This window comes from Ranitomeya variabilis, chromosome 4, assembly GCF_051348905.1.
Source record: "Ranitomeya variabilis isolate aRanVar5 chromosome 4, aRanVar5.hap1, whole genome shotgun sequence".
NCBI classification, from domain to species: Eukaryota; Metazoa; Chordata; class Amphibia; order Anura; family Dendrobatidae; genus Ranitomeya; species Ranitomeya variabilis.
Genome location: NC_135235.1, coordinates 322,434,239 through 322,578,417, shown reverse-complemented (window position 1 = coordinate 322,578,417; position 144,179 = coordinate 322,434,239). Strand labels below are relative to the sequence as shown.

Below are 144,179 nucleotides of genomic sequence, written 5' to 3'. Positions count from 1 at the left end.
TGAAATCCATCTTATGGTTGTTCTTTAATCTTTATTTTCAGTTTAGTGTTAATGAGATTCTCATGCCCTAAGGCGGGGCTGGGGTAAGTGCTGCTCTGATTAGATATTCATAATACAGGTTGCTGACAGGTCACTGATCCCTCACTGACCCGCCCCTAGTTTACATAATGAATACCTAACATACTGAAGAAAGAGGCAAAAACACTTACTCAGGCAGGTGCTGGCCGAGCAACCTGCTCTGCAGCAAAAAAGCATGTTTACTGTGGCAATAATACATTTTCTTGAAGTTATCCAGCTAGGGAAAAAAAACAATTTGAAAATGGTGCCCGCGCAGTACCAGCTATCAGTGTCTAGCTGTGATCCGATAGCTGCTACTGTGCAAGCGTCGGCAGCGCCATCTTACTGGAGAAGAAAAAAATTATCCTCTAAGATGGCGCCGCCCGCACCTGCAGAGTGGCATATACATATTTTTGCATATTAAATTTCCCAAAGGAGTATTGCATGGTGAATAAGCCTCCTTACCTTGACAAGGAAGAGCTGGTATGTCACTCTCCACAAGGAGAAACCTTACCCCTTTGACCTCAGTCCAGAGCCTTTCACCTACCCAAATCAGATCTCATACTTTACACTGATGAGGGTCAATAGCCCGAAACACCGTGTCTGCGAATTGAGATACTGATTTGGCTTTTATCTAAGTGATTCGACTCGTTAAAGGGTTGATTGTGACTAGTAGGATCGCTACTACCAACAGGTGGCGCTATAGAGTTCAAGTCCTCTTTCTCTCTGCAGAGGCAATTTGCATATTAAATTTCCCAGAGGACCCAGAGGAGCATTGCATGGCAAATAATCCTCCTTACCTGGTACATCACTCTCCACAAGGAGAAACCTTACCCCTTAGACCTCTTTTTATCTGCTGCATTTTGACGGGAGCAACTTGGCCATCACCTTAGGAATTAACACCCACCATACCCTACACAACTATCTATGAGGAATGCTGCCAACTCTGTTTTTGACTTGATGCTCTAAGTATAACCTGCCCTATGAGCGGCCACTTCATGAGACTGCGTCTTTGTATCACACAAAGCTTTTTAGTAAAGACTTGTACAAATTTGCGACTGTGAATGAATTTACAAAATACTAGCAAAAAATGAGCGCTTCATGGAAGATTAATTGCCAATTTTTTAGTAAATTTCACATCTAAATCATAGTACAGGTCACATGTGAGTGGTCCTAGTGCATATTTTTGGAGTATGATTATTAGGTTTAAAATTATTAGCCAAATATTACCACAATGTTAAGGACAGCAATTTTACAGCAGAGTTTTCTATCACCCTTAAACCTGTGGAAACCTCAGCTCAGAGACTAACTTCATAATTTATGAATGTATATATTAAACATAGAAAGATAAAGTGTATGTGCATAGAAACAGTATGTGTTAACATTTCCCTGTCATTTATCCTCAGCTTTCTTTTATTAAATAGGGATTAGAACTGCATCTATAGAAAAGTAAGTTGGCCAAATAATCCATCATGTTCCTGCTATAAACTGTCTCCTCCCAAACTACATCAACTACATGGTAGTCTGGAATCTGGCTCCTGTGCTTTCCTCCATCCACCAAAATACTAATAGTTCCTCTAGTGCTATCTCCGGCATTGGCAATTCCGTAGAGAATGAAGAGAGCTGTGTTGTACATATTTGAATGTTGCTCTATTCAAAGGAGTAATTTTTTTTTTTTAGGTTTGGGAGGGACAGACTCCATTTAAGGTTTTCAAGTGGAATCTTCAAGTGTCAGTCTTGTCATTGCAAGTCAACTGTTAGTTAAAATGTAATAAGCCCCTCCGCTCTACATCATGTCACAGATGAAACAATCACTGCTGAAATCAAACACTTTCTTCTATTATTCATTGTAAAGTAACTATTCCACGTGGAAATAACTATAAAAGTAAATGATTAGTGCAGCAGCACATTTGTGTGGGTATAAAATAGAATTATGTATATCGATTCTTCAGTGCAGAGAACCATCATAGGTGATATTAGGAAACGTGACTGTGCTGCAAATGTCTTTTTACAGAAAAATGTAGGTTTGCTATTACTTGTTTTTAACTGTATCTTTGTACAACAGCTTCATTACTTAAACCCTAAGGGTATGTATGACGGAATTCTAGAAGATTATGTGTTGTCCAAAAAAGTGATAGATTTCCAGTATCTCCACAACAGTCTATAGGAAGATTTATAGGAAAGTAAACCCCCTTTGACGATTATTAGAGTTAAACCTTTCTGCTAGAATTTTGTTGAGGCACATTATTGACCAATCTATTTTTTTAGTTTTATAAAGTAACAAGTATAAAAGAGACATTACACTCATATCTTTAGTTAGGGATCGAATATCCTGCTGACAAGCCCTCTTTAAATGGGGACTGTACTTACAATAAACTTTGTAATAACTTTGTAATCTTTGCCACATATCTTTATAAGAGAAATCTGCTTCTCTCCCTACTAATGTACCCTTTCTCCCAGACCACCCCAACCTACTGAACCAAATCCACACTGAAAAAAACAGGTTACGGCTATGTGCACACGATGCGCTTTTGATGTGTTTTCGCTGTGTTTTTTTACCCGCGGAAATGCTCCAAAAGCGCAATGGAATACTAAAGCAAGGTAATAAAATGACAATCCTGAAGTGTTGTGCACATGATCCGTAAATTTCCGTTTTATTGTCTGCAGCATGTTAATTCTTTTTGCTTTTCTGCAGCATTTTTGACTCATTGACTTCAATTGAGTCAGTCAAATTTGCTGCAAAAACGCAGCTGTCAAAAGGTTTGCGTATTTGCTGCAGATTTGCTACCAAAAATGCTGAAAATAGTCAAAGGCAAATGATCTCAGAAAGAGGAAGAGTCAAATAAATAAGGCAGCACACTGTGGCGCCAAAACCTGCAAACATGAAACATGAAGATTGAATTGCATTACTGCACTAGAAATATGAAAAACTGAGAAAGTTTAGCACATAAATTGGCCAATTTATGGGTACCTTGTAGCCACGTTAAGGCATCTATACAAGGTCCTAGCAATGCCTTTCTTCTCTGAGAATCAATTCTTCATCTGAATGGGAACCTAAAAGGGAGTTCACACTTAGTCTATGTTTGGATGTGACGGTCAGTTTTTTGAAGTTTGTATTCATTAGCCTTCTGATTGAGCACTCCTCCTTTTAGCCACAGGTGTTTTTAATCACAGTAGGTCCACTACCCCTCCACAGAGAGAGAGATTTTTGGTCAAAGAGAGAACTCCCTTTTAGGCACACACACATATTCGCCACCCACACACAGAGACATATACACATATTCTCCGACTACACACAGAGACACAGACACTTATTCTCCGCCCTCAAACAGAGACACACACATATTCTCCGCCCACAAACAGACACACACATATTCTTTGCCCACACACAGACACACACATATTCTCCGCCCACACACAGAGACATATACACATATTCTCCACCCACACACAGACACACACATATTCTTTGCCCACACACAGACACACACATAATCTTTGCCCACACACAGACACCCACATATTCTCCGCCCACACACAGAGACATATACACATATTCTCCGCCCACACACAGACACACACATATTCTTTGCCCACACACAGAGACATATACACATATTCTCTGACCACACACAGACACACAGACACTTATTCTCCGCCCACACACAGAGACATAAATCTAAATATTGGCCTGCACTCTATGATAGGTTGGGGTGCTGGTGCAACAGACCGCGAGGTCTAATAACAGGATGTAGTAAATCTACCGCACTCCCTCCCTAAGTTGAATATCTTATGCAGAAATGTAGATTTTGAAATGCTAAATTATTCAAATACAAATACAAATAGAATCAATCATATACATCGGATCAAAACAAAAGGTAGCTAATACAACGTGTACATGCGACACAAAATGGTGACGTTTCGACCCTCCTGGGTCTTAGTCCAAGGTCGCTGTGAATATAAAAACTACATATATACATTGAAACAAACACAATAATAGAAAATGCAACATAATAAATATGCCATAGTGAGTGTAATTCTCATTTATATAGTATACGTTCCAAATGTCATTAATAGCCCCAGGGCAAGATGAAGTCTTCATATGTAGTGAGGCTAGATTAGCAGTTCAATGGGAAAAGGATATATCATATGGACTGGTGTCTAAAGAGAACCTACTTAATAGTGATAAAGTATTACCTTAATCCAGGTACTGTGAGTGACTCTTTAGGAGTAAGGTATCCCTGTAATATCCAGGGGCTAAAAGGAATAGTAGTGATATTAATATCTTGTACTTAAATAATAGATTATCAGCCATATAGGGTTATGGTTTTTACCGGTTACTGCTCTTAAGATGTGTGACCTGGTTAGTGATCCATTTCAGAGTGGGAACTTGAAAGGTCATAGGTATGATGGTAAGAGGTAATGTCTGTAGTGTTTAGTAGGTATTTTATGGTGCCCTTATGATGTGGGATGGGCAATTACCTTAACAGATAGCTCGTGGTCTAAGCAGCACATCCGCGTCTTGCTAATGCAAATGCCTTGTGGATATGAAAGCCTGCAGGGGTCACCAAAGCGCAGAGTAACAAGTGAGTACGGCGTTATGGAATAAGCATCCTGTCTGTGGTGCGGTAAGGAGCTGGCCTTTACCTTGTAAGGTGAATGAGCGGCGCTCCTGCGTCCTGCTGTGATGTGCCCTGTTTGGTATGGAGCGATCTTACATAGTCCTCTCGCTCTGTGGACCGGAAATTGCTAACCGGAAGTGAAGTTGCGTAACTCCTGACCTAGGATGTGCGCATGCCCGAACATTGTTAGGGACTCCACATGCTTGGTAACTGTGAGCGCTATTGTGCACTGTGTAGGGGAAGGCAGAGATGGTGGGTTAAGTTGATGGGGTATGATCAATGCTATCCGGATAATAGCTAGCGAAGGTCTAACCCCTATACTAATTGACCGAGGTCTCCATATGAATGAAAGATTGGAAAAAAAGATATATAGTCTGCAATGTCAATGATAGAGAAATAATGGTAAAAACCTCCCATATAAACTAAAGAAAAGAAAATGTACGTAAAAATGAAAAATAAAGATAAAAATAAAATGAAACTAAAAAATGTGGATAAATGAAAGTATATATGAACCTCAGGAAAATAATTCATGTGGTAAATCTGAAACTATGCCAGGAAGGTTAAATGATGAAAAAATAATGAAAAGCAAAAATAAAAATAACATAAAATGATGAAAATGAAAAAATAGATGAATATGAAAAAATAAAATGAATGAAAATAAAAAATGAAAAAATGATGAAAAGGAGAATAAAATGAAAGGAAGACTTGTGAAAAAAATTATGAAAGTAATGAAAAAATGAAAAATAATAAAAATAAAAATAAAATAGGCCCAGGGGGTTAGGAGTAGACACTCACCTAGTTATAGATGGCATCAACGTATCTAGGAGGCAAGAAAAAGATTGTTAATTGTATCATAGAAGCCAATTAATTTCCCTGTTCAGGCCCCTAGGTTCAAGTGTATCTAGAGTGTGAATCCAGTAAGACTCTCTTTGTTTCAGAATTTTCACCCGATCGCCCCTGAAACGGATCACTAACCAGGTCACACATCTTAAGAGCAGTAACCGGTAAAAACCATAACCCTATATGGCTGATAATCTATTATTTAAGTACAAGATATTAATATCACTACTAGGGTTGAGCGAAACGGGTCGATCATTTTCAAAAGTCGCCGACTTTTGGCTAAGTCGGCGTCTCATGAAACCCGATCCGACCCCTGTGCTTGTCGGCCATGCGGTACGCGACTTTCGCGCCAAAGTCGCGTTTCAATGACGCGAAAAGCGCCATTTCTCAGCCAATGAAGGTGAACGCAGAGTGTGGGCAGCGTGATGACATAGATCCTGGTCCCCACCATCTTAGAGAAGGGCATTGCAGTGATTGGCTTGCTGTCTGCGGCGTCACAGGGGCTATAAAGGGGCGTTCCCGCCGACCGCCATCTTACTGCTGCTGATCTGAGCTTAGGGACAGGTTGCTGCCGCTTCGTCAGAAGCAGGGAGAGCGTTAGGCAGGGTCCACTAACCACCAAACCGCTTGTGCTGCAGCGATTTCCACTGTCCAACACCACCTTCGGTGTGCAGGAACAGTGGAAGCTATTTTTTTTTTTTTTTCCCCTCAGCGCTGTAGCTCATTGGGCTGCCCTAGAAGGCTCCGTGATAGCTGTATTGCTGTGTGTACGCCACTGTGGAAACCAACTGCTTTTTTCAAAGCACATATCCTCTTGTTCCTTCCTTTCTGCACAGCTATCTTTTTTGTTTGTCCACACTTTTTATTTAATTTGTGCATCAGTCCACTCCTATTGCTGCCTGCCATACCTGGCTTACATTACTGCAGGGAGATAGTAATTGTAGGACAGTTTTTTTTTTTTTTTGTTTTTTTTTTGTGGGAGATTAAGATTGGCATTTCTGCTACAGTGCCATCCCTGTGTGTGCCATCTCTCACTGAGTGGGCCATAGAAAGCCTATTTATTTTTTCCGTGATTTGTGTTCTAAAATCTACCTCAACACAGAAACACTACATCAATCAGTGGGAGAAAAATATTGGCCTCAGTCAGGGCTTGTGTGCCACTGCTGTGTGTGCGCTATCTCTCATTCAGTGGGCTATAGCAAGCCTATATTTTTTTTTTTTTTTTTTTTTTAATATTATTTGGTTTCAAAAGTCTCCCTGAAAAAAAAAAAAAACCTAAAAAAACAGTGGGAGAGTAATATTGCCCTTTCAGCTTGTGTGCCAGTCTTGACTCCTGGGTGTGCCACCTCTCTCCCTCTCATTCAGTGGGCCATAGAAAGCCTATTTATTTTTTTTTTTAAATATTATTGGGTTTCTAAAGTCTCCCTGAAAAAAACAAAAAATACATAAAAAAACAGTGGGAGAGTAATATTGCCCTTTCAGCTTGTGTGCCAGTCTTGACTCCTGGGTGTGCCACCTCTCTCCCTTTCATTCAGTGGGCCATAGAAAGCCTATTTTTTTTTTTTTAATATTATTTGGTTTCTAATTCTCCCTGAAAAAAAAAAAAAAACCTAAAAAAACAGTGGGAGAGTAATATTGCCCTTTCAGCTTGTGTGCCAGTCTTGACTCCTGGGTGTGCCACCTCTCTCCCTCTCATTCAGTGGGCCATAGAAAGCCTATTTATTTTTTTTTTTAAATATTATTGGGTTTCTAAAGTCTCCCTGAAAAAACAAAAAATACATAAAAAAACAGTGGGAGAGTAATATTGCCCTTTCAGCTTGTGTGCCAGTCTTGACTCCTGGGTGTGCCACCTCTCTCCCTTTCATTCAGTGGGCCATAGAAAGCCTATTTATTTTTTCCGTGATTTGTGTTCTAAATTCTACCTCAACACAAAAACACTACATCAATCAGTGGGAGAAAAATATTGGCCTCAGTAAGGGCTTGTGTGCCACTGCTGTGTGTGCTATCTCTCATTCAGTGGGCTATAGCAAGCCTATTTTTTTTTTTTTTTTTTTTTTTTTAATATTATTTGGTTTCTAAAGTCTCCCTGAAAAAAAAAAAAAACCTAAAAAAACAGTGGGAGAGTAATATTGCCCTTTCAGCTTGTGTGCCAGTCTTGACTCCTGGGTGTGCCACCTCTCTCCCTCTCATTCAGTGGGCCATAGAAAGCCTATTTATTTTTTTTTTTAAATATTATTGGGTTTCTAAAGTCTCCCTGAAAAAAACAAAAAATACATAAAAAAACAGTGGGAGAGTAATATTGCCCTTTCAGCTTGTGTGCCAGTCTTGACTCCTGGGTGTGCCACCTCTCTCCCTCTCATTCAGTGGGCCATAGAAAGCCTATTTATTTTTTTTTTAAAATATTATTGGGTTTCTAAAGTCTCCCTGAAAAAACAAAAAATACATAAAAAAACAGTGGGAGAGTAATATTGCCCTTTCAGCTTGTGTGCCAGTCTTGACTCCTGGGTGTGCCACCTCTCTCCCTTTCATTCAGTGGGCCATAGAAAGCCTATTTTTTTTTTTTTTAATATTATTTGGTTTCTAATTCTCCCTGAAAAAAAAAAAAAAACCTAAAAAAACAGTGGGAGAGTAATATTGCCCTTTCAGCTTGTGTGCCAGTCTTGACTCCTGGGTGTGCCACCTCTCTCCCTTTCATTCAGTGGGCCATAGAAAGCCTTTTTTTTTTTTGGTTTTTTTAATATTATTTGGTTTCTAAAGTCTCCCTGAAAAAAACAAAAAAAACATAAAAAACAGTGGGAGAGTAATATTGCCCTTTCAGCTTGTGCGCCAGTCTTGACTCCTGGTTGTGCCACCTCTCTCTCTCTAATTGTGGGCCATAGAAAGCCTTTTTTTTTTTTTTTTTAATATTATTTGGTTTCTAAAGTCTCCCTGAGAAAAAAAAATAAATAAATTAGGTGGGAGATTAATATTGACATTAGTGCTTGAGTGACAGTCCTGCGTGTGTGTCATCTCTGTGATTTTGTGCCACAGAAAACAGAGTGTGTAACATTGTGCCTGATTTTCCTTGTGGTCTCACCAACCTGTTAAGGGATATTGAAATCATACTGAAGTTATAGCTCACCGTGTAAGTTGTTTGATAGCAACAAATAAAGTTACTTTGGTTAAGATTTTAAAACAATGAGGAAGTCTGGTGCAAGAGGTCGTCGTGGGCGTTCATTGTCAGCTGGTAATGATGGTAGTGGTAGTGGAGCATCAGGTGGTCGTGGGGATAAAAATATTCCACCTAAGTCTGGAGCTGTGGAGCCAGTTTCGTCGTCAGGCTACACAAGGCCTCGAACGCTCTCTTTTCTGGGAGTAGGAAAACCGCTTTTAAAGGCGGAGCAGCAACAGCAAGTTTTGGCTTACATTGCAGACTCAGCCTCTAGCTCTTTTGCCTCCTCTTCCGAAACTGGTAAATGTAAAAGCAGCGCGTCGCTTGTGGATGTTCACGGTCAGGGACAAGTCGCTTCCTTGTCCTCCTCAGCAAAAACTACAACAAGAGAGAAGGATGCAGCAGGCGACACAACGGGTCACTCCATGGAGCTCTTTACACATACCGTCCCTGGCTTAGAAAGTGAAACATTTAACAGGCCATGCCCATTACAAGTATATTCTGACATGGAGTGCACTGATGCACAGCCACAGCCAGAGTACTATGCTGCTCCTTTGACTCAGACCACCACATTGCCCTCTCAGGGTACAGATCCACAATCAGACCCTGATGAGACTATGTTGCCCCGCCACGAACGCTATACCACCGACCGACACAGTGACACAGACGAAGTTGCACACGAGCTCGAAGAGGAGGTAATAGATGACCCAGTTATTGACCCCGATTGGCAGCCATTGGGGGAACAGGGTGCAGGCGGCAGTAGTTCAGAAGCGGAGGTGGAGGAGGGGCCGCAGCAGGCATCAACATCGCAACAGGTTCCATCTGCCGGGCCCGTATCTGGACCAAAACGCGTGTCAAAGCCAAAACCTGTTGGAGCACAGCGTTGCCATCCGGTTAAAGCTCAGTCTGCAATCCCTGAAAAGGGATCAGAGTCTAGGAAGAGTGCAGTCTGGCATTTTTTTAAACAACATCCAACTGATCAGCGCAAAGTCATCTGTCAAAAATGTTCAACTAGCTTAAGCAGAGGTCAGAATCTGAAAAGTCTAAATACTAGTTGCATGCATAGACACTTAACCACCATGCATTCTCAAGCCTGGACTAACTACCAAACGTCCCTCAAGGTTGTAGCACCCTCGGCCAATGAAGCTAGTCAGCAACGCAACATCCCTTCCGTCACTGTAAGGCCACCATTTTCCGCACCACCGGCAGTATCTGTGCAGGTTTCTTTGCCAGCCAAAAGCAGTCAGGGTCAGGGAATCACCAGTTTTGTAGGAGGAAATATTGCATGTAGGGCACCGGCGGAAACAATACCGTCTCCAACCGTCTCTCAGTCTGCCATGTCCACCGGCACACCCGAAAGTTCCACGATCTACAGCTCTCCAGTCCAGCTCACCCTACATGAGACTCTGGTTAGAAAAAGGAAGTACTTATCCTCGCATCCGCGTACACAGGGTTTTAACGCCCACATAGCTAGACTAATCTCGTTAGAGATGATGCCCTACCGGTTAGTTGAAAGCGAAGCTTTCAAAGCCCTGATGGAGTACGCTGAACCACGATACGAGCTACCCAGTCGACACTTTTTTTCCAGAAAAGCCATCCCAGCCCTGCACCAGCATGTTAAACAGCGCATCGTCCATGCACTCAGGCAATCTGTGAGTACAAAGGTGCACCTGACTACAGATGCATGGACCAGTAGGCATGGCCAGGGACGTTATGTGTCCATCACGGCACACTGGGTGAATGTGGTGGATGCAGGGTCCACAGGCGACATCAATTTAGGGACAGTTGTGCCTAGCCCACGGTCTAGGAAACAGTTGGCTGTAGGCGTTCGCACCCCCTCCTCCTCCTCCTCGTCCTCCTGCAGAAGCTACAGCTCTTCCACAGAACGCAGTCGGCCAACCACTCCATCGGCAGATGACACTGTTGCACACCAGTTGTCCCATTATGGGCCAGCTACTGCCAAGCGTCAGCAGGCTGTATTGGCTATGAAGTGTTTGGGCGACAACAGACACACCGCGGAAGTTCTGTCCGAGTTCTTGCAACAAGAAACGCAGTCGTGGCTGGGCACAGTAGATCTTGAGGCAGGCAAGGTAGTGAGTGATAACGGAAGGAATTTCATGGCTGCCATCTCCCTTTCCCAACTGAAACACATTCCTTGCCTGGCTCACACCTTAAACCTGGTGGTGCAGTGCTTATTGAAAACTTATCCTGGGTTCTCCGACCTGCTCCTCAAAGTGCGTGCACTTTGCTCACATATCCGACGTTCGCCTGTACACGCCAGCCGTATGCAGACCTATCAGCGGTCTTTGAACCTTCCCCAGCATCGCCTAATCATAGACGTTGCAACAAGGTGGAACTCAACACTGCACATGCTTCAGAGACTGTGCGAACAGAGGCGTGCTGTTATTTATTTGTGGGAGGATACACGGGCAGGCAGTAGGATGGCAGACATGGAGTTGTCAGGTGTGCAGTGGTCGAAGATACAAGACATGTGTCAAGTCCTTCAGTGTTTTGAGGAATGCACACGGCTGGTTAGTGCAGACAACGCCGTAATAAGCATGAGCATCCCCCTAATGCGTCTGCTGATGCAAAGTTTGACGCACATAAAGGAGCAGGCGTCTGCACCAGAGGAAGAGGGAAGCCTTGATGACAGTCAGCCATTGTCTGGTCAGGGCAGTGTACAGGACGAGGTAGCGGGCGAAGAGGAGGTGGAGGACGAGGAGGATGATGGGGATGAGTATATTTTTAATGCGGAAACTTTCACGGGGGCACAGGAAATTGGTTGCGTGTCACGGCCGGGTTCTGGTTTTTTGAGGGACACAAGTGACGTAGATTTGCCTGCAACTGCCCCTCAACCAATCACAACCGGAGATTTGACAAGTGGAACTTTGGCCCACATGGCGGATTATGCCTTACGTATCCTACAAAGGGACACACGCATTACGAAAATGATGAACGATGACGATTACTGGTTGGCCTGCCTCCTTGATCCACGCTATAAAGGCAAATTGCAAAATGTTATGCCACATGAGAACTTGGAACTAATATTAGCAACCAAACAATCAACTCTTGTTGACCGTTTGCTTCAGGCATTCCCAGCACACAGCGCACGTGATCGTTCTCACACGAGCTCCAGGGGGCAGCAGACTAGGAGTGTTAGGGGTGCACACATCAGAAGTGGCGTTGGACAGAGGGGTTTTCTGACCAGGTTGTGGAGTGATTTTGCTATGACCGCAGACAGGACAGGTACTGCTGCATCAATTGAAAGTGACAGGAGACAACATTTGTCCAGTATGGTTACTAACTATTTTTCATCCCTTATCGATGTTCTCCCTCAACCGTCATTCCCATTTGATTACTGGGCCTCCAAATTAGACACCTGGCCAGAATTGGCAGAATATGCATTGCAGGAGCTTGCTTGCCCGGCAGCAAGTGTCCTATCAGAAAGAGTATTCAGTGCTGCAGGGTCAATATTAACCGAAAAAAGGACTCGTCTGGCTACCCAAAATGTTGACGATCTAACATTCATTAAAATGAACCACAACTGGATTTCAAAATCTTTTGCCCCACCTTGCCCGGCCGACACCTAGCTTTCCTATGAAAAGCTCTTGCCTGTGAATTACTTTTCTAATGTCTAATTTGCTGCTGCAGATTGTACAGCATACGACATGTTTACACCTCCCTAAATGGCCAAACTCCCCACACGGGGCCGTGGTATCGCGACTTGGCGCAAGCACCCGTGAGACTGCTGTTTGTCTGAAGAGGTGGGTGTGCTCGCTTTTGGTTGACGGCATTGCTACTGGGTCCCTCATAGTACAATGTAGTGTCTCTGGCGGTGGTGGTGCGCACCCAACGTCAGACACACCGTTGTAACATGAGTGGCCCTGGGGCGGTCCCGCCGGCCTCAAGAGAGTTCCCCCCTACCCCAGCTCAAACTGGGCTGTACTACGTGCAAAATTATGTCGCACAGCTCCACCAATCTTTAGTCTATTCGCTGACATCATTCAATGTCTGGCACTGACAATACAAATTTGTAGACATCTATGATGCAACTTAAAGTAGTCTGTGTCTGTGTCCTATATTGGCACCATTAAATAGTTACTGCCAAATTACTATGTCAGAAACACAGCAGATGAGCCCACCCCTGTACCTAAGTATGCCATCTTTTTTTTTGTTTTGGTTGTTTTGCGAGACATTAACATCTATTTATATTTTGGGAGTACTGGGACAGACACTCCTTGCACTACTCCTCCACTCAGCACCAAGCTGCCTGCCCGTGTATCCATGTAACCGCTGTAAAACTGCCATGAGCCTATTGTTTGTTATTTTAGGCCTTTGATAGCCTGTCTGCGGTCCCTACTCCTCCACTGACCACCAAGCTGCCTGCCCGTGTATCCATGTAACCGCTGTAAAACTGCCATGAGCCTATTGTTTGTTATTTTAGGCCTTTGAAGCCTTTCTGCGCTCCCTCCTTCCACTAGTCCTCCACTGACCAGACCACTGCTGCCCGTGTACCCCTGGAACCAATTTTAAAGTGCCTACAGCCAGCCCATTTTATTGTGTTAGGCCTTCGAAGCCTGTCTGCGGTCCATACTTCCACTAGTCCTCCACTGACCAGACCACTGCTGCCCGTGTACCCCTGGAACCAATTTTAAAGTGCCTACAGCCAGCCCATTTTATTGTGTTAGGCCTTCGAAGCCTGTCTGCGGTCCATACTTCCACTAGGCCTCCACTGACCAGACCACTGCTGCCCGTGTACCCCTGGAACCAATTTTAAAGTGCCTACAGCCAGCCCATTTTATTGTGTTAGGCCTTCGAAGCCTGTCTGCGGTCCCTCCTTCCACTAGGCCTCCACTGACCAGACCACTGCTGCCCGTGTACCCCTGGAACCAATTTTAAAGTGCCTACAGCCAGCCCATTTTATTGTGTTAGGCCTTCGAAGCCTGTCTGCGGTCCCTCCTTCCACTAGGCCTCCACTGACCAGACCACTGCTGCCCGTGTACCCCTGGAACCAATTTTAAAGTGCCTACAGCCAGCCCATTTTATTGTGTTAGGCCTTCGAAGCCTGTCTGCGGTCCCTCCTTCCACTAGGCCTCCACTGACCAGACCACTGCTGCCCGTGTACCCCTGGAACCAATTTTAAAGTGCCTACAGCCAGCCCATTTTATTGTGTTAGGCCTTCGAAGCCTGTCTGCGGTCCCTCCTTCCACTAGGCCTCCACTGACCAGACCACTGCTGCCCGTGTACCCCTGGAACCAATTTTAAAGTGCCTACAGCCAGCCCATTTTATTGTGTTAGGCCTTCGAAGCCTGTCTGCGGTCCCTCCTTCCACTAGGCCTCCACTGACCAGACCACTGCTGCCCGTGTACCCCTGGAACCAATTTTAAAGTGCCTACAGCCAGCCCATTTTATTGTGTTAGGCCTTCGAAGCCTGTCTGCGGTCCCTCCTTCCACTAGGCCTCCACTGACCAGACCACTGCTGCCCGTGTACCCCTGGAACCAATTTTAAAGTGCCTACAGCCAGCCCATTTTATTGTGTTAGGCCTTCGAAGCCTGTCTGCGGTCCATACTTCCACTAGGCCTCCACTGACCAGACCACTGCTGCCCGTGTACCCCTGGAACCAATTTTAAAGTGCCTACAGCCAGCCCATTTTATTGTGTTAGGCCTTCGAAGCCTGTCTGCGGTCCCTCCTTCCACTAGGCCTCCACTGACCAGACCACTGCTGCCCGTGTACCCCTGGAACCAATTTTAAAGTGCCTACAGCCAGCCCATTTTATTGTGTTAGGCCTTCGAAGCCTGTCTGCGGTCCCTCCTTCCACTAGGCCTCCACTGACCAGACCACTGCTGCCCGTGTACCCCTGGAACCAATTTTAAAGTGCCTACAGCCAGCCCATTTTATTGTGTTAGGCCTTCGAAGCCTGTCTGCGGTCCCTCCTTCCACTAGGCCTCCACTGACCAGACCACTGCTGCCCGTGTACCCCTGGAACCAATTTTAAAGTGCCTACAGCCAGCCCATTTTATTGTGTTAGGCCTTCGAAGCCTGTCTGCGGTCCCTCCTTCCACTAGGCCTCCACTGACCAGACCACTGCTGCCCGTGTACCCCTGGAACCAATTTTAAAGTGCCTACAGCCAGCCCATTTTATTGTGTTAGGCCTTCGAAGCCTGTCTGCGGTCCCTCCTTCCACTAGGCCTCCACTGACCAGACCACTGCTGCCCGTGTACCCCTGGAACCAATTTTAAAGTGCCTACAGCCAGCCCATTTTATTGTGTTAGGCCTTCGAAGCCTGTCTGCGGTCCCTCCTTCCACTAGGCCTCCACTGACCAGACCACTGCTGCCCGTGTACCCCTGGAACCAATTTTAAAGTGCCTACAGCCAGCCCATTTTATTGTGTTAGGCCTTCGAAGCCTGTCTGCGGTCCCTCCTTCCACTAGGCCTCCACTGACCAGACCACTGCTGCCCGTGTACCCCTGGAACCAATTTTAAAGTGCCTACAGCCAGCCCATTTTATTGTGTTAGGCCTTCGAAGCCTGTCTGCGGTCCCTCCTTCCACTAGGCCTCCACTGACCAGACCACTGCTGCCCGTGTACCCCTGGAACCAATTTTAAAGTGCCTACAGCCAGCCCATTTTATTGTGTTAGGCCTTCGAAGCCTGTCTGCGGTCCCTCCTTCCACTAGGCCTCCACTGACCAGACCACTGCTGCCCGTGTACCCCTGGAACCAATTTTAAAGTGCCTACAGCCAGCCCATTTTATTGTGTTAGGCCTTCGAAGCCTGTCTGCGGTCCCTCCTTCCACTAGGCCTCCACTGACCAGACCACTGCTGCCCGTGTACCCCTGGAACCAATTTTAAAGTGCCTACAGCCAGCCCATTTTATTGTGTTAGGCCTTCGAAGCCTGTCTGCGGTCCATACTTCCACTAGGCCTCCACTGACCAGACCACTGCTGCCCGTGTACCCCTGGAACCAATTTTAAAGTGCCTACAGCCAGCCCATTTTATTGTGTTAGGCCTTCGAAGCCTGTCTGCGGTCCCTCCTTCCACTAGGCCTCCACTGACCAGACCACTGCTGCCCGTGTACCCCTGGAACCAATTTTAAAGTGCCTACAGCCAGCCCATTTTATTGTGTTAGGCCTTCGAAGCCTGTCTGCGGTCCATACTTCCACTAGGCCTCCACTGACCAGACCACTGCTGCCCGTGTACCCCTGGAACCAATTTTAAAGTGCCTACAGCCAGCCCATTTTATTGTGTTAGGCCTTCGAAGCCTGTCTGCGGTCCCTCCTTCCACTAGGCCTCCACTGACCAGACCACTGCTGCCCGTGTACCCCTGGAACCAATTTTAAAGTGCCTACAGCCAGCCCATTTTATTGTGTTAGGCCTTCGAAGCCTGTCTGCGGTCCCTCCTTCCACTAGGCCTCCACTGACCAGACCACTGCTGCCCGTGTACCCCTGGAACCAATTTTAAAGTGCCTACAGCCAGCCCATTTTATTGTGTTAGGCCTTCGAAGCCTGTCTGCGGTCCATACTTCCACTAGGCCTCCACTGACCAGACCACTGCTGCCCGTGTACCCCTGGAACCAATTTTAAAGTGCCTACAGCCAGCCCATTTTATTGTGTTAGGCCTTCGAAGCCTGTCTGCGGTCCATACTTCCACTAGGCCTCCACTGACCAGACCACTGCTGCCCGTGTACCCCTGGAACCAATTTTAAAGTGCCTACAGCCAGCCCATTTTATTGTGTTAGGCCTTCGAAGCCTGTCTGCGGTCCATACTTCCACTAGTCCTCCACTGACCAGACCACTGCTGCCCGTGTACCCCTGGAACCAATTTTAAAGTGCCTACAGCCAGCCCATTTTATTGTGTTAGGCCTTCGAAGCCTGTCTGCGGTCCATACTTTAAATACTCCTCCACTCACCACCAAGCTGCCTGCCCGTGTATCCATGTAACCGCTGTAAAACTGCCATGAGCCTATTGTTTGTTATGTTAGGCCTTTGATAGCCTGTCTGCGGTCCTTACTTTAAATACTCCTCCACTCACCACCTAGCTGCCTGTGTATCCATGTAACCGATGTAAAACTGCCATGACTGCCTACTGTTTGTTATTTTAGGCCTTTGATAGCCTGTCTGCGGCCCCTACTTGCAATACTCCTCCACTGACCACAATGCTGCCTGGAGTGCCTGCCTGTGTATCCATGTAACCGATGTAAAACTGCCATGACTGCCTACTGTTTGTTATTTTAGGCCTTTGATAGCCTGTCTGCGGCCCCTACTTGCAATACTCCTCCACTGAGCACAATGCTGCCTGGAGTGCCTGCCTGTGTATCCATGTAACCGATGTAAAACTGCCATGACTGCCTACTGTTTGTTATTTTAGGCCTTTGATAGCCTGTCTGCAGCCCCTACTTGCAATACTCCTCCACTGACCACACCAATGCTGCCCGTGTACCCCTGGAACCTATTTAAAAGTTCATAGAGCCTAGTTATATATTTTATTTACTATTAATAAGGCCATGATGGACTACGCTGTACCACGCTACAAGCTAACCAGTCGACACTTCTTTTGCGAGAAAAGCCATCCCAACCCTCCACCAGCATGTAGAAGACCGCATTGTCCATGCACTCTGGCAATCTGTGAGTACAAAGGTGCACCTGACAACAGACGCATGGACCTGTAGGCATGGCCACGGAAGATTACGTGTCCATTACGGCGCAATGGGTTAATGTGGTGGATGCATGGTCCACAGGGGACAGCCTACTAAGTCTGTCTGCAGTCCCTAATTCAAATTGTCCTCCACTGTCTAAATCGGAACTTCCACCTTCTGGCTTTCGGCCTATAGTATCAGAAATTAAACTGCATTTGGCCTTCAACTTTGGTTAGGGCCTACTAACGGCTTCTGCCCCTCCCTGGTGTTGTCCTCAACTAAATAAAGCTGAGCTTCAACCTTCCGGCTCTCATTAAGTGGTTTTAAAAAAAAAAAAATTGGTGGTTAGGGCCTACTAACGGCTTCTGCCCCTCCCTGGTGTTGTCCTCAACTAAATAAAGCTGAGCTTCAACCTTCCGGCTCTCATTATGTGGTTTAAAAAAAAAAAATGGTGGTTAGGGCCTACTAACGGCTTCTGCCCCTCCCTGGTGTTGTCCTCAACTAAATAAAGCTGAGCTTCAACCTTCCGGCTCTCATTAAGTGGTTTTAAAAAAAAAATGGTGGTTAGGGCCTACTAACGGCTTCTGCCCCTCCCTGGTGTTGTCCTCAACTAAATAAAGCTGAGCTTCAACCTTCCGGCTCTCATTAAGTGGTTTTTAAAAAAAAATGGTGGTTAGGGCCTACTAACGGCTTCTGCCCCTCCCTGGTGTTGTCCTCAACTAAATAAAGCTGAGCTTCAACCTTCCGGCTCTCATTAAGTGGTTTTAAAAAAAAAAAAAATGGTGGTTAGGGCCTACTAACGGCTTCTGCCCCTCCCTGGTGTTGTCCTCAACTAAATAAAGCTGAGCTTCAACCTTCCGGCTCTCATTATGTGGTTTTAAAAAAAAAAATGGTGGTTAGGGCCTACTAACGGCTTCTGCCCCTCCCTGGTGTTGTCCTCAACTAAATAAAGCTGAGCTTCAACCTTCCGGCTCTCATTAAGTGGTTTTTAAAAAAAAATGGTGGTTAGGGCCTACTAACGGCTTCTGCCCCTCCCTGGTGTTGTCCTCAACTAAATAAAGCTGAGCTTCAACCTTCCGGCTCTCATTAAGTGGTTTTAAAAAAAAAAAAATTGGTGGTTAGGGCCTACTAACGGCTTCTGCCCCTCCCTGGTGTTGTCCTCAACTAAATAAAGCTGAGCTTCAACCTTCCGGCTCTCATTATGTGGTTTAAAAAAAAAAAATGGTGGTTAGGGCCTACTAACGGCTTCTGCCCCTCCCTGGTGTTGTCCTCAACTAAATAAAGCTGAGCTTCAACCTTCCGGCTCTCATTAAGTGGTTTTAAAAAAAAAATGGTGGTTAGGGCCTACTAACGGCTTCTGCCCCTCCCTGGTGTTGTCCTCAACTAAATAAAGCTGAGCTTCAACCTTCCGGCTCTCATTATGTGGTTTTAAAAAAAAAAAAAATGGTGGTTAGGGCCTACTAACGGCTTCTGCCCCTCCCTGGTGTTGTCCTCAACTAAATAAAGCTGAGCTTCAACCTTCCGGCTCTCATTAAGTGGTTTTAAAAAAAAAATGGTGGTTAGGGCCTACTAACGGCTTCTGCCCCTCCCTGGTGTTGTCCTCAACTAAATAAAGCTGAGCTTCAACCTTCCGGCTCTCATTATGTGGTTTTAAAAAAAAAATGGTGGTTAGGGCCTACTAACGGCTTCTGCCCCTCCCTGGTGTTGTCCTCAACTAAATAAAGCTGAGCTTCAACCTTCCGGCTCTCATTAAGTGGTTTTAAAAAAAAAAAAAATGGTGGTTAGGGCCTACTAACGGCTTCTGCCCCTCCCTGGTGTTGCCCTCAACTAAATAAAGCTGAGCTTCAACCTTCTGCTCCAAATTACCATTTTAAAAAATGCAATAGGCTTTTCCGGCCTACTAAAGGTGTCTGCCCCTCCCTGGTGTTGTCCTCAACTGAACAAAGCTGAGCTTCCACATTCTGGCTTTCGCCCTATACTATCAGATATTAAACTGCATTTGGCCTACTAGTGTGGTTAGGCCCTTGAAACAGTGTCTGCTGCTCTTGGGTTTGCTACTCCACTGAACAAAGCAATGCCGCCTGTTTAGTCCTGTTACCAATTTTGAACTGCATGTAGCCTACTTTATTCTTTGGCCCTATATCTGTTTCCTCCTCATCCTGCCCATTGCCCAGCCACTGCTAAATGAGTCTGCTGGTACATTGACCTAGACCACTACATTCCCCTTGTACTCTACACAGCCAGAATCTGACCCTGCTGAAAGTAAGGTTCCCCTTCCCGCATGTTATACCACCTTACACAGGGACAAAGAGGAAGGTGCAGATGAAAGTGCAGGTTCCTTCATCAGGTGGGGGGGCATACTCGTTGGCGACGTCACTGGCACAGGGCCCCTCAGAGTACGCAAAAGTGTCGCTGCTGGTGGGAGGCGCCCCCGCCATGCAAACACACCGCCGTACTTTGAGGGGCCCTGTGCCAGTGGCAATGCGAACGAGTGGGCCCCCCCTGCTTGCTCAGGATCACAGCACTTGCAACTTTTAAATACTTACCTTTCCCTGCAACACCGCCGTGACGTAGTCCGCATTTCCTGGGCCCACGAAAAACTTGAGCCAGCCCTACTCCCCCCACAACTTTCCCCCAATTCCTTATGCCCAACTATTATTATACAGTTAATTAAGATTGGCAAGCTTCAGAAACAAGAATGGATGTTTTTGGCATTAAAATGGGCACTGTAGGTGTTTTCCTGGCCTCCACTCACTGCCGACTATGCTTCCCCATTGACTTGCATTGGGTTTCGTGTTTCGGTCGATCCCCGACTTTTAGCGATAATCGGCCGACTGCACTCGACTCGACTCTGGACAAAATCGGGTTTCCCAAAACCCTACTCGATCTTAAAAAAATGAAAGTCGCTCAACCCTAATCACTACTATTCCTTTTAGCCCCTGGATATTACAGGGATACCTTGCTCCTAAAGAGTCACTCACAGTACCTGGATTAAGGTAATACTTTATCACTATTAAATAGGTTCTCTTTAGACACCAGTCCATATGATATATACTTTTCCCATTGAACTGCTAATCTAGCCTCACTACATATGAAGACTTCATCTTGCCCTGGGGCTATTAATGACATTAGGAACGTATACTATATAAATGTGAATTACACTCACTATGGCATATTTATTATGTTGCATTTTCTATTATTGTGTTTGTTTCAATGTATATATGTTGTTTTTATATTCACAGCGACCTTAGACTAAGACTCAGGAGGGTCGAAACGTCACCATTTTGTGTCGCATGTACACGTTGTATTAGCTACCTTTTGTTTTGATTCGATGTATATGATTGATTCTATTTGTATTTGTATTTGAATAAATTAGCATTTCAAAATCTACATTTCTGCATAAGATATTCCACTTAGGGAGTGCGGTAGATTTACTAAATCCTGTTATTAGACCTCGCGGTCTGTCACACCAGCACCCCGACCTATCATAGAGTGCAGGCCAATATTTAGATTTATGTCTCTGTGTGTGGGCGGAGAATAAGTGTCTGTGTCTCTGTGTGTGGGCGGAGAATATGTGTGTGTGTCTCTGTGTGTGGGTGGAAAATATGTGTGTGTGTCTCTGTGTGTGGGCGAAGAATATGTGTGTGTGTCTCTGTGTGTGGCAGAGAATATGTGTGTGTATGACTGTGTGTGGGAAGAGAATATGTGTGCGTTTCTCTGTGTGTGGGTTGAGAATATGTGTGTGTGTCTCTGTGTGTGGGTTGAGAATATGTGTGTGTGTGACTGTGTGTGGGCAGAGAATATGTGCGCGTGTCTCTGTGTGTGGGTTGAGAATATGTGTGTGTGTGACTGTGTGTGGGCAGAGAATATGTGCGCGTGTCTCTGTGTGTGGGTTGAGAATATGTGTGGGTGTCTCTGTGTGTGGCGGAGAATATGTGCGCGTGTCTCTGTGTGTGGGCAGAGAATATGTGTGTGTGTGACTGTGTGTGGGCAGAGAACATGTGTCTGTGTCTCTGTGTGGGCAGAGAATATGTGTGTGTGTGACTGTGTGTGGGCAGAGAATATGTGCGCGTGTCTCTGTGTGTGGGTGGAGAATATGTGTGTGTGTCTCTGTGTGTGGGCAGAGAATATGTGTGTGTGTGACTGTGTGTGGGCAGAGAATATGTGCGCGTGTCTCTGTGTGTGGGTGGAGAATATGTGTGTGTGTCTCTGTGTGGCGGAGAATATATGTGTGTGTCTCTGTGTGTGGGCTGAGAATATGTGCGCATGTCTCTGTGTGTGGGCTAAGAATATGTGTGTGTGACTGTGTGTGGGCAGAGAATATGTGCGCGTGTCTCTGTGTGTGGGTGGAGAATATGTGTGTCTGTCTCTGTGTGTGGCGGAGGATATATGTGTGTGTGGGCGGAGAATATGTGTGTGTCTGTGTGTGTGGGCAGAGAATATGTGCGCGTGTCTCTGTGTGTGGGCAGAGAATATGTATGTGTGACTGTGTGTGGGCAGAGAATATGTATGTGTGACTGTGTGTGGTCGGAGAATATGTGTGTGTGTCCCTGCGTGTGGGCTAAGAATATGTGTGTGTGTCCCTGCGTGTGGGCTAAGAATATGTGTGTGTGTCTGTGTGTGGGCGGAGAATATGTGCATGTGTCTCTGTGTGAGGGCAGAGAATGTGTGTAAGTCTCTGTGTGTTGGCGGAAAATATGTACAGTACAGACCAAAAGTTTGGACACACCTTCTCATTTATAGATTTTTCTGTATTTTCATGACTATGAAAATTGTACATTCACACTGAAGGCATCAAAAGTATGAATTAACACATGTGGAATTATATGCTTAACAAAAAAGTGTGAAACAACTGAAAATATGTCTTATATTCTAGGTTCTTCAAAGTAGCCACCTTATGATAATGGGTGAAGAATACAGTTATATGAAAAAGTTTGGGCACCCCTATTAATCTTAAGCTTAATGTTTTTTAAAAAGTGTTTTTTTGCAACAGCTATTTCAGTTTCATATATCTAATAACTGTTGGACACAGTAATGTTTCTGCCTTGAAATGAGGTTTATTGTACTAACAGAAAATGTGCAATCTGCATTCAAACAAAATTTGACAGGTGCATAAGTATAGGCACCCTTATCATTTTCTTGTTTTAAATACTCCTACCTACTTTTTACTGACTTACTAGAGCACTTTTTTTTGGTTTTGTAACCTCATTGAGCTTTGAACTTCATAGCCAGGTGTATGCAATCATGAGAAAAGCTACTTAAAGTGGCCACTTGCAAGTTGTTCTCCTGTTTGAATCTCCTCTGAAGAGCGGCATCATGGGCTCCTCAAAACAACTGTCAAATGATCTGAAAACAAAGATTATTCAACATGGTTGTTCAGGGGAAGGATACAAAAAGCTGTCTCAGAGATTTAACCTGTCAATTTCCACTGTGAGGAACATAGTAAGGAAATGGAAGAACACAGGTACAGTTCTTGTTAAGGCCAGAAGTGGCAGGCCAAGAAAAATATCAGAAAGGCAGAGAAGAAGAATGGTGAGATCAGTCAAAGACAATCCTCAGACCACCTCCAGAGAGCTGCAGCATCAACTTGCCGCAGATGGTGTCACTGTGCATCGGTCAACTATACAATGCACTTTGCACAAGGAGAAGCTGTATGGGAGAGTGATGCGAAAGAAGCCGTTTCTGCAAGCACGCCACAAAGAGAGTCGGCTGAGGTATGCAAAAGCACATTTGGAGAAGCCAATTTATTTTTGGAAGAAGGTCCTGTGGACTGATGAAACCAAGATTGAGTTGTTTGGTCACACAAAAAGGCGTTATGCATGGCGGCAAAAAAACACAGCATTCCAAGAAAAACACTTGCTACCCACAGTAAAATTTAGTGGAAGTTCCATCATGCTTTGGGGCTGTGTGGCCAATGCCGGCACCGGGAATCTTGTTAAAGTTGAGGGACGCATGGATTCCTCTCAGTATCAGCAGATTCTTGACAATAATGTTCATGAATCAGTGACAAAGTTGAAGTTACGCAGGGGATGGATCTTTCAGCAAGACAATGATCCAAAACACCGCTCCAAATCTACTCAGGCATTCATGCAGAGGAACAATTACACTGTTCTGGAATGGCCATCCCAGTCCCCAGACCTGAATATCATTGAACATCTGTGGGATTATTTGAAGAGGGCTGTCCATGCTTGGCGACCATCAAACTTAACTGAACTGGAATTGTTTTGTTTTGTAAAGAGGAATGGTCAAAAATACCTTCATCCAGGATCCAGGAACTCATTAAAAGCTACAGGAAGCGACTAGAGGCTGTTATTTTTGCAAAAAGAGGATCTACTAAATATTAATGTCACTTTTCTGGTGAGGTGCCCATACTTATGCACCTGTCAAATTTTTTTTGAATGCAGATAGCACATTTTCTGTTAGTACAATAAACCTCATTTCAAGGCAGAAACATTACTGTGTCCAACAGTTATTAGATATATGAAACTGAAATAGCTGTTGCAAAAAAACAATTTTTATAAAACATTAAGCTTAAGATTAATAGGGGTGCCCAAACTTTTTCATATAACTGTATGTGTGTGCCTCTGTGTGAGGGCGGAAAATAAGTGTGTGAGTCTCTGTGTGTGGGCAGAGAATATGTGTGTCTCTGTGTGTGGGCAGAGAATATGTGCCAGTGTCTACACTTCCTATTATATTGTATGGAGGATGGAATCAGGAGGAGGCGTGAGGAACACCAGTAAGAAAATAGGCAGAGGGTGTAGCAGAAAAATCAGGCTACATTTTCTAACAAGTTTTTTAGTTCACCCCAGAGCTGGATTCACATCTACAATGTAGAGTACAGCTCCATGCCACTGCTGCTTCTGCCTTTGCTATCTATAAAGATCAGGAATTCTTCTCTGTGTGCTTTGCTGTATATATATATATATATATATATATATATATATATATATATATATATATATATATATATATATATATATATATTTTTTATCACAGGAACTAGTGTCCTCCCACCAGCTCAGAGTCAATTGCAAATTAAGAAATAGCACCTACATAAATGATAACTGTGGAAAATGCAGGCTGTAAGTTATCTAATGACTAGAAATACTGATATTTCTCATGTACACCCAAAAGCTTATTCTGAAAAGTTACTTCAATGTATAGTTAGCCTTTAAAATAATTGTTAACACCTAGATAAAGTTGCAAATCAAGCCGTACCCTCATATCCCATTTAATTTGTATTATTTACATAGTGTGGTCTATCTACTGACTCAGCTGTTTATTGTGGTATATCAAAGGAAAGAAATCTGCACTGCTATCTCAGCAGAGCCCTATATCCACAATATTCAGTCACCTCGCTCCGAGCATAATCACGTGAACTCACGAGTGCCAACCCAAAATAAACAGCCTAAATTTTCCATGCAAAAATAGAAAAAAAGGGTGGCACTCACTGTTCTTAAAATCCAGGCTTTATTAGTACGTTAAAACAGGCAGGATGAGAACAAGTGGATAAAGGATCGGACTATGGCCGTTTCGTGCACCTGCGCTTCTACGGATCCAGGACTGCCCCCCATGCCAAGGAGCTCCCTGTCGTGGGACTTCTTCACTCAATGTAGTGAAGACATATGGAAGGTTGTTTGCACGCTGTGCCATCAGAGCCTCATGGGAGGCATAAACAATGTAAATCTTAGCACCACCTGCATGATCAGGCATCACAAATCCAAGCAGTGGGGTACACATCTTAAAAAGCATAACAAATCTGAGCCTCCTCCTGCTCCCTCTTTTGCTGCTTTCTCAGCCTCTTCCTGTCCATCATATTCAGCAGGACCACCTGCCTCCCCACAAAGAGAGGATGTGACAGTAACACTGTCCTATGGAAGTTCTCGGCTCTCCATCCCACAAAACCTCGAGAGAAAGGGGAAATCCCACCCTAACCATTCATGAGCCATGAGCCTGAGTGTCAGCATTTCTAAATTACCGGCTTTTGAAATGCTGCAATTCCAGCTGGGCCATCCCTGCCCTGAACACACATTTCTGAACAGACAAGAACTGTGTAACTCCATCTTTGGCAAGGTCTCTGTTGCAACAGATACTTTGACCAGTAAGCATAGGCAGAGATGTTGCAACTCCCTAACTGCCCACTGAGTCAATATGGGCTGGAACAGAGGCAGAAGATATTTACTCATGTCCTACCACCACCTAGTATTGCTGGAGGTTTTTTCTGTTCAGGTTGCCTACTCCTCATACTCTATTTCCTCCAATGCCTCCTAATTCATTCACAGAAAGACATACACTATGAACTTGACCACAACCAAGGGCGGAATGACAGCAAGCTATTTATAAACTCCTCTGTTTATGGGACAAATCCCACACTGTGCAGGATCTGTCAACTGGAATGAAACAGCAGACAGTTGAGTGGATGGTGCTGGTGAACCTCAAGCCTGGCATGGTGGTGTGTGATAAGGGGAGAAATGTACTCGCAGCTCTAGGCGTAGCCAGTTTGACACACATCCCTTACCTGCACAAGTGCAAAACTTGGTGGTGCAGAGCTTCCTGATAAAACTACACACACATGTCAGAGCTGCTGGATTACTTCTGCCTTCCCGCTCATGGCTGATATGCAACATACCAACAAGGTGGATCTCTGCCTTGCATATGCGGGAGAGAATGTGCTATTAGCAGTAGGCAATAGTGGAGTTTCAGCTAGAGCACGCACAAGTCACTCTACGGAACACCACTTCACCACAAACGAGTGGGCCTCCATGTGGGACTTTTATGCTGTCTTGCTCTGCTTTGAATACTTCATCAACATGGCAACCACTGATAACGCTATCATCAGCATTACTATCCCAATTCTGCTTGAAAAAAACCATCAGGTGATGATGAATGAGGCGGGAATATAAGAGGATGAGCGTAAGGACCAGGCAACATTCACATCTTTATCAGGCCTGTCATCCACACATGGCTGGGAGGATGGGTTCCTGTACCCACAGAGGCCTGGTACACAAGGGTACAACCAAGAAAAAGTTTTAAAAAGATGAGGATGATGAGGAGGACATTGAGGAACCGTGTTTCCAGCAGGGTGGACCTCCAAACTGCTCACGGGCATCACTCGAGTGTGGCTGGGTGTCTACAGAGGAATAAAGCGCACACTGTTAGAGGCACTACTGAAGATGTTCCCACCTGACAGTGGGGGATCAGAGGAATAACAAGGCAGAGGAGGAGTATGTTGCCAAAGCTGCTGGGCCACCACCACCATCTAGGAAGGCAGGATTATCATGGCTGAAATGTGGAAACCCATCCTTCGCATGCCACAACATCTGGCACTACCATTTGATACGGTCCATATCAGCAGTAGGTAGTGTTTCAACAAAATGGTCGAAAAGTACCTGTCCACACGTCTCAATATTTTAACTGATGGGTCTGCCCCATTTAACTTTTGGGTCTCCAAATTGGACCCATGGCCTGAGCTTGTCCTTTATGCCTTGGAGGGGCTGGCCTGCCTGCAGCAAGTGTACTGTCAGAATGTGTATTTAGCATGGCAGGGGGTGTTATCACAGACAAGCGCATCCGCCTTTCCACAGCCAACGTGGGCAACCTCACATTCATTGAAATGAACCAGACATGGATTACAAAGGACTAGTCTCTACCTTTGGCTGACTAGACAACTATACCAGCAGCACCCAGCCATGGTTAGACTCTGTGGACACACGGGGGTTCAGTGGGTGCTCTCGCCCTCTGGACTGAGACCGCATAGACCAGGACTCATCCTACTGAATACCCACTTTCATTTTCCCATGGTCATAATACTAAGACAACACAGGGTGAAGGTAAAACAGTGTGGCAATACTTTATTGAAACACAAAACAGACAATAACATATAGAACAGTCCCAGAAAAATACCCAGGATTGTGCAAAATTATGGAGTCTCACCCTACTACTGATTCGTCAGGATTCAAACAGCTGCAACTTCGGGGCTTCCTGGGCTGACTACCTGTAATAATTATAGGGGATAATTCAGGAGACTCTTTGCGTGGAACAAGACAACAGGACACAGTTTTATAAGTGGTAAAGTTTATATTATCACACAGTGATTCAAGCAGGTGCAGAGAGAAACTCAAGTCCACAACACTTGGTGCAAATAATAAACGCAGCTTAGCAGTCAATAGGAAACTTCAGAGGTAGATGCAAACAAACCGAAAGTCTATGAAGCACAGTTATTCTTGAGGAAACTTGACACTACCCCTTCCATTGGTACTCCACTTTTGATGGGCACCCACAAAGAGGAGGTAACAACAAGCTTAGGAAGCTGACAGTCCCTCATGCACAAATCAGGGGGGAGGTGATATGAGTTTAGCTCTCATTGTTTGAGTAGTTAATCAATCTGCATAGTTAAAATGCAGTTATAATAATAACTAGATGGTGGCCCCATTCTAACTCATCGGGTATTCTAGAATATGCATGTCCACGTAGTATATTGCCCAGCCACGTAGTATATTGCCCAGTGACGTAGTATATTGCCCAGTTACATAGTATATTGCCCAGTTACGTAGTATATTGCCCAGTGACATAGTATACAGCACAGAGCCCCATAGTATATTGCACAGCGACATAGTATACAGCACAGAGCCACATAGTATATTGCCCAGCCACGTAGTATATTGCCCAGTTACGTAGTATATTGCCCAGTGACGTAGTATATTGCCCAGTTACGTAGTATATTGCCCAGTTACATAGTATATTGCCCAGTGACGTAGTATATTGCCCAGTTACATAGTATATTGCCCAGTGACATAGTATATTGCCCAGCCACGTAGTATATTGCCCAGTTACGTAGTATATTGCCCAGTGACGTAGTATATTGCCCAGTTACATAGTATATTGCCCAGAGACATAGTATATTGCCCAGGCACGTAGTATATTGCCCAGTTACGTAGTATATTGCCCAGTTACGTAGTATATTGCCCAGTGATGTAGTATATTGTCCAGTTACGTAGTATACAGCACAGAGCCACGTAGTGTATTGCACAGCGAAGTAGTATACAGCACAGAGCCACATAGTATATTGCCCAGCCACGTAGTATATTGGCCAGTCACGTAGTGTATTGCCCAGCTACGTAGTATATTGCTCAGCCACGTATGTCACAGGTTAAAAATAAAAAAATAAACATATACTCACCTTCCGAGGGTACCCTTGTAGTTCTGTCGCCTGTGTGCGGTGCAGGCGGCAGCTTCCGGTCCCAGGGTGTGATGACGTCGCTCTCGCGCAGGCGCGCAGGGCCTGCGATGACGTCGCGGTCACATGATCGTGACGTCATGGCAGGTCCTTCTCACGCAGGCGCGCAGGGCCTGTGATGACGTCACGGTCACATGACCGTGACGTCATAGAAGGTCCTTCTCGCAGACCATCCTTAGCCTCGGGACCTGCCGCTTGCATGGACCGGTCACCGGAGCATCACGAGGAGCGGGAAAGGCGGCGGAAGGTGAGTATGTAATGATTTTTTTATTATTATTATTTTTAACATTAGATGTTTTTACTATTGACGCCGCATAGGCAGCATCAATAGTAAAAACTTGGTCACACAGGGTTAATAGGGGCGGTAACGGAGTGAGTTACCCACGGCATAACGTGGTCCGTTACCGCTGGTATTAACCCTGTGTGAGCGGTGACTGAGGGGAGTATGGAGCGGGCCCCGGGCACTGACTGCAGGGGAGTAGGGAGGGATTAATCGGACTGTGGCCATCGCTGATTGGTCGCGGCAGCCATGACAGGCAGCTGGCGAGACCAATCAGCAACTTGGATTCCATGACAGACAGAGGCCGCAACCAATGAATATCTGTGACAGACAGACAGACAGAAAGACAGACAGACAGAAAGACAGAAGTACCCCTTAGACAATTATATTGTAGATAGTTATAATAATGTACAGTGGGGAAAAAAGTATTCCGTCAGCCACCAATTGTGCAAGTTCTCCCACTTAAAAAGATCAGATAGGTCTGTAATTGATATCATGGGTAGACCACAACTATGAGAGTCAAAATTAGAAAACAAAACCAGAAAATCACCTTGTCTAATTTGGCAATATTTATTTTCTAAATTATGGTGGAAAATAAGCCTGCTATCTTCTAATTTTGTTAGAGGTCTTTTGGGGTGATGGCACATGTATGGGAGGTGGGCTTATTGTCCGTGTGTGGTGTTTGGATCCATGGCTATGATATTGTAGGCTTGTGGGGATGCCCACTTTGCCCTCATGTATGTAATTTATTTATACTATGTTTTTCTGCCATAATAATGCATTAGAGTATGTAATTTTTACATTCTATGTTTGATTGACTCTGGCTCTCTTTTGCACTCAGTTGCACCTATACAGACCCATTTTGGACTCTATGATTTTGTACCATTCATTATACCCACATGGACACTAATTGCAACAGGGGGTGTTGTGATTTTTTGTTTTTGTTTTTATATTGTTGTCCTATCATTAAGCCACCTTTTGCTTTGATGACTGCTTTGCACACTCTTTGCATTCTCTTGATGAGCTTCAGGAGGTAGTCTTACCATTAATAAAGATGTTTTTCTATACACATTATATGTAGGTGTGCACATTTATATACGCGTGTCTTTTTTCATATTTTCCGGTTGTTAGTCTTTCCATGCGTATTGTAGCTCCCTATTCTGATTTACTTGAAAATAAGTATTTGATCAAAAACAAAAGTTTCTCTCAATATTTTGTTATATATCCTTTGTTGGCAATAACAAAGGTCATTCGCTTACTGCAAGCCTTCACAAGGTTGGCACACACTGTTGATGGTATGTTGGCCCATTCCTCCATGCAGATCTCCTCTAGAGTAGTGATGTTTTGGGCCTGTTGCTGGGCAACATGGACTTTCCACTCCCTCCAAAGGTTTTCTATGGGGTTGAGATCTGGAGACTGGCTAGGCCACTTCAGGACCTTCATATGCTTCTTACGAAACCACTCCTGCGTTGCCATGGCGGTGTGCTGGGGATCATTATCATGCTGAAAGACCCATCCACATTTCATCTTCAATGCCCTTGCTGATGGAAGGAGGTTTGCTCTCAAAATCTCACGATACAGGGCCCCATTCAATCTTTCTTGCACACGGAATAGTTGTCCGGATCCCTTTGCAGAGAAACTGCCACAAAGCATGATATTGCCACCCCCATGCTACACAGTAGGTACTGTGTTCTTTGGATGCAACTCAGCATTATGTCTCCTCCAAACACAACAAGTTTTGTTTCTACCAATCAGTTCTACTTTGGTTTCATCCGTCATTATGATATTCTCCCTATACTCTTCTGGATAATCCAAATACTCTCTAGCAAACTTCAGACGGGCCCAGACATGTATTGGCTTAAGCAGGGGAACATGTCTGGCACTGCAGGATTTGAGTCCCTGGCAGTGTAGTGTGTTACGGATGGTAGCCTTTGTTACGGTGGTCCCAGCTCTATGCAGGCCATTCAGTAGGTCTCCCTGTGTGGTTCTGGGATTTTTGCTCACCGCTCTTGTGAGTATTTTGACCCCACGGGGTAAGGTCTTGCGTGGAGCCCAAGATTGAGGGAGATTATCAGTGGTCTTGCATGTTTTCCATTTTCTAATTATTGCACCCACAGTTGATTTTATCATACCAAGCTGCTTGCTAGTGTTGAGCATTCCGATACTGCAAGTATCGGGTATCGGCCGATATTTGCTGTATCGGAATTTCCGATACCGAGATCCGATACTTTTGTGGTATCGGGTGTCGCAACAACATTAATGTAATAATGTGTAAAAGAGAGAATTAAAATAAAAAATATTGCTATACTCACCTCTCCGACGCAGCCTGGACCTCAGCGAGGGAACCGGCAGCGTTGTTTGTTTAAATTTTGCGCTTTTACTTGGTTACGTGAAGTCCCGGCTTGTGATTGGTCAGGGCGGCCATGTTGCCGGGACGCGGACCAATCACAGCAAGCCGTGACGAAATTACGTCACGGCTTGCTGTGATTGGTCCGCGTCCCGGCAACATGGCCACCATTAACCAATCACAAGCCGTGACGTCACGGGAGGCTGGACATGCGCGTATTTTAAAAAGCGCGCGTGTCCAGCCTCCAGTGACGTCCCGGCTTATGATTGGTCACGGCGCCATGTTGCCGGGACGCGGACCAATCACAGCAAGCCGTGACAAAATTACGTCACGGCTTGCTGTGATTGGTCCGCGTCCCGGCAACATGGCCGCCATTAACCAATCACAAGCCGTTACGTCACGGGAGGCTGGACATGCGCGTATTTTAAAAAGCGCGCGTGTCCAGCCTCCAGTGACGTCCCGGCTTATGATTGGTCACGGCGCCATGTTGCCGGGACGCGGACCAATCACAGCAAGCCGTGACGAAATTACGTCACGGCTTGCTGTGATTGGTCCGCGTCCCGGCAACATGGCCGCCATTAACCAATCACAAGCCGTTACGTCACGGGAGGCTGGACATGCGCGTATTTTAAAAAGCGCGCGTGTCCAGCCTCCAGTGACGTCCCGGCTTATGATTGGTCACGGCGCCATGTTGCCGGGACGCGGACCAATCACAGCAAGCTGTGACGAAATTACGTCACGGCTTGCTGTGATTGGTCCGCGTCCCGGCAACATGGCCGCCATTAACCAATCACAAGCCATGACGTCACGGGAGGCTGGACATGCGCGTATTTTAAAAAGCGCGCGTGTCCAGCCTCCCGTGACGTCACGGCTTGTGATTGGTTAATGGCGGCCATGTTGCCGGGACGCGGACCAATCACAGCAAGCCGTGACGTAATTTCGTCACGGCTTGCTGTGATTGGTCCGCGTCCCGGCAACATGGCCGCCCTGACCAATCACAAGCCGGGACTTCACGTAACCAAGTAAAAGCGCGAATTTTAAACAAACAACGCTGCCGGTTCCCTCGCTGAGGTCCAGGCTGCGTCGGACAGGTGAGTATAGCAATATTTTTTATTTTAATTCTTTATTTTACACATTTATATGGATCCCAGGGTCTGAAGGAGAGTTTCCTCTCCTTCAGACCCTGGGAACCATCAGGAATACCGTCCGATACTTGAGTCCCATTGACTTGTATTGGTATCGGGTATCGGTATCGGATTGGATCCGATACTTTGCCGGTATCGGCCGATACTTTCCGATACCGATACTTTCAAGTATCGGACGGTATCGCTCAACACTACTGCTTGCCTATTGCAGATTCAGTCTTCCCAGCCTGGTGCAGGGCTACAATTTTGTTTATGGTGTCCTTTGACAGCTCTTTGGTCTTCACCATAGTCGAGTTATGAGTGTGACTGTTTGAGGTTGTGGACAGGTGTCTTTTATACTGATAACAAATTCAAACAGGTGCCATTACTACAGGTACTGAGTGGAGGACAGAGGAGGCTCTTAAAGAAGAAGTTACATGTCTGTGAGAGCCAGAAATCTTGCATGTTTTTAGGTGACCAAATACTTATTTTCCACCATAATTTGCAAAATAAATCTTGCCAAATCAAACAAGGTGATTTTCTGGATTTGTTTTCTCATTTTGACACTCATAGTTGTGGTCTACCTATGATGGCAATTACAGGCATCTCTCATCTTTTTAAGTGGGAGAACTTGCACAATTGGTGGCTGACTAAATTCTGTTTTCCCCACTGTACGTCTCTTAGCCTATTGAATTTATGCCTGGATAATTAAGATTAAATGTTGTGTTGTCACAGACTCTATTTGCCATTTGTTTAATTTTGGGGCCTCCCCCATCAAAGCAAAAATTTAATTAAAAAAGGCGTTGGCAACTTCCTCCTTTGCCTCTGCCACATCCACCTCCACTTTCTCCTCATCCTCCATTTGGACCTCAGTCTCCTGATTCAAGATAACACTTTGTGTTTGTATTTAATTTCTGTTATTATCATTATTTCCTCTTAAAAAAGAAAAACAATACCAAAAAAATAAAAGTTAATCAAGCAAAAAAAACAGTGTTGGATAAACTCCTACTTCGACTGTTAAACCTACATGACATCGTTTACCTTATCCTCCACTTGGATCTCGGGCTCCTTCTTCAAGATAATACTTTGGCTTCATATTTTATTATCTGTTATTTCCATTAGTTCCTCTTTAAAATTTAAAAATAAAACATAAAACATAAAAAATAAAAAAATGAAACTGTTTTTGCTACCTCCTACTTTGCCTCTTACACATACATCACCATGTCCACATCTACCTTCACTTAGAGCTCGACCTCCTGGTTCAAGGTTATTATTATTTTTTTATTTTAAAGTTAACCCATCACTAGGTTTGGCCAATATGAGACACAGCCACCACCTTTCAGGCCTGATATACAGCTTTCTACAATGCTGTATATCTGCCCCCAACTCGATCTGAAAGAGAAGAAAAAGAGCTTTTATTATACTCATCTGTGAGGCTCTCAAGTCTGAGGGGTGTCGATGTTCTTATTCCAGCGCCTTTCATCTTCTTATGATCGCCACCCTCCATCCTGCTTCGTGTGGATGCCGTGTGCACTGGAATACTTTACGCTACCCTAGTTAGGGCAGAAAAGTACACCTGCGCGGGAGCACGATACCGGGGAGTCTGTGTGGATGACGTAGGGGTGTGTCACACAAAGCAAAATGAAGGGCAGCAATTGTATGTAAATGGGAGGCGCCAGACAAAGAACATCAACACCCGTTGGACTGGACCGTCCCACCGGAGAGTATAATAAAAGCTATTTTTCTTCTCTTTCAGGTTGTGTTGGGGGCAGATATACAGCAATTTAAAGTACTGTACATGAGGCCTGAAAGATGGTGGTCTTACCTCATATCGGCCAAACATGATGACAGGTTTCCTTTAAGTCAATGCCCTATCCCCATTTGTAGAGGCGTGCAAGAACCTTCATCCACCCCCTCACAACATAGCCTCTTTAAGTAATTTCTCTATCCATATTTTTCTTACCCCCACTTTGCTTTCTTTTTGCAGCACCCTATCCCTTACTACCACCATTGTACAGCCCAAAATTTCAGGCACCCATTGCCTCTTGGAGTGAAATTTCAATCAGCATCTGTGGGAGTATTGTTCCCCATGCTCTGAGGCTGAAATTTGTTAAAATCTTCTGTGAGGGCATTGCTCCCTATGCTCTGTGACAGAAATTTGTTAAAATGTTCTGTGGAGGTATTGTTCTCTGTGCTCTCTGGGGGAAATTTGAATTTGCTTCTGTGGGGTACTGTGCTCCATGGTCTATGGGTGAAGTTTGTAAGCTGCATCTGCAGGAATACTCTCCCCCACACTCTGGGGGTGACATTTTTAACTGGACTGGTAGCAGTAAACCTCAGACTCTGTGGGGGGCACTGTTAATATATTTATGTTATTCATTTACTTCGTATTTTACCATAATAGCTATGGTGAAATAATGCATTTAAGTCATTTTACTATCCACATTTGTTTGCAGGGCAATTGTCCTGCCCTTACCCCCATTTCCCTTCCTTTTGAAGCCCCCTAGCCCTTAGTACAACCATTTTATAGGTATTTTAAACCTCTGAAGTTTGGGTCTCCATTGACTTATATGGGGTTTGAGGTCCGGGATAAAGTTCGTGAGTCGACCCAAACCAGGCTTTAAAAAAGTCTGCCCAAACCAGCAGATCACGGACATCCATGGGTTTGCTCATCTCTAGCAACCACACCTTGAAAAGAAAATAACTATTTGTCAGAGTCACAGCATTTAAGATCAGTCACAAAAGGTCAAAACTCCCAACTTTTATAGACTTTTATAGGTAGAGAAACATGTATTGCAAGACATATATAGAAATTGTGCCTACCCCATTTATTTTCTCATCAACTATGACACCCCTTTCACAGCCCACATAGAGTATGATGTCCTCCATCCAGATCCACATACACAGTATAATGGCCACAGCAACTCACCTATACACAATATGATGCCCCCACAGCTCCCTATATATAATATGCATTCCCTATAATTCCACTATACACAGTATTATGGCCCCAAAAATCAATATATATATATATATATATATATATATATATATATATATATATATATATATAATACTGCCTCCACAGCTCATTATTTACAGTATGATCCCCCCATAACTCTTCATACACAGTATTATGGCCCCCACAGCTCCCTATATACTATACCTTGCCTCACAACTTCCCCATGCATACTATTATGACCCCCACAGCTCCCTATATACAGTATGATAGCCCCCCACAACGCCACATATACTGAACAGCATGATTGCCTTCCAGCTTCCTATATACAGTATGATGGCCCCACAGATATCCATCCACAGCATGATGGCCCATAGTTCTCTTTATACAGTATGATGACCCCCACAGCTTCATATATGGAGCATGATGACCCAACAGCTCTTATACACATTATGATAGCCCCATAATTCTGTATATACAATATGAAGGCCCCAGAGCTCTGCATCCAAAGCATAAAGGCCTCACTTTATACAATATTATGTCCCCCATGGCTCCCTTTAGACAGTACAGTATGATGACCCCAGAGATGCCTATCCACAGCATGATTGCCCCACAGTTCTCTTTATACAGTATGATGCCCCTACAGCTAAATATACACAGAATGATGGCCCCACCGCTCCCTATGAAAGGTTTGAAGACCTCCCTTTTAGGCTATTTGCCCACGTTCAGGAAAGTGTGCAGAATTTTCCTGAGCAAATCCGGCCTACTTTGGCAGGAAATTCGCACACGTGTTTTTTTCGCGTTTTTCTCACTTTTTTGCGCCTTTTTTTTGCAGATTTTTCGGGGGGTTTTCTGGAGCTTCCCAATGCAATAATACAGCGGCAAATCCGCGAAAAATGCTCAAAATTAATGAACATGCAGAGTTTTTTCCGCAATGCATTTTTATAGCAGAAAAAAACACAACATGTGCACAAAAATTGTGGAATGCATTAAAATGATAGGATGCTTAATGTAAGCGTTTTTTAAGCATTTCTAATAAAGATTATTATGGTTGGTTGATCCCACTAGTGTGCATATTCTTCCTCTCCCTTTTTTGTTGTACATGACTGCTTATATGAACGTGGTTGATCCCCCTTTTGAGGCGGCTTGGCGGGATCAAGCCTCTGGCGTGTTTGGTGGTTTGGATGGTCTGGCTAATGTGGCTATGGAGCATGATGAAGGTTTTTCAAAGCTCTGCAGTGAAGTCACATATTTACATAAATCGTTAACCAGAACGTGGTGGAACATAAAAAGCTTGGAGGAGTATAAAAGACTTGGTCTTATCCCTAGAGGGTTGCGGGTGCAGATTTTCCCGGCTTGGGAGGCTGACCCCACATTCAAGAAATCTTGGGAGGGAGGCCTCCTTAAGTGTTCCACCATATTGATTGATTTGCTTTTAGAACATGATTGTGCCCTTATAAACCAGCTTAAGGAGGATATCAAATTGAAAGAGGCGAAGTTCCAGTCCTTTGACCAGCAAGGACAAGTTACCCCCTTTAAGGAATGCCTAAAAACCACCATAGATGCCTTTGAAAAGGAGGTGATTAGGGGCAAGAAGCATAAGTTTCAGCGAGACAAACAGGACTTTGATAGCCAGAGAGCGTATAGGTGGTCACATCATGGCAACAACAGGAGAAATGTACCTACTACAATAGGGGAAAGGAAATCTGTTGACCAAGTCGAACCTGTTTCTAGCAATTTTTTATCGTCCGACACGAGCGATCAAGAAGGCGCAGTAGGAGGGGTCGGCGCAAGTGTAACAAGTTCAAGACTAAGAGAGAGACCCCCCCGGAATCAGAGCATGAATCACAGGCGAACCACGAGGAGGAACAACAGGAAATACTGTACTAACAAACAATAATCTGCAGGACGAGGGATTTGGTAAGTTACAAGTTATTAATTTGTCTTCCTACCCTCTGTCACCTGGGGAGGTTTCCCTTTTATCAAAGGGGCTGTCTTTTTCACCCACCAACTCCCTTGATAAGTTTGAGCTGACAAAAGACTTATATCTATTTTGTAGGCAGCTCACATTTAAATTGCTTTACCACAAACCGTCGGTGATCGACACACTACCTGACGAGGATAGACAGGTGTTTCGGGATCTGTTGGAACTCTTGAATGAGAACGAAGGTGAAATCGGTAAGTCATGCAGATTCACAGGACGTATCCCCTCTCAGGCTACTCCATCATTTTCGCTTTTTCCGGTGATTCAAATATTCTTTGACACCGTGTCCAGGGATATATGTAATCTTAAATTGGATAAGAAAGGTCTGAGCAACCTCACGGGGGATGAGAAAAGGTGCTTGAGTCAGCTTAAAAAACAAGATACATTTATTATCAAGGAGGCTGACAAAGGAGGTAACGTTGTGATTTGGCCTAAAGATCTATATGTGGTGGAAGCAAAACGGCAGTTACTCAACAACTCTCATTATCAGGTCTTGCCCTCAGATCCTACAGAGGTCTTCAAGAGACACTTGGACCGATTGGTTGTGACTGCCTTCAACTTGGGAATTATCAATAAAAAGGAGAAGGAATTCCTGATGATTGACGTGCCGAAAGTTCCAACCTTCTACATGCTTCCTAAAGTGCACAAGTGCTTGGACAACCCTCCAGGTAGGCCAATAATATCAGGGATTGGTGGCCTATTTGAGAGGCCCTGTATCTACTTAGATTACTTCCTTCAGCCCCTTGTCTATTCCCTAGAATCATACATTAGGGATTCCATGTATCTTATAGAACAGATGGATAAATTCAAGGCACCCAAGAACATGCTTATTGTTACACTTGATGTGGAAGCCCTGTACACCAATATTGAGCACAAACTTGGATTGGAGGCAGTAACATATTTTCTGGACAAAAAAACGAGCAGGGATAGAGAGCATGATTCCTTCATTTTGGATTTGCTCAGGGTGGTCCTCGAGAAAAACTACTTCATCTTTGATCGTACGTTCTATAGACAAGCATCTGGCACCGCCATGGGCGCTAGGTGTGCGCCGTCATACGCTAACTGACCATATCACCACAAACCTTTACAGGAAGGAGACAGCTACGAATAGCTTACTCCATTATGACAGCGCACATCCAGTCCATTTGCGAAATAGTATACCGAAAGGACAATTTCTAAGAGTGAGGAGAAACTGCTCAGCTCAGGAGGACTTCCAGATCGAATCCAGGAAACTGACGAACAGGTTCCGGGCCAGGGGGTATCCACGTAAAATTATATCACAAGCATTTCAGCATTCGCAGCAGTGCGTACAGGAGGACATTCTGAAGCCAAGATTGAAGAATCCTACAAGGTCAATTGATTTAATTACTACCTACCATAACCAATGGGGGGATGTCCATAGGATTTTGAAGAAAAATTGGGACATCCTATTGACAGAACCTAAGTTTTTGCCTTGGCTATCAACTACTCCTAGAATGATAGCCAGAAGATCTCGCAATCTAAAAGATGAACTGGTATCTAGCCACTTCAAAAGGGCTGCCGCAGGGAGTGGAACTGGTAGCCGCATTTATGAATCTTATCCTTGTGGGGGATGCAATATCTGTGGGTTTATGATCTCAGAACAGGGGATTTCCCTCCCGCATTTGGCTGAGAAGATCCAACCATCGGCATATTTTAACTGTCGCACTAGAAATCTGGTATATGCCTTGGTGTGTGGCTGTCCGAAACTTTATATAGGCTACACTACACAGGAGTTGCGACGTCGGGTGCAGCAACACATATCCAACATCAATACGGTTCATAAGGATCTTGAGAAGGGTAAGAAGATCTCCTCGGTGGTGGCACATTTTTTGCAGGTACATGGTGGACTTTGTTAGGGGGCTTAGAGTTATGGGCCTTGAGGGGGTTAAACCTAATATTAGGGGCAGTAATATCACTTTGGACTTGTTGAGGAGGGAATCCAAATAGATTTATAACCTTAACAGTCGGGCACCGGTGGGGATCAATGAGGATCTCCTCTACACGGGTTTTTATAAGCAAATTTAATAACGAGATATTTAACTCATGCTTATGTTTTCTCCTCTTAGGTGTGATAGGCATGACCATATCAAATTCTTCTCGACAGAAACATCATTTGATATTATGGATATACCCCCCCTTTTCTTGGACCCCCTGGAGCATCATGAAGAACATCTTGTATATTTCCTGTTCGCTGCCAGCTGTACCCAGCCATGTGCTTTAATTATAATGTAAATATTGTGCCTATAATATAAAGATGTATATGTTTAGTGTATGTATGTATATGTATATATATATATATGTATATATGTATGTATGTGTATATATATATATATATATATATATACATATATATATATATATATATATATATATATGTATATAATTTTTTTTTTTTTTTGTGCACTCTCCGTGGCTTGGTTGGAAATCATTCCTAGCAGAATAGGGCATTCTATAGTGTATTGATTATAATCTACATTATGGCACTTGACATCCTCTCGAGTGACCATAATATCTTTTGCTATCATGTCATTAAAAAAATTTTTTTGGTTCTGGGATGAAATTCATCTCTTCCCCCACCCCCGTTGGATACCATGTCTTATACATTTTAACTAATAAATATGGGCATCTCCAGATTCTAGTTTATTAATTTGCTCACTTGCTTGCCCTTTATGTTATACTATAGATCTGGATGTTTGACTTGTTGGTCTAATGACCCCTGGGTTGGGGCTGTTCTTTCTACTCTTTGTTTCAATTTTGGGACTGTTTGGGTTCATGTATCCCTTTGAGGTACTGGTTACATTTACTGTGACCTTTGGGCCTTATTGTGACCCTAGATCTTTTTTTTTTCTCCTTTTATGCTCATATATGCAGACACATACTCATATATATTTTTCATACCAGCGCTGTAACACCATACTATAACATCGTATTAAGGATAAATGGTTTCCTTTTAAAACTATTTTGACGTGGTTGGTTTGTTTCACTACATAGCGCATGCACCATATACTACAACAAACTGGAGTATAAACAACCCATCGGTATAAAATAGGTAATAAATTTTATTATAAATAGAACAGTACAAATAGGTACACAATACAAGGACAAAGTATACGCAGAGCTAATGTACATAGGACGTACAACACTGAAAGTCACACCATGGGTATGTGAGGCTGGCAGAAAAACATATCAGCTCCAGATACATATCAGAAGTGGTTTGGTATATCATACAAAGTGCATAGTGCTTAATAGAGCAGTGCTTGTGTATAGTATAACTGCTCACCTAACCAAAACTGAGCTGAAGACCCTGTACCCATGCCTGTCTTTCCCATACATTGGTGCCAGTGTCCGTCCAACAGCCCCGACGCGCGTTTCGCGTTCGGCTTCCTCGGGGGGCGTGTTTGTGTGTATTAGCTGGGCACTCTTTAAAGGACAGAATCAGCTGTAGCCATTCGCGTCATTACTGGCGCATGTGCGCCGCCATAGTGGGGATGCATTGAGCATATCCGCCGGCCCTCCCAGTGCTCAGAGCGGGCGGAGAAAAGTCTCCTATAGACGTCATTTCCCGCTCTGTCACTTCCGGGAGCCAGAAGGAACGGTCCGCAAACTCCCACTGTGGCGCGCATGCGCGCACGCCGGAATCGCCATCTTGCAAAAGGGAATAGCTGTGGGCAGTGAGTATATAACGTGAAACAAGAAAGGGGGATATATAGTAAAAAGAGAGTGAGAGTCATTGCTATAACGCAATGATACGAATGTGACATATGCAAAAATTAAAAACCGCTGCATTCGGACCAGCCAATATAATACATATAATGATAATTACAATAAAGACCGGATATTTATAAATGTTCCGATAAGTTATACCAATATGGAACTAACGCATCCCAATCTAGGGACCACTAGAAAATATAACTATGTGAGAGAATTGCAGTGACACCTACCCAGAAATGAAAATGTATGTTATTAAACCCACATAGACATCTCCACCTATATAAGGGCATACTCCACACGTATGCCATATAACAGGATATATCTGACAAAACAACATAAATAGAAAAAATAATAATAATGTGAAAACATATACAAACAGCCCACTATATACTATATTTCCCATACAATATAGGCATGTTGTCTCTTCTATTGTACAGTACGTCGGATTTCATATTCCGGAATGAATGATCACAATGGTTTCCTTTCAGAGTTTTCTCCATCCGACAGCCAGCTGCTATGATGTCCAGATGACCCATGGATGCCCAGAACAACAGACAACGATGAAGATAGGTACGTATAATAAAGATTCTAAAATAATACAAAAAACACACAAATTAAAATCCAGAAAACAACCTACGACAGACCTGGCGGAATAAATCTATAAAAAGGACGCAAAACTAAGTTGTTCATTTAGTCCCAATGGGGACATTGTTCCCAATATCGCTATCCACCGACATTCTAATTGCGCGAGTTTTTTTCTAAGATCACCACCTCTTATACCACTTCTCACATGGTCTATACCACAGACCTTCAGATCCTTCGGGTTACATGCGTGATATTGTCTAAAATGGCGTGGTAACGTTTTTAGAGATGTATGGTCCTTTACCTCTTTAGCCGCCATGATGTCCCTAATATGTTCCCGAGTCCTGATCCTCAGCTCACGTGAGGTCAGTCCAACATAGGACAGACCACACGTGCAGCTGGCCATATAGATCACATGTGTGGTGCTACATGATATGTAGTCTGTGATTTTAAATTCCTTTTGACCATCAGCGGAGACAAAGGATAATGCCCTAACATGGTTTCTGCAGGCCAAACAGTCTCCACATGGGAAGAAACCCCATCTCCTTTTACCAGCACCAAATATGTTTGGAGTCTTAGCTACATAATGACTTTTGACCAAAATGTCTCTCAGGTTTTTGGATCTTCTTGCTGTCATGAGCGGTTCATCTGAGAGACATTTGGCCAAAATAGGATCTGTTTTCAAAATCGGCCAGTGTCTCCTCAAAATGTTCCTCATAGTCCCCCACTGATGATTGAAGGTAGAAATATACCTAATTTTGTCTCCTTCCCTTTTTTTGCCTCTAAGTGGATGTGATAAAAGGTCACATCTCTTTTGTTTCCTGGCCTGGGTATACCCACGCTTAATACTTCTGTTGCTGTACCCGCGTGAGCGAAATCTCTCCCCAAGGTCCACTGACTGTCTCTCAAAGGCTTCCTCCGTGGAACAAATCCTCCTCATCCTTAAAAACTTCCCTATGGGGATAGCTCTAATTGTAGAGCTATTATGGGATGAGGAGGCATGGAGGAGTGCATTGACAGAAGTTTCCTTCCTAAAGACATCGGTACTTATGGAGCCATCACCCTGGATCTGCAGCATGATATCAAGAAAAGAAACACTCTCATGACTATAATTATATGCAAGCTTGATGCTGAGGCTGTTACAGTTCAAATCCTGCATAAATAAATGTAATTGTTCAACAGACCCCTGCCATATAAACAGAATATCATCTATGTACCGATACCACCCCAGCACTTGGGGGACGGAGTGTGCGCCCTCCTGGAAGAGAGTCCTCTCCCAGTATCCCAGAAATAAATTAGCGTACGAAGGCGCACACGCCGCCCCCATCGCGGTGCCGCGACTCTGGAGGTAGTATTGGTCCCTAAAAGTAAAACAATTATGTGTAAGGATGAACCGCAAAAGCCTCAACACCAAGCTCACTATATCTGAGTCAATGCTACTAGAACCCAAGAAAAAAGAAGCCGCCTCCATACCGTCATCATGATGAATGGAGGTATAGAGTGTTTCAATATCTGCTGTAACCAGCAACATGTCTGGCTCCAGAGTCAAACCATCCAACCTCCTCAGGACGTCCGTAGTGTCCCTGACATAAGAGGGAAGAGTCTCCACTTGCGACCGTAAATAATAATCTATGTATTTGCATACAGGATCGCATAACCCTCCTATGCCAGAGACAATCGGATGCCCTGGGGGGTTCACAGAGTCCTTGTGGACCTTGGGGAGAAGATAGAACGTGGGGACTACAGGACATTCCACCATTAAGCCATCAAATGTTTTTTTTGCTTACAATACCCTGATAAAGGGATTCTTCCAAAATCTCAGTTAATTCAGCAGCATGCACCAGCAGTAACTCTTTCATTTTGACTTTATGTGATTCGACTCGGTGAATGTTATTCATGTGCATGTTCTTTACTGTGGACTATCGTGGCGCATTGGGGTGCGCCTGCACGCATCTATGCGGGCACTTTAGTAGTACCGCATTTTTAGTACAGTTTGCTGTGCTATCTTGTAACGGAACAACTCCTTAAAAACGAGGGGTTAAGCGCCTGGATAATGGGGCTTGACCACCCTCTTCATTTATGTGTGCAGATGCACATCCACATTTCCGATATCAGCGCCGTAATGACATATTATTACATCGCACTAATGATATACGTTTTCCTTTTTTCCTAAAACCACTTTAAAGTGAATTGATTTACCTCACTGGTTAGCGCATGCACTTGTAGCAACTTTGTTATTTTGACCTCTTTGCACGTGCGTCTTTGATTCGGCATATGTTGATTACCTTTTATGCTCCTACTCTTTGTACATTTAAGTGTGACCTGCTTTGGCGCATTGGGGACGTGCCTGAACGTATTTTCGCAGGCGCACTGTCAGTACCGCAGTGCAAATACACTGTGTTGTATTCGGCAACTGCTGTACTATTGAGGGGTTTAGTAATAGCACAGCGCGTGCGCAGGTAACGCTTCACTATGGTTACCTATGCACCGGCGCAGTCGGACTCGGCTAACACTGGATACCTCTGTGCGCAGGCACATATTACTTCCTGACCTTGAACCGGATGTCCATCCGGCCTTACACATCATGCGGCGATCCCACATGCTGTGGTCTTCTCACAGGTGATTATTATCCTATATTACTTCTTGTATATAATAGGGCATTGGTGAGACTGACTATATCTCCCCTGATGAAGACGCTCTAGCAGCGTCGATACGCGTGGGGGCTCGTATCTCTCCCAGGACTTGCTGCCATACTTTGCCATGCACCTTTAGCACCTTAAATACAGGACCATGTGCCCGCTAGCTGGTGATTATCTAGGGAATATTTGTTGGATTTCTTTATCTGACCAAATTCCATACAGCGTCCTTTTGTTATAACATTTTGGTGGGCTACAGTAGGTTATGTGTTTATTTGGCTGCGGCGGAATTTAGGTAGCAGGGTACCAGTATACTCATTGATGTATTCTTTACTCATTATTGCACACTACTATTGCATTGACAGCATATTTTTAGGGCTGATAGTATTTTGTCTAAGGTCAGCTGGCAGCACAGGTTATTGTCACCTATATAGACGGATTTATTGACTGTTGTGTGTCAGCTTACTGTATATTTGACCAATGCTTAGTTCCATGTGCTGAGTTATATATATTAATATCTGTGTATATGTCTTATGAGATTATTTGTCCTGGGAGATGTTAGTTGCTCTGTACGGCCCTTTTGGCCTTTTTAAATGGTTTTAAACTGTCTCTTTCGTTGCCCTTTGTTGTATAAATATTTCTAATAAAGATTATTATGGTTGGTTGATCCCACTAGTGTGCATATTCTTCCTCTCCCTTTTTTGTTGTACATGACTGCTTATATGCACGTGGTTGATCCCCCTTTTGTATTTATTGTTGTGGTGCCCGCTCTCTTTTGCATTTATACGCTTTTTAAGCATTTTTGCAGCGGAAAACCACCGAAAACACACGAATAAACTGTGAAAAATCCGGAACATGTGCACACAGCTTTATACAGAATTATGGCCACCACATCTCCCTTTATACAGTTTATGGCCCCACGCCTCCCTTTACACAGTATAATGACCCCTCACAGCTCACTTTATACGGTATTATGCCCCCGCACAGATTCCTTTATACAGAATGATATCCACCACAGCTTGCTACATATGATATGTTGTCTCCAAAGCTTAATAATAACTAAAAAACAATATAGCTTATTCTCACCTAATCCTGATTTTCCATCCACGGCAGCCTCCATATCCTTTTCCTGCTTGTATAAACAGTGTGTCATTGGAGGTGGCACACTGTCTTGTGCTACTTGCTTGGATACCCTGCGGCCTATAAGATGGAGACTGATAAGGAAGGGAGCTTGAGGCTTCTTACCCTGTTCATGGGATTGAACTGTATTGGTGTCATGTTTACATAGACACAGTTCAGTATGCTGAAGATCCAGGGCTCTAGGCAGGAAGATTGGTAATGGAGCCCAGATCTTTGCTACTAGAGACACCCCTGGCATTGCATCAAAATTTAAAATTGTTTATCTTATTGGTTCAGTGTATTTTGTTTGATTCATTGGATCAATTCATGAAGCTGGCTGCAGTGTTATGGAATAGCAGGCTAAAAGTTTTTTTTTCAGGTGCAAAGTTTATTAAACCATTGTAAAGCCTATCTGAAACTTTACAATTTACTTGTTAAAATTCTGCTCTTTTGCTGAGCTGCCACATGTAGTGATGTAACCTCCATCTCCTTACTTTCTGCTGAAGTGTGTTCAGAGTGTAACAAGGGGGCACGGGGTGGTAGTCGTGGGTGAGTCCACTACACTAAGTCACTGTCAGTGAGCCCCGGCCCTTACACATGAAAAAACAGGTGAAGTCCCAGTCCTGTGGTACAGTCAGTTACCTTCAGCACACAGTCACTCAGGATGCAGGGGATGAGTACTCAGGAAACACCACATGCCGCAGTTCTGTTCCAACAGGAAACTATACTGTACACAACACAATGCTTCCTGCTCTGTCCCTGCAACTTCAGGAGGCTGCTTAGCATCAATGGCTCCCATTCAGATTTGAGAACCACAACAGTCCTTCTGGAGATGTTCCCACAGTACAAGGGCCCGTCCACACTGCCCGACAGTCCATGGCAGCTTGTATCCCCCCAACTGGGGTACCCACTGTTCCTGGATGTGGAGAGTGTCTTGCCCTGGTCAAGCCTGCCCGGGCACTGCTGTAGGGACAGGAAATCCCTCTCCTGTAAGCCTGTTAGACCGTAACCCTTCTTAGCTCCCCCAACAGTTTAAATCTATGTTGCCTTTCTATCCCTAAGCTTGTGCATAACAAACAAAGCACATCACACATTGCACATTACACATTAATACACAACATATCAATACACAACATTAGTGAGCCATCAGGGTGACGCATGGGCTCAGTGTGTAGCAGAGAGGAGGCAATTGAGTATCCCCGCTACCTCCTTACAAAAACACAGAGATTTTCTGTTTGTGCTATGAATGGCCTATCCAGCAGCTTTGCAGGGAGCTGGGAAAAATGGTGTCATGTGAGCATGGCCTGTGATCCTCTTCAAGCTGTGAGTGACTGTAGATGTGCACAGTATGATGTCTCCACAGCCCAGGTATAACGTCCCCCAAAGCTCCCTGTATAATGTTCCCAACAGTCTCTGATATAATATGATGTCCCCCACAGCCACTCTTGTGATAGCTCCCACAGCCAGCCCCTCATATGTCCCCCACAGACAGCCCATATTTTGTCCCCCGCAGCCAGTCGCTCATATGTTCCCCACAACCAGCCCCTTATATGTTCCCCACAGCCAGCCCCTCATATGTCCTCCACAGCAAGGCCCTTAGGTCCCCCATAGCAAGCTCCTCATATGTCTCCAACATCCAAACCCTCTTGTGTCCCCCCCCAGCCAGCCCCTCTTATGTCGCCACACATCCAGCCTCTTGTAAAATTGGCACAGCAAAAATCTATTGTTTCCCCCACAGTCAACCCCTCCTGTGTCCCCCCACAGCCAGCCTCTCTTGTGTCCATCACAGCCAGCTCCTTTTATATATCCCACATCCAGCCCCTCGTATGTTCCCTATAGCCAACCCCACATATGTCCTCCATAGCCAATCCCTCTTATGTCCCCCATAGTCAGCCCCTCTTATTTTCCCCACATCCAGCCCATCATATGTCCCCCATGGCCAGTGCTTCATATGTCCTCCATAGCCATCCCCACATATGCCCCCATAGCCAGCCACACATATGTCCCTCATAGCCAACCCCACATATTTCTTCCATAGCCAGCCCCTCTTCTGTCCCCCATAGCTAGCCCCTCTTATGTCCTTCACATCTAATCCCTCATATGTCTCCCATAGCCAACATCTTATATGTCCCCCATAGCCAGCCAATAATATGTCCACTAATGAGATCTCCATATATGTTCCACATAGCCAACTGCACATATGCTCCCCTCATAGCCAGCTGCACATATGTCCCACATAGCCAGCCTCTTTTATGTCCCCCACTCATTGGCAAAATGTAAAAAAACTGCTTATGCTCACCTAATCCTGGCTGCCTGTACACTGCGGACACCATCTCCTCTTGCTTCCTGTGCAGTAGTGGATGCTGGATGGCTTAATGACATCATCATATCACGCCATCTGACACCCCCTCTGTGCACCTTCTCCAACAGGGCGTGATGGCTTGTGTTCTGCTGGAGATCCAGCAGGGCAGGGAGCTGATACAACTCGTCTTCTTCTATTGTGGGCGGTGCGGCTCTGACATCAATTGTATTCTTGTCTAATAGACGTGAATGCAATTAAATGATGGGTGGAGTGAAGGCCGGGGCACAGGACAAAAACCGGTGAGGGTTGTCAGTGACTGACACTGCTCACCTCCGTGCCTGCCGTCACTGTGCTGAATAGAAGGAAGATGCTGGACAGCAGCAGACATGCAGCCATGGTACTATATCCCCCAAGTGCACCCCACTAGGGAAGACTGGAAGCAGCACCCTAGGCAGGTGCTTACCCTCCTATCCCTCGTCCCGGCCCTGGGGGACGCCACTGTAGTTGTAATCAGAGTTACTCGGTTAGGGGCCAACTCAGATGTTTCGCCTCCTCGTAAGCTGAACCCCCAGCTATACCCCTGCAGGGACAAACATAACTTTTGAGGATTTTTGTGCCTAGACAATCCCTTGAAAGATTACCTAGCTTTATGTACTTTATGAATTTATTGGATTTATTGTAGTTACTTTGTGCAAAGTGATTAAATCAAGAAGTCACAAAACTTTAGTAATTTTCAACAGTAGAACTTTAATGTTAAACAACTTTGCAAAATTGCATGTATTACAAAACACGATCAGAAACCAGAGAAGCGACATTTTCTGAACATTACATATTACTATAACCATACCAATGTAGCTTAATGTTAAAAGGAAAGTCTAGTTACACTTTTTTTGTGAAATGGACCTATGCAGCCCACATAACACACAATTGTATTCTGTTTGATAGATAGATATACAAAATCCCAGCTACTTTTTTTGTAGGGAATTTATGCCGAAAACATCAAAGAAAACAACCTCTACTCTGATTTTATCAGATTGTGGTAGGAGTTGTCAAAGTCTGATGCTCTTTGTCAATGTGCTGCAGCTATTGGCTATAACTAGATTACAACATTAACTATAGCTAAGAGAACGGATCAGACATCGCTCAGAACTGAGAGGTAATAGATATTTAAAATAGGGGTAAAGGTATATTATGTGAACAATATGGGCACATTAGGCAAAAAAAGCGAATATTTCACTTTAAACATAATTTTACTACGCAATTACAAAAACATATATAGTTTACTATCTATTGCTGTTACTGTTTAGGTTGGTAATTTCCACTGCAAGTTTCATCATGTTTAGCCTTGTTCCTGTAGGAGTATCGCAATGCTATGGGCTTTGAATGTTAGATGTCCCTTGGCGGTACACCTGAACAGATCACTTTGGATTGTACTTTGCTGTTTCTTCAAAGAATATTTTTTATGTTTGTGCATTTTTCTATAACTATTAGAAAAATTCAAGCAAATGGTCTACTTTGCTGTTAGGTTTAAAGGAATGGAAATAATGTCCTACTTTACCACATTCTTCCCTTTTTCTGAATGTTACCACCCATTAGAGCATGCTTTTCATTCCTTCGAAGGTTTGTTCATTTTGCCTTACAATCATATATAGTAGAGACCATGGCCAAAAAAAAGGCTGAAAATAAACATTTATGTTCCAATACAACTAGAATATGACATTTCAATCTCTATTATTTTGTTCCTGGTCAAACTATTAAACTAAAATAGATCAGAACTTTGAACAAAGAAAAAGACTTTTACCTACATCAAAAACTAATTAAAAATAAAATTACATTTTATTTTTTTTTTTAATTCTGGGATTTTCAAAGTTTGTAGGGAGAATCTAAAACTATTATTCGCCAGGATAAGATATTAGGAAATCTTATGGGAAGAAATATTGGATTATACCAGGCTTAAATATGTTTTGTACTACATATGACAGTTCACTTTCTTCGATCAGTATTTATGGAAGTTTGGGGGGAGCTAGAGCTTTATAGATAGGCTGGAAGGAAAAATTTAAAGTTCCATAGAAATAAAAATAAACTTAGAATAGGGCTGATCTGTTGTAAGATACCAAAAACTAGACTTGTGTGTGACTCATGAGGATGTCTGGATATTCTACCGGTAGATATTCTTGCTTAATAGTAGTATTGTTTTCTGTATTTCGAGAGATAATTTTTTTTCAACATGGGGCAAGTTGGAGCACGTATGAGTCGTTAATGTATCCTCCATATTATTACTTTTTTCAACGGGGGCAAGATGGAGCACATATAAGTCGTGAAGGTATCCTCCATATTACTACTTTTTTTTCAAGTGAAATTCTAAACTATCTTAAGTGAAAATTTCCAGGTGTCCACTGAGATATTCCAAGAAGACCATGACCACCTTAACAAAACCCTTTTATCTGCTGTCATCTTGGATGGCCAGGAGCACATTGTGACATTTTTGAAAAATGTCTGAGTAAACAAGTTGCCCTATTGAAAATCTACCTTCCCGAGTGCAATTATTTCATGGAAGCAAAAAAATCTTTTACTGTAACATTCCAAAAACGTCTTCATTCCCACTGTCCAATTCTAATTAGTCATCAATAATTCTCAGAACAGACTGGGAAAAATTATATTGACACCATGCTGTATAATAGCCAAAAGCAACAAAAACCCCGCAGTGAAGAAAAATACCAAGGCTTATTTCATTCAAGGATGCAGGAGATAAATCTTGCATTAGCTCAAATTGATTTTAGAATTTCACAAAGCATCTGGAGGAAAAGAAGCAGAAGGGGAAATTTTTTTAGCTGTGAAGATTACACTGCAAGGAAACTGTGAAAAATGGTGTCTGTGCGACCTGCGGAGCTTACATTGCTGTTTAATGGGTAGAGCAGATAAACAGAGCGGGTGCTGTGCAGCTTAAAAAAGGATATTTAGAGAGAAAACAAGTGGAATAAAGGGGTTAGGAAATGATGGATAATATTTCATTAATTTAGAAGCTCGAGGTCAAAAAAGGGAAGATCTGTCAAAAATTGTAAAACGCAGAAAAAGGACTAACTATAATCTTGCAGAAACAAGAAACAATACCTACATAGGAAACCACAGTATATATCAATCCTTATGGCGGCACAGACTTCTGACACTTTAATATTTAGTAACTAATAGTGTCATGCTTTCTACATCAGCACTAAAGGGTTAAGCTGAGATGCTGAGCTACAGACTCATCCAAGCCTGGACCCACCCAAGAATTCCAGTACATGATGATTGCCTCCGGCAACAATAAAACCTGTTTTTTTCTTCTTTTTTTTTTTCCTCCCAGCCAAATCTAGTCACAACACATTCACTGCAATAGCAGTGAAAGAATTAAGCAGCGCTCCCCACCCTCTCTGTACTGACAAATAGCTTTGGTAAGTGAAAGAACAGCGTCTTAGGCTCCCGTGATCCCAGGGATTTATGGAGATTCAGCGTTTGAAGCATTTCCTTTATTCACATAGAATGGGCGTTGCTGGGTCTGTTGGAAACAAACAAGCCGTAGACGTTAATGACTTTAATTGTTTTCCGAGGTCTAAAATAAAATTACAATCTGCAACCAGGTTATTTACTATACATGATATCATTATAAGACTATATTTACACGTGCGTTAACCTATATGGCTAATTTCAAAGGGATATAGATACCAATAAAAAGCCAATAAGAAACCAAAGTTAGAAAGGCAAACAAGCTTTATTCAAATAGTCACATATAGAGTTTATGTGACTATTTGGATCTGGATACTAATACAGAGAGGCTTTCACTTACTAATTAGACCACCCTCTGGATACTTATACAGGAATGTTTTCACTCACTAAAAAGACCACGCTCTGGACACTAATACAGGGAGGCTTTCACTCACTAAGAAGACCACCCTCTGGATACTAATACAGAGAGACTTTCACTCACTAAGAAGACCACCCTCTGGAAACTAATACAGAGAGGCTTTCACTCACTAAGAAGACCACGCTCTGGATACTAATACAGGGAGGCTTTCATTCACTAAGAAGACCACCCTCTGGACACTAATACAGGAAGACTTTCACTCACTAAGAAGACCACGCTCTGGATACTAATACAGGGAGGCTTTCACTCACTAAGAAGACCACCCTCTGGACACTAATACAGGGAGGCTTTCACTCACTAAGAAGACCACCCTCTGGACACTAATACAGGAAGGCTTTCACTCACTAAGAAGACCACGCTCTGGATACTAATACAGGGAGGCTTTCACTCACTAAGAAGACCACCCTCTGGATACTAATACAGGGAGGCTTTCACTCACTAAGAAGACCACCCTCTGGATACTAATACAGAGAGACTTTCACTCACTAAGAAGACCACCCTCTGGAAACTAATACAGAGAGGCTTTCACTCACTAAGAAGGCCACGCTCTGGATACTAATACAGGGAGGCTTTCATTCACTAAGAAGACCACCCTCTGGGCACTAATACAGGAAGGCTTTCACTCACTAAGAAGACCACGCTCTGGATACTAATACAGGGAGGCTTTCACTCACTATTAAGACCACCCTCTGGATACTAATACAGGGAGGCTTTCACTCACTAAGAAGACCACGCTCTGGATACTAATACAGGGAGGTTTTCACTCACTATTAAGACCACCCTCTGGACACTAATACAGGGAGGCTTTCACTCACTATTAAGACCACCCTCTTGATACTAATACAGAGAGGCTTTCAATCCCTAATAAGATCACCCTATGGACACTAATACAGGGAAGCTTTAACCAATAAGATCATTGTCTGTATACTAATACAGGAAGCCTTTTGCTCAATAATAAAACAACAACTGAACACTAATACAGGAATGCTTTCACTTTCTAATAGGATCACCCACTGAAAACTAATAATGGAAGGCTTTACCTCAGAAATAAGACCAACACCACCCTCTGGATACTCATACAGTGAGGCTTTTACACACTAATACGATCACCCACTGGACACTAATACCAGAAGGTTTTCACTCACTGATAAAACCACTCTCTGGACACTAATACAGGGAGGCTTTTATTCACTAACAAGGCCACCCTCTGGACACTAATACACGGAGGCTTTCATTCACTAACAAGGCTGCCCTCCGGACACTAATACAGGGAGGCTTTCACTCATTAATATGACAACCTTCTGTAATCAAATACTGGAAATCTTTTACTCATTAGTAAGATCACCTGCTGGAAGCTAATATAGGATGGCTTTACCTCACTAATAAGACTGCCCTCTGGACACAAATACAGGGAAGTTTTTGCTCACTAATAATTCTGCAGTGGACATTAATACACAGAGACACTTGCTCACTAATAAGACCACCCAATGGTTTCCCGAGCACAGAAAGAGCAGATATTTTGATTGCTAAATGATAAATCTTCTCTACTAAACTATATAACAGTCTACTCTGGCCTGCTGCACTATATCAGTGGCCCATAGACCAGTCTGCTTGTTCAAAGTAATGGGTTTCCATCATCTCTGGTTAAACTTGAAGTTTCTGGATTATCTCAAGAGTGTGTCCAGCATTTCCACAGGAATGCTGGAGAGCAAGCCTTCATTTGTACATTGGTAGGTTCTATTCTTTAATTATACATACAGTAAATTCAAGAACAAAACACCTTTCAATTCTCATGTAGAAATGTGTCATATGATAAAAACAGTATAGAAAATAAATCTGAACATACCAGCAGACTTTGCTTTGATGATTTCCATGTTTGTGGCAGTGCTTTTGCTGGCTGGTGTCTTGTCATCATTGGATACACTAAACAGATAGAATTAATAAACTTAATAAACTGTATGAATCTGTTGGTAAAACAGTAGAATCCAGTGCAATGAGTCCATTGTTTACCAGGATTTGTCAATGTTTTTGTGTTCAACTGTAGAGGAAAAGGACAGGGTATGGCCGAGGGCTAGATGAAGGTAGTTGACTGTCAAGGGTGCCACTGAACAACAAAAATGGCGGATGCAGGTAGGACTTTGGTTTGCCGTATGCAATAATTCTGGATTCAATATTTATTTTGACGTCTAGGATGAATCTGTCTTTATTTAGAGTCCTGGTCAGAGTCTGTATTTGTTTAGTGACATAATGCTCTGCATTTATTTAGTGGCTGAATTTACTCTGCAGTGAGGTCTGAAGTCTGCATTGATTTTGAGGTTTGGTCGGGATAGTATTTTGGGTTCCATGCTAGAGTCAGTATATAAGGACTGGAATTATTTGATGGTACGTTTATTCAGAGGCTTGCTAAGAGATCTTTAAGAAAGTTTGGGCTGTGCTGAAGGATACATGGGTTAATTGTAAGTAGAACACAGTGTGTTAGCGGTGTTTGCAGGAATAGCAGATGTAAAAGTTAACGAAAATGTTGAAAATGCTTGTCAAATCTCTTTTTGCGTCTTGTAACATGATGTTACCAGTCAAAATGTACATTTCATATGGCAGGTTCCTTGTACTCTCAGGTCCAGCAGTGGGCTGGGGCATCAGACAATGCTGGAGCCTGATGAGGTTGGTAATCCACTCAACATTACTGGAGGTACTTGACTGAAATAAGTGTTCATGAACTCATTTACTTAAAGTAATTGCATTGTGATTTTATGGTTTGGGGTGAAAATATGGGGGTGGGAAATTTTAATTACCTATGTTAACCATTGAAATGCCTTGGCCCACCCCTCAGTCGGATGGAGAATTGAATATGAAAAAAAGTAGCTCAACATATCAAAAAGGGAAGCATGATGGCTCAGTGTTAGTGGTGAGCACTGTTGTTTTGTAATGGTCAGATTCTGGGTTCAAATCCCACCATGGATTCTGCAAGGAGCTTGCGTGGGTTTCCTCAGAGTTCTCCGGTTTCCTCCCACACTCCAAAGACATACTGATAGGGGATGTTAGCCCCAATGGGGACAGTGATGATGATGATGTCTGTAATGCGATGCAGAATATGATGGTAGCAAGCAAATTAAATAACCATGTAATGCAACCTCAATGATCTCTATAAAAAAAAATCTACAGTACACGACTTTCTTTAGAAATGGTGTAATAAGATATATCAGTGGTTGCATTAAACCTGCATAATGATCAGAGAACAGAGTATTCTACTAGGATCAGAGAGCTATTACATATAATTCATCTATAGGAATACCATTACCATTCATGTTGAAGAGGTTGCCGTCTTGCTGAGTGCTGTTTGTCTCTGTCGATGTCACAGTGGATGAAAACTGATAGGAAGGTACTTGGCTGGGGGCTAACACAAGTAAAATATGAGATCATTTAGTCAACCACTCACGATAAAATCATACCCACATAATATAAAGTCATATCTACATGAAACATTTATCTAAAGTAGGTGCAAATGTAATGTTTTCACGAAGGATAATCTGAGGACAAGAATGATGCACATGATTGGCAAACAGATTTTATGTAAGTAATCAACTGTAAAATGTGGGAGGAAATAGGAAAGACTTAAATGGGGAGATGATTTCTAAATGGCATTGTGCTCTAAAGCTCCAGTAAAGGAATAGAATTGTCACACAAATGAGGTGAATATCTGTGTGTCTATCTGTAGATCTGAGTTTTTATAGAATCCCAAACATTAGATTTGCATAGTCCCAACCTACAAAGTTTGCTGCACTCGCAGACTATCTAATGTATTCAGCCGGTGTCTTATTTTCTTCAAAATATATAATTGGAAAAGGGATGGGCATGTTGAATTTCAACATGCTTGGTTCTTTTTTTTTCTCAAGGGGTCTCCAAGAACAGTGGATTTCCCCTTTCTCCCCATTGAGAACACATACGCCAGCCAAGTATGCATGTGTATGGGAAGGCTGCTATGTATAGCTGATTGGCCTACACCAATTGAAAGTGTATGAACACCTTTAAAAATTGGCCTTGCAAATGGGCGCAAAGCAAGGAGTAAAGGTACCTTCACACGAAACGACATTATAACGATATCGCTAGCAATCCGTGACGTTGCAGCGTCCTCGCTAGCGATATCGTTTCGTTTGACACGCAGCAGCGATCAGGATCCTGCTGTGATGTCGCTGGTCGCTGAATAAAGTCCAGAACTTTATTTGGTCGTCCGATCGCTGTGTATCGTTGTGTTTGAAAGCAAAAGCAACGATACCAGCGATATTTTACACTGGTAACCAGGGTAAACATCGGGTTACTAAGCGCAGGGCCGCGCTTAGTTACCCGATGTTTACCCTGGTTACTAGCGTAAAATGTAAAAAAAACAAACAGCACATACTCACATTGCGTCCCCTGCAGTCGGCTTCCTCCTCTGACTCAGCGCCGCAAAGTGAAAGTGAAAGCAGCACAGCGGTGACGTCACCGCTCTGCTCTCACTGTACGGCGCTCAGTCAGTCAGGAAGTGGACGCAGGGGGACGTGAATGTAAGTATGTGCTGTTTGTTTTTTTTAGATTTTACGCTGGTAACCAGGGTAAACATCGGGTTACTAAGCGCGGCCCTGCGCTTAGTTACCCGATGTTTACCCTGGTTACCAGGGGACCTCGGCATCGTTGATCGCTGGAGAGCGGTCTGTGTGACAGCTCTCCAGCGACCAAACAGCGACGCTGCAGCGATCGACATCGTTGTCGCTATCGCTGCAGCGTCGCTTCGTGTGAAGGTACCTTAAGGAACCCATAACAAGATCAGGAGGAGCAATTATCCTCTTCTCAGGTATAGTTTTCTCCAGGTTGACCCTTTAAAATTGCTCAAATGTATTTTTTCACCCTACTTGACAATAAAAAAGGGAGTCTGACATCTAAAAATGCAAATTACACTGCTTAAACATTTAAATAGCCCCTATGAAAATCATATTAACAGTATAAATGTTAGTGTTGCAGATAAATTAATGTGTACCCTTAGCGTGGTCAAGAGCTTAGCGCCCTCCTATCTGCCTATTTAGCACTGTCTCTTATCTTGATTGTCAGTGCTCACCTTACCAGAACGCTGCCTTAGCTCAATTCATGCACACTGACACTGCAGGGGTCCAGCGTTGCACTCAACATGTCAAGACAGGCATGCACACAATCTGGGTGCGGGTGCACTCCGATCCCGGGTTCCTGTCTGTCTGGGGCCGTTGATCCTTACAGTGATATGTGTGGAAGCTTAGCGAGAGTCAACGGCTTCAGAAAGGAGGAGACGGTGTAGAAAAACTATGACGTGTGGTTTGTGACCTCACTGAATAGGTTTATTGCCATTACTGACCCCAATGATTATTATATATAACCTACCAACGAGTGCCTATTCTAGGTTATACCTTATGATCTGTGATGTTTCACAAGTCCCCTACCATCCGGTCCAAAAAGCAGTGGACTGACCGGCCACAATGACAGGTATATGGTTTACGCTTAATTTCTGGCTCAAAGAAAAAAAACCTTTTGAAATGTTTCATATGTTTTGTACAACTCTTAATTGCGCAAAAATATTGTGACTTTGGCATTTTTATGACGGCGTCAGCCTGCTCCACCAACTATTTGGAAATTGTGCTGGGCTTGGCAGGAAGGGGAGGTGGCAGAGCGTCTGAGAAAATCAGCATAATTTACATAAGTTATGACAAAAATGCTCCCTAGTGCTGGACTCAGGGGCAGATATATCACTTAGGAGGGAGGGTCCAGCAACAAATCAGTGGGAAGTGATTAAAAACAATAGATTTATTGAAAAATTTCTTTAAAAAAGCAAAAGGAAAAAATGTCAAAAAAGCTATTCCTTGGAATATGCCCAACCCTACACTTTCGAATTATAATGTTCTTTATTGTAGTGACTTTTTTCATTTTTTCCTTTTGCTTTTTTAAATAAATTTTTCAATAATATTGTTTTAATCACTGCCCCAAATTTGCTGCTGTACACTTCCTCCTACTTGCCTTGCTCTGCTGCTAACACAGCCGCTTATCCTTGCACTTCCGGAAGGGATTTTTACTGCACAATCGGTGCCCTGGAAAACCTTTTTCTTTTTTTGTGGCCGATATATCAATGTATCATTGGTGCAACCTGTGCAGTCGCACAGAAGCCCAACAGGTAAGGGGGCTATTTCCACATGTGAAGAGGGTGACATTTTGCATTATAATGAGCTATAGGACTGTAAAGGGCACATGTACTAGTCTTGCACGGGGGCCCTTTTCAGTCTGTGCTTGCCGGTAGCTTCAATGGACTAACTTTCTTACCCTCATAAAAATAAAGACAGCGCCTCACCAGTTGGTGAATATACATCTCCTTTATTCTGCCTTTTATGGCGACGTTTCGATCCATCATGGTTTTTATCAAGCACTTGATAAAGATCATGATGGATCAAAACGTTGCCACAGAAGTAGGAATAAAGGAGATGTAAATTCACCAACTGGTGAGGCGCTGTCTTTATTTTTATGAGATGTTTGGATGTTTTCCAAGTATGACTCCTTGGATGTGACGTGCGCCCCCACTGTGGGTTGAGTTAACCCTTTGTTGCTATGAGGTGCTGTGAATCATTCTATTTTTGATAAACTTCTTATATTGTCATACAGCAGCTAAAAGTTGCCATAAAATTCATTAATTCGTCCATTTGGCCCAACTGCCTCCAGCGGACCCTCCTTTGAGATTGGTGCGCAGAACACCAGTGTTAATAAATGGGGGCCAGTGTTTTATATATATATATTGTCACGATCTCCACACTGTTCTTGTCTGATATGTTACTTTGTGTAGGGGCTGCCAGTCTGTTTTGGTTGTGCTGGGTCTGTGCTGCAATCATCTCTGTTCACTTTCCTTGCTTAGTCGTCTACTTAAGCATGCTAGCTCCTCCGTCCTGTGTCAATTGTACAGTTGCTGCTGCCTGTGTAAGGCTGATCCCTCTGTGCTCTATGCCTGACCCAGCCTGACTTTAATCCCTTCCCAGACTCTATGCTTGTGACCTGACTTCTCTTGTGCCTGCTCCCTGTAAACAGTCCTGTCTTTCTTGTTTTCCTGACCTCGGCTCGTGAATTGGATTTTGTCTCTGACTTCCCCTTGTTGTACTGCGCCATTTCCTGGACCTGACCTTGGATTGTTTGACCTCCCTTTACTTATTCTGTAAGTAGTACATATTTTTGCTATCTGTTATTGTAGTCCTTCTCTCCACTTCTGGGACTAATATTTAGTATAGTGACTCACGTCACATATATGAGTGGGCACACATAGCATGATTACTGTTCGGTCATACACCACACTGACATCTGGAAACTGTGCAGGTTTGTTAAAAATGACCGTCATGTGTGTCAGAATCCTAGGAAGTATAAATCAATAAGTAATAAGATGAAGACAAACTTAATAAAGTAGATTAGCTCTTTGACTATAAGAAGAACCATGTAATTAACAGATTCCAATATTTGCCACCGCACTTTATATATATTGCTCTTCCTTATCTACAGTGAACAGGACTTAAATACTCAGAAGAACAGCAGTGAGGATTAAACGGAGAAGAAACCTTTTGAAATAAGTTCCTCGCTGTTTTCTACACTTGTCTTCTCAGCAGTATTCCATAGTAACAGTAGCAAAAAAAAGATTGAAATTCATGTCACTGGATGAAAAGGGAATCAAAGTAAATTCTTTTCCGAATATGTATTTAAGCCTGCTGTAAAACGTTGAGTAACTGATCTTATATTTGTCAGGCTGGAGAATATTATTACTTGACTCTTATGAAATATTAATGGTGACTTTCGGCAGATACTCCTGACATTAGCTGCATGAAGATCTAAATAAACTGAATATATTTGCTACCCTGGTTCCTTGGTACAAGTGCTTACAGTTATCGCCTGCTATATGGATTTTCCACTACTCAGACAACCTCTTCTCAATGGTTGTATTCCCCTTATAAAATAATATACTCACCTCTGGTTCTAGTGATGACAGCACTGCAATCTGGAGGAAGTCGGAGAGCAGAGGTAGTTCTTACGTCTTCGCGGTGTCAGAAGGAAGTGGTTGCTGATTAACTGCAGGGCTCAGGTGGCGAAAAATGCCAAGAGAGCCCTGGGAGACCAGGTGCCAACGTCACTGGAATGGTGCTGGCACCAAAGATGAGTATATGCTGTCTTTTTTTATAAGGGGGAATATAGCAACTGAGAAGAGGTGGTCTGAGCAGTAGACTAGGGAACATTACATTTAAGCCCACCATACACATTAGATAATCCAGTCATCATTCAGCAGCTATCTTCTCCGGCTCTCCCATGCACAGGAGCACTCTTCTGTTCTCTATGAAAAAGCTGCCGCCAGACAAGTATGGCAGCATTTTATTTCCAGGAAAACAAAAGTATCAGTAGTTCGAAATCAGGCATGTCGAATTTTTAACTCCCGACAATCAGTTGTCTGGAGCCTCCCATGCACATTAGATTTTCGTCTGAACCGGTCCATATCAGCGGGCTCAGCCAACATTAGTCTCATGTGCATGAGGGTCTTTAGACTACAGAAGAAGTGCTGTTGGGATCTTTCTTTTATGCATACAACTAAAAGGGTTGTAAATAATTACAACTCATCACCTTTCCACAGGGGATTCAGGTCTGATACCTGGGAGTTTATCCTTTCCAACCTTATTACAGCACAAGGTAGACAACATAGGCAGCATACATACCTTACAGGCTGCAAAGAAATGTAGCGTTGTAGAGAAAATTGGGTTTGTGCTAAGCTCAAAATTGCTCTGAGGATAGTGTGGCCTGGAAGGATTTTCATCTAGCCTCAGAATACCGAGCCTGACACCTCCCCTTCGACCTTTATTGAAGGTTCAACCCTTCTGACAGATGCTCCTCATACATGCACCACGCATTTGTGGCCCTGGCACTTGTCTTAAAGTCCTCTCCTTGGCACTGCTATTAAAGAGTGATGAAATGTTTGCTTTTATTGTATTATACTGTATGTTGTTCTCTTAATTACAAGTAGGTCACTGGGGTCAGAGTCATGAGACCCCCACCACACCACGTCAGGAAACAGGAATATACAGCTCCAGGCTGGCAGATTGGAGTGCAGATGCAGTAGAAGGCATAGGACTTTTACTGGATTTGTGATGGGTGCTTATGTCTCCTGAGCTTCGCATCGCTCCGGGAGTTTTTAAGCAATTGATCCCAACGATCTACCAGCAATTAAGAAAATAAAAAATAAATAAAATAAGTAAACCTTCTACTAAACTCCCTGACAAGCTGCAGCATGCCGACAGACATCACACAGCCCCTTTATTCTCTCAAATGATAAAGAGGACACATATGCTGGACTCTATATACATATTCTGATCGAGTAGCTGCAGGGAATCAGAACTTCTCACAAATGTCCAGCACTAATAAGCAAATCTCTTGCAAAAGCAAGGAACAATTTCTGCAAACAGATATAGAGAATCGGATACATTCAGAGATCAGCAGTAATCTTAAGAGAAGCCGGCATCCAGTGTTCAGTTCCCTTGCAGGGAGCCACAGTGATAATGAACAATTGCTTGCTAGCCATTGAAACACACAAGTTTTCTACTGTATGTAGTGCATGGAAATGCTGGATCCCCCACATTATTCGTAGCTCTTTATTGTTAACCCCAAATATGATGCCAAGAATTTGTTAATGGGGCACTTAAAACACTTTTTTAAAATCACAAACCCAAGTATAATTTAATTTCAAAATAAAATAATATTACTGTATAATACTTATTACTGAGCAAACCCAAAGATATGAGCCGGGACTTGTGTTGGTGTAAGTGTAATGTCTAGGTGCCCGTTCACACAGTGGCCATATGACAACCAAAACTTAAGATAAAATCAAAGTAAATAAATACCCTGTGGTAAGTAAGTAAATAAATAGTAATAGTATATATAAATAACATAGTATTAGGACTGGCGGAACGCACCAAATAATAATTAGAGATAATATAAGGTGCATTCGCTGTCCGGGGTCCACCGTGCAGCTAAGACACCTGCTGCTTGATAATGACGGACTATATGGCGGTATAATATGAGTACACACATGGGTTAGCTTCACCCGGTATGAAGGAAGCGAACCCTGTTGCGTCACAGGGCTGCGATAACGCACAGAGAGTGCAAGCAAGGCGACACAGAACTCTGCCCCAAGACTCAGGGTAAGAGTTCCTCTAGATCTTTTGCGCTCGACACCGCTACTGGGGTGCCAGGGAATCAACTTAAACTAAACATTTACCGCACAGGAGTGCGTGCAGCACCACTCTAGCGGACGCTGCAAACTAGAATCAGTATCTTGTGCTAATGTGCAGGATAGCACTGACAGGTGCTAGGTAGCTCTACTATTCGAGAGCAGGCAACAACATTAGGGATGGGAATGATTCGAAGCTTTCATCCATCGACAGGCATACATCCACACATACAAGTTAACAAATTTACACTAGCGCATGGCAAGGCGGCCATGCGAACCTTTTATAGTAGTAGCGCTCTGGGACCTTCCTGATGGTCCAATAGGAAAAGCAACAGGACCTGAGCATGTGACCCCCGACCTCCAATAGGAGGTCGTCCCGTGGGCATGCTCAGTGTGGGAAAAGCAGGAATTAGTCCCTGAAACGCCTGCTCGCTGCTGATCAGTGCTGGCTACAAGGGCTGAGCCTGGAAAGACAGTATCAGCTTGAGCCAGACGCTGGGATCAACGTCTCTGCTGAGCAGGTTCCACTGCGGCTGGAGGAGAATGGTAGACCGCAGCAGACATGGTTCGAGATTCCCCCTGTGCAGCGGCGGGAGCTTCACACCTAACACATAGGGTGCTTAATTGACGTTATTTTGATCAATAAACAGTAAAAGCCATCCCATCACAAATTTTGTTTTTATCTTAGGTTCTGTCTATTAAATTACTACAGTGTAAACATACACCTACACATTGCACTTATACCAACTTATGTTCCGGCTCATGTCTTTGGTTTTGCTTTCATTTTTGTAATTTGTAAAAACAGGGCTGGCTCCCCTTTTTTAAGCTAGGTGTTTAGTCTATAGGCTTTCATGATCAGATGTCTGTACAATTTGGCCTGGGTCATGCTCTGCTCCGTCCATATGGAGGTCAGCTGACACAGAGAGGTTTAAAGGGAACCTGTCACCGGGTTTGGTGATAAGAGATAAGGCCACCTCCTTTCAGGGCTGATATAGAGCACTAGATGGTGGCCCGATTCTAAAGGTACCGTCACACTAAACGATATCGCTAGCGATCCGTGACGTTGCAGCGTCCTCGCTAGCGATATCGTTTAATTTGACATGCAGCAGCGATCAGGATCCTGCTGTGATGTCGCTGGTCGCTGAATAAAGTCCAGAACTTTATTTGGTCGTCCGATCGCCGTGTATCGTTGTGTTTGACACCAAAAGCAACGATACCAGCGATGTTTTACACTGGTAACCAGGGTAAACATCGGGTTACCAAGCGCAGGGCCGCGCTTAGTAACCCGATGTTTACCCTGGTTACCAGCGTAAAAGTAAAAAAAACAAACAGTACATACTCACCCAGCGTCATACCTCCCCCAGCGTCTGCTTCCTGACACTGACTGAGCGCCGGCCCTAAAGTGAAAGTGAAAGCCGCTGTGCTGTTAGGGCCGGAGCTCAGTCAGTGTCAGGAAGCAGAAGCTGGGGGACGCTGGGTGAGTATGTACTGTTTGTTTTTTTTACTTTTACGCTGGTAACCAGGGTAAACATCGGGTTACTAAGCGCAGCCCTGCGCTTAGCAACCCGATGTTTACCCTGGTTACCCGGGGACCTCGGCATCGTTGGTCGCTGGAGAGCGGTCTGTGTGACAGCTCTCCAGCGATCAAACAGCGACGCTGCAGCGATCGGCATCGTTGTCGCTATCGCTGCAGCGTCGCTTAATGTGACGGTACCTTAACACATCGGGTATTCTAGAATATGTATGTAGTTTATTTATGGAGATTTCAGAATAATGCAATGAATACACAGGATTCGGCCGGCCGGGCGTGACCAATTAGCGAAGTGTGGTTCAATTCCCGCGCCAATTCGCGGCCGGACTGCTTCTGTCACTGATTGCGGCCGGCCGGGCGTGACCATTCAGAGAAGCCAAGGCGAGCACCAGGTTTTTGAGGGCCCCGGGCGAAAGAGTCTCACAGCCCACATAGCATATAACACAGCCCACGTAGTATATAGCACAGCCATGTAGTATATAGCACAGCCACATAGTATATAGCACAGCTACGTAGTATATAACACAGCCACATAGTATACAGCATAGCCATGTAGTATATTGCATAGCCACGTAGTATATTGCACAGCCACGTAGTATATAGCCAGCCCACATAGTATATTGCACAGCCAACAGTATATTGCACAGCCATGTAGTATATTGCACAGCCACGTAGTATATAGCACAGCCACAAAGTATATTGCACAGCCCACGTAGTATATTGCACAGCCACATAGTATATAGCACAGCCACATAGTATATTGCACAGCCACATAGTATATAGCACAGCCCATGCAGTATACAACACAGCCCATGTAGTATATAGCACAGCCCATGTAGTATATAGCACAGGCCACGCAGTATATAACACAGCCCACGCAGTATATAACAGCCCATGTAGTATATAGCACAGCTCACGTAGTATATAGCACAGCCCAAACAGTATATAACACAGCCCATGTAGTATATAACACAGCCATGTAGTATATAGCACAGCCACAAAGTATATTGCACAGCCCACGTAGTATATTGCACAGCCACATAGTATATAGCACAGCCACATAGTATATTGCACAGCCACATAGTATATAGCACAGCCCACATAGTATATAGCACAGGGAGGTAGTATATAACACAGCCCACGCAGTATATAACACAGTACACGCAGTATATAACACAGCCCACGTAGTATATAATACAGGCCACGTAGTATATAGCAATGTGGGCAGCATATCCCTGTTAAAAAAAAGAATAAAAAATAGTTATATACTCACCTTCCGGCAGCCCCCGGATCCAGACCAGGCCTTTAGCGATGCTCCTCACGACGCTCCTTTCCCAGTAATGCCTTGCGGCAGTAACCTGTGATGATGTAGCGGTCTCGCAAGACCGCAATGTCATCTGGGGTCATTGCCGCAATGCATTCTTGGGACCAAAGCGTCACGAGGAGCAGGAAAGGCTGCCGCGGATCCTGGAAGGTGAGAATATAATGATTTTTTTTGTTTATTATATTTAACAATATATGTTTTTACTATTGATGCTGCATAGGCAGCATCAATAGTAAAAAGTTGGTCACACTTACAGGGTTAATGGCAGCGTTAACGGACTGTGTTACACCGCGTTATGCCATAGTGTAATGCAGTCCATTTAACGGACTGCTAAAACGCTATGTGGGTTCTGACTGGAGGGGAGTATGGAGGGGGCACTGACTGGAGGGGAGTAGGGAGAGGCCAATTCGAGGCCGGACTGTACCTGTCGCTGATTGGTTGCACCCAGCCGGCCGCGACCAATCAGCGACGCGGGAATTCCGTGACAGACAAGCAGACGGAAGTGGACCTTAGACTATTATATATATATATATATATATATATATATATATATATATATATAGATTCTATAATGCTGTATATCTGCCCTCAACCTGACCTGTAAGAGAAGAAAAATAACTTTTATTATACTCACCTGCGAGGCAGTCCGGTCTGATGAGTGTCGCTGATGTCGCCCTTCCTGCTTGCTTCGTGTGAATGACACGTCTCCTCGGCACCATGCTCCTGTGCAGGCATACTTCTCTGCCCTGTTGAGGGCAGAGCAAAGTACTGCAGTGCACAGATGCCGGGAAAGGTCAAAGAGCCCTGGTACATGTGCACTGCAGTACTTTGCTCTGCCTTCGACAGGGCAGAGAAGTACGCCTGCACAGGAGCACTGTGCCGAGGAGACTGTGTGGATGATGAAGGGATGCATCATCCACAGGAAGCTAGTAGGGGGACGGGGATCGTAAGAAGATGGGAGGCGCCAGATCAAGACCAGCAACGCCCACCTTACCGGACTGCCCCGCAGGTGAGTATAATAAAAGTTATTTTCCTTCTCTTACAGGTCGGGTTGGCAAAAAGGAAACAAGCTCAAGGATACTGTTTGGGAATAAATTAGGACAAAACAAATATATGGAGAATATATATATATATATATAAATAGGCACTTTATGTATCAATCATCCTGTTTTTTTATACAGAAAAAAGTAATATTCACACATTTATAAAAAAAATAGAACAAAAAAAAGACATCACATCACCTATTCCTTATGCAAGAGAGAGTTTGCATAACATTTCTGTCTGTATTAGTATTTTATTAAATATTTTATTAAATAAGTCTTTCAACACTCAGAAAAGACCTTCTATTTTTTTTTAAGATGGAATAGAATCAAAGATTAGCACAAAATGTTGTTTTTAATATGTTGTATGAGATCAATTCTATGTATGTTGTTGGAAAAAAATTTATTATTGCATTATGTACTGTATACACATATGATTTAAAAAGAAAGAAACTAAGGAAAAGTAAAGAAAAAAGAATAGTGAGAACAGATGATCTGAAAGTGAGCTCCACCCACTACTAGCACCGGAAAAGGTATAGATAAAGCTGCATGTTTCATTATTGAGCTATACACCTGATAAAGTCTGACCCAGGCGAAACACATTGTGTTTTTATCCTTGAATTATAATAAACTATATTGAAGAATCCAGGAAACACAGAGTGGAAGAGCCAATGTCTTGTATTTAAAAAAAAACAAAAAACATTTTGTTATGTTGAAACCTTTTGAAGGACCCTCCACGGTTTAACAAGGGGGCAGCAGAACGCTAACAAGGCTTTATATGGCATACACGTTATCCAAGAGTTGTGCTTGTATGCACAACTATATAAGGAGAGAAAAATCCTTAATTTGCTACCAAGCATGACATAATCTAATACTACACTTAGATAGCGCTCTATTGTCTCCCTTGTAATCTAGGTTATACCCTGCAACGATTTCATAAAAACCTGACAGTTATTTAAAAAAAAAGTCAAATTGATTGCTTTTCATCGACTGGAAAACAACAATTAATTTTACTGACACAACTTAGTTTTGTTAGATGTTAATGGTTAGTGCCGTTTGTTAACTTGTTTCAGTATTTATAAGTATAAGTTTGAATAATAACTAATTTGTATCATATTTTAATGTAGATTTTCCAACATTATGCTTTTTAAAAGTGCAACAATGTAACACATCTCATGTATTCCATGGATAAATGACAACTGTTAGATCAGTGGGGAACGTCCCGCAGACCTGTAACCACTTTACCCATGCCAGGTATCTGTCCATAGAGCGGTAACCCTGGTGAACGGTCACCGATCCATTCTAACTCCTCCTTGTAGCAATGGTACAGCTAGATGAGACAGCGGTCTAGGTATCAATCCAGTGTATAGTAACCTGCGTGTATAAACCTAGCTGTGCCTTGTGTCGAGATGTAGTTGTCTGCTAATGTAATGTAAAAATCAGTCAGCAGCTCTGTGCCGTACAGTGTTATTGTGATGAGATGGCGGAAACAATTGTCTTGTCATGTATACATCTACAATAATAAATCATAATAACATTTTTCTCATAGCTGCTTTTCATAAATTGGTTTTATGAATGTCATCTGTCGAAATATAGAATAATAGAACAAAGAATAGGAACCGAAAATATTGTAAGTAATCACCACCATAGAGGATAATCTAAAGAGTAAAGCAATCAGCAAAGCGTCCCCCAATGATCACAAGAAGAGCCCCACAGATTATTCCAGCCGTAATCTATGCAAAGATCAGATATAGGGATTACATTTGCCAAAACTAGTAGGAATACCTTTCTGAGAAAAAGTGCTGGCTGAGTAGCTGGGAGTCTCCTCTTGGTTCGGAATGGGAGAATGGTCCCACATCCTGTAGGATCCTATAAGAAGAGGTGCTATCCTTTGAGAAATAGTCTATAGAAGATTACTAAGGCCTTATTTAATATGTCTGTAGGGTTTCTTTGGATTGTGTGACACATTGATTTAAAAATCACCTGTATATACAATGTGAATATAGAGACACCTTACTATATTTCTTAATTATTTATCACGTCCAGTATTTTGGGTTAACGATGAAGATTTTTTTCTCATATGACTATGATACTGACATATAACCAAAAATTAGTAGATACTACTATGCAATAAAAGCCAATTAATTGTATATATTATAAAGAGGTTAGTACAAGGCAAACACACATGGCAGCGCATCATGCAACAGGCACTGAAACAATGAACATTGTGAGACACATAACGGTAACTTTCTGTTAACTGTTTCCGATTAAATATGTTAAGACATGAATTATTAAAACAACGTTTCAATATTGTTTTTTGTTATTTGCTATTTAAAAAAAAGTTTTACATGAACAGTTCTTTCAGGATCATTACACTGTTTTACAGTCTGATACATTTTTCGGAGCAGCTGTAGTCTAGAATTTCTAAGTGACAATTCTACGCGGAAAGTTCCACAAGAGGTAAGAGAGTGGTCGCACATTTTTTCTTCTTGTGCTCATATTCCTAATGTTTAAATTGTGTTCTCTCGGTATGTTATGATATTCTGGAATCTTTAGGGGTATTGTATGATTGCAGGGATATTGAGAGTTGATATTGCCCTATTTAGTTAAATATACACACTGGCTTCAATTATCAATGAAAATTATCTTCTTGACCACAGCGAAAATTGCGAGATCAGGCCTTATTTCTCTAGGGAAAACTATAGGAGTCTCCCAATAATAATCAGATCACCGATTGTCTCGACGCTGGGACTCCTGGAGGTCAGCTGTAATCCGTGATGACTTGGTTTCTCTGATATGTGAAATGGTGTTTTTGCCCCCAGTGTTTGTGGTTAATTTGGATGAACGCTGAATTATCACCCAGAGTTTGGATATACAGGAATAGGAAGATAAACAGGTATTTGGATACCATCTATAAATTATGTCACTCTTCAAGAACTGCAAATAAACGATCGGAGCAGCATTTTGGTCTTAAAGAGAATCTGTCAGCAGGTTTTTGCTATGTAATCTGAGGACAGCATGAAGTGGGGGTTAAATACAGAATTCAGTGATGTGTCACTTATCAGGCTGTGCTCTTTTGTTTACTTATAAAAAGTTTTTTTTTAACAGGACATTATCATTGCTGTGACTAGCTGCCAAGTGAGCACTGGTCCGACTCCGCACCTCCTGTGATAAGCAGCTCACTGTCTATAGTCATTGTATATACAGAGCCTGGTGTGGAAGGGGGAAGTTTTATCAGCTCTCTTTCATGCTAAACACTGATTGTGTCACAACTACTGCACCCAGTGAACTAAGTGATGCATCGCTGGATTCAGGGTGTCGTTGACTACATCAGGCCATTCTCTGATGAGGAGACAAAAACCTGCTGAAAGATTCCCATTAGGGGGTCTTTCTTAAAGGATCTTTAAATATTAAAGAGGATTTTTGTTTTCATAGTAAAGCACTGACTCTGCATTAAGCAAAAACTGTACTTTACTCAAGATCCTCAGGTCTAGGGCTAAGTCTCAAATGCTGCTCCCAGTCTCTATTTTTGTCTGCAGTGCTGATGTCACATTGACAGTTCTGCTGCCAATCACTGAGCTTAGCATCTCTGTCCAAGTAGATGGCATGAACCACAAAGAGCCAATGATGTCACTGATTGACGGCAGCGCTGTCTACGTGACTTCAGTGCTGCAGACAATTACAGACAGGAGCATTGGTGGACCGGGGGAGGGTGAGTAAAACACTGTTTGTATGTTATTTGTTTCCAAGCAAACTATGCCTTTGGGTAGGAGTTTTCTGAAAAAAAAAAAATTTTAATATTCACTGCGCCATTGACATAGGGTGTTATGGCGCTCTGGGGTCTTCCTAATATAGAAATTTTATGCAGTTGTGCTTTTAACATCTGTAATAGCATTGGAATTTTTTTTTTTCTTGAACACCTATCATCCAAAGTTTTCCCGTAACCCACTTACAAGAATCTCCTGCTGTGTTAGGTTTGAATACATTTAAACTAGGCTTCTCGTAAAGGTACGAGGTAAACAGTTTATAAAAGCCGCCTTCAAAAACTGCCAACCATCAGCCTACAAGAAGTCATTGTTGGTGTCGGAGATTAAAGGCTGCTTTGAAAGCATTTACCGTAGCTTGTGTTTTCCTTAAGCTTTCCACAAAGGAACAAGTTAATAGTAACTGCAGTCCTTCCTTCAAAGTTGTCCAGCAACCAACACACAAAACATTAGTCTTATTGTTTCTAGGCCTGAAGCATAAAGCTGCTATACATTTTACTCTAAATTATACCTTAAGAGAAAAGTTCCATTCCTATAGTCTCAACTACCATTATTAAACACGAAAAGGTTCAACATCCACAAGACAAGTTAATTATCTTACTCATCTATTTTCATGCCATGTGGATAAGATTTGTTAAAGCTGTATCTGCAGTACTTTGCTGCTAATGTATTGCACTACAAAACTTGGATAAAAAATCTTCAGGGTATGTTCAAAGGGTATGTTCCTGCATAGGGTGCGTACAGTGGAAATCAATGTCTTTACAGTAACCTCCAGTCAGTTAGAAGACACGGTGGCAAGATGGCCGCGCTGGACCTTGAGTGGTGCCAGGGACAGCTGAAGGCCAGGGCTAGTAAATATATTACTAGGATCAGAAAACTTAGAATAGTGGCACCACTCCAGCGCTGACATTAGAAAAAATAAAACACTGGAATGGTGCTTTCAACCTTATATTCCTCAAAGTTTTATTCTGATGACCGCTCTACTCCCCCTTAGCATCCTCTTAAGCAGTTTCATCAGGTCGTCATCTTGAATGGCTTTCAATGAATATGTATGCCTAGGTAAGAGTTCATTTGTAGAATCATCTACCTTCAAACTTTGTTTCCGACCATAAAGTGAGTTTTGCAGAGGCTGTAATGGTGCACAATGCCAAACAGTACTGAGACATATTCCATAACTGATCTAAGCCAGAATATGGAAATAAGCAGTCAACTAAGAAAAATGACAGTTCGTCATTAGTTTAAGACATGATGGTTAGTTAATCTGGAAAATTGGTTGACTCTTAAAGATGACGTTGTCTCTCATGAGAACCACCCCAGGAAAAGAAGACCAAGAATTACTTCTGCTGCAGAGGATAAGTTCATCAGAGTTACTTGTCTCAGAAACTGGAAACTGATAGAACCTCAGGAAAAGCCCTCAAAAATCATGACTAATCATCAAGTAGCAGACACATCTCAACATCACATCTCAATTTGCTGCAATGAAGTCACTACTGAAGACCACAAACAAGAAGTGGAAACTTGTTTGGGCTAAGGAACAGAAGGACAGAACATTAGATCAAGGGAATCTGTACTGTGGTTTGATGAGTGAAAACTTGAGTTTTTCATACCAACCTCCATATCTCTGTAAGACGCAGAAAAATTGAATGGATGGTTCCTACTTGTCTAATGCCCAGTACGAAGCATATAGGGGGAGATGTGAAGGTGTGGAATGTTTTGCTGGTTACACTATTGTTGGTTCAGTCCAAAATAAAGGCACACTTATGAATACAGCAACCACTGCATTCTTCAATGACATGCCATCTCGGCTGGGTTTTCACTTAGTGGAACCATAATTTGTGTTGCAGCAGGACAATGATGCAAAACACATCTACAGGCTATGAAAGGGTTAAGTGACCAAGAAAGAGAGGGATGGAGGCTTTATCAGATAACATGGACATCACAATTCGCCAATTTCAACCCAATTGAGATGATTTGTGATGAATTGGTCCACAAAGTAAAGGTAAAGCAGACAAAATTGTTCAGCTTCTCTGTGAACTCCTCCAAGACTGTTAGAAGCCATTCCAGATCATACCTGATGAAGATGCTGAAGGCAATGCCAAGAGGGTATAAAGCTGTCCTCAGAGTAAAAGGGGGTACTTTGAGGAATCTCAGATTAAGCACATATTCTGATATGTTTCACACATACTTCTTGACCTCTTGTTTCCATATTTGTAACTTTGTGGTTTTGCTGCCTTTGGTTTGACTCTATAATTTGCACATTTCAATAAGAAAAAGGAAAATCAATGCATGAACAGGTCCAAACGCTTGACTTCTGCATATGTATGCCCCACGGGAGCATGTCCAATAGGTAATGTGACACATTTATCCCAAAAGTGACTTTCCCAGTCATCTGATTGTTTTTGCTGCATGTACATGGATTTCTACAGTCTCATTCACATGTAAAGAACTGATTTATAGTTTGCTGAGGCTCTTAATAAAAAGAAAACAATAGAATGAAATGAAATAAAAGCTAATGAAAAACCTTAAAGGGTATGGATATGGATACTTCTGACATACAAATTTAGAATTTTACATAAATTAGTTACCTGAGTTAGTAAAATTGCACTAAGTTTAAGTAGACATTCTTCATTCCTTCATTCATTTTCATCATCCAGAGGTATGCAGTTCAAAGTTTGAGCCATGCTTCAGATTTTCCTATTGTTTGAGTTTCTCTCTCTGTACTATAGGCTGGATGTGAGCTTTGTGAGAATCCAGGATTCTGCTTTTTTATGCAATGATGCATCAGCACTGCTTTTATCCTGCTCCTGTTTCCTCTTTATGTCGGTTTCCAATTTTCTTTGCATTCCCTGTTTTCTCATCCTTCCATGAGACTATAAATGCTTTATCATGTCTCCACTCTGTGGAGATCTGTGTATTACATCCTCACTGTCGCTTTCTCCCCTCTCCACTTTGTGGAGATCTTGTATAACCCCCCTTCCTACTACTTGCTGTTTATAATGTTTAGTTTTATGAGACAAGATATTTTATATCCATAAAAAACACCCACATACGTAATACATTTTAACATTCTTTCTAATGAGACTTTGTACCTTTGTTTCCATAGATGCTGTTTAAGCCTGAAGCAGTACTTTCAGTTAGAGACCGCACAGTAGATGGCTGGTAGGACTGTCGACCGCCTAAGGAAGAAAAGAAAAAGTCTGTTCTTACTGTGTAATATAAATATTGTATAAAACATATTTATTTGTTACAATAATTATTTTAATATTTTTATTACTATATATTGTACATCAGTAAAAAATGCAATTATAATATTAGTTGTACTACATAGGTGTTAACTGTAGTCTGCTTGGACAAAATGAAGAGGGGAAGATTTCAGGTTTGCTTGCTTGTTTGTTTTCTAGATAGACATGGAAAATGATGAAACTCACTGTATGGTGGCAGGTGGTAGCCCTGTGGCCTTGTAGACATTCTATGTGCTGTAGTAATGCCAAACAGAAACATTTAATGCTCAATTCCCATTAATAGGGGTATGGTCTACATAGCACAATGATCTATCCTTTAAAGAGGTAGATCATTTATGTGCACAAAAGAAAATACTGTATGCGCTTTACTTTCCCTCTTTACTGCCCCGTCTCTGCTGATTGGCTACAGTGGTCACATCATGTTGACAGCACTGCAGCCGATCCTTGACTTTAGGTGCTCTGACACCAAGCAACAAAGATCAGAGCAGCAGCAGAAATACAGTGGTGGACCTCAGGAAGGTCAGTAAAGCAAACTGAGCTTATGGGCAACAATGTTTGTTGAAAGGAGACAACTTCTTTAAATTTTGTGTTGTAGCACATTAAAGTGATTGTCGACTACTTGGACAACCCCTTCTCAATCATCTTGTCTTCCCTCCCACTAAAATAACAACAGTTATACTCACTTTCGGAAACGGCGCCATTCCAGCAGTGTTGGCACTGACTCTCCCGGGGATCACATTGACATGTTGCCGATCCTGGCACCTAATCAGTGCACTCTCCCCGCCTTCGAGGATGTCGGCCCTGTGGCTGCCCACTCACTTCCTATTGATGTCCAACGTCCGAAGGCAGGAAGAGTGAAGCCAGCGCTGATTGGGAACAGGGATTATGTGACATAAAAATGTGATGCGATCCCTGGGAGATTGAGTGCTGGAACCACTGGAACGGTGCGCCACTACCGGACGTGAGAGTAAGTGTTCTTTCTTTAATGGGGGGAAACATGCGGATTGAGAAGGGTTGTCTGAGTAGTGGTCAGCCTCTTTAATACCTGACCTGGTAACACTAACTGAAATGCTTTTGTAAGTCTTTGGTCACGTTCAGACTAGAATATTATTACTCGATGTGCTATCCCTGTGACCACACACTGAACAACGTTGGTCAATGTGCAATCACATGCGTGGCTTTCTGAGTAGATAAATGACAGCATGCGTTACACGGATGAGAACAGTGCATCCAATGGCAGGTGGCACCTTCTTTCCACATCTGAGATGCACACAATGCCGGCCACAGGTCCAATTTATGGATGCGACAGTCTCCAAAATTTCAACTTTCACCTTAACTTAGCCTAGGAACATGTGCAGTTAAAGTTTTATCCAGATTACACATAGATATAGTAGCAGCATCGGTAAGCCATACACTTCATTGATCAATGTTTTTTCCCCAGGCCCTACCACTTTTCAAGTTCATCAGAATACTGGGTCTTGCAAGATTTTTTTTTCCGTAGAGCAATATAATTAATTAGTGGAAGCACAATGTTTGTGTTTTGCCCACTCAGGCCCTTCATTCTGCTTTAGTCTTTACATTTACTTTACAAAGACTTTCAGCTGTAATGTTATTTTTTTATGACATGTAGCATCGCCTTGTTTATTTAGAGCTTTGCCACTAATAAGCTGAGCAGATCTGATTGAACGCTCCTTCCAAAAAAATACTTGATCAGGGGATCTAATTATTTTGCCAGTAGCTATCAGAGGATTAAAACTATAAAATTTAAACATAGTAATAGGATTAAGCACACATTCATCAAAGGAATAAGAATATGAGAAGAAGTCATTTTCAAGAAAAAGTTTACAAGTTTTAAAATCCCATCACGTACATACACTGAACATAAGTATATGAGCGAATGACATTACATTGAACATATTGTTTATTCCATATATTTTTGTACTGCTTACTATAATAGAATTACCTGACCTATTTAAAGGGATTTTCCAGTACCCATATTTTTTATTTTGGGTCTCATTCTCTCAGATCAGCTATCACAGCAATGGCATTATCTTCCATCTCGGCGTTTAGCTTATGGACCACTTTAGTTATTTTGTTTTTTTAAAAGGGCTGTCCGGGACTTTTAAAATTGATGTCTTATCCATCATTGTGAATCAGCTGTTCTCGGTGTCGGCGGCAGATGGAATTGCTCAGAGCTTCATGACTGTATAGTGACTGCGGCCAGATACTGCCCATCTGCCACTTAGTCAAGTCAATATGGGGGGGCTGTGCATTACTCGGCCATGGCCATTATTTCATTCGGTAATCAGGGCTTCTTCTCTTCACAGTTGCATACCGATAGCTTCACTCTAGACAAAGGCTTCCATCTGCAACCAGGCCTCTGAGGTCTCTGCGCATCATAGCGTCATGATGTCACGATTCTCCATGACTTCCGAGGCTAGGTTGCTGCCAGAAGTCATGCTCCAGTCCTCAAGAGCCACCAACAGGTCATGTTTTCAGAATTTCCTTAGTATTGCACAGGTGATGGAATTCTTGCCTTTCCAGGTAATGCAATTATCACCTGGGCAATACTAAGGAAATCCTGAATACATGACCTGTTGGTGGCTCTTGAGGAGCAGAGCTGGGGAGCACTGCTCTAGAGTGAAAGCACCAGGTTTTGAATATCACAATGTATCGTAATGTGATCTCTGAAGCCTGGTCATGGCCAGAAGCCCTGTTCTAGACTGAAGACACAGGTGCACATATGTAGATAGAAGAGGCCCTGAGGAGGACAGGATGGGTGGGCAGTTGGCACCAATGGCTGAGTGGACGTCAGGAGTCAGGACAAGTGAGCAGTAAGGTGAGTAATGGATTTTTTTTTTAACATTTCTTACATCTTACGTTTATTATGCTCTGGGGTCTGTGGAGAACCCAGAGTATAATAAGGAACATTCAATTAGCGGAGAATAATTTTCCTTCAAATCAAATGTCCAAGTAAAATGTGCAGGATTTAGCAAATTTTAATCTCACCACATCCACTCATTTTAGTAGACAACAAGAATATTTACGGTAAGTGGAAAACTTTCCAGTAGTAATACAGAAGCATTTACGTCAGTAGTAAAAACCACATAGTGCAAATAACACAAAATGTTACCTTTCACGCTAAACAGGGAGCCGAACCTTCCAAATGAGTCGTTTGGTTGAGTCCAGTCAGTTGTAAGGTCTTTCATCATGTATCTGTTCTCCACTATAAGAAGAGTACAACAGATTACATCACAGTCATAAGAATGTAAGCCTGAAATATGATCAGAACTAAATTCTGTAAGATCTTTTTTTAAGGCTTTTTCCACCTTACAAACATTTTTTGGGATTACCGTAATTCTCTATGCATTTAAAATGAAATGTAAAAATGTCCAATCATTTTTCTCTTTACAGCTCCTATAAAAGCTATGCATCTCCAGGTTAGCAAGCATTATTCTGATCCTGCATCCATATTTCCGGTGACAATACTGGAGAACCTACCATATGTACCTTCGCCCAGAAGAAGGGAACAATTACAAGACTGGATGGGAAGGCAAGACTGTAATATTATATGGTACAGAAGTTCTTTTCAAAATAAAAATCTGTGTTATGTCCGTGTAATTTGCAATTGATTTTCCACAAATTTAAATTGAATTTTGAAGCAGAATGTGTAAAAGAAATTCCTCCATGTGTGAATATAACCATACTTTTATTTTGAATTAAGAGGCCCCAGTGTTGGTTTTCTCTCTTCTGAGACTTACGTCTTTGTTACATACTATCATGGCCTTACGGACTATAGCGATAGGCCATGTGGCCACCATGGAGCCATGAGCTAGGGGTACTTGATGTCGAGAGTCATCATACCTACATTTGCCCAGCCTGTCTTCACAATTTCAATGCAGCTCCTTTCTGCATCATTCAGTCTGTGGAACCGAGACTCAGCAGCTGCGATTATGCCCCTAAATCATGCCTGCTGTGCAGAGCCTTAGCCTGCACGGTGCACATACTGATACACCATGCCAGGGCAATGGGGGAATACTCATAGAATGATTATCCACAGCATCCTATACCCAGTATGATGGCCCTCACAGCCCCCATACAGTTTGATGGCCCATATAGCTACCCTATACATGGTATTATGTGCCCCACACAGCATCATATTCCCAAAATGCCCCACATAGTGTGATGGAATAAAGATTATTTATGAGTATCCCCCATTCCCCTGGCTTGGTGTTTCAATACGTGCACCGTGCAGACTAAGGCTCTGCACAGAAGGCATGATTTAGTGGCATCACCGCACCCGCTGAGTCTCGGTTCCACAGACTGAATGATCTGTGGGGTTCATAATACTGTTGGAGGGCTGTGGTGGCCATCATACAGTGTGGGGGATTATAAGAGGCATCATACTGTGTATGGGGTAACTATGGGGAGACTTTTTACTTTTTGTCTCACCCGTATTTCCTGATTCTAAGCATGCAAACGAGGCCCTCAATGCTCTTTGTAATTGTTGAATTATGTATTGCTGTATAATGTCTGATACTGTCTGTACATGTACCTATTGAATGTCACCATCTCCTGCCTTGATTCCTGCAATATCCTCCTCTATCACCTCCCAGCTAATACTCTCGCACCTCTCCACTCCGTCCTTTACTCTGCTGCCCAATTAATTCATGTCTCTCCTCAATGCTCTTCTTCTCTCCTCTCCAATTCCCTTCATTGGTTTCCAATTCCCCAACGAATTCAGTTCAACTTACTAACACTGACCTACAAGGCCTTCCATAATCTGTCCCCTCCATATACATCTTCGAACTAATCTCCCTATGTCTCCCCATGTATACTTTCCAGTCATCCACATATCTCCTTCTCTCATCTACACTTGTATGTTCCTCACTGAAATACCTCCAAGACTTCTCCCAAATATCTCCCATCCTCTGGAATTCTGAATCCCAATGCATCTAATTATCCACTACATTCGTAATTTTCAGATGGAACCTGAACATCCATCTTTTCAAGAAAGCTTACAGCCTGCACTGACCCCGCTGTCACCTCACCACCACTGGAGCTGCCGCAACCCCGTAACCTCAGTGCCCCTGGAACCGCTCCTTCCCCATCATCCTGTAGACTGTAAGCCCGCAAGGGCAGGGCCCTCTTCTTTCTGTAGCAGTCTCTCATTGTTGGTCTGTGCATTGTAATTTTTTTGTGTTTGTAACCACTTTTTACACGTACAGGACCATGGAATCAGTGGGATCATATATATGTATTTTCACTGCTTACGTCTGAGTTCTGTCATTTGTATTCCTACTACTCTCTGATCTGCTGCACTCGTGGATAATATATAGCATATTATTATTTATATATGTTCTCCTTCTGTCCTTGCTCTTTATGAATTACAATGTATCTGTTTAAACTAAATATAACTGAAAAATGGATAAGCTTGTAACTTCCTATTTGTCAATATATTGTATATTTTTTTATTTTTGACCCTATATCACTATTGAGTGATTTGTTTACTCATTTTAACATTGCAGGATATAATCTTTCATATTTATACAAAGGCACCTCGAGATGGGTGAACCCAAATGAAATTTCCTTGCAAAGCGACTCAGGTCTTTCTTCCTCATCCATTATTTACCCCTTCCTTCTCAGTAGAGATCCATACGAACCCTACCAATGTCTTTTTACATATAGTATCTAATTTTGCCTCAGCATTTTAGAAGTGACAGCTGTAACTGTTTATGTCATGGAACCAGGAATTACAAGCATTGAGGGGTGGAGCGCTCATCAAATATTTAACTCTTTCATTCAAGCTAGCAAAGCGTACATGCAATATTGACTACAGAGGAGAGTATTGGTTGCAGGCAGATTTCCAATGCATTTATTTGAAGCCTCGAATAGGATCTAAATCTCGACCTGATCATTAATTGGTGATGAAATAATATGTACACTTTGCTCATAGGAGCAGCATGAACAGATGCTATGGCGCTCATCATGACCTTACTGCTTGAGATATTATTTAATGTTCCTAAAGCCTATGATAGGAAATGCCTTGTCTACTGAGATCACAGGGGGGCTGTCACTACAGCTGACCCTATTATCACACTGTGCTTCAAGTGTGGCAATGAGATCAATGCCACTATGCTTGGATGCCAATTCTTGTGTTCACATTGTGCCCCTGTGTGATCATTCCCATGAACATGAACACTAATGCTTATACCAAACACATAGTGATCTTTGCTACTGTAAATACATACATGCTTCCATTGATGTTTGCAGTGTGAGAACACCCTCACTCTTCACACACGGGGGTAAATTAGGCTACTTTCACACATCAGCTTTTTGCCATCAGGCACAATCTGTCGAATGTTGAAAAAAACGGATCCGGAGCAGATTGTGAAAAACTGATGTGATGGATCCGTTTTTTTCGACGGATCCGACTAGCATATCCAGATAATTGGATAAAAAAAAATTTGGAGCATGCTGTTTAAAAAACTGGAACCCGGCGCCGGAATCCGTCATTTTCCGGATCCGACACCTTCCGGCTCCCATAGGCTGCCATTCTAGCAAACCGGAGACAAAAAACGTTGCTATGGATGTTTTTTCCTGAAACCGGATCGGCAGATTTGCTGGATCCGGCAAAAACCGGACAAAACGCAAGGTCATCCGCGCTAATACAAGTCTATGGGTAAAAAACGGATCCGGTGGAAACATTCGCCGGATCCGTTTTTTTTTCAAATTAGCCGGATTGAGCCTGACGGCGAAAACCTGATGTGTGAAAGTAGCCTTAATCAATAATTTTTTGTACGTATTTCATTTGCATTTATTAACACTCCATTTTTTTCACAAAATTGTGCAACTTTTTTTATTTAAGCTTCTATTCCCGATTTGATAAATTATCGTGATCTGAGCATGGTTATCTATGCACCTTAAGTTTAAGACAAATAAATGAATTGACAATTTTTTAAAAATGTTACAATAAGGATTCGCTCAGACTTCCATGTAAATCGGACTAGTGCAATCCGATAATAAATCGGATTGCTCTCAGACCAATGCTACAATGTATCTGTAAAAATCGGATGCTATACTGATGGTGCGTAAGGCACGCAATTATTTTCTCGCACTGTCCGATTTTGAACTGAAATCACAGCATGCTGCAATTTTTTTCACATGCCAAGTACAGCTGAGAAAAAATGTGCAGATCTGGACTGCACACGAATAACATTGGTCGGAGTGCAATCCAATATTTTATCAGATTGCACTCATCCAAGTTATATGCAAGTTTGAGCAAACCCTTATAGCTGCTGAGCAAAAAAAAAACGGATTGCATACAGACTGCACACGGACAGCACACAGATGACAAAAGAAAAAATTATTTTGAGAATGGGACCAATTTTATATACGTTAGTGTGAGTGAACCCTAATCAAAAAGTCAATCCAGTAGAGGGGTGACGTAAAATGTGTTCTAGACAGAAGTGTTACATGTGCAGATGGGCAAAACTGACATAAAAATGTACCTCATTATAAATTCCCCCCAATAGAAATGGAAGTATCCCATCTGAGCCTAATAGCAGGGCACCAGGCAAACATAGTGTTTTATATTTAATAGAATATTCTACCTCTTAATAGTTGAAGGGGTTTTCCCACTAACAAAGTTTGTTTTAAACAATAGATCTTGGAACAATAATAAGTTCCACACATGGAAAAATGTTCCTGTGCTGATATAATCTTATAAATGTGATGCTGCTGTGTAATGGGTGATGGCTGTGTCTTGCCATGCAGATCCAATTGATGGTCAGCAAATGCCACAGCTCTGGACCGAGGGAAGAAGCCATAAGTTAGTTATGATAAGTGAGTATACAGACAAAACAGCAGGATCTCATAGCTTTATTTCCTTACTTGAAGTAACACATTTCCCTGTCTGTTTTATCACAGAAGTGAGTGTTTCTGTCTTGTTTCAAGTCCCCTGAGCTCATCATATATCAAGTCAGTGAGGTAGGAGCTTGTATGTTACTGACTTGATTTATGATGAGCTCAGAGGGCTGGAGACATGGCATAAACCCTTGCTTCTAAGTTACTTTAGGCAGGGAAATGTGTTACCTCCGAAAGCAGCAACTGTGAGCCCTTGCTGTTTCATCTGTATACTCAATTATCGCAAAGACATGAGACATTCCATAATGTTATTTTTGTGAGATCCAGAAGTGGATCCAAAGGAAAGGGAAAATTGTTAAGGAAAGACCTGTTTTGGGCTGGAAAATATCGGAAATTTCAAAAATTCATAGTGTGAATATGGTCTGGACATCTTTTTAAAAAATATCTAAAGATTTAAAAGACTATTCTTCAAGGACACCCAGTTTTTTTAACTTTTTAAAACTTGCTAAACTAATTTTACCCTCCTAAGTCATCTTAATTTCCTGAGTTAATGACCCTTATTTTTCAAAAATAATATTATTACTAGTACAAAAACCACTTCATTTCCAGCCTGTATGAAGAAGAAACGTGAATACAATTATATTACTCGAAAAGTTTCTGTGCTCATCAGCATGAACTTAGAGAAGCAATTAAGCTCCTCTGCATGGCACCTATTTTCTGCACAACATCTAGGGAAATAAAGCATAGCAGATTATTATGACTAGTCATCACAGAGAGGAAATATTTCTAGCACGTAGAATAATTAAATCAGTTAGGATTCACCGGATAGATTTATATATACAGTAGGTGAGTTGGCAGGTATAATTGAATTGTTTTTAAAGTGTTTTGGTATCTTTATTAATTTATTATGTAGCATACAGGGGAATAAGGTCCGAGAAGTTACGCGGAATTACTAAATATATGAACTTCGGTAGTGGAAGTTGGTGATGATTCTATATTGAGTTACTAAGCCACCTCTTACATGAGTGGTCATAAAAAAACATCATCTAACATAGGTAGAATGTCATGACTATAGGTTTTCTCCCCGAATTATAGAAAGGACGTTGAAAATGCCTATGTGTCAGACTGGGAAAAAATATTTTGACTGTGTAAACAGCACAAGTCCTGTTTACATAGGAACAAAGAGAACCTATAAGCCCTGAACGATCTGTTACATATCAATCGACAAGTGTGATCGGCCTGTAAACAGGATATTAAAAAATGCCAATAAGAAAACAAGTAGCTGATACGAACTCATTTAGTGTTTCATGTTAATGGTCAGTGATCCAGTGGTCAATTAGAGCATGATGGTCTGGAGGGGTTCTGTGTCTCTTTTTTGGAGACCATGGTCTGACATTGGAATTCTAGTATGTCTGACAATGATCCCTCTGAAAAAACATATGCAAATTTTAAACAAACTATCAATCACCTGTAAGGGTCTAGTTAAAAGGATCCACCAGTGGCACTAAACAAACACCAATTTGTACATTTACGCATTGCGGGTTGTTTAATAGCTTGCTTACACGGGCAGACTGCAGTAAACAGTGCTTGATGAGCGATCTGTAATAGATCACACAATGCATATAGCCTTCCATTGTTCTCAGCAGCACAAGTCCTGTTTACACAATAAAGTATGCAAATTGCCTCTTCAGAGAGGAAGAGGACTAGAACTCTATAGCGCCACCTGTTGGAAGTAGCGATCCTACAAGACACTACTGACCCTGTAACGAGTCTTGCAGTATAACTTAGGATAAAAGACAAATCAGAATCTCAATTTGCAGACATGCTGTTTTGGGGTATTGCCCCTCATCAGTGCAAAGTATGAGGGCTGATTGGGCCAGATGAATGGCTCTGGACTCCGGTCTAAGGGGTAAAGCCTCTCCTTGTGGAGAGTGACATACTGGCCTTGGCATGCCAATGTAAGGAGGCTTATTTGACATGCGATGCTCCTCTGTGAAATATAATATGCAAACTGCCTCTTCAGAGAGGAAGAGGACTAGAACTCTATAGTGCTACGTATTGGAAGCAGTGATCCTACAAACCACTATCGTTCAACAATCCTTGCAACTTGACTAGTGGATAAAAACTAATCAAAGACACTCATCCATCAGCTGTTTCAGGGATCATGCCCCTCATCAGTGCTGAGTAGTGTTGAGCATTCCGATACCGCAAGTATCGGGTATCGGCCGATACTTGCGGGTATCGGAATTCCGATACCGAGATCCGATACTTTTGTGGTATCGGGTATCGGTATCGAAACAACATTAATGTGTAAAATTAAGAATTAAAATAAAAAATATTGCTATACTCACCTCTCCGACGCAGCCTGGACCTCACCGAGGGAACCGGCAGCGTTCTTTGCTTAAAATGCGCGCTTTTACTTCCTTCCGTGACATCACGGCTTGTGATTGGTCACGTGCCGCCCATGTGGCCGCGACGCGACCAATCACAGCAAGCCGTGACGTAATTTTCAGGTCCTCAATGCCTAATTCTAGGCATTCAGGAATTTAAAATTGCGTTCCGGCTTGTGATTGGTCGCGTCGCGGTCACATGGGCGCGTGCCGCCCATGTGACCGCGACGCGACCAATCACAGCAAGCCGTGACGTAATTTCAGGTCCTCAGTGCAGAAATAGGCATCAGGACCTGAAATTACGTCACGGCTTGCTGTGATTGGTCGCGTCGCGGCCACATGGGCGGCACGTGACCAATCACAAGCCGTGACGTATTTTTAAAAATGCGCGCGTCTCCTGCCTCCCGTGACGTCACGGCTTGTGATTGGTCGCGTCGCCCATGTGACCGCGACGCGACCAATCACAAGCCGGAACGTAATTTTAAATTCCTGAATGCCTAGAATTAGGCATTGAGGACCTGAAAATTACATCACGGCTTGCTGTGATTGGTCGCGTCGTGGCCACATGGGCGGCACGCGACCAATCACAAGCCGTGATGTCACGGAAGGAAGTAAAAGCGCGCATTTTAAGCAAAGAACGCTGCCGGTTCCCTCGGTGAGGTCCAGGCTGCGTCGGAGAGGTGAGTATAGCAATATTTTTTATTTTAATTCTTTATTTTACACATTAATATGGATCCCAGGGCCTGAAGGAGAGTTTCCTCTCCTTCAGACCCTGGGAACCATCAGGATACCGTCCGATACTTGGTGTCCCATTGACTTGTATTGGTATCGGGTATCGGTATCGGATTAGATCCGATACTTTGCCGGTATCGGCCGATACTTTCCGATACCGATACTTTCAAGTATCGGACGGTATCGCTCAACACTAGTGCTGAGTGGGGTTCCGTTACTGACATTGGTCCAGGGGGTACTGTTTCTCCTTGCGGAGACCACCGGCTATCAGAGTTTTGTAAACCAGGCAATGTTCACTGGGTAAAAGGTCTCTAAATATTCTCTCCTCTAGAAGACATACAGCTGTCTCCCACCACCCTAAAACCTTTTCCCTTTAATGAGATCAAATAGATCAATATTTCTTGCTGAGAACACAGCTCAAAGATAAAGATTTTAGTCTCCGTTCACTTCGATGTCAAGACTTCAGTTTCTGACAGATCCAGGATGGATACATTTTTAACACTAGCCTCACAGATGTTATTAACTTTAATGGTTGTCCACAGGTTTCTGTATATTTTCCTGCAGGGTAGGGTAACACAACAGTCAATAGCAATGAGCATCTGACAGAATGTAGTCAGGGCAATGACAGATCTGCACAATAAATGTCAAATATTTAGTGGTGCACACGCTGGATGGATACTGCCTTACGGGAATAAATGTGGATATGAATTGAATTAACGGTTACATGGTGGAATCAGTAGCGCTTCTGCGGTTTTATACTATTTGATGCATCTGTCTTTGGTGAAGAGCAGGAGGATTCACTACTCAGAGTCATTTCCTACTTGGATTGCTTGGTACTGTTTGTCTGATAATATCAAGATACCACTGTGGGCAATACTTAGTGATTTTCAATGATGTTAATGGAAATGTTTCTTGGTTTTTCTGTAGAGATGATGGATGGATCAGTAATATGAACAGAAAAGCCACTTATATTAATAATTAGTAAGTATAATGTAGGAATAGAGACCGCGATTCAATGATGTGTCCCTTACTCGGCTGCTTGCTGTAGTTTCAATAAAAGTAGTGTTTTAACAACAGGAGATTATCACTAGAGGACTAGTTGTCTCGTGCCATATAGTCCTTCTGCTCTATTTAACCCCACCACAATCACTCATTGGCAGCTTTCTGCGTATGCACAGTGTACACAGAAAGCTGCCAATCAGTGGTGTGGGCGGGGTTATTCAAAAGCTCAGCTTTCAGAGAGCTGCTAGATTCTATCAAAACTGCAGCAATCATCCCGGTAAGTGATACATCAATTAAAACAGGGTCTCTTTCCCTACATCATGCTGCTCTCAAATTACATAGCGAGAACATGGTCACAGAGTCCCTTCTGAAAGCAGAATGAGACATGTCATAGAATAGGTGCAGACCACAGTGCAATTAACTACAGCCATGCTGCACATGTCAGGGAATAAGCCGGCAACTGTCATCATGGTTATGAAAAGGCTACAAGTATGAGAGACCACTCATTTTCATCTAAATAAGCTTTCATGTGAGACCATCGATAACAGATCCGCCTTACCATTCTTGTCAACCAGATTGCGATTCGCCTCCATTTTACTGTATTTCTCCACATTCTTCCTTCCGGCTACAAGCAGTTCTTCTTTTAAGGCACCCATCGCTTGTTGCAGCCTTTCTGGCTCTAATGTCACAGTATAAGTAGGCAGTGGGGGGATCGGAGGAGCATTTCTAATAACCATTTGGAACTCCTAGTAAAAAAAAAATGTGTATGTACTTAATACAGTTTGCTCTAAACCAGGGGTATATACCAAAGTAGATATTCATTGACCTGAGTAGCATGTCTGCAAACTTCCTGCAATTGACTTAATGAGATTGTCCAGGTCTGTGTTATTTATAAATATCTGACCAGTGGGGGTCCGACACTTGGCACCCCCCATCAATCAGCTGTTGTCAGCTCCAGTGTACAGTAGGTAGGATGTAAAAAGTGTAGATAATTGGAACAGCTCCATATGCTCTATAGTGGTGGTTCAAGGGTACTGCATCTCAGATCCTATTCAATTCAATAGGAGCTGATCTGTAGTATACACACAGATCTGATATTGATGACCTATTTTAAGGATAAGTCATCAATGTTGTAGTATTGGAAACAAAAAACCTTGATTGCAACATTTAAATGACACTGAAACATTTTAGTAAGATAAAAGTGACACATCTGTATAGCAATATTCCTAGAACGTATGCCCTTTTGCACCTGTTCCTTGCTTTACCTTTGCCCAGAGATATTACCAGCTTTAATAACAAAACATCGTTGTGCAATACTCTGTCACGAGATGCATGCTGTATGGTTGTACCATGATAATCTGGAGTCCATAACCAAATTGGAGCAAACATGAAAGTAAACATTCCAGTATTCTCGCTCTTTGTCTTATTCATATTTTTACTTTCTTCCATTAATTTTAAATTCTAATTAAAACTTAGATCAAGAATGCAACTGTGTGATAGTCAGTGATGAGTGTAAGTAACCACCAAATCCGTCTACACTCTGCATGTATTGTGCATATAACATTGTCCTACTGCAGTCATAAAGCTCTTTGAGCAGGGTGCTCCATTGACAGTTAATGGCGGCTAACGGGGTTATCCAGGAATAATTCATTTTTTTACTACAGGCCTAAAATCTAACAAGTGGGTGGGTGCTAACTACCTGCTTATTGCGGCCTGCGTTGATCTCTGCTGGCACAGAGGGGTCACTGACTGCTCCTGTCAGTGATTCAGCTGCTTTTGCTGACATCATGTTGACAGAGCAGCGGACGTGGGCGTCACTGCCAACATCATGCTGATTGACAGCTTCCCGATGTCTAACTGTGAGGAGCCTCCTCTGCATGATGGCGCCAGTCGCATCCCAGTGACAGAGCAGCCTGGAAGAAGAGCTCATGTGTTGACATGGAGCAGCTGAATCGTCGGCAGGAGTGGTTAGTGATGGTGCCAGGTAGAACAGGCAGTTAGCTGCCTCTGTTAGCAACTACCTGCCTGTTAGTTTTTAGGCCAATAGTAAAAACAAATAAAATAGTCCCTGGATAACTCCTTTAAAGGGTGGTCGCATCATCTCTTTCACAAGTGCACCGCTCCCCACTCTGCCAGGTTTCCTGTTCCTGTTTGCTGCGGAGGCAGGAACTCCTGCTTGATTGAAAGGCTGGACCAGCAGCATTTTTGTGCCGCTACTGCGAATTTTGCACTTTCCCATTCTAATATATGAGGCTCCTTTGTCTTTGCAGCATTGGAGTAGCGCAGGAGACAGGGACAGCTTTAATGCAGTTCTTACAAGCACAATATAAAAGAGCTTGTAAGCACCAGGTAGGCTGCAGCTGTAGCCGATCTCATAAGTAATGAGCTGTAAACAATACAGAACGTAAGTCTAATTAGCAGGGAAACTTTTCACAATTGTAATAAAAAGTAAATTAGTCAGTTTCTTGTTTTTACAAGTACTTTTAATTATACCTATCTCTTCTATCTTTTAAGAGTGGAATAACCCTTTAAGTTGAAAAAAAAACCTCTTATTAAGAGCAATGAAGACCTTCCGTGATGGGTATCACCATTCATACATGAATAAAGCAAGGAAATATTTGATTTCTAGAACACGCCAGTAAAGCTCATTGCACACAGAGCCTGAATTTGCCATCTGTAGATTTCTGTAGGCCCATGGTGTATTTGATTCCGCGAAAAGGTTTCTTCTCACAGACTCTCCTGGAATCACGCCATGCTGTAACACGCAGATCTACTCCCCTAGAGACATTGCTTTCAATATCAAAGATCCTGAGCCCTGAAAACATGCGATTGATTAGATCTCCTGCACCAAATCTTGATAAGATCGTTTGTTTTTTAATAGCGCTTCATAAACAGCTATATAAAACAAACACGTATCGAGGTGGGAAAAATATCAGATCAGAAAAAGAAACAAACAAGCCAATAAAACCAACTCTTTAGGGAGGTTTTTTATGTTTATTGGTATATGCACTTGTCACTTTGTTGTTTAGTACGTTGTTGTTGGTTCTTTATTCTCTGCTTTAAGCATTTGTCCATTGTTTGGATCGTTATATGTGACCAAAATTTACACAAAATATTTCTTTATGTTGTTTTCAATCCAATCCTCAGCTCCTTTTTTTTGCTTTTGCTCCTTGTTTCTTATGTGTGTGATTTCTCACCTCTACACAACTTTTCATGCTGAATACAATTACTATATTATCATTATGTAGTGTATGGCACTTGTTTTAATCTAGGAATTTGACATAGTTTAGGTACTGAATCACATAGAAAAAATTGTGCACGAGAACCAATCATAAAAAAATACAACATTTTATTGACAAAGAAAAAATCAAAAGGACAAACAAGGTGTTAAAAAAGTGGGAAACCTAGGGAACCCACCATATGTTATACAGAGGCACAACATAAAACTAAACACACTGATACACTACACATGATTATACGTCAAGGAAACAAAATCAGGATGCTTGGTACCAGACCATTCATACACACAGACATAAAAAAATCTAAAAGTTTTTTTATATAACAGTAGTACAAAGATTGGTGGGTGCCAATGCTTCAGTTTATGTAGTGCCTCTGTATAACATATGGGTTCCCTATGCCATTTTTCTGGTTTCCCACTTTTTTAACACCTTGTTTGTCCTTTTCATTTTTTCTTTGTCAATACAATTTAGTATTTTTTTATGATTGGTTCTCGTGTATACTGTACTGAACCTTATTTATGTCCATTTTTTGGTAAATAAATATTTTTTGGCATTTATAAATATACATTCTTTGGATTTATTTTGTATCAGATGCTTTCATTTTGACCCAACCCCCGTTCTATAGTTTAGGTACTGTAGCAATAATCAACACTGCCATATTTTTCTTGATTTTTCTGATTCGATCTCCTGTACAATCCTTACTATATCCTTAATACAATCCACAGTATATGCCGCAGTAATATCCTCCCTTCCCCCACCATCATAAAACTCCATCATCTCTTCCGCAGCTGCACACGGGAAATTTTTATAGGTAATGTAATCTTGTGATTATCCCTCCGCCTGAAATATGGTATGAAGTTGTGGATACCAGTGAACTCCGGTCTGAGGGTCATCGCACTTGCATCTTAACTGAAGTGACTCCTGGATTGATGCTCACACCTAACATTACCTAACTGCTCCTATCCTAACGTGCCGGATATACCTAATGAAATACTATGTGATGTGCAATGCGATGGAACATTGATAACACTAGAAGGTCAATGCGCTTAAATCACATTTTATGATGGTAAACTGGCCCGGAGGGTATACTGTTGGCAGTAATCTCCCTCCTTACCGATTTATTTCTATTAACGCTTTATAATCCTACCTGTAGGAAAAGTACAGCATCTGTGGTATGTAACAGCTTATCTCCGTCGTGCTGCTTGTCTTGGAGTTGGTCCCTTTTTACTTGTAAGTCGCCTATAATTTGCTCAATGAGGTCAACAGCAGCCCTCTCCTTCTGCTCTAGATGCCCTTTTACTTCTTCCTGTTGTCTCTGAAGTTCCCTTATAAGATCCTTAAAACTATGGTCAACGGCAGATTTTTGGTTGGTGGTAAAATTCTAAAAAAGAAAAAACATATATCAAAAAAAGGTCAAAAACAGTACAGTGTGAACATGAATAGATGATATAATAAACATCGTTCAATAACTCAGAACCAATATTCTATAAAAAAAATAAAAAATAAAAAAGGAAAAAAAAAGAAAAAAAAGTTAAAAAAATAAAAGACAAAAAGAAACAATATAATATTTCCTATATGCAAAACATGCAATCATATATGAAAATGTGGATGACATAGTTGAATACCTTCAGGCCATAGTTAATAAATGCACTTTATGAACTGTCCTTAGACTCCATGCCCAGGCCTTAGAGCATTAGACGTATACTTCTGTATTACACATTACATATATGGATATTCTACTATTTTAATATATTAATATGTTTGCCGATGTCTTCTTGGTTCTCCTGAAGAAGTGTCTCAACTGCGAAACGCGTCAGGATTAAAACTTACATTTATTCTCTACCGCATCCTACACATCATTGTGAATGATGCCAGCTGTGCAGATTACACACACATTCTATTACATATAGTTACATGTTATGCAAATTATCAGATCCATGCAACTAAATAGCCGTACATTAGACATGTCTACCTTCTTTTTTTTTTTTTTTTTTAAAAAAGGGAAACGTAATGCTGAAAAATTGCAATATCCATCATTTTAATTTTAGTTAATCAAATTCATAGGTTGACAAGCAAAAATATTCCATTAATGCGCACACCTCTGACTATTTATATATAGCAATGAGGCTTTTACGAGGTTTTGACAGGCGCGGACTAACCCAAATTAGTAACATTTATCAATCACTGACATCTGTATCTAATATCTGAAGATTGGATATCAAACCGTGGAATGTTCAGCCATAACTATGTCACAAGGAACAAACAGCATATGGTTCATTACATATACAGCCAGTGACGAGCCTCGCAGAATAATTTACAATTTAGGGCATTGATTATATTATAAAGCAATGTATTAAGCTATGGCGTGTAATCTTTTAAAGATGGAAAACAATTTAGTTACCTTGTCATATACTCAATATCTCATAAAACGCCATTCTTATGGCTCTATGCATATATTTTCTACATCAAAGCCCACCATAACTACATGGACCAAAATCATTACAATCTCATGTACAGTTTTCAACAGGGAGGAAAGAGACAACTGACAGTGGCGAAAAACAAAACAGCCCAATCCTCCTCTCTCCGACATCTTGTATCTGGGGAGAGAAGGGTAGCCCCTATACACGTCATGTGATCGGCCAAAATCAGCAAATTCAGACAAGTTTCATCTAGGTGGTATGGGGGCTTACGAGAAGGCCAGACAGATCTTGGTGATAAAAGATTACAATACAGTAAAGAATAGTAATAACGGTCCTAGGAGCACAGGAAATGAGACCAAAACAAGGATTTTAGTGTTGAACCACAACGCGTTTCAACGGTTAAACCGTCTTTATCTGGTGGAAGTTTGTATCCTCCTAGAAGGTTAACGGCTGGAGCTGCGGTGGACCCTTTGCTTTTAATTTTAACTGTGACCCCCACAGCGCTCCCCAGTGACCGCTTTATTTTCCCTTGAAAAGATTACAATAGGAAATGTTGGGTAATTACTGAAATATCAATCGGTCCTATACATTCAACCCCAATCGCCAAGTCCCCCAGTAGGTCAAGATGTCAGGTTTTCCTTTCAGTTGCATAAGTTGTCTTATTATTGTCAAGGAATGACTGCATGTGTTTCAAGGAGATTTCTTCAACTACTGAGGATAGCAAAGGGAAGCCAAGTCATAATGTCCATTGGAGCTGCTGAACGGCCAAGACTGGTTATAGATGGAGGTGATCACAGATATTTACTAGCTATCATCACAGTTATACTCACTTGGTTAGCGTTATTTGAGAAATTCTAAGTTAAAGCCTCTTGTACCAGTGACAAGTCTTATATTTCCTAAAAAGTTTGCTTTCCACCACATCCTTGGAATTCATTGGGATAAGATACGAAAGTCAGAATTGCAATAAGAAACAATTTATCTAGTGGCAAAATATCTATTATTATTCAAAATATTATATATACAGCTCTGGCAAAAATTAAGAGACCACTGCAAAATGTTCAGTTAGTCTGATTTTTCTCTTTACAAGTATATTTTTGAGTAAAATGTAAATTGTTAGTTAATTCTATAAACTTCTGACAACATGTCTCCGAAGTTCCAAGCAATAAATTTTTTATTTTTTCTGATTCTGAAAAATGGTCAACACAAAAAAACCCCAGTGCTTTCAGACCTCAAACAATGCAAAGAAAACAAGTTCATAATCATTTAGAAACAACAATACCAATGTTTTAACTCAGGAAGAGCTCAGAAATCAATATTTTGTGGAATAACCATGGTTTTTAATCACAGCTTTCATGCGTCTTGGCATACTTTCCACCAGTCTTTCACACTGCTTCTGGCACAAAAATGTAAGCAGATCGTCTTTGTTTGATGGCTTGTGACTAGGGTTGAGTGAAACGGGTCAGCCATTTTCAGAAGTCGCCGACTTTTGGCAAAGTCGGGTTTCATGAAACCCGACCCCTGTGTGGGGTCGGCCATGAGGTCGGCGATCTTCTGAATCTAGTATCGGAATTCCGATACAGAGTTCCGATATGTTTGCGATATCGGAAATCGGTATCGGAATCCACATTTAAGTGTAAAATAAAGAATTAAAATAAAAAATATTGATATACTCACCTCTCCGGAGGCCCCTGGACATCGCCGCTGGTAACCGGCAGCCTTCTTTGCTTAAAATGAGCGCGTTCAGGGCCTTCCATGACGTCATGGCTTCTGATTGGTCGTGGCCGCCCATGAGACCGCCACGCAACCAATCACAAGCCGTGACGTAATTCTCAGGTCCTAAATTCCTAATTCTAGGAATTTAGGACCTGAGAATTACGTCACTGCTTGTGATTAGTCGCGTGAGCGGTCACATGGGCGGCCGCGACCAATCACAAGCCGTGACGTCATCTAAGGCCCTTCACGCGCTCATTCTTAAGAAGGAAGGCTGCCGGAAAGAAGCAGGGTGCGTCCGAGGGTGAGTATATACCTAATATACTCACCCTCGGCTTCTTTCCGGCAGCCTTCCTTCCTAAGAATGAGCGCGTTCAGGGCCTTAGATGACGTCACGGCTTGTGATTGGTCGCGGCCGCCCATGTGACCGCCACGCGACCAATCACAAGCAGTGACGTAATTCTCAGGTCCTAAATTCCTAGAATTAGGAATTTAGGACCTGAGAATTACGTCACGGCTTGTGATTGGTCGTGTGGCGGTCACATGGGCGGCCACGACCAATCAGAAGCCGTGACATCATGGAAGGCCCTGAACGCGCTCATTTTAAGCAAAGAAGGCTGCCGGTTACCAGCGGTGATGTCCAGGGGCCTCCGGACGGGTGAGTATATCAATATTTTTTATTTTAATTCTTTATTTTACACATTAATATGGATCCCAGGGCCTGAAGGAGAGTTTCCTCTCCTTCAGACCCTGGGAACCATAGTATCCCATTGCACTGCATTGGGTTTCGTGTTTCAGCCGACCCCGACCCCGACTTTTTTATAGGATCGGCCGATTTCGCTCGACCCGACTTTTGAGAGTCGATCCTATAAAAATAAAAGTCACTCAACCCTACTTGTGACTATCCATCATCCTCTTGATTACATTCCTGAGGTTTTCGATGGGGTTCAGGTCTGGAGATTGGGCTGCCCATGACAGGGTTTTGATGTGGTGGTCTCTTAATTTTTGCCAGAGCTATATGTACTGTATGTGTGTATAAACTGCCATGACTATATCATATTTTTATGACTTTTGTTCATCCTTAATTTTGCCACTAGTTTTATGTATTAGGATTTATATAAATATAAAACCTGCCATAGCTGTAGGTTTGGGGAGAGAAGAGATGCCCCCCACTCATTTTTAGAGTTCTGGTCTTTTGCTGTCTAATTTAATTAAGGATCCTTTAAAAAACTGCAGCAGTCAGACTGGGCAGCATTGTTGCCTGAGGAAAGGCGCAGGTGAGAGTCTATGAGTCAGTGAGAGCATTGTTCTACACGTCTATCAGGTTCTTAGTGGTTAGGTTTGTGTTCTGTGCCAGGTAGTGGAGCTACTTTACCTCAGCTCGTAGCCATTCATTAGTAGTTAGAGCCAGAGAGGAATAGCTTTTCCTTCAGCCTGAGAGTAAAACTGACTGAAATCCTGCTGTGTGGCCTGCAGCCTTGTTGTCTGTGTAGAGCAGAATTCCCTTTTACCTCAGTAGTTCTCAGTTCCACTCGTGGTGGAAGCCAAGGTGGATGCAGGGGGCAAGATGGGCTCTATCCAAGCTTTGGCAAGGAAAGGCCACCAATACCTGTCTCTCGCATAGAACTTATAGTCCGGATGTATGGGTAAAGGTTTACTGGGTACCCTTCTCCTTGGGTGAGCTGTGATTCACCCCATCCCTATGTACTTTTTATGCACTTGAAGGTAGAACCTGATTTCTGCCTCTTAAAAAAGTAATAAAATCTACATCAGGTGATGATTGTTCTACTACCTAAACCCATAGAGTATACATAGAATGAGAAATATATTTAAGTGTTTGTTCATTGAAGAATTTTAAGAAAGAGAAAAATTGACTCTGAATTGGGGTTGGAATGGGGTACTAAAGGCCCACCTTTAATATTGACTTTGGGGCCAAAAATGTACCTATACTTCAGCACTATAAAAACGGAGTAGTTTATATATGAGTGATTAGATACTGTCCTTTTCAGTACATAGCAAGTCAAATATATTGTGGCCTACCTGGGGATTTACCTGCTCTCCAGTGGGCCAGTCTCAGCCTGAGCTTACCTACTTAGATATGTGTATTATGCTAAGATTGATATAGAGTGGTAACAACAAAAGGCATAAACAAGCAATGGAGACGACAGGAAACAAAATGTATTGTATATCATTGTCTTCCTTTTGCAAGAGGCTGATGGCTTGATAGAACGTAGCTCTATTACCTTGGCATGCCAGGGCCGGCATGTCACTTTCACAAGGAGAAACATTAACCCCTCAGACCTGAGTCATGAGCCTCTCACCTAGCCAAATCAGTTCTCATGCTTCGCACTGACGGGGGGCAATGCCGTATCTGTAAATTGAGATACTGATTTGGCTTTTAACCTAAGTCATATTGCACGACTCGTTAAAAGGTCGATAGTGACTTTTAGGATCACTGATTCCAACAGGTGGCGCTATAGAGTTCAAGTCCTCTTCCTCTCTGGAGAAGCAATTTGCATATTGAATAAATAATGAACTAATTATTGTATCACTGTTTTTAAGCTAGGCTGGTCATTTCAATGTGATTTTGTTTTATTTTTTTTTCTGCATACATTTTTTTGGGGAAAGTAGTAAAAACGTCAGATGTTAAAGAATTATTTTTGGACAATTGGCATTTAGAAAAATGACAAGAAAGAAAAGTAAAGAAGTGTTTACAAGTGTAACGCAATAATATTATTATGATGTGGTTCTTACTGTAATGGTGTGATGCTGTACAACATGGTGATGTGAATATGGCCTATAACTGATTTAAATCATCTCAGTGGCTTGCATCCATTTTTCTATGTGTTGCTTTATTTCACATTTTGTATATATTGTAAATAAAAAAAAGAGAAAAACTTACTTGAGTGAACAGGAGGACCCGGAGTTTCGAAAACAAGTAATTTGTCTAATAGTTTGGCTATAGGAAATACTTTCAAACAGGCCATTCAGGAGGAAAGTACTTAATAGCATTTTATAAGAAAGATAAGAAGTTCTATAAGACTTCTAAGTTCAGAACTGGGAAGATATAGTGAGGACTGTTCTGTCTTCCTTTGACTCAACTAGAGTGCATGAAAGCATGAACCTCAGGCACCTTCTTGTTTTCTAAACTGAAAATATAACTAATGAGCACAAATGCTTGGAAATGTTTCTGCATTCCTTTAAAACAAAACTCGTATTTAAAAAATAAAATGTTTTTCAATGCAGCCTTCTTGCCAAATAATTTCAAATAATACTTTTCCAATATATAAGAAGCATCATATTACATGAAGTGGAAAATGAAAAGCTTTCCATGAATCACTATGTATCCTAACTAGTGAGGAGCGAGTGTACTCGTTGCTCGGTTTTCCTGGGCACACTCGGGTGGTCTCTGAGTATTTGTGACTGCTCGGAGATTTAGTTTTTGTTAACGCAACTGGATGATTTACAGCTACTAGCCAGCCTGAGTACATGTGGGGGTTGCTTGGTTGCTAGGGAATCCGCACATGTAATCAAGCTGTCTATCAGCTGTATATCATGATGCTGAGGCGATGAAAACGTAATCTCTGAGCAGTCACAAATACTCGGAGACCACCCGAGCGAGCTCAGGAAAACCCGAGCAATGAGTATACTCGCTTATCACTAATCCTAACACTAGCGTTGGCATACTTCCTTAACAGAGACATCATGTATCTTAAGATTTCCAGTCTTTGTACTCAATTATGTCTTTCTATATCTAGGTTATGTCCTAGAATTCCTCAAATAAATATATTCCATTACCTAATCCTCATCTCTATGTTGTGCACTAGCAATCTTAGAATTTTGAGACTGGTTAGAGAGCAGATAATTTCATCATGTGTCCCGAAAACCAGGGCAAGACTTGTATAGTGTTGCACCAACTCTGGGATAGTCCCAGTAAGGCTTGTAAAATGAGTGGGATGACCTAATGATATGTTTGTTTGCAAAGCATTACCTTTAATTACACAGCATGTAATAAGACTACTCAATACTCTGCCGCCTACTGCATCTAGATTCGCCAGTGATAATGTGTGCAATTATTTCCTCTGAATGTGCCACTAAGGCGACATGTGAAAATAGCCTCTTCAGAAAGGAAGAAGACCTGAACTCAGTATTTACACTTTAAAGAGCCTTGCCACATGACTGAGGATAAGAAGCCCAAACCACTCCATTTGCAGGCACATTTTAGGAGGTTAATTAACCCCTCATCAGGGCAAAGCAAGAGATCTGATTAAACTGGTTGAGGCATCTCTGTCATGGGATTAAAAGAGGAAAATTTCTCATTGAGAAGAGTGATAAGTCAGCGTAAGGAGACTTTCAGTCCATGCACAGATACACTGGGAGTTTAAAAATGCAAATAGCCTCTTCAGAGAGGGCAAGAAAAATAACTCTAGTGCTATCTATTGGGGACTATTTTTATCCTAAGTCTCATTAACGGGTTAATTTTGTCTTTTAGGATTGATACCTCAGTAAGTGACATTAGAGTTCTAGTCTTCTTCCTATATGAAGAGGATGTTTCCATATATAAATTCCCATAGAAAAGAACTACATGGCCTATAAGTCTCCTTACATTCACTTGAGTCTCTCCATAAGGAGAAACATTACATCTTAGAAACCATGTCAGAGGCCTCTCACCCAGGCAAATCAGATCTCCTGTTTATCATTGATGAGGGGGGGGGGGACATCTGAAAACATCTATCTGCAAATAGAATGTCTGGTTTGGCATCTTATCCTAAGTCATATGGTAAGGAATCAGGATAGGTAACAGATTAGGATTGCTATCTCCAAATAGGTGTCGCTAAAGTTCAAGACCTCTTCTTCTCTGAAGTGGCTATTTGCATATTACAATTTCCAGAGAAACATTGCATGGCCTATAGGTCTCCTTACACCAGCTTAGCACTCCCTTTTGGGTCATCAATGACTGATCAGTGGGGGTGTAACAATCGGCAGCTCCAAAATTAGCTGTTCCTGGTGGCGGTGGTTGCTGGAACTGCTCAGTTATGGAGCTGCACAGCACAGCTGTGTAGACAGAGAAGTGGCTGTGGATGGGTACTGCACATTCAACCCACATTGATTTGAATTGGTGGCAGATGTGCAACACCCAGCCATGGCCACTATACAGTCGATGGAGCTGTGCAGCTCTGTAACTAATTAATTCAGGATGACACCAGGAACAGTTGATCGACGGGGTTGCCAGGTACTGCACCCTCACGCATCAAAAATTGATGGCCTATCTTGAGGATAGGCCATAAATGTTAACAATAGCTTAAAGGGGTTGTCCTGGAGTTTATCAATGTCAAGCTAAAGGAACACAAATAATGGCATATTTTTAGAGGAGACTAAAATTCCTAAAAAAAATTTTTAGCGTATCCTAAAAATGCCCAGAATGCACTCATACAGCACAGGGGCAGAGAAAGATCCTGTCCAGGGAGATTAGGAAAGTCGCTCCTATGATTCATTCCAGCCCTGTGAAATAATGATAAGGCTCCAGCACAGTGACGTAATATGGTCGTGTGTGTGCATGTGCAAGAGACAATGCTGGAAGCGGAGGGTGTAACTGGAAATCAAACTTTCCCATATACTCAAAAAGAACTCGGCGTTCAGATGTTACTCATTATAAAGTGCACCACATGGGACTGCTCCAAACAGATAAAATAAACCGCTGTAGAATATTATTTTAACTGTCATTGAAGGTAGACAAAACTATTGTCAGCAGCATCCGAAAGCGGCTAATCCAGCTAAGCGGCTCCGCGTGACACCCTCTAGTCAAGACCCATTCATAGAAGTGCAAAGGCTTTTGTTAGAAGAAATACAGTGCGGAGGGAAGAAAAGTCATCGGTAAAAGCAGGGACGGAACTGAACAGCAGTGGAAACAGGCAGATCCCTCATGTGATCATGAAGATAATAATGAATAATCAGAATAAAGCCACCAGCAGTGAACACAAGGATTAGCATCATGGCCAGCCACAGATAATGGAGGAAAAGCATTTGATTTAAGTGATTTTTAGAGTGTGGAAGTACGGGAAGAAAAAAAAAGTCACAGTATATTCAGGTGCTTAACGGTGAATGCAATAGCGTAATAAATGAATTCAGTCATTATTAACATTTTCACAAACTTTCTTCACTGTAACTATCAGAAACCTATATTTACTACCTTCAAAAATATTATATATATATATATATATATATATATATATATATATATATATATATATATATATATATATATTTCTGTGGTTCTAAGCAGTAATTTTTAGTAAATGGCTGTGATGCAAATTTATGTACATATTCTGCAGGTGGGAACGATAGTCTGTGCCCAACCTATAGCCTTTATCACACAGGACACCCGGCTAAAAAGCAGCTATACATGCGAAGTCCACAGTGTGGATAAGGTAACTGTTGTATATAGATCTATAGCTATGATTACAGGTAAAGGTGCAGTTTTGACCTCCTTGGTGTTTGTTGATGGACAAACTAATAAAGACAGAGAAAGAACATTTGAAATGGGACTCCTTCTTCAGAGGTACACAAAGTCCAAAACCAAGGAATCCCACTTGGTACAAATTCAAGCAGACAGCATCCAAACCAGGTGACAGAATATCAGAAAGCAATTTTTTCTGCCAAGTATAAAAATAGATACTTTTGGATCTATTACTGGGCTTTGTCAAGATAAAGAACATTTGTCTACTCTGCACATAAAGGCCCACCTGTGTGGACTTTGCTGACCATTGACCATTCTCCGTATTTGCTGGTTCCCATCATAATAAAGTAGATGTTTTCGCTCACTTGGAGCAATGTACGCCAGACGTCGGCAATGCACCATATGTTGTCATTGGCCCTAATTCGAAGCACTCCACTCTGGTCCATGGGATGATATGTGATGATGCATGTTTCGGTTGTTCCCATATGGCTCATATGGAACATGATTCATGTGAAGTGAATTGAGCAATCGATTGGGTCAATGTGATGTCTATGTGCAATCTGTTGTAACGCAGTCAGACTTCGAGACTGCGCGTCTTGTAAAGTGAGACGATTTATGTTATACCTTTAAAAGCATATCAGAGACCATAAAGAAAAGTATATATCTGCTTGTCTTAGATACAGGACATCTATTACTTGACATTTAAGAGGAATTCATTTGCCGCTTCCTATAGAAGTACTTTTGTTTAGAAAAAATGATAATTAGCAAAGAAGTTTTATACTATCACCATCCCATGTTGGTTGTTTTCGTATAAGACTGTTTAATTTTAGAAGCCCTAGTAAAAAAATTGCCATATACAGTAAGTGGAAAGAATATTATACAAATGAACCAGCGTGGGTCCAAACTTCCCCACAAGGGAACCCTCTCCACCTTTGGTAGTGTTCTTGTAAATTCTCTTGGAATATCCCCAAAGCTCCCAGAAAATGGGGAAACTTCAAGTATTTGTAGAACAGCTGTCAAATGTTATGGGCAACGCGAATGTCTTAGGGAGTCTCCTGGAATGCAGGAATCCCCCAACTGTTTATTGATGTGACACCGATACCCAGCTCCCAGAGGCACACCCAAAAGGTGGAATGGGGTATTCATTGGCTACAAGTTGTCTGTAAGGGATGTGGCTATGTAAATAATTGTCCATGTATTCCCTGCAAAATGGTTTTCAAATGTTGTTTGCTATGATGCAAAGTTGCTAGATGACTCGAGATCTCCCAGCTCGGTCTGAAAGAGCTCACCATAGAGCATTTGTATAGCAGTGATCAGTTTTGTTGAATTTTGGCGATATATCCAGGTCTTCTTTAAATGCTGGGGAAAAGAAACCACCTTGCTCCCACTTTGTTGTTGTCGCAGAAGTTCCAGGCATTCATTTTTATATTGATGTAGGCATCTTATAAATTGTGGGCCTCATTTTTCAAAATGGTTCAATTGAAAAACTGAACTTGCTGACCACAGCAGCCAATTACAGTGAGTGGGAACAGAAAGTGTACCCCAGCACGTCACTATGGTTAGTGTAAAGTATAGCGCATTTAATGGGGAACTCTACTATTGCAAGCACCCCCTATTTTTTTAAGTAGTAAGAAAGGAGAAAGTTGCTTAAAGAGTAACTAAACTTTCCATTTTAATGTAAATATTACAATTATAAAATTCTGTAACCTACCCTGTGACCTTTTTGTGCCTTCTTTTTTCTCAAACTCCATGCTGAAAGGGCTGTTTGACCTGCCTTGCTCAAGCACTTGGTGTAGCTGTTATGAACTACAGGTCTCCCAAATAGCTGTACCCCAATGTGAGCTTCTCTATTCCTCTCCCACATGATCAGGCAGGGAGAATGTTTGCAAATAGTGTCTGATAATGGCAAAGGAGGGCAGAGAAGCTCACATTGGAGTATGTAGTATTTTCTGGACCCGCAGATCAAAACAGCTACTGTAAGTGCATGAACAAGGCAGGTCATACAGAACTTTCAGCAGGGCGTTTGAGAGAAAAGATAGCAAGATAAGGTAATGGAACACAGTACACGAAATTCATAATTATACAAAGACTGATGAATAATTAGAATAACTAAATGTATTTTTCTTTTTTTATGTAAGAAAATTTCCCCATAATCTCCTACAAACATCTTCTACACTCTTGGACATTATGACAATATCAGAAATGTTCTGTAACACACCATCCAGCTGACACAAACACCAGAGCATTTATGCCATTATCACAAAGAACAGGCGCTACATGGCATCAATCTGCTATAAAGACAGGCTGGGGAACAGAAAAGCATCTTATGAAAGCCACTGTACTATTGCCTCACTACTAATCTGTAGTCATCCATCACTTATGAAGAATGTTGGCCAGGCAAACACTTTCATCTTGGCTTTTTTCACACTTAAGGCCTACAAAAATGTTTCTTTCTTTGCAATTTATCTTGAACATCCATACATGCATGCTATTAAGGCAGGTGTGTGCCTGCAGCTTTGTAGCAAAAAATAGTTGAAGCATTATTCACATTCAGGAAGTGTGACACCTAAGTGAAAAATGTGCACCCCGTAATTGTATAAATGCCACATACAAGGTCTTACACTTGAGAGCTTTAAATATTGTGCAGAAACTTCTGACAATGCTAGAAATGCAGGGGAAAGTTAGAATAGCTCAAAGGAGATCTTCTTCAACACATAAGAAAATCTACATAAAAGGTTATTCTCAAACAGTCTCTTGAGCAGCACACAGCTATCCAGTCTCCTCACTCCCTGGTTTCTTGCAGGATGGGTTCTCTTCCTTGAGTGACAGTTCTGGTGAGTAGCAGAGCTGTAGTATTAGTAGAACTATAAAGCTCAGCTCATGTTCTGCTGTAACACATCCAAGTCTACACTGCTATCGCTATATTTAGATATAGAGATAACATGGAATTTGAACAAGCACAGGGCTCGGGTAGTTTAGAGCCATAGTTCGGATAACTGCTCAGAAGGCAGCATTGGGGAGGGGTGCATGGGGCTGGTTATTTTGCAAAACTTATAACAGCAGCTTGTCAGGAGCTGAGATGAAGGAGGTGGCAGTTCAACAGATAGAAGTTGAGCTGAAGAAAGTTGGGTGGGATATTAGGAGTTGTCTCTCCTTCAATGTAACTACTGTGCACTCTTGGCCAGGATCTGGGCAGGCAGTAGAGGCCAAGCTCCATGCAAACCAGCTGTATGCTATGGAAAATAAAAGCTCTCCATGCAGGAGAATGATAGTAGATGGACCATGCAAGTCAATTGCAAGCTTGCTTATTTTCATGCTATTTAACTATTTAAAGCAATTTAATAACCTGAGACCTTTAAGTTTGCCAAAAGCACATAGTTTATTTCATACTAGATTGTTCAAAATTGTAATTATCTCTGCTATAATTAGGATCAATGAAATCTGAAGGACACCATTCACATTAGATTAAAGTTTACCGAACCTGCCAGGTCAAACCCGATTATGCCTAGACAGCTTGAATTCAAATGCCAAATCCCAGGAAAGATAATACACTATCAAAGATGTCTGAAAGTGGTTTACTCTCCTGTCCACATACAAGCACATGAACGATCAATCAAAAGAAAACGTGAATACATGCAGGGATTGCCTGTTTGTTAGGGAAACCCCACGTGTGTTCAGGTTGTCTAGCAGCCACAAATCATGCAGCTGTGGGGACACAAACATAATATACGAGCATGCCCAAAATACTAGGAGAACACCTGAGCATGCTCGAAAATCACTAATAGATATTAATCTCTGTAAATAGTGGTCCACAATAGAAGGAAAAAAACATATACTCTCTGTATTGTCATTAATTCTTGGCTCTTTTGCCTTAACCAGAATACAATTGATTCAGCCTGACATCACCCAAAATTCTGTATAAAACTTTTGTCATGTAGGAGCAATCAGGTTCACCAGCAAAAAGTAAAGTCTTTAAAGATCCAAATACATTCTTATAGATGTGTTAGAATGTCCTAGCAAGATTTATCAAGTGCTGTGACCAGCTTATAGAGCTAATAAAACACCATCTATCTGCTGTTCACTTTGTACTTAGGCGAGTCTTAGAATGGGTGACAAAGCTTTCAAGACTATGGCTGAATAAAATGCAAAATCAAAGCTTCAAAATAATGATGACAGTTTTCTTACCCTTATACGATCTTTCTCCTTGTGCCATTTCTCCACTTCATCATCTACTTCAAGTAACTGGAGGTGAAGCTGCTCCTGGATTTCAGACAGTTCTGTCTTTAATAGAAGGAGCATGAAGCATTAGCCACATTGTATAATCACCAGGTCATTATCCGGTAGATAACACTTTATGCATGGCAGAATTTACAAAGTCGTATCATACTTATTATTAGTGGAATTATTTGCTGGATCAGATTGTGAGTTTAGTTATAAAGTTGTGAATAACCTGATATAGTTTAATGTCTCTACACCCAGGTTACACTGATAAGTCATTGCACCATTCCAACCCCAGCTGCCAGTAAATCAAGCACTCTGATCATTTTTGGGAGTTATTTTGACTGGCGTTGAAATGTAGCCAATGCCAGAACATTATATTATTCCTTTACACAATAGTTTATTAGGTTCATGGTTCATGACAATGTTGAACTGAAGACCACCAAAAAGGTGGCCATGTATATGGAGTAGACCACTGTTAGACACTTTTGGTGATAGCTCATGTAGTGTATGAACAAAGGGCTTGGATCTTAAAATTCAACACACCCAATTGTGAGCAACATCATATTTCGGAGAAAGTCAGATGTCCCCCAATAATCAGTCTTGTACTCTTGTTATAATCGTTGGGCACGGACCGAATTAATGTAATGTGTACAAGGGCATTATGTATCATGTCAAAACAATTGTGCACCTGGTGTCCCAAAACTGATGACTGACAACAATTATCTGTGATCTATCGGTGAAACCAAGAGTAAGGGTTCAGTTTGAAAAGCCAATAATGGTGAACAAGCATTCATAAGATGGGCTTGTGGAAAAATTAAAGTAAAAATCTGATGGAATTAGCAAAACACAAGTCCGTTGAGTATTTGGTAAAATCATCATTCTCGACATCACATAGTTCTGTTTAAATGGGAGAAGTGCTGTCAATAACTGTGATATTCTATGGGCATGGAACAACAATATTAATGATCCTTCTATCATCCTAAATATTGGGTTGGCATATCTAAATAGGGAAAAAAAAAACAAGAAAAATAACTAGCTCATGTTTGTAGACTAGTCCAAAAACAGAGGAAGCCTGTAGTCACACTACTACATAGTGTCCAAGTAGTATATTGAAGAGTAAAGGAGCGATCCAGATTCCAATCCTTTTATTGTAATTTCATAAAATGCATACACACTTAACAACGTGGATGTGTGTAGGGTAGGAAGAGAACATCATATAAAACAATATAGGAATGCAAGCTCCATTCTTAAAGACCAAGTTTAAGAACGCGGCTTGCGTTTGAAATGCGTTTGGTTTTATATGATGTTCTCTCCCTACCCTCATACTCATGTTTGAGGCAAAAATGTTTGAGTAAATTGATGAATAGATGAAGCCGATCGGCGCTTGTCAGCTCATGTCAATTGGTCATAAGTGTTCTATTTGCCTTCCATTCAAAGACAGGACAAATTAAGGATTTCCCATTCAAATGTATAGACTTTTACCATAATGCATAAACATGCCAAGGCTTGCTGGGAAAATTATGCTTATAATAGCCGCAGTCATATTACTAACCAACAATTACTAACCAGTTACTAACCAATAATAAGTTACACTTTTTAACTCTGTATTTAAAAATATAATATATGGTCCTCAAATCCTCTAGAGAATAAGATGCTCAAAGATCTTGCGACCTTCCTGCCCAACGTGATACTCTACAAGGAGTCTGAACCTTCAGTGTATAATTGTGACAATTGCAAAAAGAATAAAAAAGTCCTAAAACTTCTTATTGATCTATGTAATATGTATCTGTATGTGTTCAGTTGTTTGACCGGTGTTATTTGCACCATAGTTAAGATATTGTTCGAACTATTATGCAAATTGTTTGAATTTCCTGTTCATAATTCCATCCAAAACTCTTCCACCACACTTAATTGTTTTCTTAATTAGCTTTTAGCATCTTCATTTGCATTTTAAATTGTTTTGAAGGACCTAGACGCCTGCCAAGGATAAGCCTTTTACTGTGGGAAGCAAACCCAGCTTCAGTCTCTTACACGCTATTGGCTTAATGCCATTACTGGAAGCAAATGTGTACACAATCTCACAACTTCATTGATTTAATTGACCTATCAAAGTTCTCCTTGAAAAGGTGAAAGCCATTCTTTCCAGAGACGCTAGACTCCTAAATTAGTATTATATTAGGTTGAATATATTTAAGCCCATGAATGTAATTGGTTTATAATCCCAGCTCTTCTCGGCTTTTATCAATATTTTATTAAAGTTTACCTAAATCCCCGCAAAGAAAGAAAAGTTATCTGTAATAATGAAGATATGCCCATTACCATTAGTTATAAGATTATGTTTTTGTTTTGTTTTTATGATGTAGTATTATATACTAAATTTCATCAAATTTTGTGATATTATGAAGGGTGTGATTTTAGAGCTCCAAACTCAATGAGGGGTACCTGGTGGGCACACCTTTATCTGCGCTTAACTAAAAAAAATGAACTGGTGTATTTGTTGGTACACATGCAAAATAGGAGCATGTCCACACTGGCCATTAAACAGACACAACCTAAGACAGATAAAGGTGTAGTCTAAAACTAAATTTTATTTTAATCCTAAATCTCTATCTATTTAATGTAATAATTAAATTCATTTTTCTAATTTACGTTAATTAAAAAATCCCTATCCTTCCCTCGTTATTCTACCTAACTGCCTTATTTTTTTCCCTTTTTTGTGTGATGACGCTTCATTTGAGAACCCTAGTGCATGCTGGGATAGTCAAACAAGAAGTCATCAGGAGGCAGAGGTTGAAGTCACTGTTTCAGCCTCTGCACCACCCTGAAGTGAAGCGTCATCAGTGACGTCCATTTAAGTGGCTGTGCTAGTCCCTCCTCTGCTGAACATGTGTTGGATATCAATTCCAATGTATCCTCAGTAGGATCTTGTCACTGTGCACTGTTCTCAGTGCACAGTGACAGTGCAGTCCATCATCGGCTCTGCTCAGGAGTGACGAGCTGGCAACAGAGTGCACTGTCAGTGTGCATTGTGAGAAGAGAACAAGTGAGCAGAGACCAGCATCGCTCAAAAACTTGACGTCACTTTTTAATGAAATATTGCATTGTGAAAAAAAATTGATAGGGATTTAAGAGTAGTTAGTTTCGGGCCACCACTTTACGGACTGACTGGATAGATTATGTTTTATTGCTTTAATATGGGGCCCCACTAACAGAACAAGAGGCAGCAATTCCTTCACTTCAGTAGACACAGTGTCACTCACATTCATCTTTTTGTGTTTCAAACTCCAGCTTAGTCACAATTGAAGAGTAGTAACAGGTACAAGTACTGTAGAACTGTAGATGATCTTGTGCTGTTGATCAGTAGGTATTCTTGGGCATGATCACAGGTTGATGACCTAATCTAAAGGACCCCAGGCACACTAGATAAAAGTCAGCCAAACCAGCCAATTTTGGTGGGCCTGACTGTTATGATCTGGTGGCCTAGGAGCAGCATGAGACGTACTCTGGAGAGGTGGTACCTGTACTGACCGCAGACCCTGAACTTAACACCACAACTAGATGTAGCCGTGGAATGTACCTAACACTCCCTAGACATCTCGACACAGCCGGAGGACTAATTATTCCTAAAGATAGAAAAGGGAAAACTATCTTGCCTCAGAGAAAATCCCCAAAGGATAGACAGCCCCCCACAAATATTGACTGTGAGAGGAGAGGGAAATAACACACGCAGACTGAAAACAGGATTTAGCAAAGGAGGCCACTCTAGCTAAATAGAAAGGATAGGACAGAGTACTATGCGGTCAGTATTAAAACACTAGAAAATATCCACCACAGAAAATACAAAAATCTCCACATCTAACTAAAGACATGGCGGGTATATCTGCATCTCCAGAGATACCAGCTTGGCTGAGCAAATCCTTATACAGACCAAGCTGGACAAGACAAAACATGGAAAAGCACTGAACGATCAGGCCCACAGCATGTGGACTGCAAAAAACAAAGCCAGAACTTATCCTTGATGAAATGAACAGCAAAGCAAGAGAGACCAGGCTGGGAAGTGAATCCTCCAGGAAACAATGGACAACTGGCACTGACTAAAGGGTAAATCAAGACTAAATAGCCCAGTCAGAATTGCAAAAAGTGGACACTAGGGTTGAGCGACTTTTATTTTTATAGGATCGGGTCGGGTTTCACGAAACCCGACTTTCTCAAAAGTCGGGTCGAGTGAAATCGGCCGATCCTATAAAAAAGTCGGGGTCGGGGTCGGTCGAAACGCGAAACCCAATGCAGTGCAATGGGATACTATGGTTCCCAGGGTCTGAAGGAGAGGAAACTCTCCTTCAGGCCCTGGGATCCATATTTAAGTGTAAAATAAAGAATTAAAATAAAAAATATTGATATACTCACCCTCTGACGAGCCCTGGTAGTAATCGTCATCTTCCGTTCCTAAGAATGAGCGCGTTCAGGGCCTTAGATGACGTCACGGCTTTGTGATTGGTCGCAGCGACCAATCACAAGCCGTGACGTAATTCTCATGGCCTAAATTCCTAGAATGAGGAATTTAAGACCTGAGAGAATTACGTCACGGCTTGTGATTGGTCGCTGAGCGGTCACGTGGGCCGCCGCGACCAATCACAAAGCCGTGATGTCTTCTAAGGCCCTGAACGCGCTCATTCTTAGGAACGGAAGATGCCGATTACTACCAGGGCTCGTCGGAGAGGTGAGTATATCAATATTTTTTATTTTAATTCTTTATTTTACACTTAAATGTGGATTCCGATACCGAGTTCCGATATCGCAAGCATATCGGAACTCGGTATCGGAATTCCGATACCAGATTCAGAAGATCGCCGACCTCATGGCCGACCCCACACAGGGGTCGGGTCGGGTTTCATGAAACCCGACTTTGCCAAAAGTCGGCGACTTCTGAAAATGGTCGACCCGTTTCGCTCAACCCTAGTGGACACACCTGATGAATGCTGCGATCCAATTACAGCAGCGCTACCACTTATAACCACCGGAGGGAGCCCAAGAGCAGAAATTCACAACACCTGACCACCCATATGATGTGTATGAGACTTCCCAACTTTTTCCCAAATGATGATGTTGGGAAAGAGAGGAACTAGGCAGTTGGAATTAGAATGACCGATCCTTTTTTTTTTTCAGGGAGGAGAAACTACTTCAAGAGACTTTTGGCAATGGCTTTCTTTTCTAAAAGCAGGTAAACATTCAGCTGAACTCTATGAGGAGTAGCATGAATGTTTAGACGACAGTGGTCATAAGTATACAGCTATTATAAGATTAGGTCACCAACATGAAATCGCAGTACCAAAAAACTTTACAGGGAATCCGTCATCTCCTTTTTCGCATATAAGCTGCGGCCACTGCCATTAGGGGCTTATCTACAGCATTCTGTAATGCTGTAGATAAGCCCCCGATGTAACCTGAAAGATAAGGAAAAGAAGTTACATTATACTCACCAAGAGGCGGTACGGTGCAGTCCGGGTCCGAAGGGCATTGCAGGTCCAGGTCTGGCACATCCCATCTTCATACGATGTCGTCATCCTCCTTGCTTCATGTTGTGGCTCCTGCGCAGGCGTACTGATTTGCCCTGTTGAGGGCAGAGTAAAGTACTTCAGTGTGCAGGCGCTAGGCCTCTCTGAGCTTTTCCGGCACCTGCGCACTGCAGTACTTTGCTCTGCCCTCAACAGGGCAGAGAATTACGCCTGTGCATGAGCCACGACAGAAGCAAGGAAGAGGATGTCATCGCATGACGATGGGAAGCGCTGAACCCGGACCTGCGATGCCCATCGGACCTGGACCGCACCGGACCGCCCCTGGGTGAGCAAAATCTAGCTTGTTTTTCTTATCTTTCAGGTTACATTGGGGGCTAATCTATAGCATTATAGAATGCTGTAGATAAGCCCCTAATGGCGGTGGCCGCAGCTTATATGAGAAAAATGAGGTGACTGATTCCCTTTAATTACCGCACTCCTACAATGTACTGCGCTTTGTTTATAGGAATTAAGCAGAATTCTAGGCAAATGATTTACAAATATTATTTACATTTTATGAACATTTCATTTTAAATAATTGGATTTCCTCTTTCTATTTGATATGTTTTTAATATACTTAGAATAATTTGATTACCCTTTTATAAGCCAAATTTCCTTACTGCATGAATAAACTATTAACGTTGATGACACAATTTTATTTTTCTACCCAGTAAATTACATTTTCTCATCTAAATCTCAGTTCTCCTCACGCAAGACGCCGCCGCATGTATATTTTATGGTTTGTATACTCATTTGCTTCTGTTACTAATGACCTTTTGTACTGTAGTTATGAAGACACTCGCTCGCAGAGCTGTTCCCAAGAATTTTATAAGCAATTATAGCCCAGATAAGAAAAGATAAACTGTCAGAGTTTTCTGAGATGACAGAAACAACTTCTCTTTTTAGCTTTTAAATCCTATGACAAATTGTAAATGCACAGAATAGAAACGCAAATTTATAGCCGCGTGTGAGCCGGTGGTTTATTGCTTGTTAAAGGGTTTATATGTATATATTTGGGATGAGGGAGTATGAGCTAACTTTCTATTTGATCTGCCTAGATTCTCCACCCAAAACCTTTTCTCTTAGAGGTGTGTGGTGTACTGTTAAGAAACAAGAACATGCCGTGTTGGATTAGCCTAAAGGGACAGGGCTGGAACAATCTGCTCCTGACTCAGGTACTAAAGCTGAAAGACATCTTGGTGTTAGACCCTCCAGTATGCAAACTGGCGACCGGGGTGTATGGCCCAGACACCAGCAGAAGGAAACTGTCTATATGTATGCTTACATCCAGCCCCTTTACTGAGTCTGAGTGGTGTGTCTGAAGTGAAGGGTTATTTAAAAAAAAACCATAACGTGGCAGGTTTATCAGTTTTGTTGCATACCTATGCCATAGTTACACATTAAGGTCTCACTGTCCGAGCAAGGACCATCATTCATAGTTTCCTGACCCAAACCTGACAGCCTCAAAGACATATGAGATTGTTAAAGCACCACTTCTTTTTTTTATTTTACCTTTGGAGTGGTGCTTTGAATCTAAGGTCCCTGCCCTTAGTCTTATACTGACCTGCTGCAATCTTCACCTTCTATCGGCGTCTCTCCAGTCGGTCTCCAGCAGTTTGTGATCTGACGGATCACTCCATGGTTTCATGGAGCATACCAGAGGCCGCTCTTCAATGCAGGTCTATAGAGCTTCATTCTGGCTCTCATAGATTTGCATTGAGTGCTCGTGAGTCGTAACTTCTGACTTTTGGATGTTGTGGTCACAAGATGGGAATGGAGTGGTGCCAAAAAAAGGTGAAGATGCCAGAGGGTGAGTATTAGACTAGGGGCAGGTACCTGAGGTAAGAAGAAACATTCCAGCACTGAAACCCCCCCCCACTGAAGTGGTGCTTTAAGTTCGGGCCAGGACACCTGTGTACAGTCCGTGAATCAGGGTAGTGCTCGGACCATGACCCACAAATGTATGAATGCCGCCTAAGGCTGACTTCAACGATGTCTTCTTTTACAAATAAAAGACATTTATAGGAAAAGATCTCTTGAATGCAATGTGATTGCAGCCTCAAATCAATAATCGAGGATATAAAAGTTAGCACTAGTGATGAGCGAATATACTCGTTACTCGAGATTTCTCGAGCACGCTTGGGGGTCCTCCGAGTATTTTTTAGTGCTCAGAGATTTCATTTTTCTTGCCGCAGCTGAATGATTTACATCTGTTAGCCAGCATAAGTACATGTGGGGGTTGCCTGGTTTCTAGGGAATACCCACATGTACTTATGCTGGCTAACAGATGTAAATCATTCAGCTGAGGTGAGGAAAACTTATTCTCCGAGCACTAAAAAATACTCGGAGGACCCCCAAGCATGCTCGAGAAATCTCGAGTAACGAGTATATTCGCTCATCACTAGTTAGCACCTATGAATAGGTGATAAATTTAAGATTGGTGGCAGGTTGGCTGTAGCAAGCCCCACTTATTGCATAATGGGTGCTTTTACCCTCATTAGAATGGTGCAGCGAACGCTTGACCACCGCTTCATGCATTCCCTATGGACTATGGGACAGAATTGAATACCGCACTCCGACAGTCCCATAAGTGAGTGAATGGAGCTGCAATCAAGTATGTACACATGGAGGTCCCAATCCTGTCGATAGGTGACAGGTTTCTACAACTTCAACACCGCTTCTAAGGGTTATTTTCAACATTGAACCTATCTATCACATATCAACAGGGTAGATGATAGTTCTTGGGGGTCTTACCACTGAATCCAAGAGCAAGGTTTTAAAATAAGACTAGGGAATCAAGGTCACAAGTGCACACCATCACCTTATTCATTGTCTATTCATTGGACTGACCGAGAAAACTAAGGGCGGCACTTAGGTATCTTTGGCAGTCACATTGAGAATGAGTGGAGCGGTGGTGAGCATGCAACGCCATTCCACGATGCTCATTTTAGAGCCCTGTTTTTAGTGGGTCAGACGGCTAGCAATCAGCAAAGTACCACCTATTCTGTGGATGCCCTTATCATCTCCCGCCTCGACTACTGCAACCTCCTACTCTCTGGACTCCCCTCTAGCACTCTGGCACCACTCCAATCCATCCTACACTCTGCTGCCCGACTAATCTACCTGTCTCCCCGCTATTCCCCAGCCTCTCCCCTATGCCAAGCCCTTCACTGGCTTCCTATCGCCCAGAGACTCCAGTTCAATACCCTCACAATGACCTACAAAGCCATCCACAACCTATCTCCTCCATACATCTGTGACATGATCTCCCGGTACCTACCAACACGCAACCTCCGATCCTCTCAAGACCTCTTTCTCTACTCCCCTCTCATCTCTTCTTCCCACAACCGCATCCAAGACTTCTCCCGTGCTTCCCCCCATACTCTGGAACTCTCTACCCCAGCACATCAGACTCTCGCCTACCAGAGAAACCTTCAAAAAGAACCTGAAACCTCTTCCGACAAGCCTACAGCCTGCAGTGATCCTGAACCTACTGAACCGCCGCACAACCAGCTCTACCCTCTCCTAGTGTATCATCACCTGTCCCCTGCAGACTGTGAGCCCTCACGGGCAGGGTCCTCCCTCCTTATGTACCCATATGCCTTGTTTTTTGCTCATGTTTAATGTATTTGTCTATATTTGCCCCGTATTTCACATGTAAAGCACCGTGGAATAAATGGCGCTATAAAAATGTATAATAATAATAATAATAATAATAGCTGACAATGTTAAAAATAAATCTTTAATGGGCTTTAATAAAACATATTCATTCTATCGAACAAAAATTTCTAGCATATTTTGTGTATATCTCTGTTTTTAATCATTGAACAGGAACCTTGTTACAGTAGAAGGCTCTTATACAAGTGAAATAATAAGCCATGCCTCTGTGTCATCATCCGATGAGAAGGACACATTTTTACCTTTAAGAAGTAAACTATGAAACATCTCGTTCATTGACTACACAGAGATTGTGAAAGATGTGGTGTCACTGTCTAAAATAGAATGTGAATATCCAGTGTACCCATTACTTATGAGAAGCACCATTAGGTCTCATGCACATGGCCGTATTTTCAGTCAGAAATTTGACTAAACATTGGATCTTACTCTGACCAATGTTATTCTATGGAGCCGTGGATATGGCCAATTTTTGATTCACACAATTGAAGCATACCCTAGATTGATCCGATATTCAGAGTGCACTCGGCCATGCTAGTCAATGAGTCACTGGAAGCCGCCGGACTGCACTCGGATGACATATGAGAGCAGTCCGATTTCTACAGACTGACAGAGTTTGATCAGAGTGTGATTAGCATAATCCAACTGATTCTCTCGAACGAGAGAATTTTCGCTCATCTGTGCCTAGCCTTAAAGGGGTATTCCCATCTCCAAGATCCTATCCCAATATGTAGCACACACATGGTCAAAATTGTTGGTATCCCTCATTTAATGACAGAAAAACCCACAATGGTCACAGAAATAACTTGAATCTGACAAAAGTAATAAATAATAAAAAAAAATCTTTGAAAATCAACAAATTAAAGCCAGACATTGCTTTTCAACCATGCTTCCACAGAATTTTAAAAAAAACAAAATAAAACTCATGAAATAGGCCTGGACAGAAGTGATGGTACCCTTAACTTAATATTTTGTTGCACAACCTCTTGAGGCAATCACTGCAATCAAACGATTCCTGTAACTGTCAGTGAGACCTCTGCACCTCTCGACAGGTATTTTGGCCCACTCCTCAAGAGCAAACTGCTCCAGTTGTCTCGTGTTTGAAGGTTGTCTTTTCCAGATGGCATGTTTCAGCTCTTTCCAAAGATACTCAATAGGATTTAGGTCGGGGCTCATAGAAGGCCACCTCAGAATAGTCCAATATTTTCCTCTTAGCCATTCTTGGGTGTTTTTAGCTGTGTGTTTTGGGTCATTATCCTGTTGCAAGACCCATGCCCTGCGACTGAGACCAAGCTTTCTGACACTGGGCAGCACATTTCTCTCTAGAATCCCCTGATAGTCTTGAGATTTCACTGTAGCCTGCACAGATTCTAGACACTCTGGGCCAGATGCAGCAAAGCAGCCACAGAACATAACAGAGCCTCCTCCATGTTTCACAGTAGGGACAGTGTTCTTTTCTTGATATCCTTCATTTTTCTGTCTGTGAACATAGAGCTAATGTGCCTTGCCATTTTTGTCTCATCTGTCCATAGGACATTCTCCCAGAAGCTTTGTGGCTTGTCAACATGTAGTTTGGCAAAATCCAGTCTGGCATTTTTATGATTTTTTTTCAACAATGGTGTATTCCTTGGTCGTCTCCCATGAAGTCCAATTTGACTCATGCAACGACGGATGGTGCGATCTGACACTCATGTTCCTTGAGCTTGACGTTCACCTTTAATCTATTTAGAAGTTTTTCTGGGCTCTTTTGTTATCATTCATATTATCATCAATTTTCCTCCTGCGGCCACGTCCAGGGAGGTTGGCTACAGTCCCATGGATCTTACATTTCTGAATAATATGTGCAACTGTAGTCACAGGAAGATCAAGCTGCTTGGAGATGGTCTTATAACTTTTACCTTTAACATGTTTGTCCATAATTTTCTTTCTAATCTCCTGAGACAACTCTTTCCTTCACTTCCTCTGTTCCATGTTGAGTGTGATGCACACCAAGTCACCAAACAGCACAGTGAGTATCTGTAGCCCTATATACAGGCCCACTCACTGATTCCAAGATTGTAGACACCTGTGATGCTAGTTAGTGGACACACCTTGATTTAACATGCCCTTTTGTCACATTAGGGTACCAACAATTTTGACCATGTGTGTAGGTGTAATAATAATAGTAGTAGCAAATTAGAAATGTAGTATAGTTTTTCTGATTTGTTATGTCTCTTTCCTCATGTGCAGGTATTGCAGGGCCTTAGGTATCCATGGTTATGAGCACTAGCAACTAGCTAACTGTCACTATATCAGTAGTCATAACCATGGATACCTATGGTCCTGTAATGGCTGCACACGAGGAAAAAGACATAATCAGAAAAACTATATTACATTTCTGATTGGAGGTACCGCATATACTCGAGTATAACCCGACCTGAATATAAGCCGAGGCACCTAATTTTGCCACGGAAAACTGGGTAAGCTTATTGACTGGGGTATAAGCCGGATATGCATTGTCCCCTCATCCCTGTCCTGCTATGTGTGCCTCCCCCCTGTCGTGGTAGGTGGCTCCTCCATTGCTGTCCTGGTATGTGTGGCTCCCCCTGTCCTGTCCTGCTATGTGTGACTCCCCCTGTTGTATGCATGGCTCCCCCGGTCGCCTAGTTGTATGCATGGCTCGGCATACTCCCCCCGTCCTCCCCTTTTATGCATAGCTCGGCATCCTCCCTTTTGTATGCATGGCTCGACGTACTCCCCCGTCCTCCCCCTTTTATGCATAGCTCGGAGTCCTCCCCCTTGTATGCATGGCTCAGTGTCCTCTCCCATCCTCCCCCTTGTATGCATGGCTCGGCATCTTCCCCCCATCCTCCCCCTTGTATGCATGGCTCGGCATCCTCCCCAGTCATACTCACCCTCCTCGCGCCGTCGCTGCATGTTCCTGCATCTCCGTTGTCCAGGCATGGCTAATCTTCCTGTGCTGAGTGGTCACATGCTACCGCTCATTAAGGTAATAAATATGCGCTCCATGGGAGTGGAGACACATGCATATTCATTACCTTAACGAGCGGTACCACGTGACTGCTGAGCACAGGAACAGCTGACGTGCCGGGACAACAGAGATGCAGGGACAGTGATGCAGGGACGTTCAGCAACAGCGCAAGGAGGGTGAGTATGATGTCACAGCCACCGGCTCCTACTGCTGCTCCGCCGCTCCCCCTCCCCCTGCTGGCTTTCTGGACAATGACTCGTGTATAAGCCGAGGGGGGCGTTTTCAGAACAGAAAAATGTGCTGAAAATCTCGGCTTATACACGAGTATATATGGTATTTGCTAATATTATTATTATTATTATTATTATTATTACACCTATTACATATTGGGATAGGATCTTGAACATGGAAATACCCCTTTAAGCACCTAGTGAATTGCTGCTAAGGCCCTTGTTCACACTGAACAAGCGAACAAGCTCAGAAACAGTCCATTGTTCATGTCATTGCAGAAATGGCCTTGTTGGGGCCTGTCTGAATCCTGTGAATTTGGAAATTTAGATGGACTCATTGGAATGCAGTGCAGAAAGAACAGTGTGAACACAGCCTAACAATGCTAAGGTTAAAAGAAGGCAATATAAAGAGGATAGGAGGAATGATGTATTTGTACTTTGTGTAACATGTCGTGCGGTGTCAAGTATCTGAAGCTACAACTTACTCAGGGAATGGAGCAATGAAGGATTACGTTATAGAATTATATAAGTTACCTTTTTTCTAATGTTATAATCAGAATGTCTCAATTTGCAAATTTGAGCAATGTAATAATAAGGTGCAAATATGCTGGAAATGTAGAATACTGTCACTTTCTACAAGGATTGCTGGCTGTCAATATACTTAATGTAAAAATCAGCTGCCATGATGTATGTCAGATTATACGCTGCTGACATAGACATAGAAATCTAAAATTATAACCTCAAAGGTCAGAACTGAGTCATGAATATTGCAGAATTCCATAATAACACCTTCCAATGGAGATCATTGCGAGGCTTTCACTTTAATGGCAGCACAAAAAAATCCTTCCCTGCTGAGAATACGTATCAGGAACAGTAAGATTCACCTGACTGTACAGGATAATGTGTGAACATTAATGTACCTGAACCTGTTATTCTATGATTCAATGACCTTTAGCACCATGGGGACATTCCCAACAATGCAGGTATGCAGATAATAGCACAATGCTCAGCAATGCATTAAATGCCATGGAGAAAAGCAACTGGGTTATTGGCCAAAGAAAATGACGGCCTCTCCTTTTAACTACATTTTAAAGGGTTATCCATTGCTGTACAAGCTCTTCTTAAAGGTAACCTGGCTCGTTGGAAAAGATAATTGATCCGCAGGCAAGATGGTATAGAGTAAAGGGAGCTGATATACTTTTTTTTATTTTTTTATTCAATAAAACATGCATTTTATTCATTGAAATCCCTGGTCTTTGTAGGCATGAGTCCAGTGGGCGGTCCTATTCATTTATTGACAGACAGTCTTCTCTGCAGCACTATGCATGCAATCACTAGTAGTCGCCGGACTCACCTGTATACAAGCACCAGGGATTTGAATAAATAAAATACAAGTTATACTTAATTTTTTCCAGCAAACATACTGTATATCAATCAGCTTCTTCTTTTCTGTGCCATGCTGTTCACATATTAGACTGCATGTACAACATGGCCGGGTCCCTTTTATCACTTGAATGGACCGTAAAAATTAAAAGCCGTCCTTACTCACCACCCAGAGAGGAGACATTCCTGCTCTGTGAGTGCTGTCTCTCGTTGTTATGTCAATGACCACTGCAGACAATCAGCGGACACTGATTGGATGCAACCAGGAGAGACAACAAAGTAATGGCGCTAACACAGAAGGTGGATATGGACTGTTTTTAATTTCTATGGAGCATGATATGAAGGTGATTAAGATGATAATAAGGGGCAACCCCTTTAATATCCTGAAGAACTTTCTTGAAGGGAAGCTTTCAGCTTGGAAATCCTTTACAATCTGTAGGCAATTTGATGTTGGGAAGGAAGGCTGAGCTGATTGTTGTATACAGTGTAGACTTGTGGGAGAAAATTCAGTATAAATTGGATCCAGTATCATTTTATGCATTGAAGCGTTTGCTCATTCTTGTCTTGGCAGTCCAGTGGGCGGTCTAATAAATGATTGACAGCAATACAGCTATCTCCTTATGCACACTTATTAAATAGGAACACCTCTTTGAAGCCCTATATACCCGCATTACTTTGCAATCCTCATGGCAAATGTTACCCTTAGCTAAGTAAATGGTACAAAGGTACCTCTCTCTCTTTTAACATTTGCATCCACCTGAGGAGCTTGAGCAAATGTTCCAGAGTTTAATTATTGAAACCTAAAGCTGAACCAACAACCATGCGGTCAAGTGCCTGAAACCTGAGGGTGCTAAATCTTCAGCCCCACCTGAGAAAATCTGAATTACAAATTATGGTTTCCATTAGTGGGCATTGCTAAAGATTTTGTATTGGCACTTCAAATTATTCCTCTGTAACTAGGGACAGTTGTCACATAGAATTAAAGGGAACCTGTGACCCCCAAAATCAAAGATGAGCTAAGCCCACCGGCATCAGGGGCTTATGTACAGCATTCTGGAATGCTGTAGATAAGCCCCCAATGTATCCTGAAAGATGAGAAAAACAGGTTAGATTACACTCACCCAGGGGCGGTCCTGCTGCGGTCCGGTCCGATGGGTGTCGCGGTCCAGTCTGGGGCCTCTTACGATGACATCCTCTTCCTGTAGTCACGCTGTGGATCCGGCGCAGATGTACTTTGTCTGCCCTGTTGAGGGCAGAGCAAAATACTGCAGTGCGCAGATGCTGGGTAAGGTCGGAGAAGCCCGGCGCCTGCGCACTGCAGTACCTTGCTCTGCCCTCAGCAGGGCAGACAAAGTACGCCTGCGCCGGAGCCGCAGCATGAATACAAGAAGAGGACGTCATCCTTTGAAGATGGGAGGCCCCGAACCGGACCGTGACACCCATCGGATCGGACCGCCCACCCAGGTGAGTATAATCTAACCTCTTTTTCTCATCTTTCAGGATACATCCGGAATGCTGTAGATAAGCACCTGATGCCAGTGGGCTTAGCTCACCGTCGATTTTGGGGGTGACAGGTTCCCTTTAAGCATGTTAAAACTATTGTCCTCTACTATAAAAGTTAAATTTAAAGGGTTTGATCAGAACATTAACATTGATGGCCTATCCTTAGGATAGATCATCAATATCTGATCGGTCGGGATGTGACACCCAGCACCTCCAACGAGCAGCTGTTCCCGATGGCGGTGGAAGCCATAACTGCACAGCCGACTCAACAGAATAGTGGCCGCATCCTGGTACTGCACATCTATCCCCTATTGATATGAATAGGGGGCTCATGTGCAGCACCTGGCCATGGCCATTATACAGTCAACGGAGCTGTTTTGTGCAGCACGTCAACTGAGCTGTTCAAGTCACCACCGACACCAGGAACAGCCAATAGGCCAATCCATCAATGTTAAAGTCCCAGATAACCTCTTTGATGTCTCCAGGTTGGTGTAAGAAATATAAAAAATAAGCACATCTCCCAAAACAGTGCTGCTTCTTTGACTTGTGTCCACCACTGGTCTCCTGCCATCAATATGTGGCAGGAGGCATCATGTGACTGCTGCCACTGATCAGAAGTGTTTCTTGCTGTTTGGAAGAAATGTAGAGGCTGCAGGCGATCAGCAAGTGCAGATTTGCTCTGAGGGTCACATGATGTTCCCCTCTGGAGGTTGATATCAGGTGACCGGCAGGAGACACAGCAACATGTGCAAAGGGAGCAGCTCTGGTCTGGGAGGGTTTTCTCTATTCAATACACCCTGGGCCCATTAAATTTAACTTTTTAAAGCAGTGGACAATGTAGATTAGTGAATATGTTCAGAAAATGATCGCTGAATCCAAATTTGCCATATTTGTGTTGAATTTATGTTTGATGATCATTTCCAAACATATTCGCTCATCTCTTCTCCCATTGACTCCAATGGCGTTTGGCTATGTTCAGTGAGTATTGCAAATACGGCAATCGTAATCCGAACAGAATATCAAAATATTCGATCATGTCTAGTGGACAATCCCTTTAAACCTGTATATTATAAATGTAGTTTTAGATGAGTATCTCCATTTTGTGCCTTTTCTGTGTTTCACCACCTTAGATTTTCTGCAATGTTTCTGGATCAATCTAATTTTTATGCCTGAGGCCTTCACGGAAAGAAGCAATGATAAAATGGTTGTAGGTTGCAACTGCAAGTTATCACCCACCACCTCCCCTAGATGGGATCTAGCTGATGTCAGTGTGCGTAACTAACCGCTAACGTGCTTGACTGAGCTACAGGCAAGCGCCTTGTCTGCATAATGCACCGGCACACCCAGGGTGTGGCAGCACAACAGCCGTAGATTTTAGTTATTATACATAGGCATTCATGAAATGTCGTAATAAAGGAGACGCCCTCAGTCTATGTTGTGTTCAGACAGGACCACAGCTGAATATGTATTTAACCACCTCTAGACTGTGCATTCCGCAGTGGAAGATCCCTGATCAATATTATTGACTTTCAAATCTACTCATTTTACAAAAAAAAAAGAAAATTACCCCCCTCCAAATTGTAACTTTCACTTTTTGATTTATAAAGAGTGAAATCAGTCATGTGTACAATGAATAGGATTCATTATTGTAAGATTAATCATTATAGACCGGAAAATGACTGCGTAGCTATTAATTCACTGTGTTATTAGGAAAGGGGAAACTCATATGACTCTGACAATTGTAATTATTTCTTAATGCTTTTTTTCAATTTTTAACATGTTACTTTTAACAATTTATTCCATTTAAATGAATGAAATATTAAAACAATAGACTAGAAGCTTCCAATTAAATTAAAACAGAATGAGAAACGCGATCATAATGATTAAATCATCATAAACAGAGGAAAGAACATGTCTGGAGTCTTATAAATGTTATGATATCAAATATCTAGAGGCTATTTAGCGTTAATATAAGTCTAAACCTGTAGCTATTAGTGTAATACAATTATAATAGAGATTAATTCAGAAATATGGTTTAATTAAAATGTATTCCCTCTAATTAACGTCGATTGAACTGTTGCTACTAAGGGATTGTAAGCTTTCTCCTTTGATAAATAGATACATTTGGAATCTTGAAGTCCGGGGAATCTGAGTAGTAGTCCCTTAAGGACATATAATGGATTTTCAGAAAACTTAAAAAAAACTTTGGATTTCAGAGGGATATCTGATCGTTCACAGTTTTTTCTCCACTAAGTCTACAGCAATGAAGTCAACCAATTTGTGGTAAGTATCAATCGTGGAAAAATAATTTTTCTATATTATAAGATAGCAAATTTTTCAAAACTATTTAAAATATTGTTATTCACCCATGATGGAAATCATCTCAAAATTTGCCAGACTTAGTGATGGTGTTCCCCCATCTATGATTGTAATATTTACAGTCAACTTTTTAGTTTATTCTGACTATTATAAAGAAGTAATCGAGAATAAACCCCAAATCAACTCTTACCTCTTTTACATATTTCTCGGCCTCCACTGTCACGGTATTGTGATTCTTGTGTTCTTGAAACATACACAGGTAACAGATGCACGTTTGGTCTGTTTGACAAAACAGCTCCATTGTCTTGCTGTGAAGTTGACATTTTCTGGCTTCAAAGTCCCTAATGGGCTCCAACAACTTATGGTCCCTAAAGGCAGCTCCTTCCAGATGGGGTTTAAGGTGAATTTCGCAGAAGGAAGTCTGGCAAACCAGACAGGACTTTACAGCTTTCTTTTTGTCGTCGATGCAGGAATCGCAGAGAACATCATCAGAATCTATACTGGATCCTGCACTTACACGAACAGACCTTCGATTTTCTATACTGTCATGACCAGGACTTCCAGGAGCTTTTGCATCAGATCCACTAAAAAGATTCAGACGATTAAATTTAATACTTGAAGGTCCAGGACTACCTTTCAAAATTGTCGTTTTCACACCTCCTTGGTCTAATCCAGGGCTACTTGAGAGCTCTGGAGTTTCATCAATACTTGAATTTGCAGAATCTTGTTGGAAACTTTCATTGCCATCTTCAGAATGGGAGCCGTTGGCTCTCTTTACACCTTGATCTTCCATTGTCTTGGTACCTGGATTGTAGACGACCCTTGATAATATTGTAGACTCCTTGTGCTGCTAAACCGGGTAAAATACTTAAAGATCTCAGGTAGAGCAAGGAAAGTACTGATAAATATCCGACTGTGACTCACACCTAGTCTTAAGAAGAAACCTGATTCCTGTCAATGATGATGAACGCAGCAGAAGAGATATGATGAAGAGATGAGACAGCTAAGGTTACACAATCTGATCCACACCCAGGAAGCTCTGAGAACATTCCTGCCCTGCCCTCTTTTACAGAATGAGACTTCTTTTTTAATTATTTTTCTAGCTGGCTGCAACCTGTCCTAGCTGTTAGTGTGGACAATTATTTTCTGGCTCCCAACCTGCTGATTAGGGATTTTATGAGCAGTTAGCGTCCTACATACAACTTTGACGTAGACCACAAAAAAGAAGCTGAAGGTTAATTTCGTTTTGAGATATAGAAATAACAAACCCTGTATTATCTACTATGGGAAAAGAATAAAAAATATACATCAAAGATAAACAAATGAGACATTTTATTGGTAACTGAAGGTCACAGCACTCTTTGCACAAGAAGCAAGGTGCTTGAGACCATGGGCGTGTGTCTCACGGGTTGTAAAACAATAATAGTGAAGCCGACATGATTGAGGAAGCTTGATTTTTTCATATATGCTGTTATCCTGTGCTCACCAGTGAAGCAAAGTACATGTATTAGATAATATTTAAAGTGATCTGTCACCACATTTTTGACACCTAATCGGAAAACAGCAAAATGTAAAGCCAGAAACCCTGATTCCTGCAATGTGTCACTTATGGAGCTGCTTAGTATAGTTTTTATAAAATCATTGTTTTATCAGCAAGAGATTATCATTAGAGGACTACTTGATGTGCTGCCCGTTAGCCAACCACGCACACAGTACTGACTGTCAGCTTTCTGCCTATGCACAGTGTACACAGAAATCTGCCAATCAGTGCTGTGGTCACGGTTATACAGAGCTCATTATTCAGAAAACAGGTATCTCCAGGAGAAAAAGTGGGGATTTTTATCAAATCTACATCAAACAGTCTGGTCAATGACACATCTGTAAGCGTTAACCACAGTTTACTGTATTGTTGGAGACTTGTGATGTAATATGTGATATGACCAGTAGAGGGTAGCTGTGAGAGGCTGGAGTTGGAGTGTAACGGGAAGGTTGGCGGTTGGTGGACTGTTGGGAGGAGTCGAAGGAGAGTCTGGGTAGAAGTGAAGCTGTGGATCCTAAGGGAAAGAATGGATAGGGCAGTGTGACTATGGATCTGTTGTTGATGACTCCCTAGAGTCATCCTAATGCGTTGTTCAACTTCACATGAGCCGACTCGGTGAGGACAGCCAAGTACACAGCATCTTGGGCTAGGCCAAGTTAGGTCTTATCTCTATAATAATAATATAATAATAATAATTTTATTTATATAGCGCCAACATATTCCGCAGCGCTTTACAACTTATAGAGGGGACTTATACAGACAACAGACATTACAGCATAACAGAAATCACAGTTCAAAACAGATACCAGGAGGAATGAGGGCCCACATGGTCTCATCACAGAGCAACCAGAGCCTCTCTGCGACAAAACAGCCCCAGCACCGATCTCAGAAGCATCCACTTCAGCCTGAAAGGGAAGTGAGACATCAGGCTGGCACAAAACAGGCGCCGAAGTAAACCGGCGCTTCAGCTCCTGGAAGGCCTCCACGGCTGCAGGGGCCCAACTAGTCACATCAGAACCTTTCTTGGTCATATCCGTCAAAGGCTTAACAACGCTAGAAAAGTTAGCGATAAAGCGACGGTAGAAATTAGCAAACCCCAAGAACTTCTGAAGACTCTTAACAGACGTGGGCTGAGTCCAATCATGAATAGCTCGGACCTTGACTGGGTCCATCTCCACAGCAGAAGGGGAGAAAATAAAACCCAAAAAGGAAACCTTCTGCACTCCAAAGAGACACTTTGAGCCCTTCACAAACAAAGCATTATCACGCAAAACCTGAAACACCATCCTGACCTGCTTTACATGAGAATCCCAATCATCCGAGAAAACCAGAATATCATCCAGATAAACAATCATAAATTTATCCAGATACTTCCGGAAAATATCATGCATAAAGGACTGAAACACTGAAGGAGCATTAGAGAGCCCAAAGGGCATCACCAAGTATTCAAAATGACCTTCGGGCGTATTGAATGCAGTTTTCCATTCATCTCCCTGCCTAATGCGCACAAGGTTGTACGCACCACGAAGATCTATCTTGGTGAACCACTTGGCACCCTTAATCCGAGCAAACAAGTCTGACAATAGTGGCAAAGGATACTGAAACTTAACAGTGATTTTATTCAGAAGCCGATAGTCTATACAAGGTCTCAAAGACCCGTCCTTCTTGGCCACAAAAAAGAATCCCGCACCAAGAGGGGAAGAAGACGGACGAATATGCCCCTTCTCCAAAGACTCCTTGACATAAGAGCGCATTGCGGCATGCTCGGGTACAGACAAATTAAATAATCGTCCCTTAATAATAATAATAATAATAATAATAAGGACTCTAAGGACTTAGGGAGGCCCTGCATTGGAGAGATCAGCATTCCCTAAGAGCTTCAAGATGGGGTTTCTGATTATTCAGGACTCAGCCCAGCAAGGATCCTTCTACTTTAGTTTCAGGGCATACGATACCATCTTACATTTCAATATATATGAACATAAATAAATAGCCTTACAAAGGTCCAATTAGTTAGGAGAAAAGGCCTCTTTTGTAAGAGACAATTTGAAAGCTGCTGCAAGTAGGCGATTATGAAAGTGCTGGCATAACACTGTCATTTTATTAATTTATGCATCGAAAGAGTTAATCACGTTATATTTTGCTTGCATATTACTGTTAATTCTGTTTAAGTGTACTTGCGCATACTCTTAGTGTTATAGATATTAATAGCTTTCATTGTATTTGTTACTTACATACTGTTTAACTACAATCGTTTCCTTTGTTTTATAAACTGGTTAGTAAATTTTCATATTATATTATCTAATTTTTTTGTGTGTCTGCTGATTGTTGCTTTATCCCTCGCCATGTGGCCATCCCTAGTCCAAGTTTCACTTGGCCCTGCAAACAGGGTACAGCATTACAATGCAGAATGCGACTGGGGATGGTAGTGCAGTACAGGCCACAGGGTCCTCGGGAGCATCTGTCCCATTTGCTGTCCCACTGACTCTAAAACCTCTGAGCTCTGAGTCTGAGCTTGTCAGCAGGGTCCATACTGAGACAACTTGCAAAGTTAGCTAGAATTAGTCGGGACTGGCAATAATCCATTGGCTCATCTGCAAACTGCATAGCTGGGGGCCCGGGAAAAGAGGTGGGTTGCCCAAATGGTGAAGTTTAACCCCTTCATGACCCAGCCTATTTTGGCCTTAATGACCTTGCCGTTTTTTGCAATTCTGACCAGTGTCCCTTTATGAGGTAATAACTCAGGAACGCTTCAACGGATCCTAGCGATTCTGAGACTGTTTTTTTGTGACATATTGGGCTTCATGTTAGTGGTAAATTTAGGTCGATAATTTCTGAGTTTATTTGTGAAAAAAACAGAAATTTGGCGAAAATTTTGAAAATTTCGCAATTTTCACATTTTGAATTTTTATTCTGTTAAACCAGAGAGTTATGTGACACAAGATAGTTAATAAATAACGTTTCCCACATGTCTACTTTACATCAGCACAATTTTGGAAACAAATTTTTTTTTTGCTAGGAAGTTATAAGGGTTAAAATTTGACCAGTGATTTCTCATTTTTACAACAAAATTTACAAAACCATTTTTTTTAGGGACCACCTCACATTTGAAGTCATTTTGAGGGTTCTATATGGCTGAAAATACCCAAAAGTGACACCATTCTAAAAACTGCACCCCTCAAGGTGCTCAAAACCACATTCAAGAAGTTTATTAACCCTTCAGGTGTTTCACAGCAGCAGAAGCAACATGGAAGTAAAAAATGAACATTTAACTTTTTAGTCACAAAAATGATCTTTTAGCAACAGTTTTTTTATTTTCCCAAGGGTAAAAGGAGAAACTGGACCACGGACGTTGTTGTCCAATTTGTCCTGAGTACGCTGATACCTCATATGTGGGGGTAAACCACTGTTTGGGCGCACGGCAGGGCTCGGAAGGGAAGGAGCGCCATATGACTTTTTCAATGAAAAATTGGCTCCAATCTTTAGCGGACACCATGTCGTGTTTGGAGAGCCCCCGTGTGCCTAAACATTGGAGCTCCCCCACAAGTGACACCATTTTGGAAACTAGACCCCCCAAGGAACTTATCTAGAAGCATAGTGAGCACTTTAAACCCCCAGGTGCTTCACAAATTGATCCGTAAAAATGAAAAAGTACTTTTTTTTCACAAAAAAATTATTTTAGCCTCAATTTTTTCATTTTCACATGGGCAACAGGATAAAATGGATCCTAAAATTTGTTGGGCAATTTCTCCTGAGTACACCGATACCTCAGATGTGGGGGTAAACCACTGTTTGGGCACATGGTAAGGCCCGGAAGGGAAGGAGCGCCATTTGACTTTTTGAGTGAAAAATTATCTCCATCGTTAGCGGACACCATGTCGCGTTTGGAAAGCCCCTGTGTGCCTAAACATTGGAGCTCCTCCACAAGTGACCCCATTTTGGAAACTAGACCCCCCAAGGAACTCATCTAGAGGCATAGTGAGCACTTTAAACCCCCAGGTGCTTCACAAATTGATCCGCAAAAATGAAAAAGTACTTTTTTTTCACACAAAATTTCTTTTAGCCTCAATTCTTTCATTTTCACATGGGCAACAGGATAAAATGGATCCTAAAATTTGTTGGGCAATTTCTCCTGAGTATGCCGATACCTCATATGTGGGGGTAAACCACTGTTTGGGTGCACGGCAAGGCTCGGAAGGGGAGGCGTGCCATTTGACTTTTTGAATGGAAAATTAGCTCCAATCGATAGCGGACACCATGTCGCATTTGGAGAGCGCCTGTGTGCCTAAACATTGGAGCTCCCCTACAAGTGACCCCATTTTGGAAACTAGACCCCCCAAGGAACTTATCTAGATGCATAGTGAGCACTTATAACCCCCAGGTGCTTCACAGAAGTTTATAACGCAGAGCCGTGAAAATAAAAAAATAATTTTTCTTTCCTCAAAAATGATTTTTAGCCCAGAATTTTTTATTTTCCCAAGGGTAATAGGAGAAATTGGACCCCAAATGTTGTTGTCCAGTTTGTCCTGAGTACGATGATACCCCATATGTGGGGGTAAACCACTGTTTGGGCGCACGGCAGGGCTCGGAAGGGAAGGCACGCCATTTGGCTTTTTGAATGGAAAATTAGCTCCAATCATTAGCGGACACCATGTCGCGTTTGAAGAGCCCCTGTGTGCCTAAACATTGGAGCTCCTGCACAAGTGACCCCATTTTGGAAACTAGACCTCCCAAGGAACTAATCTAGATGTGTGGTGAGCACTTTGAACCCCCAAGTGCTTCACAGAAGTTTATAACGCAGAGCCATGAAAATACAAAATAATTTTTCTTTTCTCAAAAATGATTTTTTAGCCCACAATTTTTTATTTTCACAAGGGTAACAGGAGAAATTGGACCCCAAAAGTTGTTGTCCAGTTTCTCCTGAGTACGCTGATACCCCATATGTGGGGGTAAACCACTGTTTTGGCACACGTCGGGGTTCGGAAGGGAAGTAGTGACGTTTTGAAATGCAGACTTTGATGGAATGCTCTGCGGGCGTCAGGTTGCGTTTGCAGAGCCCCTGATGTGCCTAAACAGTAGGAACTCCCCACAATTGACTCCATTTTGGAAACTAGACCCCCAAGTTCCCCAAGGGAACTTATCTAGATGTGTAGTGAGCACTTTGAACCCCCAAGTGCTTCACAGAAGTTTATAACGCAGAGCCGTGAAAATAAAAAATGTGTTTCCTTTCCTCAAAAATATTTTTTTAGCCCAGAATTTTTTTATTTTTGCAAGAGTAACAGGAGAAATTGGACCCCAAAAGTTGTTGTCCAGTTTCTCCTGAGTACGCTGATACCCCATATGTGGGGGTAAACCACTGTTTTGGCACACGTCGGGGTTCGGAAGGGAAGTAGTGACGTTTTGAAATGCAGACTTTGATGGAATGCTCTGCGGGCATCAGGTTGCGTTTGCAGAGCCCCTGATGTGCCTAAACAGTAGGAACTCCCCACAAGTGACTCCATTTTGGAAACTAGACCCCCAAGGGAACTTATCTAGATGTGTGGTGAGCACTTTGAACCCCCAAGTGCTTCACAGAAGTTTATAACGCAGAGCCGTGAAAATAATAAATGTGTTTCCTTTCCTCAAAAATATTTTTTTAGCCCAGAATTTTTTATTTTTGCAAGAGTAACAGGAGAAATTGGACCCCAAAAGTTGTTGTCCAGTTTCTCCTGAGTACGCTGATACCCCATATGTGGGGGTAAACCACTGTTTGGGCACATGCCGGGGCTCGGAAGGGAAGTAGTTACGTTTTGGAATGCAGACTTTGATGGAATGGTCTGCGGGCATCATGTTACGTTTGCAGAGCCCCTGATATGCCTAAACAGTAGAAACCCCCCACAAGTGACCCCATTTTGGAAACTAGACCCCCCAAGGAACTTATCTAGATGTGTGGTGAGCACGTTGAACCCCCAAGTGCTTCACAGAAGTTTACAACGCAGAGCCGTGAAAATAAAAAATCATTTTTCTTTCCTCAAAAAAGATGTTTTAGCAAGCAATTTTTTATTTTCACAAGGGTAACAGGAGAATTTGGACCCCAATATTTGTTGCCCAGTTTGTTGTGAGTACGCTGATACCCCATATGTAGGGGTAAACCACTGTTTGGGCACACGTCAGGGCTCGGAAGGGAAGTAGTGACATTTGAAATGCAGACTTTGATGGAATGGTCTGCGGGCGTCACATTGCATTTGCAGAGCCCCTGATGTGCCTAAACAGTAGAAACACCCCACAAGTGACCCCATTTTGGAAACTAGACCCCCGAAGGAACTTATCTAGATGTGTGGTGAGCACTTTCAACCCCCAAGTGCTTCACAGAAGTTTATAACGCAGAGCCGTGAAAATAAAAAATAATTGTTCTTTCCTCAAAAATTATGTTTTAGCAAGTAATTTTTTATTTTTGCAAGGGTAACAGGAGAAATTGGACCCCAACAGTTGTTGCCCAGTTTGTCCTGAGTATGCTGGTACCCCAAATGTGGGGGTAAACCACTGTTTGGGCGCACGTCGGGGCTTGGAAGGGCGGGAGCACCATTTGACTTTTTGAACGCAAGATTGGCTGGAATCAATGGTGGCGCCATGTTGCGTTTGGAGACCCCTGATGTGCCTAAACAGTGGAAACCCCTCAATTCTAACTTCAACACTAACCCCAACACACCCCTAATCCTAATCCCAACTGTAGCCATAACCCTAATCACAACCCTAACCCCAACAAACCCCTAACCACAACCCTAACCGCAACACACCCGTAACCCTAATTCCAACCCTAATCCTAACCCTAATCCCAACCGTAACCCTAATCCCAACCCTAACCACAACTGTAACCCCAACACACCCCTAACCCTATCCGTAACCCTAACCACAAGCCTAATCTTAACCCTATTTCAAACCCTAGCCCTAATTCCAACCCTAACTCTAATTCCAACCCTAACCCTAAAGCTATGTGCCCACGTTGCGGATTCGTGTGAGATTTTTCCGCACGATTTTTGAAAAATCTGCAGGTAAAAGGCACTGCGTTTTACCTGCGGATTTACAGCAGATTTCCAGTGTTTTTTTGTGCGGATTTCACCTGCGGATTCCTATTGAGGAACAGGTGTAAAACGCTGCGGAATCCGCACAAAGAATTGACATGCTGCGGAAAATACAACGCAGCGTTTCTGCACGGAATTTTCCGCACCATGGGCACAGCGGATTTGGTTTTCCTTAGGTGTACATGGTACTGTAAACCTGATGGAAAAGTGCTTCGAATTCGCAGCGGCCAATCCGCTGCGGATCCGCGGCCAATCCGCTGCGGATCCGCGGCCAATCCACTGCGGATCCGCGGCCAATCCGCTGCCCATCCGCTGCGGATCCGCGGCCAATCCACTGCGGATCCGCTGCCAATCCGCTGCGGATCCGCGGCCGATCCGCTGCGGATCCACGGCCGATCCGCTGCGGATCTGCTGCGGATCCGCTGCCGATCCGCTGCGGATCCGCGGCCGATCCGCTGCCGATCCGCGGCCGATCCGCTGCCGATCCGCTGCCGATCCACTGCCGATCCGCTGCCGATCCGCGGCCGATCCGCTCTGTGTGCACATGCCATAACCCTACCCCTAACCCTAACCCTACCCGTAACCCTAACCCTACCCCTAACCCTACCCCTAGTTCTAACCCTAGTTCTAACCCTAACCCTAGTGGAAAAAGAAAAAAAAATATTTTCTTTATTTTATTATTGTCCCTACCTATGGGGGTGATAAAGGGGGGGGTTTATTTATTATTTTTTTATTTTGATCGCTGTGATAGAACCTACCACAGCGATCAAAATGTACCTGTAAGGAATCTGCCGGCTGGCAGATTCGGCGGGCGTACTGAGCATGCGCCCGCCATTTTGCAAGATGGCGGCGCGCAGCGAGGAGGCGTACGGACACCGGGAGGATCGGTAAGTATGAAGGAGTGGTGGGGGGTGGATTGGAGCACAGGGGGGGTGATTGGAGCACAGGGGGGTGATCGGACCACAGGGGGGAGCGGACAGCAGGACGGGGGAGCCGGCAGGCGGACGGAGGGGACCGGAGGACTAACGGAGGACTGGGGGGGCGATCGGTGGGTGTGGGGGGGGTGACTTCAGGTTTTCCAGCCATAGCCGATGATATTGCAGCATCGGCCATGGCTGGATTGTAATATTTCACCAGTTTTTTAGGTGAAATATTACAAATCGCTCTGATTGGCAGTTTTACTTTCAACAGCCAATCAGAGCGATCGTAGCCACGGGGGGGGTGAAGCCACCCCCCCTGGGCTGAAGCACCACTCCCCCTCTCCCTGCAGATCGGGTAAAATAGGAGTTAACCCCTTCACCCGATCTGCAGGGACGCGATCATTCCATGACGCCACATAGGCGTCATGGGTCGGATTGGCACGGGTTTTCATGACGCCTACGTGGCGTCATGGGTCGGGAAGGGGTTAATTACCCCATCAAGTATCTTTCTGGCAAAGAGAAGGCTAATGCTGATGTTTTGACTCGAGTCACCCTTTCCATTTCCTCCAAATGAAGGTGAATGAAGAAGTAGAGATGGAGATACTGGACTTAGGTTGAGTGAAACCTGTAGCCTCCCACTGCGGTCCGGTTCTGGTCCGATGGGCATCGTGGTCCGGTCCGGCGCCTCATATCTTCATACGATGACGTCCTCTTCTTTCCTTCCTGCTGCGGCTCCGGGGCAGGCGTACTTTGTCTGCCCTGCTGAGGGCAGAGCAAGGTATTGCAGTGCGCAGACGCCAGGAAAGGTCAGAGAGACCCAGCGCCTGCGCTCTGCAGTACTTTGCTCTGCCCTCAACAGGGTAGACAAAGTACACCTGCGCCGGAGCAGGGGCAGGAAGACAAGAAGAGGACGTGATCGCATGAAGATGGGAGGCGCTAGACCCGCACCGCGACGCCCATTGGACCGGACCGCAGTGGGACCGCCCCTGGATGAGTATAATATAACCTGTTTTTCTTACCTTTCAGGATACATTGGGGGCTTATCTACAGCATTACAGAATGCTGTAGATAAGCCCCTGATGCTGGTGGCCTTATCTCTATACGATTTTTGGGGTGACAGACTCCCTTTAACTGACATATTCTTATGATAATGAGGGCTCCAGGCTGCAGCGTAGACTGAGAAGGGCAGTTTCCGGGTCTCCATTCTCTCTCTGTGCACACCCTCAGTCCCTGCCTCACTGCCTGTGCACAAACATCCCTCCAATGGACCCGGTAATCACCGCACACAGTAGCATTCCGGCAGAGGTGTATCTAGGTTTTCTGGCACCAGGGGCAAGAATTCATTTTGGCGCCCCCACCAAGGACATATGCGATTTGCACACTTAGTCATGTACCGATGAGCTCCTCTCCCTAATGCTCTCAATGTTCAGTGAAAAACAGAGAAGCAGAAGAGAAACTCGTTATCACAGGACCACAAGTATGAAAATCGCATATGAGTGAAGTGTCCATGTGATGACTACTGGAACCTGCAGAGCTGAATCCTGATGTCGCAGGCTTCTGAATTCTCACAACTAATGCACTGCACACTTTTAGGATTCTCCATTGCCGGTGGACAGTCATGTCAGCACAAGCATGTGATTTGTATACTTCTGACCACATTCCGACTAGACGTGCCCGGCCTCGCTCAGTTCATTTTCATTGAGTGAGGCCACACATGTCTAGTCAGCACGTGACCGCATGTATGTAAATCGCCAGCACGAGAGAATCCTGACAGCGTGCAGTGCGCACTGTGAGAACTCAGAAGTCAAAAGTCACAAAGAATGACTGCAGACTTATCACAAACCTGGACATCCCCTTTAATGCTCCTAATATTAATAAAAACATGAGAGTTAGTCAGTATCACAAATAACATTTACATCCAGTTACCTTATAGATGATGTCGTCTCTGGAGCCGATCTCCTTCTTTTCTTCATCTTGACCAGACCCCATAATGAGTTTTCTCATCCACAGCCATCTCTGCAGACTTCCATCTTCTCTGCTCTTTTGCAGAAAATCTCCACATGATGCCCTTAAAGATACAAGTGTCATTATTATGCTCCTGAATAAAAAAATTGCCCCTCACTATATTGTCTGCACAAAATATGACCCCCACATTGTCCCTCTTATGGTACATGCTCTTCACACTGACCTCTCTTTTCCATACCGGCCCCCTCTTCACACTGTCTTCTCACACTGTGTCCCCCCTATAGGGCCCAGTGTTTATACTGTACTCTCTTATCACACCCCCCCTCCTTGGTATACTGCCCTCTCCTGGCTGTGCCCTTACACTGTCCACCCATGCTACGAACCCACTACTCAGTTTCTATTCTGTGCCCACTCACTTTTCTCCCCCATACTGTCTCCTCACACTATTCCCTTCCCTCCTCATACTGTCTCCTCTCACATCCCTCCTGTTCACCATACTGTCTCCTCATATATTTAACCCTTCACTTTCTATACTGCCTGCTCACCTGACTCCCCATACTGTGTCTGCACACATCGCATCACCCTCACTCCCCGTACTCTGTCTACATCCATTTTTCACATCGCTACTCATACTGTGTCCACATACATTCCCCCTTTGCACCCCATAATGTCTGCACCCATCCCCCAAATACTGTTTCCTCATACATGCCCCCATTCCCCAGTACTGTTTCCCCATCTCCCCCTTTGCTCTTCATTTTGTGCCATTAAATCTCACCCCACACATTAAGCACCCCCATCCCCACTCCAATTCTCCCCACATATAATAAATCCCCCCATCCCCACTCAAATTGTCCCCCCTCCCGTGCACTTAAACGTCGGTGTCTTCTGCTCCACTGGAGCACTTACCACCATTGTTTGCCTCTGCAGCACGAGTGAACGACGTCAGCAGCGTGATCACATGAACTGATCATGCTGCTCACGTCACTCTGACCCGTCAGTCAGAGCCTTAATTGTACTCACCTCTGTAAAATGTGAGTACAATTGTTACCTGGGCAGGGGTGGACACTGACAGCTTGGGGCCCCTGTGCAAGAACTGTGTCTGGGCCCCCTTCGTTTTATGGCTACACAGCTATATAGATATAGCCACACACACATACATGTGTATATATCACATACCTTATATACTCGAGTGTAAGCCGACCCGAGTATAAGCTGAGGCACCTAATTTTGCCACAAAAAAACAGTGTAAGCTTATCGACTCGAGTATAAGCCGGGTATGTATTGTCCCCTCATCACTGTCCGTCATGTGTGGCTCCCCCCTCTTGTCCTGCTGTGTGGCTACCCCTGTTATATGAATGGCTCCCCCCTCCCATCTTGTATGCATGGCTCTGCTCCCCCCTCCCATCCTGTATGCTTGGCTCTGCTCCCCCCTCCCATCTTGCATGCGTGGCTCTGCTCCCCCCTCCCATCCTTATATGCGTGGCTCTGCTCCCCCCCTCCAATCCTTACATGCTTGGCTCTGCTCCCCCCATCCTTATATGCTTGGCTCTGCTCCCAGACTTTAAAAAAAAAAACCTTGCTCAGGTGCCGCCCCCCCCCCGCCGCTTCCTGGCACCCTAGGCACGTGCCCTCACATGCCTAGTGGCAAATACGGCCCTGCTCAGTAGCCAAGACTAATCGAGTAACAGCAAGCCAGATGGTGTTGTCCAGCAGGACACCGGCCAAATGGGCTCAGGTCCAAGATGTCAACACTGTAATCCGGATGATCAAGGGTTGGCGACAAGAAGGGGAATGTCCTTCCATGATGGCTCTGGCCGAATTGTCCCCAGATGGGTGGAAGATTCTGTATCAGTGAGAATGACTCCATGTTAAAGAAAAATATTTTGAATTGAGAGTCCTCAGTAGTTAATACCTTTTAATGGCTAACTGAAAAGATGGTAACAAATTGCAAGCTTTCGAGACTACTTAGGCCTTTTCATCAGGCATAGACTAAAAGAAATTCTAGAGAATCATATATTTATGCACAAAACATCACAGAAAAAAAAAACATGGATAAGACAGGTGACATGAAGCAGAATTACCATGGGTGATAAACAGTTATGTCCATAAATATTGGACCAGTTCTTAGATAGGGAATGTTTTATTGTCCTCTGATTGGGGTCTGGTTCTGTTGTGATGACCCCACATGGTCTGAAGGGCAAATTCCTTAGTTCCTTAGTTGATGTAAAAAGACATAAATCCATGCGACACATTCATTCCTGCACTAAGACTGGCAAAGGTCATCATCAGTTTATATTCCCATATTCTTCTGTCTCTTTGAGATTTATAGTTACCTTTTAAAACAAGTAATTTCATGTCTATAATGTTATGATTGGGGAGACAAAAATGTATTGCCACAGGTAGATCCATTATTTTTCTCTTATTGTATGGTGGTGATAATTCATCCTTGTCCTCAGTTTTTGCCCTGTCTCCCCCACATACCGACCCCCTTTTGGACATTTAGTACAAATAAATAGGTACACCACATTAGAAGTAACGCAGCTGAAAGTACCTGGTATCTTGTAGTCCTGATGCGAATTGGGGATCTATATCTTGTCCATGGTCATTATAAATGGACAGGTTTTACATCTTTTCTGATTGCAAGGAAAGGTACCTGCAGGTGTTGGAGAGGACAGGGAGCTTTTGACAGTGACGCTTTTTAGATTTGGGGGCTGCCTAAAACACAGTAGTGGGGGGTCTGGGAAAATGGATTGTAAGCGGGCATCTTTTTGTAGTAAAGGTTGTAATTTCAGTGCAGCTCCCCTTAGCACCTCCAGATTTGGATTGTAGGTGACTACCAGAGGCACCCGGTTATTTTCTTCTTTAGCTTTGTAATGTAGCAGGTAGTGTTGAGCATTACGATACTGCAAATATTGGGTATCGGCCGATATTCACTGTATCGGAATTCCGATACCGAGTTCCGATATTTTTGCGATATCGGAAATCGGAATCGGAAGTTCCTATTCCCAGTCATCTTATAAAGTATCGGATCTAATCCGATACCGATACCCGATACCAATACAAGTCAATGGGACACCAAGTATCGGACGGTATCCTGATGGTTCCCAGGGTCTGCAGGAGAGGAGACTCTCCTTCAGGCCCTGGGATCCATATTCATGTAAAAAATAAAGAATAAAAATAAAAAATATGGATATACTCACCCTCCGAGGGCCCCTGGCTCTCAGCGGTGCAATCGGCAGCCTCCGTTCCTAAGAATGCAGTGAGTGTAGGACCTGCGATGACGTCGCGGTCTTGTGGTGACTCCGGGCTCTAATCTGTTGCTGTGCCTTTGGGTGTAGTTGTGACCAGGAGACCTGCAATCTCCTGCCCTCCAGTTTCTGCTGTGAGGCATACAGTTCCCACACAACCTCGGACCTCGGTGTCCGCTTTCTTGCACTCAAACCTGGAGTTAGCCCAATAAGGAGCACTTTAGGAAGTGCTAACTATGTACACAAAAAGTTCTGATCATGCATTGTTCATGATTCTGCTACTTCCTGGGTGGGGAAGTTCATGGGCAAGTGTTACTCCTGGTAACACAAAAAGGTCATGGCCTATGAAATCATGCATTGTCAGGTCATGTCCTGCCACTGGGTTCTGTGTGGCTTGCAAATCCCTTTAATCAATTGCTTTAAGGTACCTTCACACGAAGCGACGCTGCAGCGATAGCGACAACGATGCCGATCGCTGCAGCGTCGCTGTTTGGTCGCTGGAGAGATGTCACACAGACCGCTCTCCAGTGACCAACGATGCCGAGGTCCCCGGGTAACCAGGGTAAACATCGGGTTGCTAAGCGCAGGGCCGCGCTTAGTAACCCGATGTTTACCCTGGTTACCAGCGTAAAAGTAAAAATAACAAACAGTACATGCTCACCTGCGCGTCCCCCGGCGTCCGCTTCCTGTACTGTGTGAGCGCCGGCCCTAACAGCAGAGCGGTGACGTCACCGCTGTGCTTTTACTTTCACTTTAGGGCCGGCGCTCAGTCAGAGCAGGAAGCGGACGCCGGGGGACGCGCAGGTGAGTATGTACTGTTTGTTTTTTTTACTTTTACGCTGGTAACCAGGGTAAACATCGGGTTACTAAGCGCGGCCCTGCGCTTAGTAACCCGATATTTACCCTGGTTACCAGCGTAAAACATCGCTGGTATCGTTGCTTTTGGTGTCAAACCTGACGATACACGCCGGTCTGACTACCAAATAAAGTTCTGAACTTTATTCAACGACCAGCGATATCACAGCAGGATCCAGATCGCTGCTGCGTGTCAAACACAACGATATCGCTATCCAGGACGCTGCAACGTCACGGATCGCTGTCGTTCTCGTTGTAAAGTCGTTTCGTGTGAAGGTACCTTTACACTGGGCCTGGAGTTTTTTGTCCTCTGCCTCCCATTTAAGAGCTATTTGCTGTTGGTATTATCCCCAGCTAAGTACTTCCACTTTCTCATTCTCTTTTTGTTCTTCTCCCGGGAACCTGATTAAGTCTGTTCCACAGTTTACCCAGCGTTATGCCATGCTCTCAGTGTATACTTCCCCCGGTGGATTGATGGGTTGAAGTGGGGCCCCCTGGTTCCAGTGCCAAAGGGCATGAACCCGGCAAGGTTCGCAGCATCGTGGCGCAGCCAATGGGCCCACTAGGAGTTCCTTGGTTACCGGGGCACGGTCAGTGCCAGTACATGCTTGTAGGTGTCGATCATCTACTCTGCTGGAATCAGGGACCGCTGGATAGAATGCTGCTCCACCAGCTTCACCTTCAATGCCGCTTTCCATCTGGACCCCGTAGATAACTGCATCCACAGAAGTTGGTTGCTGAGCACCTCCACTTCATCTCCCAGGAACTCGGGGACCTCTGTTGATGGCTGTCTGTTTCTTCCATCCTGTTGGCTGGAGGATCCCTCTGCTTCTACCCCAAGCTCCGGGTCTTTGCCACTCGCCATCTTGTCGTCCAGGTCCGGCTCCCGCTCTCTCCTTCGTGGGCGGAGCTTCTTCTTTCTCCCGCCATCCAGGATCAGGAGGCGGATCTCCCTGGCTGACTGACATGTTCTTACGGTACAGAAGTACTTAGAGTGGGCGGCCATGACTTTCGTGCCCTTGCCCTGGTGCTGACCACGACGTCACGCCCCAGCGCACTGTGTGGGACAGCAATGGTGGCAAATTAACAGTTCAACACAGTCTCTGGTGCACAGAACCCAGTTTGCTGGGTCAGTCCATCCTTTTCATGATGGAAAAATGGAGCGCCCGCTGGGATCGTGGGCTACTTGGTACCGGGTCAGCACAGTTCTTAAAGAGGATGTGTCATGGCCGCAGTGACCTGGTCCGTGGCCCTGGGCATCTAAAAAAACACAATAAGAGGAAAGACCTCCACTATTCTAGACAAAAAAAACACCAGTATACAGGCAGAGATGCTTACCTGTCCAAGGCCTCCAACAATTGCACTAAACAAGGTGCAGCGGACCCAAGTTAAGATGACAAATACACAGGTGCAATAATACCAATAAGTTAGTCATACTTCAATCAGGAATTGGCCACTTGGTGCACCTGTGCAAACAAATAGTCTGTATGTAGCGTGTTCACACAGGAATGCAAAGTATATGGCTCAAAGCCTATTAATGACGCCATGTAGCTGTAATAATTATAGGGGATAACTCAGGAGACTCTTTGCATGGAACAAGACAACTACAGGACACAGTTTTATAAGTGGTAAAGTCTATATTATCACACGGTGATTCAAACAGTTGCAGAGAGAAACTCAAGTCCACAACACTTGGTGCAAATAATAAACGCAGCTTAGCAGTCTATAGGAAACTTCAGAGGAAAATGCAATCAAGCAGAAAGTCTATGAAGCACAGTTATTCTTGAGGATACTTGACACGAATAAATCCTTGTCTTAGTCCAGGCACAGATAGATATGCTTATTAGGCAGTTCAAATCATATCTTAGCTCAACCAGGGAGGCCTGGTTAATAGTCTCAGGTTATTGCAAAGCAGAAACAGCTTACATGTTCAACAAATGCAGATGGAAGTAAACACGAACAGCAGATGAAGGAGGATTACTGGAAACTTGTGTATGCAGCAGGAACTCACAGCTGAGTAGCAGGATCATCACACAGGTTACAGGAGCAAGTGTATAGCCAGGGAGTAATCAGAGGTCAGGAGCTGGATGCAAGGCAGAATACTCTAGCACAGACTGAAGGCTGGAGTGGAGTTTTATAGCAGAAAGACACAGTGCACATAAGACCAAAGACGCCATCTTGGAAAAGGGCAGTAATGCACAAAAGGTAAAAAATGTTCAGAGTCCTGACATTACTCCCTCCTTAGAAGCAGCCTCAGGATGATCCTGGACCTGGTTTCTCAGGGAATCTCTGATGAAAACGAGAAATCTTCTGTTGGGTATTGATGTTTTCCACAGGTTCCCAAGTGTCTTCCTCAGGGGGATATCCCTGCCATCTTATCAGATATTGGAGCCGATTCCTGCGATTCCTGGAATCAATAATTTCCTCCACCACGAATTGTTCTTGCCCATCAATCACCACAGGCTGCGGAGGTCGCACAACACATCCCTGGAAGGTATTAGGAGATACAGGCTTTAGTAAAGATACATGAAAAACTGGGTGTACCTTCATTGTCCTAGGCAGCTTCAGCCGGCAGGCCACAGAGCTCACAATACCGTTGATCTTGAAAGGGCCAATGAATTTCTGTCCAAGTTTTTGTGAAGGAACATTTAACTTCAGATTCTTAGTTGCTAACCACACGGAATCTCCTACTTTGAACATGGGTGCAGGTTTACGGAATCTATCAGCCGATCTCTTATAACGTTCTTGAGCTGTGGTCAGGGATTCCTTCAGAACCTCCAGATTCTGTCTCATTGCAGTCAGCCTTTCCTCCCCTGCCGGAACCGGAGAATTAATTGGAGACCTAGGTAAAATACATGGATGATAACCCAGATTGGCAAAGAAAGGTTTAAGTTTAGTGGAGGCGCTCTGAGAATTATTATATGAAAATTCGGCTAACGGACAACTCCAACCAATCATCCTGGAGATGGCTGACATAACATCTTAGATATTGTTCCAGCGTTTAGTTGGTACGCTCAGTCTGACCATTTTTCTGGGGATGGTAAGCAGAAGAGAGACAGACATTAATATTGAGTGCAGAGCAAAACCCCTTCCAGAATCTTGAAGTCAACTGTACTCCATGGTCAGAGATGATCTCATCCGGAACCCTGTGCAACCGAAAGACATTCTGTATAACCAAGTTCACTGTATCCTTAGCTGAGGGAAGGCCGGTGCATGGAATAAAATGAGCAGCTTTAGTCAGGCGATCAACTACCACCATGATTGTATTCATGCCCCCGATGTAGGCAGCTCCACAATAAAGTCCATTGATATAGACCCCCAAGGGCGGGACGGAACAGGTAATGGTTGTAGAAGACCCGTAGGTGCCACATGAGGAGTCTTGTAATGGGCACATACCTCGCAAGAGAGAACATAGTCCTTGGTATCCTTCAGGCAAGTTGGTCACCAGAAGAATTGGCTCAGGAACTCTTGTGTCTTCTGTACCCCCCTGTGACCAGCCAACTTGGAGTCATGTACCAACTTGAGGATCTGCAGACGGACGACCTCCGGGACGTAGATACGTCAATCTCTGAACCACATGCCACCCTTAAAGACAAGATTAATATCCACAGGTGGGTTGGCAAGAAATACATCACCTTCATAGGCCTCCCTTAACTCCTTCCACAAGTCCTGATCGTGGATAACTTCGATGAAATTGGCATCAGATAGAATGGTCTTGGACGGGGCTCCAGATACGGAATCCGCAGCATGGATTCAGGATAAAGCATCAGCCTTCCTATTACGAGAACCTGGATGGTACGAGATAACAAAGTTAAATTGATTTAAAAATAAGTTCCAATGAGCCTGACGAGGAGAAAGACATCTAGCGGATCTAAGGAACTCTAGATTGAGATGGTCAGTTAGCACTATGATCTGTTGTGCAGCTCCTTGCAGATGATGCCTCCATTCTTTGAAAGCTGCAATAATAGCCAGCAATTCCTTGTCTCCCACATTGTAATTTTTCTCTGCTGAGGTTAGTCTATGGGAAAAGAAAGCACAAGGATGTAGCAGACCCTTCTCTCCAGTTCTTTGGGAGAGAATAGCCCCCAAAGCATTATCAGAAGCGTCCACCTCCACAATGAAAGGAAGTGTTGGATCTGGGTGTATCAACAGCGGTGCTGATGTGAAACAGATCTTAAGCCGATCAAAAGCTTTTTGAGCCTGTGATGATCACTTGAAGGGCTTTTCCTTCTTTGTCAAGGAAGTAATGGGACAGACAATATTAGAAAAATTTCGAATGAAGCGTCTGTAGAAATTTGCAAAACCAATAAAACGTTGGACCTCTTTAACGTTCTTGGGTACCGGCCAGTCAAGGATAGCCTGAATCTTACCAGATTCCATGTTCAGCCCCTGGGGAGAGATGATATAACCTAAGAACTGTATCTCAGAACGATGGAACTCGCATTTCTCCTGCTTAATATACAGATGGTTCTCTTTCAGACGTCTTAAAACAGTTTTGACATGTTCTTCATGTTCCTGTAGAGAGTCAGAAAAGATTAGTATATCGTCCAAATAGATCACTACAAACTGGTCCAACAAATCTCTGAAAATGTCATTAGCAAGGTGATGAAATGTTGCAGGGGCATTACAAAGCCCGAAGGGCATCACAAGAGATTCAAAGTGTCCATACCGGCATCTGAATGCTGTCTTCCACTCATCCCCTGGACGAATACGCACCAAATTATAAGCCCCACGAAGATCCAGTTTAGAGAACACCTTAGCATGGCGGACTCTATCCAGTAATTTGGGAATCAGAGGCAAAGGGTAACGGTTTCGTACGGTTACCTTATTGAGTTCTCGATAGTCAACACAGGGTCTCAGGGTCCCATCCTTCTTCTTTACAAAAAAGATAGGTGCCCCTGCTGGTGAGGAAGAAGGACGTATGAAGCCTTTGGCCAGATTTTCATCAATATACTCTTTTAAGGCTTGAAGCTCAGGTGCCGCCAAAGGGTATACGTTACCAAAAGGAATGGCTGCCCCGGGAAGCAGCTCAATGGGACAGTCATAATGCCTGTGTGGAGGAAGCTGATCTGCATTCTTCTTGTCACAGATGTCAGAGAACTCTTTATAAGCTGGAGGTAAAGAAAATACCTGTACATGTGGTTCCGTAGCCGTGGATTCAGGGACAGCTTCTGTTAACGCTGAGTTGCTCCTTGTTGGGAAGATAATCTCCTTGGTCTCCCAGTTGATAATTGGGTTCTGAGAACGCTACCAAGAAATGCCTAAAATCACAGGAAAATGAGGAGAAGAAATTAGCAAGAAAGAAAGTTGCTCCTGATGATTAGGCTCCAACAAAATTTCAAGGGGTACGGTCTCCTGATCCACAGGCCCAGAGATTAAAGGTGACCCATCCACTGTTTCCATGGTAATTGGAGAGGCTCTTTGCTGAATTTTAATACCATGTTCCTTGGCAAATGCAATATCCATGAAATTGCCACCTGCACCAGAGTCAATCATAGCTGAACTGGTAATCCACTGTCCTGAACACAGGATCTTAATAGGGAGAGAACAGTGAGAGTTCTTTTCCTTCAGCTCCTTGGGGGGGAAGTTATAGAAAGTGAATGGAATACAGTGTTTAAAGGCAGGCTACATTCAGAGATGTCAGATTCATCATCACAGTTGTCATACTCCCCTATTGCTGCTAGCACCTTGTTAGGCCGTCTAGGACACTTAGGACAATTGATCAAGAAGTGGTCAGACTGGCCGCAGTAAAAACATAGACTTTCACGAAGGCGATGCTCCCGGCACTCATTGATCTCGAGCCTCTGAACGGAATCAATTTGCATGGGCACGTCCTCCACCTCCCAAGAGGTTTTACCTGCAGGCTGTTTGGAAGGAAGGGAAAAGTTAGAAACACGGTTATATGCAGCAAATTTCTCCTGCCTACGCTCAGTAAGGCGAATGTCTATGCGCACACAATGCTGTATAAATGTCTCTAGCTCTTGTGGTGACTCAGAGTGGGCTAGTTCATCTTTTACAATACTAGACAGACCCCTTTTAAAAATAGGCAATTGTGCATACCTGTCCCAATTGGTATCTACCGCCAATCTCCTGAATTCAGTGGCATACTCAATAACAGAACGTTTAGCCTGGCGTAAAGACAACAAAGCAGATTCAGCAGTTGCACGGCGATTAGGGTCATCAAACATTAATGCCATAGTGGCCAAGAAATCATCCAAGTCATTTAACCATGGGTCACGAGACTCAATCATCGGATTCTCCCAGGCGAACGCTCGTGAGGTCAGTAGCATTATTACACACAATACTTTGGATCTATCAGTAGGAAAATGGTCAGCATACACATCAAAACATAGCATACATTGATTCACAAAGCCACAAAATTTGTCGCGATCACCATTAAATCTGAATGGGGCAACTTAGGTGGGCCAGCTGGTGGCGGTTGCCCAGAGGGTAAAGTCACTTGTGCAGCTATTTGCGTGCTTATGTCCTGAAAAGCCCGTCCATACTGGGACTCTATGCCAGCAAGTTTGTTTTCCTGGGCTGCCATGCAGTTGCTCAAGTCCTGCAAAGTTTGTCCAAACACTTGTTGATTGTGTTCAAAGCTTCCAAACTTCTTTTGCAGACCTTCCACATCTTTCTGCAGTGATTTAATTATGGAAAACACCTGCTCTAATTTGCTTTCTGCAGTCATTGTTCCAGCAGTCTCCTTTTTTTTTTTTTTTTTTAGGCTAGAGTATCCTGTAATAATTATAGGGGATAACTCAGGAGACTCTTTGCATGGAACAAGACAACTACAGGACACAGTTTTATAAGTGGTAAAGTCTATATTATCACACCGTGATTCAAACAGGTGCAGAGAGAAACTCAAGTCCAAAACACTTGGTGCAAATAATAAACGCAGCTTAGCAGTCTATAGGAAACTTCAGAAGAAAATGCAATCAAGCAGAAAGTCTATGAAGCACAGTTATTCTTGAGGATACTTGACACGAATAAATCCTTGTCTTAGTCCAGGCACAGATAGATATGCTTATTAGGCTGTTCAAATCATATCTTAGCTCAACCAGGGAGGCCTGGTTAATAGTCTCAGGTTATTGCAAAGCAGAAACAGCTTACATGTCCAGAAAATGCAGATGGAAGTAAACACGAACAGCAGATGAAGGAGGATTACTGGAAACTTGTGTATGCAGCAGGAACTCAGAGCTGAGTAGCAGGATCACCACACAGGTTACAGGAGCAGGTGTATAGGCAGGGAGTAATCAGAGGTCAGGAGTTGGATGCAAGGCAGAATACTCTAGCACAGACCGAAGGCTGGGGTGGAGTTTTATAGCAGGAAGACACAGTGCACATGAGACCAAAGACGCCATCTTGGAAAAGAGCTGTAATGCACAAAAGGTAAAAAATGTTCAGAGTCCTGACAGTAGCGGGCTCACCATAATGCATCCTGTTTGAACAGAGGCCACAGTGTACAGAGCCATCTAGGGCCCAGCCGCACCCCGGAAAAATATACAGTGCACCAAAAACATAACAATGTATGCAAGGTATTGGTCAATATTATGGCCACAATATTTAAGCTGCCAACCCGCGTCAAGGGTCCTTACATATTGGCAGTCCTAATCTAAAAAAACACCATAAGAGGTTAGACCTCCACTACTCTAGACAAAAAAAAGGTGCACCAAGCTGCCAATTCCTGATTGTAGGGTGGCTGACTTATCGGTATTATTGCACCTGTGTATTTGCCATCTTAACTTGGGTCCGCTGCACCTTGGTTAGTGCACTTGTTGGAGGCCTTGGACAGGTAAGCATCTCTGCCTGTATACTGGTGTTTTTTTTCCGTGGCCCTGGGCATCCACTAAAAAGGGAAATAAGGTGTAGTGGGAATTAAAGTCTAATGTTCATGACACCACCTGTGGTACCAGGGATGGCCGCTGCTGCTTAGAGGGGTCCACTGGGGCTGATGGTATTTCAGCAGAGTTGGTATAGCTCCCCACAGGTGGAGCTTAGTTCCCAGGACTTCCGGTGCAGTTGGTAAGAGGGATGATAGATGGTGAGGTGCAGGAATTAATTGGAGGACACAAGATTTGTAGTCTATTTACCTTTTACTGGTGAAATTGCAGTCCTAGACACAGGTTACAGGTGATCATGAAATCCGGGCAGCCTGGAAGCGGGCTGGAATCCCTCTAGCCAGGTGGGGTTGGAAGCCTTCCTTTCTGCGCTGAATTCTAGGTATTTGATGCTTTAGCTTTCCTCAAGTCCCTCTCACAATTTGTCCCTGGGA

The 144,179-nt window shown here is 42.9% G+C and overlaps 1 protein-coding gene across 2 annotated transcripts; it reads right to left on the bottom strand.

Annotated features, from left to right (window-relative positions):
• Nucleotides 1-48,328: 48,328 nt before the first annotated feature.
• On the bottom strand, nt 48,329-121,300 carry TRIM29 (tripartite motif containing 29). 2 transcript variants are annotated; one of them, XM_077250491.1, is made up of 10 exons: nt 120,506-121,300; nt 102,644-102,739; nt 89,019-89,252; nt 85,192-85,378; nt 75,776-75,868; nt 72,490-72,576; nt 67,422-67,505; nt 54,806-54,901; nt 53,354-53,430; nt 48,329-51,141 (listed from the first exon to the last, which is right to left on the bottom strand). In XM_077250491.1, exons 1-10 carry the CDS (start codon nt 121,106-121,108, stop codon nt 51,082-51,084), a joined length of 1,617 nt encoding a protein of 538 aa, XP_077106606.1. In that variant the 5' UTR covers nt 121,109-121,300; the 3' UTR covers nt 48,329-51,081. The 2 variants fall into 2 exon arrangements, with proteins under 2 accessions (XP_077106606.1, XP_077106607.1); XM_077250492.1 differs by lacking the exon at nt 67,422-67,505.
• Nucleotides 121,301-144,179: the final 22,879 nt, after the last annotated feature.

What these genes read in the sequence shown, in the direction of transcription:
- TRIM29 (XM_077250491.1), bottom strand. Translation starts at nt 121,108, where the DNA reads ATGGAAGATCAAGGTGTAAAGAGAGCCAACGGCTCCCATTCTGAAGAT. An exon ending in ATGCTGTACTTTTCCTACAG is followed by an intron (nt 85,379 to 89,018) that starts GTAGGATTATAA and finishes TTTTTTTACTAG; the next exon opens with GAGTTCCAAATGGTTATTAG. An exon ending in CAACCTCTTCAACATGAATG is followed by an intron (nt 53,431 to 54,805) that starts GTAATGGTATTC and finishes CTATCTGTTTAG; the next exon opens with TGTATCCAATGATGACAAGA.